Source organism: Lithobates pipiens, unplaced genomic scaffold, assembly GCF_037356315.1.
Source record: "Lithobates pipiens isolate NorthernLeopardFrog02 unplaced genomic scaffold, aLitPip1_a1.2 Scaffold_19, whole genome shotgun sequence".
Classification (NCBI taxonomy): Eukaryota; Metazoa; Chordata; class Amphibia; order Anura; family Ranidae; genus Lithobates; species Lithobates pipiens.
Window position 1 is genome coordinate 247,057,323 of NW_027507764.1, and position 112,023 is coordinate 247,169,345.

At 42.3% G+C, this 112,023-nt stretch overlaps 1 protein-coding gene and 1 pseudogene across 1 annotated transcript; one reads left to right on the top strand and one right to left on the bottom strand.

The window, feature by feature from the left end:
• Positions 1-11,763: 11,763 nt before the first annotated feature.
• Positions 11,764-90,556, bottom strand: LOC143996683 (uncharacterized). Its single transcript, XM_077491887.1, has 15 exons — positions 90,398-90,556; positions 80,211-82,058; positions 79,861-80,086; positions 78,506-78,636; positions 74,175-74,331; positions 69,879-70,015; positions 68,235-68,369; positions 59,333-59,490; positions 53,529-53,655; positions 30,729-30,911; positions 30,470-30,613; positions 27,589-27,743; positions 20,772-20,898; positions 15,693-15,878; positions 11,764-11,947 (listed from the first exon to the last, which is right to left on the bottom strand). Exons 1-15 carry the CDS (start codon positions 90,489-90,491, stop codon positions 11,919-11,921), a joined length of 3,837 nt encoding a protein of 1,278 aa, XP_077348013.1. The 5' UTR covers positions 90,492-90,556; the 3' UTR covers positions 11,764-11,918.
• LOC143999892 (5S ribosomal RNA) lies at positions 39,121-39,239 on the top strand (annotated as a pseudogene).
• Positions 90,557-112,023: the final 21,467 nt, after the last annotated feature.

The following is a 112,023-nucleotide window of genomic DNA, read 5'->3' on the forward strand; positions in this document are numbered from 1 at the left end:
GAAGAAGAGGTTGCAATAGAAACATCAATATGAGTTTGGTGATGTATAATGTTTGTGCACAAATGTGATGAACACCATTTAATGTTCTTGTGAATGTTATTTCAACCATGGTGAATTAATGATAACTTTGAATGGACGTCCTTTAATGAAAATCCACGTGGTGATAAGAAATGAGCTCAATTAATATGGGTAATAAAAGTGCACTCGGAATAACAGAAATAATGGCCATATGTTTTGTAATTTGTGGAAAGTGTTGGTTAAATGTGTTTGTTGCTAACTATTTGTTACTTTCTAGGAGTGAACTGTAATAATATCACACTAAAACCTTTCATTTTGTTTAGTTCCTAGACAATATTAAACAGCATCAATCCACCTGTCTGATATGGTTTGATGTCCAAGAACTAAAGATGAAGATTACAGTCAAACTGAATAATCTATGTTGTTTTTGTTGTTATTTTTATGTAATATGCAAATGTACTGAAAGTTTTCATTGGAACTGATTGTAAACCAGAGCAGCTAATAATCTTGATGCTGCATGATAGATTTCTAAGGGTTTTCTCTGATTGAGTTGAATCCAAAATGATATAGAACAAATAATTTGTGAATATTGACAGCAAGATGGTTTTGATATCTGGAATTATATAATACTTGTAATAGTTTGGAGGGTGTAAGAATACCCAAACATTTACATATTGTTCCTTTCTGTGTTTATGTAAGCTAAATTATGGCAGCATCTACTTCTGTATATTCTGTCATAATTATTTTGGTGGAACTATAAGGCATTACTACTGTGGGAGTATGCCTGGGGTTTTACATATAAAGTACATTTTCCTATAAGATTGACAGTTTAAATTTAAAGTAATCATTTTGTGTATCAAGGAAAAAAAAAAAAAAAGTACTTTTATGTCTACTTATAATTATGCATTTAGGTTAATATTATTGCAATGAACACAATTTTGAAGTCTTTCAAAATGAGGTGTTCTATTGGTATATATATATACAGTCAGTTATATCTGACACTCAGTGATTCTTTGATCACCCTGTTCTATACACCTGATTGAGTTTTCATAAAATTTTCTTGGTAAAGAAAAAAAGTTATAAAATAGGTTCTCAGGTTTGCTTTTCCTCAAATCTCCTTGATTGCTTGGGGTGGGACTGACATGTAGAGTGACACATATGCATGGGCATATTATATGCACATATTGGGATCAGTGTAGACAAGAGCCGGTTAGCCTGCCAGAATGTTTTTAGAGTGTGGAAGGAGATCAAAGTGCATAGAGGAAACACGCATGAAGTAATTTAAAGCTGGGCCTATAGTTTGAGACAGTAGTGTATAGTTCAGGTGGGGGATGAGTAACATACTTGTAATAATATTTCACCTTTAATGTAGAAAGCTGAGTTTTTCAGTGTTTAGCCGGATCATTAATGATCATCGATTTGCCTGTTCAGAAATCTATAATGGGCTATATGGGCATTGTTGTTAATTATGGAATGTTGGACTGACATATTTGGTAACGCACCTGCGATGACGTCAACTAGAAGCATATTGGAGAAAGGAGACAAACACTTTTGACAGCAGCAACGGTCTATAAAGTCTTTACCAATGATCAGCAGCAAAACTTTTGGTACCTCTTCTGAGGGTCGAGTACGTGAACTGTTCCACCCGCTATCATGGTTAAGTACCTGAATCTGATGGTGAAGTACTTGAACTGTTTTATGTGCTCTAATGGCCATGTGCCAGAAGTATGTGCCTGCACGTCTATGACTTGTGAGCTGCAATAGTCCGAAGGATATGGACTATGTATACTACAGTTCTTTCAGTTCTACAGTGTTGCAAGTGCTATGCTGCGGCTGCGATCTGGTAACCTGGTGTCTAAGACTCTGCTGTCCATCACCAGATATGGAGGATTTTATCAAGTATCTATGTGTTTAAACTCTTGGAAAGGAAGTTTGGTGTTATTCTGTTAGTCCAACATATACCGTATATACTCGAGTATAGGCCGACCCGAATATAAGCCGAGGCCCCCAATTTACCCCCAAAAAAACTGGCAAACTTATTGACTCGTGTATAAGCCGAGGGTGAGACATGCCTGTCCATCCCTGTGTGTGTGTCCGTCCATCCCTGTGTGTCCGTCCATCCCTGTGTGTCCGTCCATCCCTGTGTGTCCGTCCATCCCTGTGTGTCCGTCCATCCATCCCTGTGTGTGTGTGTGTCCATCCATCCATCCATCCCTGTGTGTGTGTGTCTCCATCCATCCATCCATCCATCCCTGTGTGTGTGTGTCTCCATCCATCCATCCATCCATCCCTGTGTGTGTGTGTCTCCATCCATCCATCCATCCATCCCTGTGTGTGTCTCCATCCATGTGTGTGTGTGTGTGTGTGTGTGTGTGTGTGTGTGTGTGTGTGTGTGTGTGTGTCCAGCCTACCTTTGTCCCGAGCCTCCGTCCCGTGCCTTGCCTCCTTGCCTCCGTCCCGTGCCGTGCCTTGCCTCCTTGCATCCGTCCCGTGTCGTGCCTTGCCTTGCCCCCGTCCCGTCCCGTCCCGTGCCGTGCCGTCCCGTGCCCTCTTCGTCGGCGGCCATTGTAAAGTTCAAAAGCTGCGCCGCCGCCTTCGCCTGTGATAGGCGGAACACTGAATTTCCCAGCAGCCTGTGTTCCGCCTATCACAGACGTCGTATCATCCTCGTCCGTAGTACGAGGATGATACGATGTCCGTGATAGGCGGAACACAGGCTGCTGGGAAATTCAGTGTTCCGCCTATCACAGGCGAAGGCGGAGCCGGAGGCGCGGCTTTTGAATAGAATGGCCGCTGTCTGTCTGCTCGACACGCTGATCGAGCGGGCAGACAGCGATGACTCGAGTATAAGCCGAGGAGGGCACTTTCAGCCTCAAAAAAGAGGCTGAAAATCTCGGCTTATACTCGAGTATATACGGTAGTTGTTTTTTATATTTTTGGAAGTTTGGATATTTTTTATATTTTTCAGCCCTAACATAGCAGAATGAGATTTCCTGGACAGGTAAATCAGACAGAGAAAGTGGGTAAAGAGATAAAAGTTTAGATAGATAAGACGAGGGGTGGAAGGATGTACAACTTTTATATAATAATTTACATGTGGAAAATACCCAAGGAGTGGCATATATGGGAGATGGACCATATTTAATAATGGGGAGTGTTTTACATACATATTCATAATACTGGAAAATGTGAAGGATGAAATTAATGAAGCCAGAAATGTTTATATTAAAGTACAAGCGAAAAGACTACCTTGAGTAGAACATGTTGATATAGCTATAGGTAATCTTGAGTATTATAAGCTGAGAATCTTGTAAATCAAGGGGTGGAATGTAGTATGGGTCTATATTCATATATAACTTTAGTTATTGAATTACAAGAATAGTTAAGAGTGATTACTTATATCTATATACAACATGTTTAATGCATGAGGCATCTGCTTCATTATGCTATGGGAAGTTGGGAACCTTTGACCTTTTCTTTTCATCAGTTGTAGCTATTGTCTTCACTACCATATAAATATGACTGGGAGACTAGGTTCGAGTTTTGAGGAAGGCGGAAGCCTGACTGCCTAATCTAGGTAGCTCATTTATAAAATGAGCTTGTGACTCCCCTGGGTTGAATATGCTGTATTTATTCCTGTATCGTATCATCTGTATACATCTTTAATCAAAGCTAAGTAAATCTTTTTATTACATTCTTTGTGTGTTGTTATGTTTTAATCCTTGCATTTACTGACTACATATCTGAAAGGGTAAATATATGAATGAACCTAGGGTTAAATGTAACATGAGATTTAACCCCTTAATACACCTGCCTACTGCCAACTTCATGATCTCTGCGTACCACGGTCGCCTGGGCCAAGCCAAGGCTACCAAAAGGACCGATTTTGTCTCCCTCTTGACTCTTCCCAGGAACCGCGACAGAAGCGGACTCGGGGGGAAGGCATAGATCAGATTGTACTGATCCCAGGGAACTGTCAGAGCATCTGACCCCTGAGCAAGTGTATCTCTTGTCCTTGACACAAAATTATCCAGTTTCCTGTTGAACCTGGATGCAAACAGATCTACGTCTGGAGTACCCCACCTGTGACATATGTTCCGAAACACGTCGGGGTGCAGAACCCATTCTCCTGGGCACAACTGCTGCCGGCTCTGAAAATCCACCTGCCAATTTTCCACTCCTGGAATGAAGACTGCAGAAAGACACGGAACATGCTTTTCTGCCCAGACAAGTATGCAATTCACCTCTTTTTGCGCAACCAGACTCCTGGTACCGCCCTGGTGATTTATATAAGCCACTGCTGGGGCATTGTCGGACTAAACCCGAACAGGGAGACCTCGTATTCTGCAAGACCACTTTATGAGAGCCATATAAACTGCCCGGATCTCCAAGACATTTATGGGCAATAGCCTCTCGATCGCAGACCATTTCCCCTGCGAGCACGTCTCCTCCAACACTGCTCCCCAGCCTGTCAGGCTGGCATCTGTCGTGATAATCTTCCATGGAAGAGGAAGAAAGGTTTTGCCCTTCAGCAAATTCTTGGTTTGTAACCACCAGACGAGACTCTTGCGTGTCCCTGGGGATAGACGCATAGGAAGGTCCAAGTATTGGGGCTTCCTGTTCCAAGCCGCAAGGATGCATTTTTGCAGAGGCCTTGAGTGGAACTGGGTGAATGGAGCGGCCTCGAAGGAGGCGACCATTTTCCCTAACAGTCTCATGCACAATCGAATGGGGGATGATCTCTTTCCCAGAATTAGGCGCACCAGATCCCCAATGGCCAAGGCCTTTGGCCTTGGAAGAAACACCTTGCCCTGAGCGGTGTCGATGATCATACCCAGGTATGCCAACCTGGTGGCAGGTTGTAGGGACGACTTTTCTAGGTTTATAATCCAACCTAGGCGTTCCCAGTGTTCTAGTGTTCTGGCAACGCTGTGGTTCAGGAACGCTACTGTTTTCTCCATGAGAAGCAAATCGTCTAGATAAGCCATGACGGCTATACCCTGAGCTCTTAGGTTTGCCAAGACAGGGTCCAGAATCTTTGTGAAGACTCGAGGGGCCGTAGCAAGCCCGAACGGCAAGGCCACAAATTGAAAATGGCGCCGTTCTACCGCGAACCTTAGAAATTTTTGGTGTGCGGGAAAAATTGACACATGGAGATATGCATCTTTGATGTCTATTGATGCCATAAACTCTCCCCCTTGCAGGGAGGAGACCACAGTGCGAATTGACTGCATTCGGAAGGACTGGATGCGTAAAAAACGGTTCAGATCCTTCAGATCTAGGATAGGTCTGACACTTCCATTTGGCTTCGGAACAGTGAAGAGATTCGAGTAAAACCCTGAACCCTGTTCTTTTGGGTCCACTTCTACTATCACCCCTTGGGATAGTAAGTGATCTAAGGCCAGAAATAGCGGTTTTTGCTTTACTGGATCCCTGGGGATCCTTGACCTTAGAAAACGAGAAGGTGGAATCTCCTGAAACTCTAGCCTGTAGCCCAGAGATACCGAAGAGATCACCCACTTGTCCCGGATCTCTTCCCGCCAGGCTCCTGCAAACTGCAGGAGCCGTCCCCCCACTCGGCCGAGCGGGGGCGCCCCTTCACAAGGAAGCTTTTGGGCTCTGCTTGGCAGGCTTTCGCCCCCAAGTCCTTTTCTGCCCCTGGGCTCGGCCCTGAGCCTTTCCTGTAGAGGAGGGTTGAGAAGGCCGTCACCACTGCTTAGAGCTTGAAGCTCCGGGAGAGAGAGCACGCCTGAATGAAGGACGCTTGCTCCTTTTGACTGGAAGGAGAGTAGATTTACCTCCTGAAATTTTCTGGACGAACTTGTCTAATTCTTCTCCAAACAAACGTTCCCCTTTAAACGGGAACCCAATCAAATGCTTCTTGTATTATAGCTCAGCTGCCCAATTTTTTAGCCATAGGGCCCTTCGCATGTGTACCAACATGAGGGACAAACGTGATGCTTGTTGGACAGAATCCAAAATCGCATCAATCATGAAACACAGAATATGAGGCATCTCTGCATACTTCTCTACTTCCTCGCTGGGAAGGAGCCCAAGCATCTGCTTAACCTGTTCCTTGAGGAACTGGCACAACCCCACGGCTGCGACTGTAGGTTGCACTACAGCGCTAGTCATGGAAAAGGAGGCTTTTAATAAGGTTTCCAGCTTCTTATCAGTTGGATCTTTAAATACCTGCGCATTATCCAAGGGACAAGTCAGGTTTTTATTCACGCAAGAAACAGCCGCATCAACAGATGGGACCCCCCACTTCTTGGTGAAACTCTCCTCCAGAGGATAATGCATAGAAAACCTTTTAGGAGGAGCAAACAGTTTATCGGGATGTCCCCAATCCTTATACAACAATTCATCCATTAAGGGATGAATTGGAAAGGAATAGGCAGTCTGTGGGGCTTTCCTGACTCCCAGAGAAGAAACAGAGGACATAGCGATTTCAGCAGCAGGCATTCTGAATGTGGTACGCACCAATTCAGTATAATACTGCACCTGTTTTCTGAGCGCCTGGGAGGAGGGGACTCTCTCCTCTTCCTCTGATTCATCCGACTGCTCTTGATCCCTGTCCCAAGATAGGGATCTCTCCTCATTGTCAGAAGAATCATCTGAGAGAGGAATTTCAGCAGAGGGAGGGGATCTACCCCTTTTCCTGCTATCTTTTAGGGAAGCAGAAATAAAATTAATTATTCTCCCTTCAAAACCCTCCAATGTAGCCCTTAGGGAGTCCTCAGTGACATAAAACGGGGCTGGGACATTAGGAGAGGCTGCAAAACCTGACAGGGGCATTGACTCGTCCTGAGAGGCTGGCTCCAGTCTTGCAGGGGGGGATGGTAACTTACAGGCACTTTTAGAACCCCTGGACCTAGGCAGTGATTTACCAGTGCTCTTGTTACCTCCCCCTGAGACCCTCTTACGAGGAGACATAGTCCTAAGCTACAAAGCAGAGGTACTAGTACAAAGTGCAATCACTGTTGTGCTTAAAGTCTCACAATAAATATATATGCTTAAACTGCACAACCTGATGCTGAGTAGGTGTCTAAGGTTTGCCTGGATCCAATCCCCACGGATGCTTACTGCCCACAGCTCCTGTGTCTCCACTTACAGCCCCCTGACGCTCTGGGCTTTTTAAATCTGCCGCCTGGCGCCTGCGCAGTACAGCGCCGTGCACACTGACATGCACGGCTCACAACCACACTCCCCCCTCCTCCATTAGGCCGGGAACGCTACGTGGGACCCCTGTATTACCTTGTTGTGGCAGGGACTGCAGTGGAGACGTGAGACAGCTGGAGAACCAGGCTTCACTGAGCGTGTGTACTGAAAGGCATGTAAGTATGCATCAGGCTGCTCTTACTCCCTCTAGTGGTGGAAACCAGGTAAGACATACAACTACTCAAAACGAAGAAATCCATCATATAATTAAATATATATAGGATTAACTTCCCTTACCTGTCCCCGCCGCAGGAATTGCTGAAACAGACAAATTCCAGCCTTCACCCATCACGGCGGGCAGTGTTAGCCAACCTTCCGGTTTATCTGGGGCTCTTTCTCGGAAGAGCCTCCTACCTGGACCATGTAAAAGACTCTGCCAGAAACTTTTGTGCGCTCTGTGTAAACAGTACACCAAGTCTGGTTTTCCCAGAGCCCAGTCTTCCAATAGGAGAGGACTTACAGGCCAAACCTCGTTTCTTCGGCTGACGAGGCCCGGGTACCATAACATCTTGGGAGTCAAATATTGGCCTGAGGTATGGATCCGGTTTGTTGTAGCCCTTAAGCCCCCGCAGGGACCTGCACAGACCTAAAGTTTTACGTGACCACCACCATAGACACTGGCGAAAAAACTGAGGTGCCTCCCATATGGGAGGGGTTATATAGGGGAGAAATTCTCCTTAATTGGGGTCAACCAGTGTCCAATCACCAGAGGTGCCTATATAACCCACTATGTAATGAGCTCCTGTGTTCCGTGATGTATGATCAAGAAATAAAAATTCAGGTCAGAGTCTGAGGGTTGAAGACAATGGAGACCTGTGTAGAAGGCCCATGCAATGGAGCTAGCCTCTGCTTGTAGTGAGTAAGTGTAGAGTTTCAGTGACGTTGAGTGGAGATCCTGTTCACTGGTTGTCCTGAAGGAGTCTGCTAGCTGAGCCTGAGGAAAGTTCTCATGGATAAGCAAACAGAGGGTGCCAGTGGCAGAATGGTAATGAACATAGCATCAGTGATAAAGTGTTGTGTGGAAGAGAATGTAAATAATAATGATATGAGAATTACACTCAGATATTCAGAGTAGGGATGAGCCCAATGTTCGAACATCAGGTGTTCATCCATTTGGTGAATACCAAACATTATGGGGTGTTCATGGCAAATTCGAGCGCCGTGGAATGCCCCATAATGCACTGCAAGATCGCAGTGCATTGATGTCTGATGATTGGCCGAAGCATGCACCTGACCTGCACGCTTTGACTAATCACAGCGCGCTGTACCCCTACCCATTCACATGGGGGGGGCGGGATCTGGAAGCCCCCCGCCTGCAGACCCCCACAACCAATGGCCAGGGTTGTGGGGACAAGTTGCTTTGAGGGGGGCCAGCCTGGTATGGTTCAGGAGGGGGGGGGGCGCTCGCTCATCCCCCCCTATCCTGGCCTGCCAGGCTGATTGCTCAGACAAGAGTCTGGTATGTATTTTGTGCGGGACCCCACGCCATATTTTTTTTTTTACATTTTGGCATGGAGTTCCCCATAAAATCTTTTTTTGGGGGGGGGCTCCATGCTGTTTTTTATTTAATTTTGGTGTGGAGTTCCCCATAATAACCCCCTTAATATCCATACCAGATCCGAAGGGCAATTTTAAATTACATTTTTTCCTTTAGAAATGTCATTTTGCTGCGGCACAGTAAAACACATGAGACAGGTGTTCCACTTTACAGGCAGACTAAGGGGACCCCCATGCACGATATTTAAAGGAATATTTCATTTTTATTGTTTAATTTAAGCCTTATTACATAAATCACTGCTCCTGACTAAACAGTTATTTTAAAAACGTTTTTTTTTGCATTGACCCATGTCCCCTGGGGCAGTACTTCGGTCCCCATACACTTTTCATGGCAATAACTTGCATATAAGCCTTTAAAATAAACACTTTTGATTTTTCACGTTCATATCTCATAGACTTTAACGGTGTTCACATGTTCGCACAAATTTTTTGCCTGTGCACATGTTTTGGTGCAAACCAAACCGTGGGGTGTGCGGCTCATCCCTAATTGCGAGCAGTAGGGGACAGAATCTGAGTGTCATGGTTATGCAGTAATCTTTCTCTATCAGCTTACCTCTCCTCATGTGTTCAGACTAAGAGGCCAGCCACTCTAACCTCTCCTCTAGGCGCGGCTCCCCCCAGGCCCTATCAGGAAACCCTATATTAACCTGTGCACTGCAAGCCAGCGGTGCTGATCAACCATTGTGTATTCATTGTGTGTTTGTCTTCCTGTTTCCTGCTTGCCGTGTGCTATTTGTTTGTCTCTGTTACCAACCTTGGCATGTTCTCGACTATTCCGGTCTGCTCGTGACCCTGACCTTTTGGTGTGTCCCCGACTATCCCTGTTTGCCTGTCACCAAAACGATCAGGAGGAGGTAAAAAACCTCTCTGAGTTGAGTCAACAATTATATAAGGCCTGATTGGCTTTATTGGCTTGATCAATAATGAGGAAAAGCTTACTAGGAATAGACTTATTTTTCATGTTTGAAAGACTATGGGGGGGATGAGCAGCAATAGGTGTATCTCTCCAGGAACTACAACGCACTGCTTCAATGAGTCCACAGTAGCCAGCATGTGGTGAGAAGCTGTAAAGATAATCTACAGCCTCCACTAAAATGAGTGTCCTCTTGCCTTCTGCATATAGAATTGCACTAGGCAGTTCAAATTGTTACACCTAAAGATAATCAGGGAGTGGAGATCCAGAAGAGTGTTACAACCAATTGTTAGTACCTGCCTATTCTAGAAGACGCAATATTTTTGGAATAGGTCATACAGTATAGTGGCAGAGAAGATTGCTTTAATCAAACAAGCTGCATTTTGCTAGTCTATGATGAAGAACATTTAGAGTGCTAAAGTGGTGTCTATAATTTGCCCCAATCCACCATTGCTAAGTGTGCATCTTCCCCTGTGGGGCAATCACAAAATGGATGTGGACTGAGGAGGTTCAACATATCTGGTCTAAAGAAATCGCAATAACCCAGTAGCTATGTCTCTGAAGTATAAGAAAACTGATACAGATCGCAAACAATCAACTTGCTTCATTGGTAGAAATGTGTGAAGTGCGCAGTCATGAGTCTTATGCCGCGTACACACGGTCGAACTGTTTGACGTACTTAGTCCGTCATACAATCCGACGGACAATCCGTCGTACTTTCCACTGAACGGACTTGACCACACACGGATGCACAAACAGTCCGTCGAAAGCTTGCGCGATGACGTGTACAGCACGTACGACGGGACTAGAAATAGGAAGTCCAAGACACAGCAAAGCACCCTTCCGCCGTGTAAATCCTTTCTGGGCATGCGCCATTCTTAGTCCGTCGAACTAGCATACTGACGACCGTATTGTCCGCTGAAACCAAAGTACGACGGACAGATTTTTGGAAAATCCGAAATTCTTAGTACTCCGGACTGCACGCTGAAAAAGTCCGCTGAAGCCCACACACGAGCGGATTGTCCGCTGAAATGTGTTTCAACGGACTAAGTACGTCAAACAGTTCGACCGTGTGTACGCGGCATTAGGAGCACTACGTCACTAGCCAGAAAGGAACATGTAGTAGCGAGTAGGAAGAAAAGAATCGCTTGTGTGCTTAGCACTGTGAAATTTCTTGTAGGATAAAAGGAAATAATCCAACAATTTATGCGTGAATAGGAACTGGTTTGTAAAACAGGAAAACCCTATCTTCCCCTATCCACTTTGCTGTTTCCATCCAGGGTACAGGTTTCCCTATCACAGAACACCCCCCAAAAGTGTTTTCAGGGTCTGTGTGCTTAAGGAATGGACCACGGTCATGGTCTTGTATAGCACCCTGCGGCTAACTTACTTGTTGCACCACATATCAAGGTGAGCCCCAAATGCAGGATCCAGTGCCTAAAGTGAACATTACAGGCCAGACCCCTTTTACTTACTTATATGTGCAGTCACTTGACATTTTGAGTCTTTTCTCCTCTTCCATGCACAGGAAATGGGCTCCTTATTTGAAAGTCCACATCACAACCTGTCTGAAAATGATCTCACAAGATATTTATACTCAATAATAGAAACAAATAATGTAGAATGGCATATTTCATTGTTATCAAACCTTTTCGATACGGTGCTTTTCATGCAAAGTTCAGAAGAGCTGACTTGGACAGTGTAAGAAACTGGGAATCATCTGTTCACCTAACTTTTGTCCATAAACCAAATAGTAGGAATCATGCTATTTGGACCTCTGCCAATCGGCTACCAATCAACAGTAAGATATCAGAGTGTTCAGAGCTGCTCGGAATTTGTAGGCATGATGCAGAGCCGCCCTTGGAAACTCATATTTCTCCATCACATAAAGCTGACATGAAACATTTTTTTTAACAATATGTTGTATAATCTTAATAAAATGCAGCATCATTTTTTTTTTAATTCATGTAATTACCATTTGAAATATAACATGATTCCAAAGGTGTATTGTTTTATATTTGTAGAATGCAAGTGAAAAAGTAGGTAAGCACAGATCATTTAAAATGTAGTTTAATTTAACGTATTACAGTGATTAATCTAAAGTATTACAGTGATAGGAACAACTCATAGAACTCTAAGTAAGAAGCACATCATATCTTCATTGGATTGCAGATTGCATCGCCTTCAGCATAGAATATAGAAGAACTTTTTAGTGTTGAAAGTCTTCATTTTTCTTAGCTAAAACAAAAGAAAAGAAAATATGATTCTATAACAAAAAGTAAGTAGTAAGTTTGAAACTCCATACTTAGGCCTCATGCTCACTGGGCCCAGCTCTTCTAAACGCCTTTCTCCTGGCAAGAAAAAAGTAGTGTCAGAAATGTGTTTAGGCACCTCAAGCACTTGGCCATTTTATTGGATAGAATATTACTTCACTCTGGCCATTGAAATAAATGAATCCTCAAGAGCTTTACATGTTTAGACATGCTTACACATGTTTAGGATTGAAATCAAAAGGAAAGAAACATACTCACAACAAACGACCCTTGAAATGCGTCAGTCATTCGGAAGGTCCTCCGCGTGCTGGACATGGTCCTGGAGAACCTGGTTGCTCTGTGTCCATTGTGGACTCTGATATGCTTTTATTATCCACTTGTTTGTTTCTTTCCTTTTGATTTCAAGAAATATCACTTGGGTAATGCTCAAGGTCGGTGTGCCCTCTTTTCGTTCTTTTACTATTTTTCCTTTGGGTATCCCCTGACCCTTAGAGGGCAGCAAGGCCTGTGCATTTACTGGGAGCCATAGGAATTCTAGGCTATTTCCACTGCCATCGTACCACAGGAGATTTTGTTTGAATGTGCATGTTTAGGACTGTCAGGACTTTCTTCCTGAATGCACTGGCTCTGGGGGTTTTTTCTGTCTCTAAACACCCCTGCCTCTATACACCTGTAAACGCCTATGTGTGCATGGACACATAGGTTACCATGGAGGACCATTTTGAGGCAAAAAAAAAAACAGTAACCCCCTTAAAAGTGGCTTTTTTGACACCCCGTGTGCATGAGGACAATCAAGGAAGATTGCTGAACAGCTGCACTATGAATATACATCTTTATTGTGGCAAACACAGTATTTAAAAATTCAAAACTGTCATATCAGAAAAAAGGCTAACGCGTTTCACATCATGATCGATGCTTAGTCATAGCTGGCAAGCATAGTCTGACTAGAAATATATATAGTGATTTTAAACCAATTAAGGAAGCAAACACTCCCCAAAACTCCTCCCATATATAATCAAACTAGAATGGAAACCTGGTATGCAAGAGAGGACAGCACAAAAAAACAGGAAAACACAGAGTATCAAACTCTGAATGTATGGCATAATAAATTGATCGTGTCAATTAAGCTGTTTCTCTGTAATAACATGCTGTCCTCTAGCAAATATCATTATTATAAAATGTTCTAATACAAACACTATATACAATGTTAATACACTGAACAATGTAATTGAGTATACAGACATGGCCGAAATTATTGGCACCCCAGAATTTTTTCCAGGAAATCAAATATTTCTCACAGAAAAGTGTTGCAGTAACACATGTTTTGCTATACATGCTATACATGTTTATTCCCTATGTGTGTATTGGGAAAAAAAAGGGAGGAAAAAAGCAAATTGGACATAATGTCACACAAAACTCCAAAAATTGGCTGGCCAAAATTCTTGGCACCATTAACTTAATATTTGGTTGCACACCCTTTGGAAAAAAGAACTGAAGTCAGTGGCTTCCTATAACCATCAATAAGCTTCTTACACCTCTCATCCGGAATTTTGGACCACTCATCTTTTGCAAACTGCTCCAGGTCTCTCTTACTGGAAGGGCGACTTTTCCCAACAGCAATTTTAAGATCTCTCCACAAGTGTGCAATGGGATTTAGATCTGAACTCATTGCTGGCCACTTTAGAACTCTCCAGCGCTTTATTGCCATACATTTCTGGGTGCTTTTTGACGTATGTTTGGGGTCATTGTCCTGCTGGAAGACCCAAGATCTCAGACGCAAATCCAGCTTTCTGACACTGGGCTCTACAGTGCGACACAAAATCCTTTTGATTGCACACATTCAAGGCACCCAGTGCCAGAGGCAGCAAAACAACCCCAAAACATCATTGGCCCTCCACCATTATCACTGTAGGTACTGTGTTCTTTTCGTTGTAGCCCTCATTCCATTTTCAGTAAACAGCAGAATGATGTGTTTTACCAAAAGGCTCTATCTTGGTCTCATCTGTCCACAATACGTTTTCCCAGAAGGAATTTTGCTTACTCAAGTACATTTTGGCAAACTCACGTTTTGCCTTTTTATGTCTCTGTGTCAGCAGTGGGGTCCTCCTGGGTCTCCTGCCATAGCGTTTCATTTCATTTAAATGTTGACAGATATTTCACGCTGACACTGATGCTCCCTGAGCCTGCGGGACAGCTTGAATTTCTTTGGAACTTGTTTGGGGCTGCTTATCCACCATCCAGACTATCCTGCGTTGCAACCTTTCATCAATTTTTCTCTTCCGTCCACGCCCAGAGAGATTAGCTACAGTGTCATGGATAGCAAACTTCTTAATAAGGTGGTCAAAGGCAAATCTAGATCTCTTGAGATTGTTGATATTTTTCCACAATTTTGGTTCTCAAGCCCTCAGACAGTTCTCATCTCCTCTTTCTGTTGTCCATGCTTAGTGTGGCACACACAGACACACAATGCAAAGACTAAGTGAACTTCTCTCCTTTTTATTTGCTTTCAGGTGTGATTTTTATATTACCCATACCCACACCTTTTACTTGCCCCAGGTGAGTTTAAAGGAGCATCACATGCTTGAAACAATCTTATTTATCCACAATTTTGAAAGGGTGCCAAGAATTTTGACCAGACCATTTTTGGAGTTTTGTCCTGCCCCAGATTCACATATGTGACGTGCATAGACAACAGTGGTGTGGAAAACCACAACTATCCAGGAAGATCAATACAATATTGTATCACATATAACCAAGTGAACGCCCGCCCCACTCAAACCTTCAGGTAAAGACTCTGCAAACGTTTGATACTCTGTATTTTCCTGTTTTTTCGTGTTGTCCTCTCTTGTACACCAGGTTTCCATTCTAGTTTGATGATATATGGGAGGTGTTTTGGGGTGTGTTTGCTTCCTTAATTGGTTTAACATCACTATATATATATATTTCTATTCAGACTATGGTCACCAGCTATGACTAAGCATCTACCATGATATGAAATATGTTAGCCTTTTTTTCTGTGCCAACTTCAGCCATAATGTGACAGTTTTGTATTTTTAAATACTGTTTTTGCCACAATAAAGATATATATTTGGAGTGAGGTCGTTCAGCTATCTTCCTTGATTGTCTACACGTTTGCAGAGTCTGCAGCTGAAGGTTTGAGTGGAGCGGGCATTTATTTGGGATACCATGCCTAAAGCGGCATTGCTCCTCAGTGTGCATGAGGCCTTATACTTTAATTGGTTGGACAGCCACAAAGTAATACAGAACATGCCTATACAGGCAGTCTCTGCCTTTTGATTTGAGCAAAATTGTTTCTTGCTGTATTAAAATAAATCTTTACTGAGAGAAATACGGTATGTGTGCCCCCGTTGCTGACCATTCCTTCTAAAAGTTTTTGTTGGCTGTAATGTGTTCTCCAAATAAAATTCTTTAAGCCACGTTACCAAAAATCACATGCAGACCTAATATTCTGCCTTCACTGTGCCTTCAGTGGCTGCATACTTGTTATGGCTCTGAAATAGAATAAACATGTGCCATAGGATGTGAGCAATGGTAGTGCAGTATTTATCTTAGTACTAGGCAGTATGTTCAGCCCTTATTCACCCAGTTTCCGAAACCCCCTTTCTAGGGAGTTTTTCACCAAAAATGTATCTTTACAGTCTTGATACAATACTGTTTAAAGTTACATGTATAGCCACGGTTTTACATACCCCTGCCTCTACATCTTAATTTTCCAATACTGTGGTAAGCCATTTCCAGGGGAAAGTTATTGGTGTCTCCAAAATACACAGCCTTAATTGGCAGAGCTCTTTTATCACGTAGGAAGCCATCGTCTGTTCTCCAGATGTTGTCATTGCTGTCACAGTTGCAGAGTTTATCAGGAAATGCACATGTACCTGGAGAATAAATACAAGTGAGTACTGAGTTAAGTAGCTGTCTTCAACCATTACCTTTGGAGCTACACGTAACCCTTATCTAAACCTGATATTGCTATCAGCAGCCTTTTGGTAAGTTTGGCTATTTATAATAGCTAGATTGCTTCTTTATAAATAATTCATATACCTAAAATTGAGCAAATTACTTTATATAATTTAATTCAGTTTTTCATTGTTATAAAGATCCCTGTAGTGGTATTTTTCATTAAAAGCAATCATATAGACATAAATGTAATTAAAGTTTTTTTTTTTTTTACAGTCCTCCAAGTTCATGACTCACCAATTGCATTAGTCTGTAACTAGAAATGTTTGCTATTATTTAAAATAAAGGACATATAAAGATAAAGTTTGCTGGCAGCTGGCATCTATCCACTCTCCCTAGCACAATAAATAGCAAAATTAGCATTTTCAGTATGTATGATTAATGGACCAAGGTGTCTGAGGTTAATCAGAACATGATCAACCTCAGACACCTTGGTCCATTGATCATACATACTGAAAATGGACCAAGGTGTCTGAGGTTGATCAGAACATGAGTGAATAACCAACTGTTCTCAGCGGTTTAGAGTAGGGATGGGGTTGAGGCTCAATACTACCATAGCTTTGAGGTGAATCTCTTGGGGTGCAGTTCTGGCAATTTTATGTGCAGATGTGCTCCAGATAATTATTTTTAAAACAATAATGCAATAACGCATTTTTTTTTAAACTACAGGCGGTGATCTCAGCGGGGGGGGGGCATCGATAGTTTAAAAAAACTATTAGATAAGCACCTGAACGACTGCAACATATGGGGATATACAATGTAATACTGATATATAATCACACACATAGGTTGGACTTGGTGGATTTGTGTCTGTTTTCAACCTTACCTACTATATAACTATGTAATAATGACTTATAAGAGCTAATAAGAGGGCTTTTGGTTAAGCAAGCCACTTCACTAAGAAAAGGTGGGGGCAGAGCAGCCATAGTGTCATTAAATTGGAAGCTGTTGTAGGGAAAGGTGACAAACTACACAGGAAGAAATTCATGTCAATAAGGAAAGTATACTTATGCTCTTTAATGAATCAAACCAATTGCTGCCTTTTTTATTAATATTTTTTTCCTTTCATTTTATTTTGTGGTTGATTTTAGGTCAGCAGTCACTTTTAGCTGCTGTTTGTCTATAGCAGGGCTGCCCAACCCTTTGAAGAGAGAGGGCCACTTAAGTAACTTTTTGTACACTAGTTTGCCTAATAGCCCTAAAAATGGAAAGAATTTAACAAGATACAGTAGGCCCTTCATAGAACTCAGTGGTATTTTTCTCTACAGTTTAGGTTCAAAGATTTGCAAACAAGTTTCACCCTTGGCTCATTGAACTTAAGCAAAACTCAAACCCAAGCAGATTCGCCTATCATTAGTCTCGAGGCACTTTATTGTTGCATACCATTACTATCATGTTTGACTGTATTCTACTACCAAATATAGGCTGGATAAATAATAATACATTTTATTCATAATGCCCTTTTCATCAAAAGATTTTAAAGTGCTACAGTTTAGGAACAGAAAAGAAAAATAAGCAATTTATACAACGAAGTGAACATCTAAAAAATACAAAAACCTTCACTAAAAAGAAATGTCTTAAGACCTTTTTTAAAACAGTCAGTGGATTGAGGAGCCCTCAAGGTGTCGGGTAGGGCATTTCACAGGCGCAGGGCAGCTGCACAAAAAGCCCTGTCTCTCATTGTCTTCAGTCTAGTTCTAGGTATTTGAAGAAGCTTTGAGTGAGTAGAGTGGAGGGAATGTGATGTGTTTTGTAATTTGAGAAGTTCTTTAAGATAAGCGGGGGCATGTCCATGTATGCATTGGTGTGTAAGGAGAGAGACCTTGTACTCAATCCTGACAGAGACAGGAAGCCAATGGAGTGAGTGAAGAATAGGGGTAATGTGCTCATGTTTCTGCACTCTCATCAGGATCCTTGCTGCAGAGTTTTGGATGTAATGAAGCCTCTGCAGACTCCTTCTAGGAATCCCAATGAGAAGTGCATTACAGTAATCCAGTCTGGAGGAGACAAAAGCATGAATCAACTTTTCAGCATCTGGGAGGGAAAGAATGGGATGGAGTTTAGAAATATTATGGAGATGGTAGAAAGAGGTCTTTCATAGGTGATTTATATGGGCTTCAAAAGTGAATTGGGAGTCCATTTTTACACCAAGATTTGTGACTGTTGATGAAAGGGGGATATTAGAACCAGAAAAGGTAATGCTGGTTATCAATAATGATTTGGTCTTATAACGAGTGCCAACCATGATGACTTCAGCTTTAGAACTGTTGAGTTGAATAAAATTATGCTCCATCCATACTTTTATCTCCTCCAGACAGGTGGTAAGTACTGACAGGGATGACTGTAAAGGTGGGGTTTCAGCTGTTGCATTTACATATAGCTGTATGTCTTCGGCATAGCAGTGAAATTAAATTTTATGGCGGCTAATAATTTGGCCAAGGGGAGTTAGATAGAGAATGAAAAGAATGGGGCCAAGAACTGACCCCTGGAGGACACCGCAAGTAAATGTATGCGGATTTGATTTAAAATGGCCCAGGGAAATATATTCTGTCCGGTTTGTGAGATATGATTTGAACCAACTAAGGGCTGTGTCATTGAGTCTAATGGTGTGATGGAGCCAGTTTAAAAGAATACCATGGTCAACAGTGTCAAATGGAGCCGTAAGGTCTAGGAGGATAAGAAGGGAGGGAGAGCCAGCATCGGATGATATGAGGAGGTCATTCGTAACTCTGAAAAGGTTAGTCTCTGTGCTATGAGCAAAGCGGAAACCTGACTGGAATTTTACAAAGAGGTTATTATGTTTGAGGTGATCCTGAAGATGAATGGCAACTGCTTTCTCAAGCACTTTTGATATGAAGGGAAGATTATAAATGGGCCTATAATTGGATAGGACTTCCGGATCAAGAGTGGGTTTTTTGAGCAACGGTCTGATAATGGTACAGAGGGAACATGGCCAGTTTGGAGAGAATGATTTACCACTAAATAAAAAGCATAGTGTATTTTAGGTCAGCGCATATTTCAAATAATTATTGCAGCATTTACCTTTTAGTAATATTTTAATGACTGATATTTCAATGACTTGGATAAAATATAGGATTTTTTTATAGCCTTAACTAAAACATATCTCATGCCTCATATATTGTATATATTCAGAACCTTACCTCTGCTATTGCTCCCCACACTTATAAACATGATTCAAAATACTCTATTAAAATTTATCTGGGCCAGCAAGAAACCCAGAACTAAATGCTCTATTTTATGCACCCCGACAATATTTGCTGGACTCGGAGCTCCCAATATCAGATCCCACGACAAAGGAGCTTTTCTTGATCAGGCAAGACTATGGTGATCTCTTTCTCAACAGACTACATAGAACAATTGGCAATCTCAAGCCAACCCAAGGACTATCTTGCAGCCCTCCTTACTGGACTTTAACCCACACGTTCTTTTGGACTCTATTAATGCAACTACCAAAACCTGGGCTGCACAACTGCAAACCACTAAAGGTATACCCACCTCAATACTGCATTATCTTCCCATTACTGCAATTGTCTCTCTAGCACCAGACCTATATCTTCACCTGTGGAGTAGGCTTGGTATCACTAAACTTAGTGACTTATTTGATAGCAATACTTTGCACCCCTTCCAACATCTTTGTCACTCACGTGGTATACCTAACAACACCTTCTACATGTACCTATTACCCAACAAATAGATAAGATTTTTTTTACAGCAGTTTTGTGTGCCACTTTTGCCACAGGCCCACTCAATTTTTTTTAATTTTTCAATTACCTTAATTAGTTTTACTATACATGTCTGATATTAAAAGTTTTTGCGATAGCTACCATAAATAACTGTGGATTACACCATTTCTCTCTTTCTCTCATTATTGTTACTCCGGTTATTTTATCTTGTCGGATTATCCCACAATGGATTGCCTTTATACCCTTTAACAACATACTGACATTATTGCTATCACACTGTATACCTTGTTGTTTTTTTCTGAATATTTTTAATAAACACTCAAATTTAAATGTATATATATATATATATATATATATATATATATATATATATATATATATATATATATATATATATATATATATATATATATATATATATACACACACACACACACATACACATTTAAATTTGAGTGTAATATATATTTTATATATATATGCAGAAAGAAGTCCAACCAAAAAAAAAGAAATGGGAAAATGAGAATGATTGTATTTTAATACTGTTTGTGCCAGAGTTTATTTTCTGTCTTTGCTAAAATCACCAATTTCAGAGCTGTTATAGCAACCAGCTCGCACCGCTTGGGAGAGCTACCAAATATCACCATGCAGCCACGTCAATGACATCACTGGAAGAAGATGTGTATGTAGTAACAACTAATTCTGCCTGCAGGACATACAGAGGCAGATAATGATAGTGTTACCAAATACAGATTCTTGAGCATAAAGTTTTTAGCAAGTTGTGAAATTATGTTTAACTATCAGCAATTTATTTCACATGTGATAGCTTTTCCTTTTTGAAGTTTACCAGTTTACTATTATAAATTGCTTACAAATTACAAATGTTTTATGTCAGCCAAAATGTATTGTTTCATATTACTTTTGGCTTCAATAATGTTCCTTAGTATTATCTTGCTGTCCCCTAGAACATTTGCTTTGGATGCCCATGGAAACAAGTACCTATAAAAACACCTCTGCATTTTTTTGAATAGCTCTTGTAACATTTGCTTGAATCATATATAGCATGTAAAGGCATCCTTATCAAATATCAGTTACTACATATTTTACCAGTTTTTCCACATGCACAACCCCTGATTGAAGGATCAGCACCACCCCAGTAATCCATCTTTTCTCCATCCCAGGAATCCCACCAGCCCCATCCAGACTGAATGAAGCGCACATGGCGGCAGTCAAGCTGGAATAGAAAAAATGAACAGCCATTAAAAAAGGAACAGTAAACAAGACAAATAAACATACAATCATTCTTTAAAGAGAAACTTAAATTGCCAAATATATTTGAATATTTGTAATGTTTGGAGTACTAATCTTTTCTGTCTCCTTTGTTAAAACCTAAATTAAATCCTAATTTTCTAAATACACATTTTTTATTGAATTTACAATAAAGCAATACACAAAGAAACAAACCAATACACGACTGAGTAGTATCTCACATATCTAAATGCACAACAATAGGAATATTGCAGGTGTTACAATGGGTGTTACAATGGGTTCAAACAACAGGACAGTAAACTAAGCAAATAGTATACAGTTGTTCAATAACCTGGATTTAGAGAGGCAAGAATAAGTGGGCTGGAAACCCACCAGTCCGAGATGCTGTCAAACAGTCATGATTTATTCCAAAAGTCAACAGTAAGCTTATTTAGTGGAAGGCTAGCAATAATCAATTTCAAGTAGGTATCAGTGGTTTCCATGCCAGTAGGATAGTCTTACTGGCCTTAAAACTAAGGATATGTAATAAGCATTTTGCATATTTGGAGGTAGATAGGTCCCATAAAATACCAAGTAGACCGTTTTTGGAGTGCAATATGTTATGGAGACCCAATACTGAGGGGACGAAAGAGACATATACAGGGAGCTTCCTTAACACTGTGTTTGCAAAGAATTTAGGGTTTTCCGTTACCTTTTGTGGACATATCTGCAATCAATACTCAATACATGTAGAGAGGAGTATGGTCTGAGACTAACCCTGAATCCCAGCTATGTTAACAAAAAGGTTTTACTGCTAATTCTATTGATTGTTTCTGTTTTAAGCTCAGTAAAGAAGCAGTATTTGAAGAGTTCCATGGGAATAACACAAAGGTGTTGCAAATAAAGCTATAGGTGGCTTTGGTTGTATCAAATAAGAGTCAATATTTGGGATCGAAGAAGTAACTTTCTATTAAGTACAGCCTATACACTTGGGGAGAATGTGTAACTAGCAACCAGGTCAAGGCTGGAGCAGGTGGTGGCCTGGAGACATTAGTCCTGGAGGTGGAGAGGTTAAAGTAGGTGCCTGGTGCACTCATTAGGTGGAAAAGGCTACCACAATCTTGTAAGCTAGTCCTGCACTGTTTCATGGCGCAGGACTAGCTTAGGAAGCAGGCCTGAGACCATTCAGGAATGCAGGCCTTACTTGTGTGTCAATGTGTTTTGGTTTCTTATCTTGCTTAAGTGGAAGTGTCCTATGGGAGTGCTCCACTGGTTCTCTCCTGACAAGCTAATCGAGTGACTGGACTGGAAACTGTCTCAATAATCTTACCCCAGTGTCACTGTTGTTCATGAAATGTTCCCTCATTGTAGGCCCCTGGCTGGAAATGATGGGGCAACAACATTCCTGCGGCTACGGGGAGCTACATACATAAGTATGAATTAGAGACAGGGAGGGTGTGTGTCATACTCTGATTTATTAAGCATTGTGTGTTCTGATAAGATAGAGCTAAATGACAGAGGATCAAATTATGCTATCTTTACAGCATAGAACTGAAATATAGAACTGAACAAAACTTGCAGTCAGCAAACTTTAGTTCTATGTCCTGGCTACACATGGTAAATATGAAATATTAATGTGCATTTTTTCATATTTAACCTAGCTAAAAAATGAAATCATAATTTCTAGTCAAAGACATAATAAATACAAAAGATTACAAATACTATACAATACCATAAATTAGTACACAAATTATCTGTTTAAACATTACTCCTAAAGCTCCTGATTATTTATTATAGCTAACAACCATTTTCTGCAAAACTAAAAACCAAAATGTCAGGCCATTCTGCCTTTCTGTCAACCGTAAGTACCTGCTTGTTGTGCTTAGCTTGAAGGCCAGGCACTATAGCATTGTGTATAAGACCCGGGGGTCTCCGAATACTGGTAGGCCTACTTGCCTTATAGGAAAGGGGGCTGCTATAGGCAAAGAACACAGGGCCAGCTATAGTGCCTGACCATCATCACTGGGCGTAAGCATGACATTTCTGCTTGTGTCAAAATGCAAAGGTTAAAAGCATCTCCTATGATCCTTTGCAACGGTGGCTGTTCATACCATTTCACACTTATGTGTGCTTCCCTTGGTTATAGCCTACAGTGTGTGCCTAAAAAGTTTGGTGAATGGTATCATAAAACAAACAAAACAGAACATGCAAACAAATTATCTTTATTGGCCTTCAAAATAATTGCCATCCTTCACAACACACTTTTGGCAGTGTTCATAAAGCTGATATTAACTGTCAGCATAGGCCTCTATAGGAATCAATCGCAAAACCACTGTCACACATTCTTGGATTGCTGCCATGTCCACAAAATGTGCGCCTTTCATGATGCTCTTCAGGCAGGGAAACAGTCCTCAGTCCACAGGCACCAGATCAGGGTAGTATGGTGGATGAACGAGAACAGGTACGCTGCGCTGAGCCAAAAATTGTCGCACACATAGTGCACAGTGCACAGGAGTGTTATCGTGCAGCAACATCCACTGTCCAGTCTTGTGCAACTGTGGCCGAATATGCGAATGCGTTGTAGCAACCGTTTTCAAAACTTCCTCGTAGAATGCATCGCTCATGGTTTGACCCGCAGGAACTAATTCCTTATGGATGATACACCCATTGTCTAAGAAGGTGATCACCATTGTCTTTACCTTGGACTTTTTGTGTCACAGGGAAGATGGTGAACATCATTCCCTCGACTGCCGCTTGGATTCCGGATCTAACTGGTAGCACCAGGGTACATCCCCTGTGATGATGGTTCGCAGAAAGCATTTGAACCAGTCGTAAATATATTTTCTGTTCACGGCTTCCATCCCGTACACTTGCACCAACATTTCATGCATCTTTGTCGCCGTTTTCCCTAATTTGTAGCACTTGTCCATTGCAGTGACCCTACCTCTCACACTGACTACCTTCAACTGCCCACAGCAGGTTTACCCTGACGGTCATGTGTACTCCACGCTAGGTAGTACTTCCCGATGTGTCTCTGAATAGCTACGTGCATGCGCGAGCACCTGGCCAATGCTGCCGTTGAGATATTGGAACATTCACGAAACTTTTTAAACACACTTTGTATAGGCTTGATTGAGTGTACCACGGGCAATTTTCTCTTCTGGTTTTTATATAGTGTGGGGAAGCAGGCTTAAGGCAGGGACTAACACAGTTTCTTTAACAAAAGTGTTCTATTTAATTCAAAGTATAATCACAAACAGAAGGAAAAGGCCTCTTGCCATAATTCATAAAAAAGTTAACTTCTGCGCTACCGAGCCTTACTGTGTCCATCGTCCGACAAAGTCCTTGGTTTAAGGTAAGTGTCCTTTATAAAGCAAACAATTGTATCCAAGTTCGGTTACAAACATACATACTCCTAGTTACCTCCTCACATGGAGACACACACACACTCACCTTGAAATCTAGGCCTTAATCCAGACCTAGGGAAAAAACATCAAACTGCGGTCTATGGAATTGGGAGTCTGTCCCACCCAGAGCTCTATCAGACTCCCAGTAAAATCAGCCCCAGAACGGACTTTACTAACACAGGATAAAGAACTATCTTTCTTTACCATGAAGTCTTTGCTGGTATTACCTTAGATTTCAAATCTAACAATCTGTGGAGGAACATATATCCCATCAATCACTTTTCCTGGCATTCAAACCTGTTTCACGGACACCCCGCTACAATAGATTTGTATACCTCTAAAAAGGAGTAGTGCAACTACTATATAAATGTTCCCTTCCCAATGACAAGGCAAATCAGGACTTCTTTAATGGCCTAATAATGCTGGAGGCACAAAAAATGTGACTATCTATAATAAATTTAAAAGCTAAAATAATCCTCTTTTTAAAGTGGTTGTTAACCCTTACACACCCCTTTTACCTACAGGTAAGCCTATAATAAGGCTCACTTGTAGGTACCATGAATATCTCCTGTATCAGCATGTGCCGACATCATCAGCACATGCGCACTGAAAAAACGGCTTGCCCGTGCTGTTTCTTCAGCTGCTGTGCAGTTACCGGCGGCTCCCGCGTGCATGCGGGGCAATGACGTCATCACGGCTCCAGCCAATCACAGTGCCGGAGCCCGCGATACCTGGAAATAACTCTGGGATACATGTTGCTGGCCACAGCAGTGTGGCGGGACAGCTGCAGAATCTTTGATGTAAAGTAAGTATTTCATAATGAGCTAGTACGCTATACATACTAGCTCATTATACCTTTGTCTTGCAGGGTTTTTTTTATGGGTTTACAACCACTTTAAGAAAGGGATTTTATGATGAATATAATGATAAAAGTGGGACATTTCTTTCTAAGGTGCTGAAAGAACCTAAAGAATCAAAAAGGAAATATGTTACACTCCACTGATAAAATTGCTAATGTTTTTCATACATATTATTCAGACCTTTATAATTTACCAAAAACTCATAAACCTTACAGGGAACGAGACCACACATTCTACAGGATTACCTGACTAATAGTGAAACGCCCCAAACTCCCAATATCTGACATAGAACACCTAGAGAAACCGGTTATAGAAGATGAACTGACTGAAGCCATCAAGATGCTTAAACCTGGAAAAAGCCCTGGTCCTCATAGTTTTACAGCTTTACAGTTTTAGTTTTACAGCTCATTATTTTAAAACATTTGCTAATAATTTAACTCCACATCTTTTGAAAACTTTGAACCACTTACATAATCTGTAGGCAATCCCTAAAGATTATTAGATTGTTCTAATTATCGACCAATCTCATTACTAAATTACTTAAATTCTTGTCAGTGTTAACCTGTCAATTCATGGGTTTCTAATAGGAGATAGACAATATAAATCTGCAGTGTTTGCAGATGATTTTCTATTTTTCCTCATACAACCTCATATCTTTCAAATTTGATGCAAGCATTTTCACATTACGGTTATGTTTCCAACCTCAAAATTTATTATAAAAAATCAAAGGCCTTGAATTTGTATCTTACCTCTCATTCATTGGCCTTAGTTTGGAAAAATTGTTCCTTTACTTGGGTAGACAGGGCATTGAAATATTTAGGAGTATGGATTATACCCAGCTTAAATGGTCTATATAAAAATAATTTTATTCCTATAATACGGTTTTTAAAGGAGGATTTAGAGAAAAGATCCCTCAAGTATTTCTCCTGGTTTGGTAGGGCAGCCATAGTCAAAATGACGGTATTACCAAGAATATTATATCAATTTCAAACCCTACCAATTTTCTTACCCTCAAAATCTTTATTACACTTCGCAGTCATTACTTAGGAAATTTCTGTTGGTGGATAAAGACTGGGTGGATTTAGAGAATGACTTACGTGCTCTACTGGTGAAATTCTCCTTAGATACCATATTATTAATGCTCTAATATTCTAAAACAACACCCACTAATTGGTGCAACCCTAAAAGTTTATGGTCATATGATCACCATGGGTTATTTTCAGAAATTCACCAGACTTCGCTCAAGTTACAACTTAGGGATACAGTCAATTAGATATGTCTGGACCCTTATTTAAATCTTTACCTATGAGTTTACACTAAATCGCTCATTGTTATCTTTATTATTTTATTGTTTTAACTCAGATATTTATTTTTTCTAACGTTTCTATTTTTTACTACTTAATCTTAAATGGTTATATTTTATGATTAGACTTTATTAAGGCCAATTGGTTATTCATATTAATATACTTTGATAACTAAATGTTAATTTGGCATTAAATTCATACATATAACAATGTTGTTTATGTCCAATCCGATATTGCTAATATAATTTTTGTATACACGTATAAAATAACTGGATATCTTAAACTGTATATATATATATATATATATATATATATATATATATATATATATATATATATATATATAATTCTTATAAGCTGATATATTGTATACATGTTGTAAAACTTTTGTCATTTTATGTGAAATACAGTACAAAACCTTATGTATGTTTAACTATTAACATGTTTCAAAAATGTATAAAAATGTATTGTATCCATAGAATGGCCTTTTATTTATGGGTAGCTTTGGCACAGTTCAGCTGGGGCATAATTTTATAAGAGGTACAACTACTTTACTAAGCTCTATTGGCTGCATTGGGAATTAACAGTGACTTATCAGACCCTTTTCCATTAAAAAGTGGTACAAGGCAAGGGTGCCCTCTATAACTCATGTTGTTTGCCCTGGCATTAGACCCATTGGCAAGCCTTAATCAAAGAGTCATCTGAAATTCAAATTTTTTGTAGGGGGCCTCTGGAAGAGAACATTTCCCTGAACACAGATACTTTACTGTTTCTGGGGCATACATCTGCATCATTGCAAGTAACCACGTTGCTTATAAAACACTTTATTTTTTAAATATTAAGAAAGTTTTTGTGAAAGTTTTGTTTAACAACATAAAATGTTCCAGTGTACATACATTGGAGATCATAGGGTTCCAGTCATACAAAATTTAGATAACATGACAACAATTCCCCAATGTATCATTCACAGAATAGTCTCTCTTAAAAAAACACGAGTGTAAAAATAATTAAAGAAAAACTTTTTTTTTTTTTGGTTTTATTTAAAATGTATTTGCTTCATTTTTGTAATTCCTTTTAATTTCTGGGTAAAAAGCAAACTGCTTACCCTAACAAATTGTTCACAGCTTTGTGACACTTTAGTAAGAGCATTTAGCTGAGCGAGATCTGCTGAGTATGTCAATTCTCTCTTGTAGCACCCGGGATCCTCACATGGGCTTACTGGTATACGCCTTTCACTGTCGTGGCCTATAACTGTTATACCTGTAACCAAAAAAATTATAAATTGTAATGTGACTGTTTATGACAGAGCTAGTGTCAAAATAGTTAAAGAGGTTGTAAACCTCTATGGGGAAGTTGTACCTAGGTCACCCAGCACCCAGGGCAAAGATGCCAAACTGCGCCCCCCTTTCCCTTAGGGTTAGGGTCAGGGTGCCCCCTACCCCTGCAATATACCATTGCGCCAGGGGCAGCCTCCCCTCCTGCCCACCCCTTGTCCCGGCCCTGCCTATAGGTAAAGAAGAGGGAAGAGGAAAGGAAGAAAAACCCACCAGGGTTTACGCCCTCTTTCAATGACATAAGATATGAGATATGTGAATGCAATCCTTTTAACACTCCCTGGATTGATTGGACACAGCAGTCTCTCCTATAGAATAATGGATGTTCACTGTCACCCACCGCCATCCAATCTGATCCCGTCCTTCAAAAACAGGCAGATGGAGGTCCTATTTGCCATCCATCTGGTGGATCGGATGGCATCAAATGGAAACAGAGAGGTGGTCCATTTCCATCTGATTGCCCTATAGGGGAGAGCAGGACTGTGTCCATGTCCACTTAGAATAGCAGAGCCACATTAATGCCACATTACTGCTCTTCTTGGGGCACCAAATCTTTTACAATCCTATAGTTTATACTACAAAAAAAGCTGTGCACCACTAAAGTGTTTGAGTTTGACTTGAAGAAAAGGTGGTAACCCTAAGCCCAGCAGCTCACATTCACCCAGCCCAGCAAGCAATTAAGGGCCAATGGGAAACTAACAGCCAGAGGATTATGGGACTTGTAGTCCCAGATACCAGCTGGCCCAGGATGATTTCCTGAGAGTGGACTGCAGCCCACAGCATGCCGAGCGGGAGGGGGAAGAAGAGCGGAGAGAGTACTGGGAGAGCAGAAGAGGAACCACAAGGCTGTCCAGCTGTCCACAAGGTATGAATACTTTTTCAAGGAGCTGTGTGTATACATATATGTATATATATATATATATATATATATATATATATATATATATATATATATATATATACAATTGCATTTTATAGTTGCCCCCCCTACTTTTGTCCCTGCCCCCCTAAATATGAAAGCTGCCACTGTGCAGCCTGGCTGCATTACAGTAAATGAATACAGAGATTCAATTAGACTTTAAAATATAAGCTGTTGTGTTTATTGTTATCTGCGTCTAAGCTATGGAGATTCACTCTCCCTATTTACCTGATCGCTATCATTACTGGTGACTTCTTCCAGTGGGGGCCATGTTCTAGTGACAACTAATATATGATCCCCCTCACTTTGGAGAGATTTCCATTAATTTACTATTGTGACTCTAGGACAGGAAGTGATAGAATCTAACCATTTAATACTCATTAGAAAACTACAAAAACAGATGTTTTATCTTTGAATATACTTTAATTGTCAGCTTTCCATATACAGTAATACCTTGGTTTGCGAGCATAATTGGTTCCAGAAGCATGGTTGTAATCCCAAGCCATCTTATATCAAAGCAAATTTTCCCATAAGAAATAAAGGAAACTCAGATAATTCGTTCCACAACCATTTGTTCATATAAAAATGATCAAAATATGAGAAAAAGTTCATATTTATACTGTACAGTACTGTAGTAGGAATACTGTACTGTATTGTACCTCTGTGCTTAAAAAAAAAAGAAGAATCACAGTATGTACAGTATACAGCGCTATATGTGGCCAGAGGTTCGGGGGCAGTGGTGGCTCCCAGCACTTCCTGGAGAACTCGGAGACACTTTGGAACTGTTGATATCACTTCCGGTTGCTCCTAACGCACGTTACGCCCCCCCCCCCCCCCACCCAGCTGGGTGTCTCAGACAGCTTTACTGTACATATACACAGCAGCTTTACATGGATGAACACCAGACTTCTTGACATTTGTGAGTGTAATTCTTTCGTTTTTACAGTAAAACTACTGCTCGTATATCAAGACAGTGCTCGTATAGCAAGACAATTTTTTTTTTTAAGTGTCGTCTTTCAAAACGCTCGTATACCCCATTACTTGTAAACCAAGGTATTACTTGACAGGTTTGTAAAGATGTTTGCTTTCAATGTGTTTACTTTTTTTTAGATATTTAGAAAAGGCTCTAGAAATAAATTTAAAAACTTCTAATTAAAAAAACAACAATCATTTATAAATCAATTGCAGGGACATTTATTACTACATAGATGTGGGTCATTCAGCACCATGGAAGGCTAGGAAGTTTTGGTCTGGGAAGAAAACACATGGAGAGTGCACCATAATAAGATTGGTGGCCAATGTAAAACATGGGTGTTTATTATGTAAAACATGGGTGTTTATTGTAACACACATTTTTCAATCTTCCAGCATTTAGTTAATTTGCAGCCTTTAGCAGCATTTTACATGACATTTCAAAACCATAAGGGGAAATTTCTCTTTGCCAGACACTGTAATTGTAGGTCTGGATGGGGTACACTTAGATAATGGCCAACATGTGGCTATCTGTATGATGGCCAGAATGTGGGTCCCATTCTGATCAATGTCTAAATGGAAGAGCATCTTGAACCCAACGTATCTTTTTAATACTTGCTTAGGGGGAACATGCCTCTCTGTCCCCAGCCCAGTCACTCCCTATTCAGCACTGGTACTCAAAACATGAAGGCTTCCACATTGCTTAGAAATTCAGCCAATCTGAATTATGCTGTTGAAGAAAAGTTGTATGGTGTTGTTACCGGATTGGGTTGACATGTCACAGAAGACCTCAAATTCAGAAAGTCCTTTGTCAACACCATCTGGGTCGATTACATATTTCCCCGATTCACTAATTCCAGCTTCTTTGAGAGCAGCACACGACTCTAAGATTGGAGGTTCTGAAACTTATAAAAAGGTAAAATGCATAGGCCCAATAGTGTTAGAGGTCCTTTACCTTAAAAATCATATGTCACAGCTTACTAAATACTGTATATATTGGAAACAAAGAGATAACCTTACTTGTTCCCAAGCAGCGAAGCTTGCCTATATGGTAGAATGCCATTGATCTTGTCATATCTGTCACTCCAAATCTGATTTCCTTGATTGGCAATGATGACTTATCCGTTATGACTCCTTCATCTGTCCTCCACACATCATCATTTGCATCACAGTTGCAAGATGTCATTTCAAAAGCACAGTCACCTATAATACATATACAATGATACAAATGATATTAAAGCAGCTGCATTCAAATTTTCTTAACATTTTATTGTATACACTTACATTGTATTGCCCCTATCCCATATATGTTATATGCATGTGACTGAGCTCCTTACCAATTTCTGATTGCTGTACACAAAGGGGGACTTCAGCTCAGGATATCTGGATCTCTCATATATTTAAGGAAATATGAACGAGCCCCCAGGCTCTTTGATCTCTTTTCTTTTCATACATCAGGGGACACAGAGCCATAGTAGTGTGGGTTATAGGCCACCGTCAGGTGATGGACACTGGCACGCCCTAAATTAAAAAGCGCACTCCCTTTATAACCCCTCCCACAGGTGGGAGCACCTCCGTTTTTTTCGCCAGTGTCTAAGGTGTTGGTCACGAGTAAAGATGTACTGTGCTGAGCTCCACTGGAGCAATCCTTGCTGGGGCTGGCTATGCAGACGGATCCATTCAGAGTGTCTAATCTTGGCCGTATTGAATGGTACCCGGGCCTCGTCTCCAAAGAAACAAGGTTTTTGCCTGTGAATGCTCTCCTTTGGGAAGCTGAACCCTGGGATGCAGCACTTTTCGGTATTAAGGCCATAAAGTTTTTACTGCCTGGGTGCTATTGCAGGCCCAGGATTGTGGGTTTTCCTTTTTGGATCCCCAGCTCCTAAAGGTTTAATGGAGCCCACCATGAAGGGTGAAGATTGGGTCTGTTGGTTTACCACAGAAAACCCTGCGGCAGGAAAGGTACGTGTTTTTTTCTAAGAAATTTTTTAAAAATGTTCTTATGAAATGTCTCCTTTAAATTTAGTAAATGCTGTCATGTCTATGTGTCACCACTGGGGCTGTATTGAGTACTCACGTCTCATGCTTCTCAGAGCCACGTTGTGTTTTGAAGCAGATGCTTCTTCCTCTGGCCAAACGACAGACCTCCGGTAGTCTGGGGGGGTTCTCTCTCCACACAGATGCCCCTCTTCTTTGGGGAAGGAAGCGTTGCAATTTTTTGTAAAAAAAAACAAAAAAAACGTGCTTGCGGCACGCCGTTCATGGCTTGTGGATCCCCCGCCAATTCTCCTTTTGAAAGAGAGGGCTGTAGGTGATGTGGGGGGCGGGGTTTAGCACGACGCTGGCATCCTTCGACATCAAGCATGGGAGGGTTTGTTTTTAAAAGAACCTCTATGTGTATTTTGTAAACTATAGAGGGACACAAGCAAAAGTGGTATTTAAGATTTGGTGACACAGGTTTTTCCCTCTGACACATTTACTGCTGCATCAGGCTGAGCCTTAATAGCAGTGTTGACGTTGAACTATTGCTCAAGCAGTGCATGTCATTTCTTCTGATGGTACCTCTGCTTTGTGCAGCGGGCTAAGGTCAGAAGGGGGTTAAAACACCCCCAGAAATAGAGCTAAAGGATTCCCCCTCTAGCTCTGATAAGTCTACTCATCTCTACAGATGGCATCCTCCCCTGAGAAGGAGTGAGTAGAGTGAGTATCAGGGGCATGAAATGTTTACACTTGTTTTCAACACTGCAGCCCCTGTGTATTTTACCAAAGGTTCTTTTTTCCCTCAGCCATGATGGGTTTTAAAAAAAGAAAAAAGTTTAGCAACTTTAATCGCACAGGTTCTCTTTCATGCCCAGGAACCTCAAATGGGGGAACTAGGGGCGGGAGAAGACTAATCCCCTCAGGGGACCATGGATGACTCCTCTTCTGAGGTGTCAAATGTGGGAGAACCAGCTGGTTTCAGTGCCTCACATTTATGCTCCCTTAACTGATTGTTTGGGTTTGTTAAAGCTTCCTCAGGCTGTGCATGCTCTTTCCTGTCCATTTATTGTCGGAAAAGCCTTTTTGTATCTGTGAAGATCTCCCAGATAACTGTTATTTTCCTCCTAAGAAAGTTTTTACACTTTATCCTATGATGGAGGAAATTTACTAAGTACGGTATACAGGGCCGCTGATAGGCCAGTACAACTGGCCCTGCTGTACCGGGCCTGACCAGCAGGGGGGGCCCGAGCAACCTGAACTGCAAAATTAATATAGAAAAAAAAAAAAGATTCTCCTCCACCAATCATTGTCCGCACAACCCCACCCCCGTTCGGTAAGGTTTTTTTTTATTAGATGCGATTAGTCTGTTCTGTATGAGGCTGCAGGGGAGGGACTATTTGTTGTATTTCGGGCGCGGAAGAATACGCCTTCTGCGACCGCTCCTCCTGCTCCGCACACCGCACAAGTCCCGGCCAGCATACCCTATGGTGTTGCAGAGTGATATTCCTCTCTCTCTCTCTCCGCGTGAGAAGAAGTAGCAGAGTGAGAGGAGCAGAGAGTGCAGGGGCCGGGCGATCGAGCTATTGTGGACACTGAAGAAGAGGGAGGAAGTAATCTCTGCTGCCCTGCTAGAGCTAACAATTACACAGGTGAGGTGTATGCTTGAAGTTCAACATCTACTACTACTCTGCAAATACTCTGCAATACCTACTCTGCAATACCTACTCTGCAATACCTACTCTGCAATACCTACTCTGCAATACATACTCTGCAATACATACTCTGCAATACATACTCTGCAATACCTACTCTGCAATACTTACTCTGCAATACTCTGCAATACCTACTCTGCAATACATACTCTGCAATACATACTCTGCAATACATACTCTGCAATACCTACTCTGCAATACCTACTCTGCAATACTCTGCAATACCTACTCTGCAATACCTACTCTGCAATACATACTCTGCAATACATACTCTGCAATACATACTTTGCAATACTCTGCAATACCTGCTCTGCAATACATACTCTGCAATACATACTCTGCAATACCTACTCTGCAATACATACTCTGCAATACATACTCTGCAATACATACTCTGCAATACATACTCTGCAATACATACTCTGCAATACATACTTTGCAATACTCTGCAATACCTGCTCTGCAATACATACTCTGCAATACTCTGCAATACCTACTCTGCAATACATACTCTGCAATACATACTCTGCAATACATACTCTGCAATACATACTCTGCAATGCAATACTCTGCAATACTCTGCAATACTCTGCAATACATACTCTGCAATACATACTCTGCAATACATACCCTGCCAATACATACCCTGCCAATACATACCCTGCCAATACTCTGCAATACATACTCTGCCAATACTCTGCAATACTTTATACTTACCCTGCCAATACTCTGCAATACTTACCCTGCCAATACTCTGCCAATGCTCTGCAATAATTACTCTGCCAATACCCTGCCAATACACTGCAATACTTACCCTGCCAATACTCTGCAATACATACCCCGCCAATACTCTGCAATACTTACCCCGCCAATACCCCGCCAATACCCTGGCAATACCCTGACAATACTCTGCAATACTTACCCTGCCAATACTCTGCAATAAATACCCTGCCAATACTCTCCAAAATACCATTTTATTTATTCATTAATGGTTTGTATTACATATAGATATTAAAGAGGTATGTTCTCATCTGAAAACAGTATTTCTTTTGGATAATCAAACCTATAACTGACTGGAGAAAACAAATATCACTTGTAGACAAACCTACACTTTGTTTCAAGGCGGGGTCTTGGGAAGGGGCAATGGGTGGGGCAGGGGTGGGGCTAAAGGAGGGACCAGGGGCGGGGCCAGGGTGGAGCTGAAGGGGGCCCCGTCAGGTAGGCTGTACGGGGCCCCATGATTTCTATCAGCGGCCCTGACGGTATATTAGCAGTTAATGCAGTATATCCTCTGAGATTAAGAGCTGTTACTGGCAGACAATACTCAAATGCTTAGGCATCCAACCAAACAATTTATTTTGATTTATTCCACAATTGAGGACTTTTGTATTTATATGTATTTTTTCACTCATATGATTTGTTTAATATTTTTCTATTTTTCATCAATTTTCATTAGTTTTTAATTTTTCAGATGTATTTATCAATTGTGTGTACTATCAGTTTGATTTATGCATCACTATTATTTGTGGTATCACACTGTTTAAATCATATGGTTATCACTGTGGTATTCAAAAAATTATATTTTTTAGCACTGCTACAATTTTTCTATCCAACAAATAAAGTTGGAATTCCTGTTAAAATAAAAAACTTTTTTCTCTGGCAGATTGAGCAGCCTGGCTGACAGTAATTTCTTAATCGTTGTGAGGCCAGTTTAACAGGTGTTCTAGATGTCCTGCTCAGCAGGCGCAGAATTCTGGCAGCTTTATGCTTGCAATAATTGCTTGTGAGTTCCTTTTGTAGAACTTCCACAAGGTCCTCATGCAGGTGCTGGCTTATAAACTAGCCAAACGCACAGCTGCTGAGATGTCTACGGAGGTTTGTACCTGCTCTGTGCACATTGTTTTTAAACATAAACAGCTAAACACGAGTGCAGGAACACACATAAGTGGAAGATAAACTTCCTTTCACCATGCCAAAACTCCTGGCTTGTCTTCCTTTTGCGGTGGAACAGCTATATGAGGATGTTTGGATAATTCACCCAAAGAAATTCTACTGGGAAAAGTACCCCCTTTCTTTACCCCTTTAAGTAAAGGAGTAAATATATTTTTTATTTTTAAAGCTCCTTTTTGTGCCTGGGGCATCAGCCTCCAGGCAGTCACGATGGCTTCCACCATCAGGCTTTCTTACTTTTATTTTTTCACCATTTTCATACATATTTTGCACATTTGTATACATTTTTTTTCCAGAACACCACACTTGTAATCATCCCCACACATGTGGAATGTATTGTGGCGATTAAGCATGCCATGTGGAGGTTTTATTGGCTGGGGTGGGGTTCCTTGCCTCAGCTCCGGAACAGACAACCAATTTGGGTTCCATCTTCCTCGATGCTAGCCAAGCACAGTGCTCCAGCCGACCTGTGAGTATAGATCTCCTTTTTTCCCCATGAGGTCTTTTCTCCCTTTAAAAAGGGGTAGAACATACTTACTAATACTATACATCTACAGTGGTGTGAAAAAGTGTTTGCCCCCTTCCTCATTTCCTGTTCCTTTGCATGTTTGTCACACTTAAGTGTTTCGGAACATCAAACCAATTTAAACAATAGTCAAGGACAACACAAGTAAACACAAAATGCAATTTGTAAATGAAGGTGTTTATTATTAAAGGTGAAAAAAAATCCAAACCATCATGGCCCTGTGTGAAAAAGTGATTGCCCCCTAAACCTAATAACTGGTTGGGCCACCCTTAGCAGCAACAACTGCAACCAAGCGTTTGCGATAACGTGCAATGAGGCTTTTACAGCGCCCTGGAGGAATTTTGGCCCACTCATCTTTGCAGAATTGTCCTAATTCAGTTACATTAGAGGGTTTTCGAGCATGAACGGCCTTTTTAAGGTCATACCACAACATCTCAATAGGATTCAGGTCAGGACTTTGGCTAGGCCACTCCAAAGTCTTCATTTTGTTTTTCTTCAGCCATTCGGTGGTGGACTTGCTGGTGTGTTTAGGATCATTGTCCTGCTGCAGAACCCAAGTTCGTTTCAGCTTGAGTACACGAACAGATGGTCGGACATTCTCCTTCAGGATCTCTTGGTAGACAGCAGAATTCATAGTTCCTTTTATCACGGCAAGTCTTCCAGGTCCTGAAGCAGCAAAACAGCCCCAGACCATCACACTACCACCACCATATTTTACTGTTGGTATAATGTTCTTTTTATGAAATGCAGTGTTCCTTCTACGCCAGATATACTTGGACACACACCTTCCAAAGAGTTCCACTTTTGTCTCATCGGTCCACAGAATGTTGTCCCAAAAGTCTTGGGGATCATCAAGATGTGTTGTGGAGAAATTGAGACGAGCTTTGATGTTCTTTTTGCTCAGCAGTGGTTTTCTCCTTGGAACTCTGCCATGCAGGCCATTTTTGCCCAGTCTTTTCCTGATGGTGGAGGCATGAACGCTGACCTTAACTGAGGCAAGTGAGGCCTGCAGTTCCTTGGACGTTGTTGTGGGGTCTTTTGTGACCTCTTGGATGAGTCGTCGCTGCGCTCTTGGGGTAATTTTGGGCGGCCGGCCACTCCTGGGAAGGTTCACCACTGTTCCATGTCTTCGCCATTTGTGGATAATGGCTCACTGTGGTTCACTGGATTCCCAAAGCTTTGGAAATGGCTTTATAACCCTTTCCAGACTGATAGATCTCAATTACTTTCTTTCTCAATTGTTCCTGAATTTCTTTGGGTCTCGGCGTGATGTGTAGCTTTTAAGGATCTTCTGGTGGACCTTACTGTGTCAAGCAGCTCCTATTTAAGTGATGCCTTGATTGTGAACAGGTGTGGCAATAATCAGGCCTGGGTGTGGCTAGAGAAATTGAACTCAGGTGTGGACAACCACAGTTATAGTATGTTTTAACAAGGGGGGCAATCACTATTTCACACAGGGCCATGATGGTTTGGATTTTTTTTCACCTTTAATAATAAACACCTTCATTTACAAATTGCATTTTGTGTTTACTTGTGTTGTCCTTGACTATTGTTTAAATTGGTTTGATGTTCCGAAACACTTAAGTGTGACAAACATGCAAAGGAAAAGGAAATGAGGAAGGGGGCAAACACTTTTTCACACCACTGTATTTGTATTTCCAGTTTACTTCTGTACCCAACTCCTGATGAATGGCATATAGCCATGAAACACGTTAAGTTTCCATGGGGTGCTCAGTTAATTCTGGCTCATTACTTATTCACTGGCCCATATACATCTTTCATACATTCAAAATGTATTGAGTACTATGTAACTATTAATGTGTATGTGTACCTATCTTATAGCAGCTCTTTTGCATATGGTGTACCAATGCCTGCAAATATGAAATACCTTGTATTACATTCATCTATGTTTACTTTCTCTCATATGCTGCCAAGCTGACATATATGTATCCATTATGTTTATACCATGTGTGCATGTATATATGAAAATACTTTTTTACTAGTGTTATGATAAAAATGTTTACCAAAATACTCTACCTCCACAAGTCAATTGCCTCATTTAAAGTTCCACATTCACTTCTTATGTACTTGAACCAAGGATGGAGGTACATTTATTGTGCCTCATTTGAAGTCCAAAACTCCCCCCTCTTGGCAGATTTAACCCTAGGGGATGCTGTAGCCTCCTTATCAGGAGGTGCCCGCTAGCTTAAAAGGGGGAATTCTTCTGCAGTTCTCATAGATCTGACAGGAAGATGAATGGGGGACTTCCTCAATAGCTCCAATCTGGAATTCCAAGAATTCCCGTCTCCTTGTTTTTTCTCAGATCAAACATTCCTAAGGATCCAGACAAGAAGAAGTCTTTCTCTCTGCATGGAATTTATCCAATCAGTAGTCTCCTTCCTACAAGGGGGAGAACTTCTGGCATCTATCAACGTCTAGGATGCTTATCTCCATGTGCCATTCTTCCGCACTCACCAGAAATTTCTACGCTGAGGTAGAAAATCTTCATTTCCAGTTTGTAGTTCTACCTTTTTGGGCTAACTTCTGCACCTCGAGTGTGTATAAAGATCCTGGCCCCTCCTTTAGCCAGGTTAAGGGCTCAAAGTATAACGATACTAGCCTACTTAGACAATCTACTCTTGATAAGTCAATCGGCACCCCATTTAAACCAAGGTCTGGTTACCGCAGTCGGCAACCTGGAATACTTGGGTTGGATCCTCAACCTAGTAAGATCCTCCTTAAAACCATCAAGGAGATTGCAGTACTTAGGGCTGATCATAGATATAGTCCACTAAAGGATATTTTTACCCCAGGAAAGAATCGGTTCCTTAAAGGAACTGATTTGGTGGGCCAAAACAAAGGAGAATCCTTCTATTTATCTTTGCATATGTATTAAATGTGCAGTTCCATTCAGCACTGCTGCAAAACAGTATTCTGTCAACTTGGAACAAGAAGATCTAAAACTCTGGACTTCTCGTTGCGTTTATCCGCCAAAGTGCATTAGACCCTCAATTGATGTTCGATATCCAAAAATCTTCTAAAAGGAGGATCCTTTCTACCAGTTACCTGGAAAGTGATAACAGATGCCAGCCCTTTGGGCTGGGGAGCAGTCCTGGAAGAAGCATCTGTCCAAGGGAAATGGTCCAGATCAGAGATGACCTTGCCCAGCAATATTCTAGAGATTCGGACAGTACGCCTGGCCCTGGAGGCCTGGATGCTCACACTATTGTCCTGTCAGGATACAACCTACGGCCACATCACCCTGAAAGCGCCCGATCTCGTCTGTTCTCGGAGGCTAAGCAGGGTTGGGCCTGGTTAGTACCTGGATGGGAAACTGCCTGGGAATACCAGATGCCATAGGCTCAATCCGACAATGCCACAACTGTGGCTTATATCAATCCCCAAGGGGGTACAAGAAGTCGTGTGGCCCAGAAAGAGGTGTTTTTTTTTCGGTCTTGGGCAGAAAGCAACAATCCTTGCCTATCAACAATTTCATTTCAGGAATGGAGAATTGGCAGACAGACTACTTGAGTCATCAACTATTGTTTCTGGGAGAATGGTACCTTCACCCATCATCATTCTGTCAATATGCCAAGGATGGGGAGTTCCAAATGTGGGTCTATTAGTGTCCGGGTTCAACAACAAGATCGACAACTTTGTGTCAAGGACAAGGCATTCAATGGCATACGAAACAGATGCCTTGTTATTTCCATGGGATCAGTTTTCACTGATCTATGCTTTTCCTCCTGTTCTGCTTCTGCGCCTTCTTTGCGGGAGCAAACAAGAAGGGAAGGAGGTGATTCTTGTGGCCCAGCGTGGCCTAGGACATCTTGGTTTGCCAAGATCATAAAGATTGTGGTAGGGGACCCTTGGTCCCTACCACTGTGGCCAGACCTTTTTCGCAAGGTCCAATATTCCATCCTTCCTTACGAACGCTAAATTTAATGGTTTGGCTATTGAGACCCACATTCTAAAATAAGACCATGGGCTGTCAGCTTCAGTAGTTTCTACTTTGGTTATGCTAGGAAGCAGGAAGCTGCCTTCCAGACTAATGAGTCTGGAAGGCAGAACAATATCCTGGTGTGAATCCAGGGGTTGGCACCACAGGAAATATGTCATAGGTAAGATCTTTAACCACTTACAGACCGGACCATTTTGCTGGTCAAAGACCAGACCACTTTTTGCGATTCGGCACTGCGTCGCTTTAACTGACAATTGCGCTGTGTCGTGCTACGTGGCTCCCAAACAAAATTGACATCCTTTTTTTCCCACAAATAGAGCTTTCTTTTGGTGGTATTTGATCACCCCTGCGGTTTTAATTTTTTGCGCTATAAACAAAAATAGAGCGACAATTTTGAAAAAACGCATTATTTTTTACTTTTTGTTATAATAAATATCCCCCAAAAATATATAAAAAACATTTTTTTCCCTCAGTTTAGGCCGATACGTATTCTTCTACATATTTTTGGTAAAAAAATCGCAGTAAGAGATTATTGATTGGTTTGCGCAAAAGTTATAGCATTTACAAAATAAGGATCATTTTATGGCATTTTTATTAATCATTTTTTATTATTTTTTTTTTACTAGTAATGGCGGCGATCAGCGATTTTTATTGTGACTGCGACATTATGGCGGACACATCGGACATTTTTGACACCATTGTCATTTATACAGCAATCACTGCTATATAAATAAAGAATGAAAGTGCAGCGCTTATCACTAAGTAAAGTATCGTGTGACTAAGTATAAATGAATAAACTATCATAAAAAACCTAAGTGTTTAGTGAATCCAAATAAAGTGAACAATTTAACCCTTTCCCGCCGAGCGTACGCACATCTGCGTACTCGGCTTCCGAGGGTTATACCGGGATGATGCCCGCACCTGCAGGCATCATCCCGGTACCGTTTTTTACAGCAGGCGATTGGCTATCCAGGCATAACAACCGATGCGGCTAAAAGCCGCTCGGCTGTTATGCCGGAGGAGCGGGAGGGGACGTCCCCCCCTCCCGCCGCCTCTCGCCGCTGTTACCGGTGCTCCCGCTCGATCGGGAGCACCGATTTGCGATCCGTCGGCTCTGGCTGCTGGGGAGGAACTGGAACGAAGCCGTAATCGGCTTCGTTCCAGTCTCCTCATCGTAAACACGGAAGCGACGTCATGACGTCACTTCCCGTTTACTCGGCTGCCAATGGCGCCGGTTTTAAAAAAATATCCGGTATTCAGAATCGCCGTTTTCGGCGATCTGAATACATTGAAGTGTAAAGGAGGGGTGGGGGGTCTTTTAGACCCCCGATCCCTCCATAAAGAGTACCTGTCACCACCTATTACTGTCACAAGGGATGTTTACATTCCTTGTGACAGCAATAAAAGTGATCAAATTTTTTATTTTTTTTTTTTAAACAATTTAGTCATTTAAAAATAAATAAAAAAAATAAAAAAATAAAAAAAAAAATTTCAAAGCGCCCGCCGTCCCCGCGAGCTCGCGAAGCAAAGAAAACGCATACGGAAGTCGCGCCCGCGTATGTAAACGGTGTTCAAATCACACATGTGAGGTATCGCCGCGATCGTCAGAGCGAGAGCAATAATTCTAGCAGTAGACCTCCTCTGTAACGCTAACCTGGTAACCGTAAAAAATTTTTAAAGCGTCGCCTATTGAGATTTTTAGGTACCGTACTTTGTCGTCAATCTACAAGTGCGCGCAATTATAAAGTGTGACATGTTTGGTATCTATTTACTCGGCGTAACATTATCTTTCACATTTCGCAAAAAAATTGGGCTAATTTTACTGTTTTGTTTTTTTTTTATTCATGAAAGTGTCCCTTTTCCCAAAAAGTTGCGTTTAAAACACCACTGCGCAAATACCGTGTGACATAAAATATTGCAACAATCGCCGTTTTATTCTCTAGAGCCTCTGCTAAAAAAATATATATAATGTTTGGGGGTTCCAAGTAATTTTCTAGCAAAAAATATGGATTTTAACTTGTAAACACCAAATTCCAAAAATAGGCTTAGTCATGAAAGGGTTATATATATAAAAAAATTATTTGTTAGTTGACAGAATTTGACATCTTTCAGTAACCCAAAAGTCCAGTGCATTTACATGTGACCAGAAATTCAAAAACATGAAATAGCGAAATTCTAACCATCAACAGTATCCAACTCCATCAAGTCACTACCAACACATAACTCCAGTTGGCCCTCCCCCACCCTGGCGGTCCAGGGGTGAAAAACCTTTTTTTCAAGTTAGAAAACCCTTTTCCCAAGGCAGAAATGGGAGTAGGGATCTGAGACCCCCCACGGATGTGAGGGATGTGGGATCCAACTATAATGTTGAGACCTTTAATAGATATGCCGCCCTCAGGGGTGAGGGGATAGGATATTCCGGACCCCCTAGTGGTCTTGATGGGTCACAACCACCATATACTCACCCCTCAGGAGGCAACTATTACCAACAGGGTTTTCAGGAAGGAACCCGGGGGGGACACAAAAGAAATAGAGATACAAGAGAGGGTGCAGAGGGGGCAAACGTCTTCACGCCAAAAAGGAGAAGGACTTAGACATTAGTGGTATTATTAATCTAAGTAACAAAGAGTTATCGAAGGAAGAATTACAGACTCTCAGTAAAGGCTTGAAGTTTGTACCACCACATAATCTTAACAAATTTCAGACATTCATTGATATTCAAAAGTATACACGTAAATTAAATATAAAAAGGTATATTATGAGTAACCCCACCCGTCAATCAGCTAGGGAACCGACAACAATTATCCATTCAGGTTTATCAAACGCCTCTTTATTTAATCCTCCCAACAATGTAGCACCGAATATAAATATTTTTCGAGACCTGGTAATAAGGGATCTGAATAATTTGAAGTTGAAACCAGTCCAACAGACACGGGAATTTAGGATGGGGTTAGATGCACTATTGAATAGGAAGGATATAGTAGTTCGGTCGGCCGATAAAGGGGGCGCAATAGTAGTTCTTGATAAGGCTATGTATTCGAATGAGATGAGTAGGATATTGTCAGACCCAGATACCTATACCACATTACTTATGGATCCCACGGTTAAGTTTAAACGTGATTTAAAGGAGCTTGTCAATAAGGGGTTTGATATGGGGATTCTTAATAAAAAAGAGAGAGATTTTTTAGTACCCTTGGCGCCACGGTTGCCAGTCATGTACTCTTTGCCAAAGATTCATAAGTCTTTGGAGAAGCCACCGGGGCGGCCCATCATCAGTGGAATCGACTCTGTCACGTCCCGCATAGGGAAATACATAGACAGCTATCTACAGCCACTGGTGACGGGCACCCCATCTTTTCTGAGGGACACTAAACATGTCATCAATATTCTACAATTAGTGGAATGGAAACCCACTTACTTGTTGATCACTGCAGATGTAGCTTCGTTGTCTACGGCAATTTCCCATCAGTTGGGTTATGATGCAGTACAATATTTTTTAGCCCAAGATAACAACATTTCAGTTACCCAGCGTAACTATATTCTAGAACTACTTTTTTTTGCTATGACTCATAATCATTTTTGGCATGATGGGGCCCATTTTTTGCAAGTAAAGGGGGTGGCCATGGGGGCTAAATTTGCTCCCAGCATGGCCAACCTCTTTATGGCAAAATGGGAGGAGGACATCGTCTTGGGTAACAGACCTTCAGAACTGGTGACCTGGAAAAGGTTCATTGATGATATTTTATTCATCTGGGATGGAGATAGCTCGTCGGCGGAGCTTTTTCTAGCCCATTTGAATAATAATGATCGAGGCATAGTCCTCAGTCATGTTCTGAGTTCTAACAATATTCAATTTCTGGATTTAAACATATCTATCAGGGACAATAATATAATTACCACCACGTTTTTTTTTAAAACGGATAGGAATAGCTATATTCCGCTAGATTCGTGCCATCATAAATCTTGGCTGTCGGCTGTCCCAAAAGGTCAATTTTTGCGCCTAAAGCGCAATTGTACCCGTAATGATGACTTCCTCAGGGAGGCATCAATTCTAAAGAGTATATTTATGGTTAAGGGCTATAATAGTGACTCTCTTGACTCCATCATAATGGAGGTTAACAGTAGAGATCGTCAATCGCTGCTAGCCGATAAACAGCCTAGGACCGTAAATACTGACAACTATGGCTTGACTTTGGTCACAACTTTTTCTAGCCAACACTGGGCCATTAAGAGAATTATAAAAAAAACACTGGTCAGTTATAAAAAAACGATCGTGTTCTGGGTCCCGAGTTACCGGATAGACCAAATGTTATCTTTAGGGGCGCTACTAGTTTGAGGAATATGATTGCTCTTAATGTCCCTGATCCCCCTACAAGACCTACCTTTTTTGGAGATCTAAAAGGTTTTTTTCCGTGTGGAAAGTGTAGAGCCTGTAGGTTGAATGTGTTACGGGGTAGGAGATTCACGGAATTTACCTCGCAGGGGACGGGACTCACATACCCCATTCGAACATTTATCACATGCTCCACTAAGTGTGTTGTGTACCTACTTAGGTGTCCATGTGGTTTGGAATATGTGAGTCGCACAGTACGTATGCTACATATACGTCTGGGGGAGCATATAACCAACATCTGTAAAGGTTTTGATAAGCATAATGTGAGCAAGCACTATGATTTGAAACATAACCGTGATCCAAGAGGTACCACCTTTTTAGCAATTGAGAAATATGTACCACATTGGCGCGGCAGTAATGCTAAACGCACCATCTCAAGAGTTGAAACCAATTGGATACATAAATTAGGTACACACATTCCTGGGGGACTCAACATTGAGTGGGACATCAACTGTTTCATTAACAATGGGTGATGCCCCCCCCCCCTTTTTGTCCGTCTCAGTGACTGTGTTCTAAAAACTGGAATTGTCATCTAAAGTACTCATATTTTGTTAATTAAACCACATAAGTCTAGGTTTCATTGTTGCTCGTGTTTAACTTCTGTGATATTAGTTGTACATCCTTTGTGAAAAAGTGTGTTATTTTTAAGTTTAACAGTCATATCTTACTTATTAGGCTATTTTGTGAATAGACTATGGGTTAAGTTGGGGAGCTGACGTTGGTTTGGTTTTCCATTATATCATCATGTTTTTGTATCCAATTTTTTATTGGTCTGAGGATGGTTGTATTTAAATTTACACACATTCACTAGTTTTGTACATTTCGATTTTTTCATCGCTGTTGGTGATATTACTGTTCGGTTACTTTGAGTGGTAAGTGTCATCATACACACATTCTACCATTGGATACAATTGTGGTATTCGATCTTGATCGAATGTGTATGCCGTTCGGTAGGTACCTCTTTTTACAAATTTTTCCATTTTCGGTAATGGGTGGAAATTTGGGTTAGGACTTCGTTCGAGTGAATTGGCTTTTGATTTTGACCGAATGGGTATGTCATTCGGTAGATATTTCAAAAACTTCTATAAATTTTTCTATTTTGCGTAACGGACGGGAGTCTGGGCTCTGACCTCGTTCGAATGATTTGGTAGTTCGGTGGTTAAATCAATTGAATCTACTATTGGACGTTTTTGTTTTCACCTATGGCAGGGCTCCTCACCTTACCCATAGGCTATAAAAGGGTTTAGCACAAGGGTGTGGGCGTACCCCTGATGACGTCAGATTTTGACGAAACGATCGTCGGGTAGTTACGCTCACCCTTTGTGCTTTTAGCATTCGATGATTTTATATTTGTTTTGCTAGCAAAATTGTTCATTTTTTAAGTTACGTCTTTTTTTGTATGGCTCGGTGGAGTCATCTGTAGCGTTCAACATTATTCGATTGAATAATAAATAAATTCTACGTGTTTAAACTCTATTACACGATCGGGTGCACTTGTTCATTTTGTTTTTATGGTGACACGATATCCTGAGATTTTCGAAAGGACCGGAACGGACCTGGAACTACGAAACACCCGAAGGTGTGGGCTGATTTTTGGCTTCCCACATCGGAAATTTTGCACGGTCAGTGCAAATCGTCCGGTGATGAGACTCGAATCAACTCGGAGACAGTGGAACGTTTGAGTGACTGGGTCGTTGTTCGGATGTCCGCTTCGAATCGCTTGGATATTCGTATTTGTGCATACTAATCGTTGATCTGGTAAGCCTCCATTTCTTATTTGATTTGTAGCTGTGAAGTGTCCACGTGGTCAAGCACTCTCTCCTGAACAAACAGGATTAACTGCACTCTTGTTCACCTAAATTAGGACACTATTTCATGTTTTTAAATTTCTGGTCACATGTAAATGCACTGGACTTTTGGGTTACTGAAAGATGTCAAATTCTGTCAACTAACAAATAATTTTTTTATATATATAAATTGTTCACTTTATTTGGATTCACTAAACACTTAGGTTTTTTATGATAGTTTATTCATTTATACTTAGTCACACGATACTTTACTTAGTGATAAGCGCTGCACTTTCATTCTTTATTTTGTTGTGCCCAGTATCCTGGTTATGGTGTTCAGCTGCTGTTTTTTAATTTGATTTTAAGTTTTTTACCAAGCGCAGATTTTTTTTAATTTTTCTCGTTGTTTTCTGTCGATACAATTGATTTGCTGCTGGTTCATCCATAATGGATGTATTTGAGTATAGATCCCAAGTGGTCACTGACACTGCGGGGGTCTTTGATGGTAATGATAATCCTAGAGATGATCTATCAGGTTGTTTTTTGAGACTGAAGAATTTAACTATATCTGAGGTTCATACCAAATGGGACATAGCATATTTGGAAGAATATGTGAGGGAAAATATGGTCCCCAGAAGCCTTAGATGGGAAGTGAACCCACAAAAGGAAGACACTGAGATAGCTGAGTGGTTTAAATATTTCAATGAGGCCGGAGTCCAGTTTTTGAGATTTCTAATTGCCAAGAAATCGAGGAAACTGGCCTCATTGGACTATGAGATTAGTTTGATGAAAACCAAGCTTGTCCCCTTTAAAAATGACCCAGAATATACGCAAAGATCTGAGGCACTAAAAACTATTCTGATCAAGGAGGAAACTGAACAAAAAGCCAAAAAAAAGAAAAAATATAACAGAGACAAAAAAGACTATAATGATAAGGTAGTGTTTAAATGGCAGGTATCTATTGATAATTTGGCCCCTGCACCTCCTGGGGCAGATACAGGCTCACTTCTACCCCCTAGTCATGATATGGGGGCAAGAGGTGGGGATATTGGTGATCCTTACTCCTCATGGGGGCCTGCATATCAGGCCTCTCCAGTTTATGCTGGACGAGGGAGGGGACCATCAATGCAGCCACATTCTCAGTTCATTAGAGGATGGGGGGGTAAGCGAAATTCTAACCATCAACAGTATCCAACTCCATCAAGTCACTACCAACACATAACTCCAGTTGGCCCTCCCCCACCCTGGCGGTCCAGGGGTGAAAAACCGTTTTTTCAAGGTAGAAAACCCTTCTCCCAAGGCAGAAATGGGAGTAGGGATCTGAGACCCCCCACGGATGTGAGGGATGTGGGATCCAACTATAATGTTGAGACCTTTAATAGATATGTCCCCCTCAGGGGTGAGGGGATAGGATATTCCGGACCCCCTAGTGGTCTTGATGGGTCACAACCACCATATACTCACCCCTCAGGAGGCAACTATTACCAACAGGGTTTTCAGGAAGGAACCCGGGGGGGACACAAAAGAAATGGAGATACAAGAGAGGGTGCAGAGGGGGCAAACGTCTTCACGCCAAAAAGGAGAAGGACTTAGACATTAGTGGTATTATTAATCTGAGTAACAAAGAGTTATCGAAGGAAGAATTACAGACTCTCAGTAAAGGCTTGAAGTTTGTACCACCACATAATCTTAACAAATTTCAGACATTCATTGATATTCAAAAGTATACACGTAAATTAAATATAAAAAGGTATATTATGAGTAACCCCACCCGTCAATCAGCTAGGGAACCGACAACAATTATCCATTCAGGTTTATCAAACGCCTCTTTATTTAATCCTCCCAACAATGTAGCACCGAATATAAATATTTTTCGAGACTTGGTAATAAGTGATCTGAATAATTTGAAGTTGAAACCAGTCCAACAGACACGGGAATTTAAGATGGGGTTAGATGCACTATTGAATAGGAAGGATATAGTAGTTCGGTCGGCCGATAAAGGGGGCGCAATAGTAGTTCTTGATAAGGCTATGTATTCGAATGAGATGAGTAGGATATTGTCAGACCCAGATACCTATACCCCATTACTTATGGATCCCACGGTTAAGTTTAAACGTGATTTAAAGGAGCTTGTCAATAAGGGGTTTGATATGGGGATTCTTAATAAAAAAGAGAGAGATTTTTTAGTACCCTTGGCGCCACGGTTGCCAGTCATGTACTCTTTGCCAAAGATTCATAAGTCTTTGGAGAATCCACCGGGGTGGCCCATCATCAGTGGAATCGACTCTGTCACGTCCCGCATAGGGAAATACATAGACATCTACAGCCACTGGTGACGGGCACCCCATCTTTTCTGAGGGACACTAAACATGTCATCAATATTCTACAATTAGTGGAATGGAAACCCACTTACTTGTTGATCACTGCAGATGTAGCTTTGTTGTATACGGCAATTTCCCATCAGTTGGGTTATGATGCAGTACAATATTTTTTAGCCCAAGATAACAACATTTCAGTTACCCAGCGTAACTATATTCTAGAACTACTTTTTTTTTGCTATGACTCATAATCATTTTTGGCATGATGGGGCCCATTTTTTGCAAGTAAAGGGGGTGGCCATGGGGGCTAAATTTGCTCCCAGCATGGCCAACCTCTTTATGGCAAAATGGGAGGAGGACATCGTCTTGGGTAACAGACCTTCAGAACTGGTGACCTGGAAAAGGTTCATTGATGATATTTTATTCATCTGGGATGGAGATAGCTCGTCGGCGGAGCTATTTCTAGCCCATTTGAATAATAATGATCGAGGCATAGTCCTCAGTCATGTTCTGAGTTCTAACAATATTCAATTTCTGGATTTAAACATATCTATCAGGGACAATAATATAATTACCACCACGTTTTTTTTTAAAACGGATAGGAATAGCTATATTCTGCTAGATTCGTGCCATCATAAATCTTGGCTGTCGGCTGTCCCAAAGGGTCAATTTTTGCGCCTACAGCGCAATTGTACCCGTAATGATGACTTCCTCAGGGAGGCATCAATTCTAAAGAGTAGATTTATGGTTAAGGGCTATAATAGTGACTCTCTTGACTCCATCATAATGGAGGTTAACAGTAGAGATCGTCAATCGCTGCTAGCCGATAAACAGCCTAGGACCGTAAATACTGACAACTATGGCTTGGCTTTGGTCACAACTTTTTCTAGCCAACACTGGGCCATTAAGAGAATTATAAAAAAACACTGGTCAGTTATAAAAAACGATCGTGTTCTGGGTCCCGAGTTACTGGATAGACCAAATGTTATCTTTAGGGGCGCTACTAGTTTGAGGAATATGATTGCTCTTAATGTCCCTGATCCCCCTACAAGACCTACCTTTTTTGGAGATCTAAAAGGTTTTTTTCCGTGTGGAAAGTGTAGAGCCTGTAGGTTGAATGTGTTACGGGGTAGGAGATTCACGGAATTTACCTCGCAGGGGACGGGACTCACATACCCCATTCGAACATTTATCACATGCTCCACTAAGTGTGTTGTGTACCTACTTAGGTGTCCATGTGGTTTGGAATATGTGGGTCGCACAGTACGTATGCTACATATACGTCTGGGGGAGCATATAACCAACATCTGTAAAGGTTTTGATAAGCATAATGTGAGCAAGCACTATGATTTGAAACATAACTGTGATCCAAGAGGTACCACCTTTTTAGCAATTGAGAAATATGTACCACATTGGCGCGGCAGTAATGCTAAACGCACCATCTCAAAAGCTGAAACCAATTGGATACATAAATTAGGTACACACATTCCTGGGGGACTCAACATTGAGTGGGACATCAACTGTTTCATTAACAATGGGTGATGCCCCCCCCCCCCTTTTTGTCCGTCTCAGTGACTGTGTTCTAAAAACTGGAATTGTCATCTAAAGTACTCATATTTTGTTAATTAAACCACATAAGTCTAGGTTTCATTGTTGCTCGTGTTTAACTTCTGTGATATTAGTTGTACATCCTTTGTGAAAAAGTGTGTTATTTTTAAGTTTAACAGTCATATCTTACTTATTAGGCTATTTTGTGAATAGACTATGGGTTAAGCTGACGTTGGTTTGGTTTTCCATTATATCATCATGTTTTTGTATCCAATTTTTTATTGGTCTGAGGATGGTTGTATTTAAATTTACACACATTCACTAGTTTTGTACATTTCGATTTTTTCGTCGCTGTTGGTGATATTACTGTTCGGTTACTTTGAGTGGTAAGTGTCATCATACACACATTCTACCATTGGATACAATTGTGGTATTCGATCTTGATCGAATGTGTATGCCGTTCGGTAGGTACCTCTTTTTACAAATTTTTCCATTTTCGGTAATGGGTGGAAATTTGGGTTAGGACTTCGTTCGAGTGAATTGGCTTTTGATTTTGACCGAATGGGTATGTCATTCGGTAGATATTTCAAAAACTTCTATAAATTTTTCTATTTTGCGTAACGGACGGGAGTCTGGGCTCTGACCTCGTTCGAATGATTTGGTAGTTCGGTGGTTAAATCAATTGAATCTACTATTGGACGTTTTTGTTTTCACCTATGGCAGGGCTCCTCACCTTACCCATAGGCTATAAAAGGGTTTAGCACAAGGGTGTGGGCGTACCCCTGATGACGTCAGATTTTGACGAAACGATCGTCGAGTAGTTACGCTCACCCTTTGTGCTTTTAGCATTCGATGATTTTATATTTGTTTTGCTAGCAAAATTGTTCATTTTTTAAGTTACGTCTTTTTTTGTATGGCTCGGTGGAGTCATCTGTAGCGCTCAACATTATTCGATTGAATAATAAATAAATTCTACGTGTTTAAACTCTATTACACGATCGGGTGCACTTGTTCATTTTGTTTTTATGGTGACACGATATCCTGAGATTTTCGAAAGGACCAGAACGGACCTGGAACTACAAAACACCCGAAGGTGTGGGCTGATTTTTGGCTTCCCACATCGGAAATTTTGCACGGTCAGTGCAAATCGTCCGGTGATGAGACTCGAATCAACTCGGAGACAGTGGAACGTTTGAGTGACTGGGTCGTTGTTCGGATGTCCGCTTCGAATCGCTTGGATATTCGTATTTGTGCATACTAATCGTTGATCTGGTAAGCCTCCATTTCTTATTTGATTTGTAGCTGTGAAGTGTCCACGTGGTCAAGCACTCTCTCCTGAACAAACAGGATTAACTGCACTCTTGTTCACCTAAATTAGGACACTATTTCATGTTTTTAAATTTCTGGTCACATGTAAATGCACTGGACTTTTGGGTTACTGAAAGATGTCAAATTCTGTCAACTAACAAATAATTTTTTTATATATATAAATTGTTCACTTTATTTGGATTCACTAAACACTTAGGTTTTTTATGATAGTTTATTCATTTATACTTAGTCACACGATACTTTACTTAGTGATAAGCGCTGCACTTTCATTCTTTATTTTGTTGTGCCCAGTATCCTGGTTATGGTGTTCAGCTGCTGTTTTTTAATTTGATTTTAAGTTTTTTACCAAGCGCAGATTTTTTTAAATTTTTCTCACTGCTATATAAATGCAGTGATTCCTGTGTAAATGACACTGGCAGTGAAGGGGTTAACCAGTGGGTGGCAGTGTAGGGGTTAAGTGTTCCTAGGGGCGTGTTACTAACTGTGGGGGGGCTGGGCTTTCATTTAGCGAACACTAATCTCTGCTCCAATCACATGGAGCAGAGATCAGCGCCACTAGTTGCTAGGCAGAATGGGGAAATGCTGTTTACAACGGCATTTCCTCCATTCAGCCGCCCCGTGAGACGATCGCGGGTATACCAGCAGTGATCGAGTCCACGGGACCCGCGACCGGACTCACGGGGGTCCCGACCAGCATGCGAGCGCGCCGGCGGCGGCGCGCTCGCGATGGCAGGGCGGCATTGAAGATTGGACGTACCTGTACGCCAATATGCCTGCCCGTGCCGTTCTGCCGACGTACATCGGCATGCGCTGGTCGGGAACCGGTTAAATTCCTACAGATGGGATTAGAAATGAAGCTGGCCCTGAGTACTATCAAAGGCCAAGTATCGGCCTTATCTGTGTTTTTTCAATGACCACTTGCTTCTCACTCTCTGGTTCGTAACTTATTCAGGGGGAAACGTGGATTAATCCTCCAGTTAGGTCACTCCTGAATCCTTGGGACTTAAGATTAGTCCTGTCGGCTTTACAAAAACAGCCTTTTTTGAGCCAATACAGGATTTTTCCCTTGGTCCTCTTGACGAGGAACATATTTTTCCTGGTTACCATATATTCTGCAAGAAGAGTATCAGGGTTGTCTGCTCTTTCATGTAAAGAGTCATATTGGATTATTCTTAAGGATAAGGTGTCAGGTATTTTTCATTTAAACCAGGATATTGTTCTGCCTTCATTTTTTTCAGAACTTTGTTCTCTGAAAGAAAGGTCACTACATTCTCTTGATGTGGTGAGAGCGGTCATTTAAAGGTGACCGCTCAGATGCACCAAAACAGATGTTTTTTGTTTGTGTTGCCTGATGGTCCTAAAAGAGGACAGGCAGCATCAGAATCTACGATCACTAGGTGGATTCGTCAAGCGATTGTTCAAACTTTTGGCTTAAAAGAAGACAATTCCTCCTTTTTAATTTTAAAGGCACTCCACCAGGGCCGTTAGTGCTTCTTGGGCAGTGCATCACCAAGCCTCCATGGCTCAGATCTGCAAGGCCGCAACTTGGTCTTCAATGCATACATTTACCATTCTTTCAAGTAGATGTAAAAGATCATGAGGATATCGTTTTTGGACGCAGTGTACTGCAGGCTGCAATATGAGTCCTCTAGTCTCTTGGTGATCTACTATTTTTGTGTCTCCCTCCTTTCAGTTGGCATTGCTGTGGGACATCCCACATAGTAACTACTATGGCTCTGTGTCCCCCGATATATGAAAAGAAAATAGCATTTTTAAAAACAGCTTCCCTGTAAAAATCCTTTTCTTTGAAGTACATCAGGGGATACAGAGGTCCCTCCCTTCTTTGGTATACACCTATATTGCTTTGCTACAAAACTGAGGTGCTCCCGCCAGTGGGAGGGGTTATATAGGGAGTGCACTTTTTAATTTAGGGGGTGCCAGTGTCCATCACCTGAGGGTGGCCTGTAACCAACATAGTAACTACTATGGCTCTGTGTCCCCTGATGTACTTCAAAGAAAAGGATTTTACAGGTAAGCTGTTTTTAAAAATCCGGTTATTTCTCAGTGTTGGTACTTTTGAAGATTGCATTGTGCAGAATCACTTTGACATGCTTGGTGGCTTCCGAATATACGCATTTGTACATACTCCATTATATTTAGTACTTAGAAGCTTGCACTTGTAGGAAGCAAGCACAGGACCAAAGCAGTCCCCATGAAAGTAAAGAGACCAGAATGTGATTAACTTGCTATTGTATATCATAATCACAGTATCTACTTGTAATTATTGATCAACATTTCTAACGCGAGGTATATTACCGTTTTCTCCACATGCACATCTTCCACTGTTTGTTGGGGCTCCCCCCCAGGATTTGATTGCTTCCCCATCTCTGGAAACCCACCAACCCCATGGTCCATCAAAAAACCTGATGTACCGACAGTCCAGCTGTGAATTAAAAGAAGGAGATAACCTTTTAACAGCTTATAAATGGCAGTCCACATAAACAAACATTTTCATCATACAGTATGTGTCAGGATCCACTAATGGGGTGTATGTATATTCAGTTTAACATAAACAGTAGTGTGTACTTACAATACAAAAATATATTTTGAGAAAAACTGGAATAAAAACAAATGTCCCATATTCAGGCATATCTGGAGGCTCAATTCACAAAGCTTTAACACAAGGATGGGGATTTTTATTTTTGTACTGTAATTTTCAAATCTCAAAAAATGTCAGTTTAGTGGTGTATGTTAGTGTTTACTGTGTACTGACAGTGCTGTAGTTGTAGGATATTGATTTATAGCACATGCCATTGACCCTTAAGGTAAATTGTGAACTGGTTTCTCTTCAGTGTATGTTGTCACTATAATTGAGAACACTTACTGTTATTAGGGATGAGCCAAACAGCCCCCGGTTCGGTTCGCACCAGAACCTTCGATCGGACCTAAAATTCGTACGAACTTTAGAACCCTATTAAAGTCTATGGGACTCGAACGTTCGAAATCAAAAGTGCTAATTTTAAAGGCTAATATGCAAGATATGCAACAGACAACACCAGCAATAAGGGGTATCTTCAGGTGTATACTGTGCTGGAGGCACACAACACCCACTTTAACTCCTGCAGATGCCTGTATTAGAGAACACCAGCAATTAAGGGTAGATACAGGTTTATACTGTGCTGTGCTGGAGGCACACAACACCCACTAACTCCTGCAGATGCCTGTATTAGAGAACACCAGCAATAAAGGGTAGATATAGGTGTATATTGTGCTGGAGGCACACAACACCCACTAACTCCTGCAGATGCCTTTATTATAGAACACCAGCAATAAAGGGTAGATACCGATGTATACTGTGCTGGAGGCACACAACACCCACTAACTCCTGCAGATGCTCTAATTAGAGAAAAACAGCAATAAAGGGTAGATATAGATGTATACTGTGCTGGAGGCACACAACACCGCTTTAACTTTAAGATGCCTGAGAAAAGAACACACTGTCCCTGCCTATCTAGCTCTTTCCCTGCACGCCGGAACACACTACACAAGGCTGCCTCGCTGGCAGCCTTATATAGTATGGGGCATGTACTAAACCCCCTGAGCTATAATTGGCCACAGGCATCCTGCTGTGGCCAATTATGGCTCTCCTCGCTGTCGGCGCTGTGATTGGCCAAGCATGCGGGGTCACAGTGCATGCTTGGCCAATAATGAGCCAGCAATGCACTGCAATGACGTAGTGCATTGTGGGCCGTTTGTGCCACACGAATTTGGTGCGAACGGTCAACAAAGTTCTGAATTCGCCGAACAAACAAATGGCCGATGTTCGAGTCGAACATGCGTTTGAGTTGAACACCGAGCTCATCCCTAACTGTCATGCATGGTCACATGTGTTACCCTCTTTGGCTTTGAAGTGGACAGGCATGGCAGTAGTGTAAGTACTATACCACCAATGAGCAGGTTTAAGATCCAGGGCAACAGCTGATTGGGGTATGTCAACACTTGAAAAGCCACTTGTTATTCTCTGTTTCTATCAAGGACACCATATCATCAAGTGCCCAAAAAAACAAAAACAAAACAAAAAACAACAAAAAAAAACAGCTGTTTTCTTTCTGATCTCCACAGTAGCACTGAAACTGTCCCCAGTTTATTAAAAAGGTAATGCTTGTGGTTACTAGAATCTCACGGTAGAGTTATTTGAGATGTTTCTACATTTTCATTAATAAACAATATTGACATTGGATTAAAAAAAAAAGTAGGTGATATATTAGAATAAAAACATATTATTTCAGTATAATTTGTTTGTTGATGTTGAGTTAAATTCCCAGCTGTGCAACAGCATAAAACTGTTTACATCCTGAAATACCTTTGTCTGGCAAACTAAAAGCAATTTTTTTCAGAATGGGAGTTTAAGTTCTAGGCCTTGTTCACATGGGCTTGTCCTCAAACGCACTCTGTCTGTGTTCGGGGACATGAACCAACACCTGCACGGTTGTCAAATTAGGACCAGCTGCTGTATCCCTATAGACATGAATGGACTGCCTGCACGAGGATGCACAGAATACCTGTCGCAGGTAGCCTACTGTGTATTTAGTTAGCTGTCCAGCTAAGGGAGAAATGGTTAATATTTTGCCGCATTTTCCCAGTGTATTTGTGGGCTTTCGCTGAGGTCCAGCCTTCCACCCATGTTCTATGAAAGGGAAGATGTCTGGATCCTAAGGGGGCTCTGGGGAACACTTGGAAAAACGCATGGGGAACACATGCAACTAGAGACTTGCAGGGACCTGTGGTCCCCTCTGGAACGCTGATTTGCTGGAAGACCCCTAGAACATGGACTTTTCTGTTCGAGAATTGCCAAGCATGTATTTCCTCAGTGAGACTTCACCTGTGCAGGTAACCTGGAGCAGCCACAGTTAGGTTTAGTTAGGAAAAGAATGTTGTTGCATGTTATACATGTCATGCCAAGTTTACAGTAAAAGTTGATGGAACTGCTCAGAACCTGGTCTAAAGGGATGCATGTGAGGTCTTGGTGTATTACTAAAGAACTTGGGTCCATAACCAGAATATGGGGTATGTGTAACATCACTATAACAGAGGTTCATTCAACAAGACAAGAAAGAAAAGGTAGTTGCCATGAATACTCACAACAAAAAACAGCCAGTCTTTGGCATGGTACCTGGTTAGGTGACAGGTTATCCAGTAGCAAGGGGGTCAGTGATTTGATTCCCTCCCTAGCTGTTCATTTCTGCTGGTCTCTGGGAAAGGACTAGCATTTTGCTGATTGATGGCCCAGTCACTAGGAATGGGAAGAGAAGAGTTAAGTGACAGCACATATGAGGTATGCTCTATGTGCTTGGTGGGACCCCATTCTGTTACTGGGAGTGAGGTAACAGAGATATGCTGACTGGCGGAGTGGGCAGCGGCTCAATCTGTCCCTCCAAATCCAAAACATACATAAATACCAGTGTATAGGACATGGGACGAAGCAGCTTGAGTTGGTAGGCTACCTTGATGTTTGATTCTACACATGACTGCAGTTCCGCCTTTTCCCAGGCATTGGTGAGTACACGTTCAGGCTAAGTGTTACCCCAAGTACAAGGGTTATTGGCCTTGTTCAATGCCTGACCCACCCCAGGGTAGGCCGCCCATGTGACCCTCTCACCCAGTGAGAAGAGAGAACATGGAGGACAGGACAGCCACCGTGTCACCTTAACCTGTTCTACCCTTACACACTTGTGCATCCTTCTGTGGGCAAAGATGGCCCTTCGCATGGATATATGCATAGATACGCCCGTGTAAATGGGGCCTAAAAGTTTCCAAAAAAAGAGTCTGCCATTCACTAATAATTCAAGAGGTTTTTTTCTGGTGTATGTGTTTTAAATGACAGTGATTGATTCACCACAGTGTTTTAAATGACAGTGAACGTTTGATGAAAGTTACATTCATTGCTTTATAAATATGCCTAAAGTATATGTAAACTCAATTTAACATGTTATTGTAATTTCAGAAGCTATTTTTGGTAGTTGCATCTTTCATTTAAATAATACTTGGCAATCCCACCATGTAGGTTATTCAGGCTCTTCCTGCTATAAATTGAAAGCGTTCTGCCCAGCCTATAGATTGTGCTCCAGTGCCATCACTCTTTCAGACATGCTTTCAATAGATTACTACAAATGGCAGTTTCAGCAATCATTAACTTTTGTCACCATCAGTAGGCCCAGACTGGCCATAGGGCACACCGGACATTTGCCAGATGGGCCAGGGGCCACCGAGCCTCATGCTAACAAGAGGTGGCTAATGTGGTAGAGTAGGCCCAAAGTATATGCCCCTTGAGACCCTTGTCATGGAGAGTCCCAGTCTGATGGCAGCAGGAGTGGGGTGGGCAATGAAGGCCTTGGATCTGGTGGCAGCAGCGTCCTTGGGGCATGGGCAGGATGATATCACCTTGCTCTGCCTATCATCCCAACATAGTGAGCGGGTCAGCCCCAAAGACGGTGGCTGTAGGGAGGGCAAGCAGCGAGGGCATCTAGGACCAATAGGCCATGGGGGGAAGACCTCCACCTCCTCCCTGACCCCCTAAGAGACAACAGCAGTGGGTGAAGAATCCCCAGTACCCCCCAGAGCCTTCAATGTCCTACTGCTGGCATGGAAGGTACAAAAAAAATCACACACACCTACCCCTCTCTCTCATCCCCCATCTCCCCTCTCTCTCTCACCCCTCGTCTCTGTCATCCCCCACTCTCTCTCTCATGCCCCCATCACCCCTCTCTCTCCCTATCCCCTTCACTCCCCCCCCCCCACATGCAGGCAGGTGGAACTGAGTGGACACCGACTGACAGGTTACAGCGAGTGAGCGTCGCTGATCCCATCCCCACAAACACTACCACTAATCCCACCCCCCCACCAGCACTGCCACTCATCCCATCCCTGCTAGCACTGGCACTCATCCCATCCCCTCCCAGCACTGCCACTGACACTGCCATTGACCACACCCCCCCCCCCCCACCCACAGCACTGTCACTGATCCTATCGTCCCCAACACTGCCATTCATCCCATCCTCCCCCAGCACTGCCACTAATCACACCCCCCCCAGCCCCCACAACCAATGGGGGAGCTGGAGTGATGTGCAGTAACCTCCAGCAACCAATTAGCAAGCATACATTATGTGCTGTAACCTCTGGCAACCAATCGCAATTGTTGCCTGATCTGTTGCATTAAAATGATTTTGAGTCTAGCTGCTATTTAATGTATGTCTCAGACTTTTTGCAAGTAGAGAGCTAAATTGCATGGGGGGGGGCAAGAAAATGTTTGCCCAGAGTCAATATTAAAGACAGTGACAGAGAGTTCCAGAGGGTGAGAACCAAAACATAAAGTATACGATTATATTGCATATATCATGCACCTGGCTCTCACCCACAGGTCTCTGTCTGCCGCAAGTCATGTGGGCTCTAGAAAGTTACACCGACTGAGTCTCTGAGTACTCCCAGACTGGTCCTCCCATAGACCTCACCACCGAACATGATGGCAGTGCTCTGTGGTAGCTGCCTGTAAAAACCCAGCTGAGAAAGACAGAAAACAGAATCTGTTATGAGATGTGCATAGCCAAATTCTGTTTTCTACTTTCATATGGTGTGGGCCCCCAGGGTGGGACCGTGTCACTGGTAGGAACTTACTCTGCTTGAGTAATCCTCCATCTGCAGTATGTCACCTCTCACGGTGCTCAATAGAGATGCCAGCGCTCGTATTGATGCCGACACTCGTAGAGAAGCCAGTGCTCAATAGAGATCCCAGCGCTCAGTAGAGTATGCTGGTGTTTATGGAGGGAAAGTAGGCTGGTAGACTAGGCAACCTATCGGAGGAGGAATAAAGATGTATCAGGCTATGCACATTGCATAGGATATACAATATGCTAAGGATACACTATTGGCGTAGCCAGTTTTGTCCCAGTCCGGGCCTGACCACCAGCAAACCTGCCTTAGGATATGCCATGGAGCCATCACTGGAGTACATGCATGTAGACAAAAAGTGGCTGTGGGAGATCAGTAGCACTGAGATGCAACAAAGGATGCCAAAAAGGTGAGAAGAAGTATTTTATTCTTTTGCAAACTACTTACATACTTACTTTCACAAATTGCTCACAGCTTTCAGAAGCACTAGTCAAGCTTCTTAGTTGAGCCAAGGAAGCTGTTTTATATGTGATAGTTCTAGAGTAACATCCAGGCTCTCTGCAGGGAATAACTCTCTCCTTATTTTCTGCATCATGTCCAACAATTGTTATTCCTGTATAACATCACAGTCACAATAATAACACAAACTGATATTATACTATATGGGTATTACACTATTAAAAACATCAAATAACTATAGCAACTGAAATGTATTTCAGTATTATAGGTAAAGAAGAATGGTACCAGTAACATCACTAGTAAGGCCAAGTGTACATGCAGTAAATATTTATTAACAGGCATTTATAATGCTGCAAATTATTGCTCCTTAAAGCAGTCTTAAACCCAAAACAGCACAGCAGGGCCCGTTCCTGCGCCCAACAAGAGTATCGGTGAGGGGTTACAGTGTTGTGGCACCACCACTGCCTAAGGCCCAATTTTTTTGCCCCTGTTTAACAGGGGCATGTAATTACCCTTTTTGATATAATATTTAACAGCAGGGCCCATTCCTGCTCCCACCAAGAGTAACTGTGAGGGTTTACAGTGTTGTGGCACCACCACCAAAGGCCTATTTTTTCTGACTCTATTTAACAGGGGCATGTAATAAACATTTTTGATATAATATTTAACAGCAGGGCCCGTTCCTGCGCCCACCAAGAGTAAATGTGAGGGCTTACAGTGTTGTGGCACCACCACCCAAGGCCAAATTTTTCTGCCCCTGTTTAACACGGACATGTAATTACAGTTTTTGAAATAATATTTAACAGCAGGGCAAGTTCCTGTGCCCAACAAGAGTAACTAAGAGGGGTTAGTGTTCTGGCACCACCAAAACTTAAGGTCCAATTTTCTGCAGGGTATATAGGGCAGGCCGTATACTTCTGTTCAGAGTATATAGTGCCTGGGCCCCCCACGCCATTTTTTCAAAAATTTGGGTGCGGTGTTCTCCTTAATATCCATACCAGACCCAAAGAGCCTTGTAATGGGTTGGGGGCGGACCCATGCCATTCTTCTCAATGATTTTCATCTCTATTGCTTGGACCTAACAATACATAACAGCCACAAGCAATTTTGAATTACTTTTTTCCATTAGAAATGTCTTTTTGCTGTGGTATTGTTCAAAATACAGGAAAACTGTGCCACTTTACAGGCATACTATAGACACCCCCAGGCACGATATTTAAAGGAATATTTAATTTTTATTGTTTCACTTTAAGCATTCTTAAAATCACTGCTCCTGAAAAAATGTCAGTTTTTAAAACTTTTTTTTGCATTGATACATGTCCCCTGGGGCAGGACCCAGGTCCCCAAACACTTTTTAGAGCAAAAATGTGCATATAAGTCTTTAAAATAAACACTTTTGATTTTTCACATTCATGTACCATAGACTTTAATGGTTTTTGCACATTCGAACAAACTTTTTAGCATCTTTGGATGTTCTGATGCAAACCGAACTGGGGGGTGTTCGGGTCATTCCTACCAAACAAGGGAGTTGGATAATCAGTTTATTGATATGAGGTCCATAGTCTGAATGGTACTGTAATTGTTTGCTCTTTAGAGGTCAGAAGAGGAGATCAGATGTGTTTACACTGTTTAGCATATGTTAAGAGGTTACACTTCAGGGCCGAGTTGTTATCTGCTATCCATCTGACACTGCAGCATTTAGTTCATACTGTGCTCTGCATTTTAATAATCATTCATAAAATTTCATAATGATCAATCATAAAAGGGCAGTGTAGAGACAGCAGAGTTCAATTCTCTTTGCATAACGCTGTAGAGAACTCTCTCTGATTGGAGGAGAGGCTGCCCACATCACTTTGACAGGTCATATAACTGGAGTTATCCTCCTCCCAGCATTTTTTTTTTCTCATTCATTAATTTCAATGGGACACCACTTATTGCGGAACGGTGACACAGAAGAAATATTTGTAAAGCACATCACTGTGTCCTATAGTGATGTGGTGGTTGTCAGAGGGAGCCACTGAGAGATACAGGGTACATGAGATTGGCATTCCTGGTAATGTCAGTTTCTTGATGGAATTTGGGGGGTCGTGTTCTCTACATTAGAGCCATATTTGGTGGTGCAGCCAGTGTGAAATTGCTACTTCTTTACAGGTGTAGCACCCTCCTCTACCATAGGTAGGTGCTAGAGTGAGGATTTTTGGTAATGAACTGTCAGTACAGGTAAATTTAAGCAGGCCTATGTTGCAAGCTAGGTCTGTTTGTTTTGAGCTGGGGATAGGGAGTGGTTTGTGTAGCAGTGGGTGTGACCACCTATGCTTTGGTTCTGAGGCACCTCCCCTGCTTCCAATGAGAATGTTCTGGAAGAGGGGCAGGGCCTAGAACCAGAGTGGCAGGCAGCTCATATGAGGAGCCCTGACCAATCACCAACTGGAATTGGCAGGGGGCAGGCCTTCCATATAAGCTGAGGCAACAGGCCACTGGGAGGACTTGTCGGCCAGGAGAAGTGGAGAATGGAGTACTAGACAACAGCAGGAGGGCACCCCTCAGGGGGGTGTGCACCGAACACGGGAGGAGGCCTGGGAGAGCTGTGAGGGAGCTTCACCCTTACACGGTCATGGGTGAAGTCCTCATCATTAGACAGTCATTGATGAGGAGTTCCTGGAGCAGAAGGGCAGGAGAAGCTGTTGGAACATACGGTCAAGTTAAATTCTCCATCATGGACTCGGGGCAAAGGAAGGTTGGTGAGTGTACCAGAGTGGAGGGCTGGATGTGGAGACATGCCAGGAAGTCTTTCAGGGAACTTTGTCCTTACACGGTCATGGATGAAGTCCTCATCATTACACGGTCATTGATGAGGAGTCCTGGATCAGAGGAGAGACTGTGGGGAATAGTGTCAAATCGATGTGGCCCGAGGGCGCAGGATTTGCAGGCTGGACTAGACAGTAGTCCACCGTTAAGTACATGCTATTAATCTACTAGGCCTTCAAGTAAAGGTACTGCAGGCCTCTGGCCTAGTAGCAGCATCTAATCAGATTCAGCATTAGAGACTATTCAGAGTAGGATCTTTTGCATATAGAAGAGGATGTGACAAGAAACATAATGTGCTACAGAATAAGTTTGTGCAGGAGGGAAGGATTCCTGGGAGCAATAGTCTGCAGGAGTTACGCAGAGGAGGAGCAATAATCTGCATGGGGATGCAGGGAAGAGACTGTAGATGTTTTACATGTGCATCATTTCTTCAAGGCTCAACTAATGTTCTAAATTATAAATAGGATGGCAAAGTAAATTGAAACCCCTTTCCCCAACCAAGTTATATCCCCCCCCCCAATAAACAAAAACAAAACAAAGCAAATGACTGTTCATTGTCTCAGAGGTGATATATGAAGGTCTGGCAGTGGGGTGATTTGGTGGATGTTAGTAACTAGTGGCAACACACCGCTACATTTGGAGGTCCCACCGAGATCTTCATGGTTAACCTGCTAGCCGTCGCCCCTAGCAACCATCAGAGAAGGGGGACTTTGCCTGTTTTGCCAAAGTTTCTGGTATAACGAGGAAAGGACTGTGTTTTGCCTTCAAAATTTACTTTTGCCATGTGCTGTTGCCCATAGCAACCTAATCCAAACTTGTTGCCAAGTGTTGTTGCCCATATCAACCATCCAGGATCAGCGCTACCATCACGCCCCTGCACCCATTTGCTTCAATGGACACTTACTACAGCAATAAGCCCTGCAACCAGTGACTGTAACCATGTGCTATCACCTGTGGCAACCACGGCAAGCGGTCGCAGTCCAGATTGCAAATATGTTCATCGCTCTGTATAGTGCAGACATTACACACTGTATTGCAGAAAATCAAAGTGACTTTATTAATCCTGCTTAACACAATAAAATGATTTTGTGAATGTCTACTGTTGCCCCTAGTAATGGAATGCAATGAGGGGTGTCTATGATGGAATGCTGCACAGTCAGTCCCACACAGTAGGATCTTACAGGAGAGACTTCACTACGTTAATGGTGATCGCTGTATAGTTTGCCTGCCTTCAGTTTCCAGCTTCTGTGACGCAGTTTTAAAAACTACATGCCTGGACAGTGCCTACAATCCATCTGCACCTGCCACCAAGTGTCACTACAGTGCACACTGCTTGAAGCCTGCTTACAGTTCCTTGTACGCTGAACCAATGAGTGTGTGGGCGGAGTTACGCCCCAGTGGAGGAAAGCGAGAGAGATCAGCGTGCTGCATGCCAGACACGAGGCAGATGAAGATGGCGGAGGGTGGTCAGATGACAACCACTGTGCAGCGGTCACCTGAAATGCAGGATCGGGTGCTGGTCGACACCGGCATCTGGCTGGAGTTCTGTGGAGGACTTGCCTTGGGGTTGATCGGAGGAGTGGAGCGGTTGTGTGTGTAATGCCACAGGTGCCATATACCAATGATCGTGGATGAATGCCTGGGCCCGGTGCGGCCATTGTGGAGAGCCATTACCGGCTTAGGGCCAGTGCAGCTGGACTCGAGGTATTATTCTATCCACCTGCTCACAGGACTGTGCATGCCGCAACCACAGGAAGCTCGGAGGGCAGGAGAGGGCCAAGGATCACCTGCCAGGGATGAAGGAGAGCTGCCATCAGGTATGTTCACCTCAGAGGTCCAGGACATATCGGAAGAAAAGACTGCTGCCGAGAACCGTGGCCTGGCTAGGGGTCCGGGGGTTGCAGGAGTCAGTGTGCAGCCTCCGGTTGATATCCCTGAAGAGCTTCAAGTAAGACTCTTGCTGTGCCCATTTGGAAGAAGCCCATGGTGCAGGAGGAGGGAGAACCCCTCAGGTGAGCTGGATGAGGTGAGCGAGGGCCGGGTCATAGACTGGGGTTCACTCAGAGTGCTGGAATGGAGAAGGGGATAGCCGGTGGAGGTTTCCAGATCCACACATTTATGTGTGAGGAGGACTGCTGTGCTGTGCAGCCCACATAACAGCGGCCACAGGGACTGCAAGGACAGGGCAGGGCCTGTGTGGTTTTCTCCACTGACAATTCAAATTATTTTGCAGGGAGAGTCCTTTGCCTGCCACTCAGGGTGCCTGATGGCAGGAAAAGTGCATCATGGACACTAGGGGGTACTGTCCCTGCCAACCTCTTTGCTACTTCGAAAGGGACTCCTTCACTCAGGAGCAAGGAGAGGTTATCTGGTTTCACATGTATGTCTGCCTGTTGCTCTGCAGGAGGTTCACCTAGATCCCTCCTGGTGGAGTGACAGCAGGTGGGTAAATACATGTAGGAAATGTAAATTGATGTTTCACCAATGGGAGAATTATAACCCCCTCTCAGTGGTAAATTACTAAGCTTTTGTGTTTGTGTCTTCTTTTAGGACGCCAGGGATGTGACAGCTGTCCATCTTCACCGCAGAAACAGATAAAGAACTGTGATAGGCAGAGTATTCTTCCCAAGAGAGCAGTGCTCTGCTTTCACTTGTATGTACCTAGCTGCAGGGACCTGTAGTTAGGATGTCTATGCTCTATAATGTGAATTTGTGAACAGATTGTACATATTATATTTTTATACTTTTGTACTTAATTTATTTGTGCATAGCCCTGTCCAAGTTTTCACCCTATCCCCTATTCAACCAATTGATATGGGATGCCTTCACTCCTGGGCCCAGGAGATCATTTTTGGAAATTAACTTTTTTTCTACAGCTGGGGACCAGCTGTAAATTGGTGGGGGGTGAATATAGCACCATCTACCATAGGTAGGTGCTAGAGTGAGGATTTTTGGTAAGGAACTGTCAGTACAGGTTACTTTGAGCAGGCCTATGCTGCAAGCTAGGCCTGTTTGTTTTGATCTGGGGGCAGGGAGTGGTTAGTGTAGCAGTGGGTGTGACCACCCGTGCTTTGATTCTGAGACGCCTCCCCTGCTTCCAGTGAGAATGTTCTGGAAGAGGGCAGAGCCTAGAACTGGAGTGGCAGGTAGCTAATGCAAGGAGCCCTGACCAATCCCCAACTCGAACTGGCAGGGGGCAGGCCTTCCATATAAGCTGAGGTAACAGGCCACTGGGGGGAGTTGTCAACCGAGAGAAGTGGAGAATGGAGTACTAGACAATAGCAGGAGGGCACCTCCATCTGGGGGGGTGCACCGATTGTGGGAGGAGGCCCGGGCTGTGAGGGAGCTTCACCCTTATACAGTCATGGGTGAAGTCCTCATCATTACACGGTCATTGAGGAGTTTCTGCAGCAGAAGGGCAGGAGAAGCTGTCATTATGTACAGTCCGGTTAAGTTCTCCATCATCGACTCGGGGCAGAGAAAGGTCGGTGAGTGTACCAGAGTGGAGGGCTGGATGTGGAGACATGTCAGGAAGTCTGTGAGGGAACTTCCTCCTTACACAGTCATGGATGAAGTCCTCATCATTACATGGTCATTGATGAGGAGTCCTGGATCAGAGGAGAGACTGCGGTGAATAGTGTCAAACTGATGCGGCCTGAGGGCACAGGATTTCATAGTTTTATAGTTTCATAGTTAGTAAGGTTGAATAAACACACCAGTCCATCAAGTTCAACCTGAGTGAGTGTCTACAATTGTCCCTATCCCTGTACATTGCACACTCACATTGGTCTCTAACCTCAAGGAAACCACAATCCTAGGTCCCCATTCATATACTAGGGCCAATTTTGGACAGAAGCCAATTAACCTACCTGCATGTCTTTGGATTTGGAAACAGTAGGCCACCATTCAGCACATGCTATTAATCTACTAGGCCTCCGGGGAGAGGTACTGCAGGCCTCTGGCCTAGTAGCAGCATCTAATCAAATTCAGCATTAGAGACTATTTAAAGTGGGATCTTTTGCATATAGAGGATGTGACAAGAAACATAATGTGCTGCAGAATAAGGTAAGGATTCCTGGGAGCAAAAGTCTGCAGAAGTTACGCAGAGGAAGAACAATAATCTGCATGGTGATGCAGGGAAGAGACTGTAGATGTTTTACATGAGCATCATTAAAATTATGATGGCAAAGTAATTTGATAGATGGGCATCCCATATACCCCTTTCCCCAACCAAGTTATATCCCCCAATAAACAAAAACAAAGCAAATGTCTGTTCAGGTGATATATGGAGATCTGGCAGCAGGGTGATTTGGTTTAGTAACTAGTGGCAACACACTGCTACACAAGTAACATCTATATTCAGAGATGTTGCTTTAAATGTAATTTAATTATCAAAGCCCTTGTGATGATAAGAAAAGTAATAGGAACAGCACAATGCAGGCAAAGGAGCCTGGGGAAGACTTTAAAAAAAAATAAGGGGTATAGTGTATAGTGTATGTAGTGTTCAAGGGGACCAACTGGGTTGATCAAGCTCATTTTGACAGCCAGGTGGCCCGGAATTAATGTTTGATGAGGGTACAGATGTTATACATAAAGCTACAGGGAGACTAGGATACATGTCAGGGATGTGCCCTGAACACTCCCTCTGGGCACATTTTTATCTCACAATGTGTCAGTTGTATGAGATGACTGCTGGACAGAGTACAATATAATGCAACAATGGTCCCAGGTGCACATGCACAATAGCTTCAATAAAGGGGTCATATTTTAGATCACATCAGATGCAAGATAAAAGATGCTGCTTTTAAGAAATCTATCACTTAACATTATTTTTTGCAACCATTAAGTGATGTCTCTATTGAAAATATTAAAATTATGAATATAGCGAATAATGTCAGACATACATTTTGGTATATAACTGCTTTAAGGATGTTATGCGCTGATAAAGGATTGCAAAATTAATTTTAAAAGTCTTTTTTTGATGTTCTGAGGTCTTTGTATAAAAGTGATATAAAGGAAAAGGGGCATTAGCCAAAAATGGAACAGGATTTTGAACTACCGTAAATGAAAATGTATAAAGTATACAATATTTATTAGACATTTACAGTATACTAAAGGTTATTTATTGATGTCATAGCAGATTATGCTTCAGATGTATACAAATCAATGGTTTCCATTACCATTTTACAGGCAGCGCTTCCGATTTTGTCTAAATAGAATCACAGAAGACGTGTAGCAGGCTTAGAAATCGGGTATTTTACAGAATTCTTTGTGCCTATAGGAGTTTCTGCCACTGTGCTATTGTGTGAGAATGTCCAATAGCTTCAAGATTGTTTATGGGCTTGTTAAAGAAAATATGAGCTACTTCTGATAAGATACTGGGTGAGTAAACTTGTGGCTACATACAGTACATACAGTGAATCTGGATTCATGATTTACCAAGATTTTTCTTTTATTTCCATGCTAGCAGTGTCTATAATTCCAGGCCACGTAAAACTGGGTGTGCCTCAGATCTGTGCCATTTGTTGTAGTAAATAATTCATTCTGCTTCTTTGAACCACTGCTAGTTACTTTTTTTTAGTTCATCTTATTTTATAGGGAACATCTAAATGTTTCTAATTTCTTATCTCTACACTTTGCATTGCTCCTGCATGAAAGCCTTCTGAATAAAATAACACAACAAAAACAAAACTAATCAAATAGAATAAAAATGATGACTCTAAAGTCTGACTGCATGTCTTTACTTTAAAAAGCCATATGTCTCATTAGGGGGGGGACTACCTTAACTTCCTGTGTTAGTGACACAAGAAGTAGTCTTTTCAAAGTAAGGAAAATGTACCCCATGTCATCGAAACAAAAATTGTAATGAGAAGATTTCCTTTATATTCCTTTTCCAATGAAAGCTCAAAATATTAGATTTTCCCATCATGTTCATCACCATTGTCACCAGGAGAAATAGAGAGGGTGGATATATCTAGTGCTAACACAGCAATAAAAGCCTGACAGTGAGTCTTACCCTCCCCTTCTCTGTCCAAAAACTAAACAAAGTTTTGACTTTAGATATTATTTAATAATAATTTAGAAGTTTACCTGTTAGGTGGTCAGACTCCATATCACACTCTACATAGAAGTGGCTCACCCCTTCCTCCACACCATCTGGATCTATCATATAGACTCCAGACTCTTGCACACCAACGTTCTTTAAAGCTGCACACGACTCATACACTACACAGCAAATAAATAAATATGTTAAATTAGGAAGACATTGATGATTTTACAACATAATTCTGGAATATGGATGCAACAGATGAAAATGATTTAGGAAAAAAACTTTCCATTGTGTCTAACCACATTGGGTGACTATGTCATGTCTGTGGGAAGCTTCAGACAGTCCCAGGCCAATATTTTGGGGAAGAATGCAATCAGACAGGTTATAAAAACTTACCCTGAATGCTAGTCCTCTATTCTAGTGTGTCCATCAATATATGTTAGTCCCATGTCTTTGGTGTCCAATGCATACATTGAAATTGGTTTTCTATCTAATCAGTCATGTTTATGGCTGAAACCTGGCCCAAAGACATTTTCAGATTGTCAAACATATATGTACGTGCATGTCATTGTATTACCATGCCTCCCAATCATCCCAGATTCTGTGGGACAGTCCTGGGATTCCAACAAAATTCCAGTGTTCTGCGAATGTCCTGTCCAGAGTGTCCCGGAGCCAGGTGCCAAAACAAGTTCTGGCCCTTGGCTCCACAAATTCACCTGGTAGGGGAGTGCTAGCACCAACATCTGTGACAGGTGTCCTGGGTCCCTAGTGCCACGATCTTACCCTCTGGAGGTACAGGCTCCCTGTTGGCTGCCTTTAACAACAATACACGTCAGAGCTGAGGGAAGCTGGGCTCCTCATTGGCCAGGAGGAGAGATATTCCCTCATATTGAGCCGTGCTGATCTGTTGTCTGTTTTAGGGTTTTAGGTAGGGAAAATTGCACTGGGAGGCATATGAGGCGGTAGGGGGCAGTTAACAAAATTTGTGCTGCGAGTGAATTTATGCTGGAAGGAGTTTCTAAGGAGATTTATGTTAGGGGTTAATTTGGAAGGGGAGAGGATTTGTGCAAAAAAGGGGAGTGATTGTATAGGGTGGAGGATTTTTGCTAGAAGAGGGGGAATTGGAGGGGAAAGGTTTTGCCTAGATATGAAGAGGAGAATTGTACTGGGAGGGGGGATTTGTCTGGAGAGTTGTAGTAGAAAAAATTGGAGTTGGGGGGAATTGTGCTAGAAGGGGGTGAGGGCATATGTGCTGGGAGGGAGGATTTGGGGTTGGGGTCACAGAGATTTGTGCTGGAAGGGGAAGAGGATTTGGAGTAGAAGTTTGTGCTCAAAGGAGTCTGGAATTTTGCTGGGAGGGGAATTTGGGGGGACTCGTGCTAGTAATATACATAAAACAAAATAAAAATACAAGATCTTACATAAAACTTTACATGTGTGCAAAATTAAAACAATTACCAACATGCACATATTCCTAAATAAGCCGGAATATACAGTATGTGATAGTCACGAATATAAAACAAACATTAGACATACCATTTTTGCTTCACTGCAATAAAGATAAAACAAATAAGTATACATTTGATCAAAGTATAAAAAACTAAAATATATAACAAGTAGATGTGAGTGAACAGAGCACACATAATAACCTACTCACTGTCCTCAGCATGCAATCATTATTTTACCTTGGCAAATAACACCTGCTCTTTCTTTGGTATCACATGTACCAGAATTTTTCATATTGCAGTTTTCCAGTACAGCCTCACTTCCATTGCAGTTAACAGAGGAAATTGCTGATAACACTGTATCCTCTCCAATAATCCTGACAAATCAGAAAAAATAAGTCAGGGTGGCTTTAAAAACATAGCGAACTTTGACTTACTGTAACTGTGCATACAATTTTAGGGCTGTTTATAGTTCCTAAAGCCACTCCCCCTGATGATGTCTACTACGGCAAAATATATTTGGCAGGTCCAGCAGAAGCGACGTCACCATGCACACCGATTCCAGACGTGGCCTTACGAAGGAAATATCTACTGATTGAACGGTTATGGTACTTTGTGAACCGGCTCTTTTAACTCTCATTTATGTGAGTGTGCACTTTTTAATGCTTTAATAAAATCCTGGACTTGATTTTACTACAGTATGAGAATCTTCCCTCTTGTATATTACTTACCTTTGGTGGATAAGGGGCGCTTTATATAATGTCTATCTGAAAATCTATGAAGAACAGGTGGCTGTGTTATTTTGAGTGCTTTATGACCATGCTTTTGGATCGTCATATACATCTGGTAAGGTACCTAATATGCACAAGAGGTGGACACTGGTTTTGATGGGGTTTTTCTTTTCCTTTGGTGGAAGACTATTATCAATGTGTTCTTCATTTTATGCTATGAATTAACAAACAGAGGCTCACTCTTCTCTGTTTGGACATTTGAGAGCGTGGACATTTCTTTTGATTACTTTACACTTTATATTAGTGGCTCTCGAGACCACTTCCTTAGATTAACACTTGAGTGGATTTTTGTTTTTATAACTACTACTTTCATTTTATATGTATTAATATGGTTTGTGACATGTTTATGTATGTGTATCTTTATTTAGCTCTGCATTTTTTTTCATAGTATCTGCAAAAGCCTGAACAAAATTACAGCCCATTTTCCTCTTTATGGTATCCCTTTCGACATGGTAAATTTTGTTCTGCGATAAATATCTTTAGTGGACCTTCTAGCTACACTAAAAAACATACAAAAGGGGCAAGGGATCTAACCCTTAGGGTCTTTCAAGGTGCTGATATATCATAATAGAAACGATATCAAGCAGAAGGAAATAGCGTAAAAATAACACAAATTTTTATTATACACAAGAGATACAAAACAATGTAAAAAATAAGTAAAAAAACGTAATCACATTTTTTTCAATTAAGGATTTTGATACAGTTTATGGAGCTTATAAAATATACCACTCTTTGAGTGGTATATTTTATAAGCTCCATAAACTGTATCAAAATCCTTAATCGAAGAATGTGATTAAGTGTTTTTACTTATTTTTTACATTGTTTTATATCTCTTGTGTATAATAAAAATTGGTGTTATTTTTACGCTATTTCCTTCTGCTTGATATCGTTTCTATTATGATATATCAGCACCTTGAAAGTCCCTAAGGGTTAGATCCCTTGCCCCTTTTGTATGTTTTTTCGCATATATTTGGGGATGTGATGCAAAAAATCATCCAGACTATACCTCCTTTCTGTATATTTCTTCTAGCTACACTGTAAGAGGTGATAGGACTATCCAAGAAGTGTAGGTGAACAGCCAGTTTACAGTAAAGTAGGGCACCAACGACAGATCAGGCCTCAAGGTAGTATGAGGACTCACAGAATTAGTGTCACGTACTTGGTCGTAGTCTGAAGTGACGAGGTAGGCCTCCTTTGTATCTCCAGCCTAGGCCCCACTGATAGTGAGATAGAGGGTGCCAAGGGACAGGAGGAACACTAGTGCCTGTAGGTACAAGTTGCAGAGCATTTGGCAGAAGTCATAGACTTGTAGATTCAGGCAGAACATTATGTCTGGAACTGTGATGATGCTGGGTAGATCAGCCGAGATTAAAGAGGAACTCCACCAGGCTTGCAGTTTCAGGAAATGCAGTTTGCCAGAGCTTCCAGCAGATAGGAGCCAGGAGTGTATTGTGTTCAATGGAGCTTGGAAAAGAGGAAGCTAGCTCATGTGCTTGGAGGAGGTGTGGAGCCAGACAGGAAACAGGAGTGAAGTCAAAGAATCAGCCAGAGTCAGCAGCGAAGTACCAGGGCATCAGACAGTAGCAACATCAGGGATAAGCCAGAATCAGGAACCAGTAGTCAGAAGTGTAATTGGAATACAAAGGGTATGTCAGTGGTAAGCCAGGTCAGCAACGGATGATTTAAACAGGATACAGGCAGGTCACATGGAAACAGCTGAAGACCAGTCAGCATTGAGCAAGGGTCAGACCGTTCTTTAAATGGGCCGTCTGGTGCCAAAGGGAACTGTGGATGCGCTCCCGCCAGCATGCATATTCCTTTGTGCATGCACATTGGTGCACCTGCAATCAGTCAAGTTCCATATGCGTGCATGTGTTTGCCAATGCGCTGCAAAAGTTCTTTTACAGTTAGGCTGATGCTCCCATGTAAGAACAGGTAGCATAGGATCTCCTGATGTGTATGGATTCTAAGGGTCAGCTGGACCCCTAGGTTCACCCTACTCAAGAAAAGGGGCTTGGTGACAAGATGACACCAGGAAGTGAGTCTGAAGAAGAAAGGCATGCTGCAGTAACAGTCCAGAAGACAAAGCTGGTTGCAGACACCTAGGAAAGGTCAGAGTTTAGGTTACGCAGTGGACGCAGGGAACCAGGAAAAAAGGGAGGAGTCTGGGTAGGTAGCAGACTCGGATAGCCAGGAACAAAGTCATGGCTCAGAGCAGTTAGCAAACTCAGATAGTTAGGAAGTAAACCAGAAATTGGTACACAGGTGGAAAGCAGGCTGAATAATAGGCAGATACAGGACTCAACAGCTAACTTGCAATTGTGTTGCTTGGACAACGAGCTGGGAGCTGCACTGAGTTTAAAAAGACAAGGTAAGAGAAGTAAACCTTTCTGATTGGCTGCACCATGAATGAGAGACAGATATCCTGGCTGGGCAGGGACTAGCTGTTTGCTGATTGTATTAATCATCAGGTGAGACCAACTGATGCCTATAGCAGAAGGGAAACTCTCCTTTCCCTTCTTTCCTGAAGATGGTACATATTATTTTGCAGAAGTTTCTCCTGATATGTTTGTCCCCCAGAGATTTTTTATTTTTTTTTGTCTCTGGACTCATGGAGTCTGTCTCTGGACTGCTTCTTTCCTATCAATACCTTTTGTAAGTACATTTTCCAGAACTAGACCCAGTATTCTAAATGAGGTCTAGCTAAAGATTTACTGTATGTAGGGGAATCAGGACCTTATTTCTCCTTCTGGTAATCCCTCTAAAGATACACTTTAGAATTCTATTACCTTTTCCCACCACCTGGACACACTTCTTTCTCATTTTGTAATCATCTGAAAATTCTGCAAACATCTGAAATCATCTGAAATCTAGCCATTTAGCTGAATCAGCAGATGAGTCTGGCCAGCACCTATAGCAGTCCTGTGCTGAACAAGGCAAGAGTAGAACACATGTTGTGGAACCATAAGACCCACAAGATCTTTACATAATAGAGCTGTGTAACACATTGGCTTGCCAGCTGGTCTGTGGAACTACAATTAAAACTACTATTTTTTTCTTTGGAGAGTGTAATGATCTGTTTAGCATCGCATTTACATCTCAGAAGCCTAAAGACACCGAAAAGAAAATGCCCTCTTTTTTACACCCCACAGGCTAAATTGCCTGTGCAAGACTGAGTAAATCTAAATGGGCTAATTAAGGATCGAATTTGAAATATATTGGTCTAAAAAAAAAAAAAAAATTGGTTTATATTTAGATTTACTAACTTTTGTTACTGAGTTTGTTTCAACTTATATATTGACTGTTGTCTGTGGAGGATATCTGAAGTAATCTGTTGGATCACTACAGAAGATGCTTGCCATATGTAAAAATTGCAGTTTGGAAACTGGTTTGCAGTGACGGGTGAACCTCTGAGGGAGTCCTTTGTTGTTATTGTACAGTACATAGACCATATTCTCTCTTCAATTGCTAGCTGCCACCTATTGTGATATATAGCACATCCGTTGTTGTGGACAGATACCTGTGGTTGAATAGGGCAAGAATGGGATTTTAAGAATTCTCTCTGCTAAATATCCTTGGCACTGGTTCTCTGCAATTGTCAGTTCTGTTTAGTATGAAATAGTATGAAAATGTAAAGTTTGATCAAGCAAGCATGTGTTACTGTATGTAAGGTTGGGTTTCATTAAAATAATCCATAATTCAAGCAAGACAAAAGTGATAGAGTTTAATAAAAAAAAAAAGATACCTGGTAGCTATTGCAGGTCCTTGAAAGCCAAGCTGGCGACACACGACTTTGGCATCCTTGTTACTCCAATGCTTAGGACAAATGTTTCCTCGAAATCCCTGGTAGTCCACTTCAACTATTCCTTCCAAGCTATTTTTTCCCCCAACCAGGCGAATACCTTATAAAAATATTAACTGTTTAAAATGCCTAAGGATACCAACACATTGATGGAGGGTGATGATGCATTTTTTAAATACCTGTACTTTGTCTACTCAATTTTAAACAAATGTATTAATAGAGAGTTACTTAAAAAAGTTGTTTAAATACACATTGTTTATCTTGAACATTTTATCAGAGAATATAAAATAAAGTATGTTTATAGGTGCTGCCATCTTGCTTTCCAGGAAATAAAGCAAGGGGCAGAGTTTTCTGTCAAAAAGATCTTTCTTACAAGGTTCTGAGTGATTTATGTTGGCTATGACTATAATCAGTAACCAGCACTACCCCTTCCCATGAGACTATGCCTTTGGTGAAGACTTCAGTAAACATAAGTAAAAAAAAGACTTTAGTGAACATCCCAGACATCATATATTGCAGCAGTTATAATACGTGGAACTACATTTAACTTTGGCAATAGGCCAGATCTTCATAAAACTTAATGAGGAGTTTATTCCCCACAGAGGCTTCGTATTCATTTGGTTTAGTATATGTACTTTAACCACTTTCAGGCCGGACCAATTTGCTGGTCAAAGACCAGACCACTTTTTGCGATTCGGCACTGCGTCGCTTTAACTGACAATTGCGCGGTCGTGCGACGTGGCTCCCAAACAAAATTGACGTCCTTTTTTTCCCACAAATAGAGCTTTCTTTTGGTGGTATTTGATCACCCCTGCGGTTTTTATTTTTTGCGCTATAAACAAAAATAGAGCGACAATTTTGAAAAAAACGCATTATTTTTTACTTTTTGTTATAATAAATATCCCCAAAAATATATAAAAAACATTTTTTTCCCTCAGTTTAGGCCGATACGTATTTTTCTACATATTTTTGGTAAAAAAAATCACAATAAGCGATTATTGATTGGTTTGCGCAAAAGTTATAGCGTTTACAAAATAGGGATAGTTTTATAGCATTTTTATTAATAATTTTTTATTATTTTTTTTTACTAGTAATGGCGGCGATCAGCAATTTTTATTGTGACTGCGACATTGTGGGGGACCCATCGGACATTTTTGACACATTTTTGGGACCATTGTCATTTATACAGTAATCACTGCTATATAAATGCAGTGATTCCTGTGTAAATGACACTGGCAGTGAAGGGGTTAACCAGTGGGTGGCAGTGTAGGGGTTAAGTGTTCCTAGGGGTGTGTTACTAACTGTGGGGGGGTTGGGCTTTCATTTAGTGAACACTGATCTCTGCTCCAATCACATGGAGCAGAGATCAGCGTCACTAGTTGCTAGGCAGAATGGAGAAATGCTGTTTACAACGGCATTTCTTAATTTGGCCGCTCCGTGAGACGATCGGCGGTATGCCCGCGGCGATCGAGTCCGTGGGTCCCGCAACCGGACTCACGGGGGTCCCGACCAGCGCGGGAGCGCGCCGCCAGCGGCGCGCTCCCGATGGCAGGGCGGCAAATTTAAAGGGACGTACATGTACGCCCATTTGCCTGCCCGTGCCATTCTGTCGACGTACATCGGCGTGCGCTGGTCGGCAAGTGGTTAAACTGACAGGTGTACGCAGGATCAGTTATCGATGTACAGCTAACTCAATTGATAAAGCAAAATCCCCTATAGCATACTAGGTTACATCATTTATGCATTATAGATAATACATTAAATTAGCAGTAAACAACAGCACATCACCTTTGAAAGGGAAGTTTTTTGATCACAGACGAATCAACTTAGTAATAGCACCACATCCCTTAATAGATTATATGTAGAAGGAAGGAATTGGATTTTTAAGGTGCAAATTAGTTTGAAAAATAGTAACAACTATATTGTATAAGAAAGTTTTTTTATTTTATAAAAAATAAAAAAAATGTTAAAAACACAACAATCGGCAAGTACAAATCAACAAGATTTTGTGGCTACAGCATAAAAGGATAGAATTCCCAACATGTTTCACCCATATATCGGGCTTCTTCAGGGGATGCTGTCCAGCTAGAGGTACAAGCCTTCTTATTCTCTTGAAATATTGGTCAAATCACTAAAGGGTCACAGGTGCCTAAATGCGTCTAGAGAACCATGTGCTAAAGGTGACCATAGAGGGCATTCAAGGACCGAAAAACAGTTCTGCAGTGGACTCAAAGCCAAGGGATGAATGCTGTCTAAAACTGCCAGTGCTTATTGATTGAACTGACATTCAATGACAGCATGTGTGTGTCCCTGGGTTCCAAGTCTAAAACAAGTTTTTTGTTGTTAATGATATTCCTAAATGTCTTACAGGACAATTTCATGGGTTAGATGGTAAATGCACCAACAAGAACCAAAGCATTACTAGACCTACTGATTACTAACAATACAGACTTGATGGCGGATGTAGAGATATGGGGCAACTTAGAAAACAGCAATCACAGGTCAATTTGTTTCAGCATAAATCACATAAATAGGAAACATAAGGAATACAAAGACACTGAATTTCAAAAGAGCTAACTTCCAGAAACGACGCTCCTTGCTAGAAGATACTAAATGGGATAAAATCCTAGGAACAAAGAACCCAGAGGAAAATTGGTGTGCTTTAGGAGCATATTAGCCAGGGCATCCCAAAGGGTAATACATTTAAAAGAGCTAGTAAAAGACCTGGGTGACTTAATGCCAACGTAAAGTATCATATAAAAGCAAAGGAGAAGGCCTTCAAAAAATACAAGGCTGCAGGATCATCATCAGCATTCCAACTGTACAAAGAATGCAATAAGAAATGAAAGGGTGTAATCAGGGCGGCTAAGATAGAACATAAAAGGCACATAGTGGAGGAGAGTAAGAAAAATCCCAAGAAATTCTTTAAGTACATAAATAGTAAAAGAGGGAGGACAGATCATATTGGCCCCATAAAAAATTATGAAGGTTTTGAATGTATTCTTTTTCTCAGTCTTCACAAGGGAAACGGGGGCTTCAGTAACCAAAACTGCAATGTTTATCCTCATGACACATCACAGGAAGCACCCACATGGTTAACAGAGGATAAAATCAGAAACAGACTTGAAAAACTTAACATAAGTAAATCACCAGGACCAGATGGCTTGCACTCGAGGGTCCTTAAGGAACTCAGCCAAGTAATTTCTAGACCGTTTTTCCTATTTTTTATGAACAGTCTACTGTCTGGTATGGCACCAGCTGAATGGTGCGACATTTATCTTTTCTCCAATCTTTAAAAAAAGGACCAAGATATATCCCTGGGAACTACAGACCAATTAGCCTAACATCAATAGTCTTCAAGTTCTTGGAAGGGATAATAAGGGACTATATACAAGATTTTAGTAATGAAAATGGTATAATTAGCAGCGGCGAAGGCGGAGGCGATCGCGTCTGTCCCCTGGGCTGACATAGACATGGCCGGCAGTCCGATACAAGATAAAAGTGGTCTCTGCAGTGGATTTGTCATGAGATCGCTTTTATCTATGGCGGGAGAGGGCAATTTTGACCTGTGACATGTTGGGTATCAATTTACTCGGCATAACATAATCCTTTACAAAATAAAAAATTGGGCTAACTTTACTGTTGCCTTATTTTTTTAATTCAAAAAAGTGTATTTTTTTTAAGACTGCTGTGCAAATACGGTGTGACAGAAAGTATAGCAACGACCACAGTTTTATTCTCTAGGATGTTAGAAAAAAGTGAAAAAAATGTATAATGTTTGGGGGTTCTAAGTAATTTTCTAGCAAAAAAAAACAGTTTTTAACTTGTAAACACTACATCTAAAAAAGAGGTCGGTCTTAAAGTGGTTTAAAAGACATGCGGCCATGCACTAAAATTAGAGGAAAAGCGATTTAACTGGAAACTGGAGACTTCTTTATGGTAAGAGTTGTAAGAATGTGGAATTCTCTTCCACAAGTAGTGGTTTCAGCAGGGAGCATAGATAATTAAAAAAAAACTATTAGGCACCTAAATGACCACAACATACAGGGATATACAATGTAATATTGACATAAAAGAGCACACACACAGGTTGGACTTGATGGAATTGTGTCTTTTTTCAACCTTACCAACTATGTAATTATGTAACTAATATACTTTAAACCCTCACAATCAAAGAATATATAAAATTTACATATAGAATAAAGGTAAGAGTCCCTGTTATAAACTCTTTCTTTCAACATTAGGGTTTATTTGAACAGCGATGTCAACATTACCAGAGGTGGACTGCATTGTACTGAAGCGTAAAGAAAACCCATCCAATTCTACTGAAGAATCGGATCTCATTATCACTGTCACCACATTGGAAGCTGATCGCATTTGAGGGGGAGGTTGGGAGCCACAAAACCTGGTCACAAGAGGTAAAAGATAATAACTGATATTATAGAAAATTGAAGATATGTAAATCAGTACAGAAACCACAAGTAAAACATACAGTGCTTGTTTTGGCCTGTGTTCTTGCAGAGGAGTCAGTGTAAGTTGATAGACTGTTGTAACCCAGCCTTTGCATGCAATGTTCAGGCCAGTTTGAAAGGTTTCGAACCTTGACAAACACAGCGGTGTGAAATTTGTTCTGCTCACTGCACACTTTTGGGCCCAATGGTTAGGGGTGCTCAGCAGGCATTATAAACAGCTCCCAAGAGCCTCTTTGGATTTGAATCACATTAGGAAGCTCAAGAGCAGCATTTTTTTATGGCAAAGCAAATGTGTTATTTCTGAAGTTCATACTTTTAACTAGCCCCTTATGTCCAACATGTTCTAATGCACAGGGAACCATTTTCATTTATTTTGAATGTTCCCAGCCATCCAGTGGTACTGGAAACAAATAATACGTTCTGAGTGAGTTGGAATTAGATAAGTATGGTTCTACTTTTCTACATGAAACCCTGTTAGTAAGCAAATACCTAGGACTTGGACTTGATTTACACCCTTCCCCAATACTAAATGGGCTATGGATGTTCCAAATTAACACTGCCTTCTTCCTAAAAAAAAAAAATCTAAATAAAGTGTGATTTGGCATTTAGGATAGATAGATAGATAGATAGATAGATAGATAGATAGATAGATAGATAGATAGATAGATAGATAGACAGATAGATAGATAGACAGATAGATAGATAGATAGATAGATAGATAGATAGATAGATAGATAGATAGATAGATAGATAGATAGATAGATAGATAGATAGATAGATAGATAGATAGATAGATAGATAGATACAGCCATGAGGCTGTATGCACAATAGTACCTAGGTGCCATCACTTACCAGTAACTGCACCGTTATTGTTCAATAAGAATTTAAGACAAAAGGTGGATTTTTCAGGGTACTGCTTAGGCATAATGTATATGTTCCCTATAGCAAATCTTTATGTTTTGTGTTAAAGTCAGGTTTATAAGGTTTATAAAATACTATTTATTCAGAGTTAGGTAGCTTCTAAATTGGCCTCTAGGAGTAGCACAAGCTCTTGTTACACGGTTCTGCAGTTGAATTAAATTTAATTACATTTTTAATAGTTTTCATTTGTGAAGAAAGCATAAAAAATAAAAAATAAACGTTTATTAATACATTACCTGCCCAACACATTGTTATTACTCTCCTTTCCATCATACACAATTACATAGTCATATTCACATTTCCTATGGGCTTCTATAGCAAGGGACAAAAACTCCAAAATGATATTGTGGCCAAGTGGAGCTTTGATGACCCATGAACAATTCATATCTTTTTCATAGGACTGTGGAAATCCAGGACTGTTGAACTGCCCAGATAGTCCTCTCAGTAAGCCCCCACACATACCTGAAACAAAATAAGTTGGTTTGAGTACCTCTAGAAAATCGTTGGTACAAATCTCTGTTAAATAGAATATATAAGCTGTTTTTTTTTTTCTTTACATTAGGACTAGATTAATGTTTCTGCTTACCCACATGTTTGTCTGTTACATCCACCTTAGATTCTGGGTTAATGGTTCCTTTCAGTTGCGGAGAAGGACTGAAAAGTGAATATGTTGTTGTATCTGTCTGTATTGTGGAAGCAAATTCCTCTACAGTATCAGGTGTAGTCACAGGCCTATGAGTGTATGTTATGGTTGGTTGTTCCGTGGCTGAAAATATTACATCTTCTGTCCTAATTTCCTTTGGTGTTAAATGCCCGGTCAAAGAGTAATTTCTTTCATTTTTACTCAGCTGGGCTGTATTGTGTTTTCCAGAAATGGATGTTAAAATCATGTATGAAAGCCTACTACTTTCTGAGGGTGAAAATGACTGATCTGTTTTTTGGAGATTTACGGGTTTAAATGTAGTGGATTGTACAGTAAACACTTCATTTTGCTTATAAACACTTTCTGCTTGGCTTTTGTTTTCTGTTGCTGGCTGATACTCATTAGCTTGAAGACCAATAGACATTTTTGGCCCGTTAGTATTTGATACACTGTTGAAGTCAACTGTAACATCCTTTTCTAGTTTATGTTGCAATTGAAACATGTTGGTGTAAAAACTGTCTGCGTTTTCACCAACAGCTTTACCATCCACTTGTTTTCCAGTGGCCAAGGGTGTCAATGGAGTACTTTTTGAGTTTTCTGTTATGATAAAATCCTGTCCTGTCCCAGAAAAAATTTCTGCTGCAATATTTGTACTATTTGGAGAATTTTGTAAACCATTCTCTGCTGTTGTGTCTTCTTGAGTTGCAAATATTATGGGTTCATTTGTCATATACGGGATAGTTTCAGTTTGGAAGTTATTGGCTAAGTAGGCCTTTGGTACTGGTGTTACACTTGATTTACTACCTATTTCTGGCATAACTTTTTGTTCTGAAACAATGTTGCTTGTTGACTCAAATAGCTTACTAAACAAATCAGAACTGTAGGGAGTTGTATGTAGCGACTGCAAAGACAAATTATCGATTTCTTTTATTCCAAAGAACTGAGAGTCTAATAGGTGTTCATTTATTCCTGGATTTCTTATATCATGCCGATTAGGAAAAGATTGTAAAGGTGTTGTGCTTATCATTATGTTACTAGTGGCCTCAGTTCTAAGGGAACTTATTGTGTGTCCTCTGTTTGAAGAATTTAGTTCTAATTCCCTTATGTATGAAACCAGCTTGGGTACTTGAACATTCTTGTAATTGCTTCTTTGATCATCTTTATATTTTTGTGTAGGGTTACTGAGGTCTGTATTTACAGACATCTTTTCTTGATTTTCTACTAATTCATTTTCAGTGGAAGAATGATATTCAGAAAGCCTGTCTGGAAGTTCAAATGCTTCTTCTGCCAATGGCTGTGGCATCAGCATTTTCTGCAGGAAGTTCACATTCCTCATAGAAGTTGATGAGTTTAAAGAATTTGCTAATGGATCCAAAGTAAAAGTTGATTCAGTAGTCTCTGGTACAGAGGTAGGAGATGGGTTACTTGTTTGGCTTTCCAATGTTCCAAATGGCACCCCAAAATAAACCTGATCATAAGGTGAACAGTCATCATCATCTTTAAAGCAAAACACATCCCACTTTTCATGTGGATTTTGTCTGATGCCATAAGATATTAGTCCTGTTTTATTAAACCCGCAGTTCCAGTGACTGTTTATTCTTGGGTAAGCCACCTCTGCCAACGCGATCCAGCCAGCTCGGCATTCCTCAAGGCCAGACTTCAGTGCTTGTAATAACTGGTCTCTTGTAGCCAGTTTACCACCAAAATCCTGAACACACGCATGTTGAGCGTTGATGTATGTTAGCTGGTATCGCATGTGGCGATCATAATGAAATACACCCTCCTTACGGCCTTGAAAACAAAATTATTATTAGAGAATATTAGGTATAACATTTATTTTTAGACATTCTTGCAGCTATTTGTATGATATTGACAAACTGTACAGCAACTCTGGTCTATAGGCAAGCTTTCATTCTCAGTGTATGCTTCTCCTCTAAGATTATCATATTTATCCTACAGCAACTAATAATCAGTCATTATGTATTGTAGGCCAAGACTAAAACAAAACATTAATTGGGTTCTTCAGAGGTTACTTTGTTCTCTTTTCCAGAGAACAAAATACATCGATCAGCCATAACCTTATTACCACTGACAGTTTAAGTGAATAACATTGATTATCTCTTTACAATGGCATCTGAAAGTTGGAAGGATATATTAGAAAGCAAGAAAACATGACACTGAAGTTGATGTGTTGAAAGCAGAATAAATCGTATTGCTGTTTGTTGTGTTTGGGGCTGTGTAGTTGCAGACTGGTCAGGGTATTCATGCTGACCCATGTCGACAGCTAAATATGCTTATAATGGGCATGTGAGTAACAAAACTGCAAGATGGTGGTCTGGTCTGAGAAATCAAATTTTCTTTTACATCAAGTGGATGGCCTGGTGAATGTGCATCACTTACTTGGGAAAGAGATGGCATCAGGATACACTATGGGAAGAAAGCAAGACAGCAGAGGCAGTGTGATGCATTGGGCAATGTTCTGCTGGAAAAATGTGGGTCCTGTCATTCATGTGGATGTTACTTTGACACATACCATACCTACCGAAACATTTTTGCTGACTAAGTACACTGCTAAGTTCAGCAGGATAATGCACCCTACCATAGTACATAAATGGTTCAAGATTGGTTTGAGGAACACAATAACAATTTTGAGATGTTGACTTGGCCCCTGAATTCTCCAGATCTCAATCTAATCAAGCATATGTGGGATATGTTTTAAAAACAAGTTCAATCCATGGAGGCCCCACCTCACAATTTACAGGACTTAAAGAGGCTGCAAACCTCCCTTTGCAAGTTGTACCTATAGGTAAGCCTAGAATAAGGCATACCTATAGATACTGTAAATATATCCTAAATGTGCGCCGTTTAGGAGATATTTACTGTATACTGCGCCAATGATGTCAATGGTGCATGCGCTGTGAAGAAAAAGCCCCCGTGCCGTTTCTTCACGAGCGAGTGCCGTGGCCAGTGGCTCTCACACAAATGCATGAGAGTGACATCACATGGCTCTGGCCAGTCACAGAGCTTGTGTCCGCGGCCACGGAAGGAAGAGGGGCAAAGATGGAGCGGGGGCGGGGCGGGCTTCGTTTGCAAGTGTCACATAATATGCTAGTATGCATACTAGCATATTATGCTTTTACTTTGCAGGGTAAAAGAAAGGAAGTAAAACCTATCAGGGTTTACTTCCTCTTTAAAGGATCTACTTCTGACAGCTTGGTGCCAGATGCCACAGCATACCTTCTGACGTCTAGTGGAGTCTGTGCCTCAACGGGTCACGGCTGATTTGGAGGCAAAAGTGGGATCTACTCAATATTAGGTGGGTGGTCATAAAGTTATGGCTGATCAGTGTACATAACTATGATTTAAAGTGTAATTAAAGGCAAAACTTTGTTTTTCATTTTGGATGTAAGGGAGGGTTATAACCACTGTCAGTTTTTTTTTTTTTGCTATCTGTGTCCCACTGGAGAGATTTACCTCCACTTCCTTTCTAATAGCCAAAATAGGAAGTGAAAGGAAATACCTCCAAAATGAGGGAGTCCTAGTGTCACCAGTGTCACCAGGGTCACCAGAACTAGTGTCCCCATTGGAAGATTTCAACCTAAAAGTTGGGATTTTCCTCTACTTTCACTTTCAATGATAACAGTAAACAGGACAAATAGAGACTGTTATGGGGGCAGAGACAGCATCAACTGACAGTTGTACTAATGTCCACTCAATCAAAAACTAAAAAATGTTTTATACCTTATGTGCTCAGTAATAAAAAATAAATGTCTCACATTTGTTTTAACCACCTGCTGACTGCTCACAAGGCAGCAGAGGCAGGCTCAGTGACCTACTGGTATGCTATGGTTCTGGTGACACTATCAGCGGGCAGGGTATCATGTGATTGCTATAATTGGTCATAGCAATCACATGATTATAATGTCAACAAAACAGTCATGAATTGGTCCATTCATGACTGCTTTTCTTAGTATTGTGATGCTGTGATTGACCCACAGCTATCACATTATACTAGTCACAGCACCCTGTACCATGTGGTTATTTGTAGCCAATCACAGATCACAACAGGAAATAAGCTATCATGAATAAAAGCCATTCATGACAGCTAAACAGTTTTTTTTTTCCTGTTACCAGTCAGTATCCCTGATCACTGCTACACCAATCATGTGATGACATTGTACTGCACTGGTAACAGTATTTAAAAAAAAAATGCATGACCGAGCATTTGCCAGTTAAAGTAGCACTGTGCTGAATAGCAAAAAATATCCTGGTTATGAAGGAGGTAAAATCTTCCAGTGGTTAAGTGATTAACCAGGCACCTAAAAATATTGTGAATTAGCAATGTAGCTTTAGTCAACAATGGGGGTATTCTAAAGGCTTAAAGAGAAACTGCAGTCTGCTCACATAATTTGTAATAAAAATATATTTTCCACTCTGAAGCTTCCCTCTAACCACTTTGCATATTATTTTATATATACTGTGATTCTGTACTTGCCAAATATGCTGCCTCCACTGAGTCTGGCTTCAACCTTTTTAACTGTGGGCAGCTGAAGCTGCTGCCTGTTCACTTTCTGGATTTACACAGACACACACACACAGGCACACCTCCAGATCTGCAGCTCTCATTGGCCCTCTGATGACTCATCCCCCCTCCCTTCCTGGAAAACTGTCACAAGAGTGAGAGAGAGAGCTGTGTATGATGTCATAAGCCTAGGCTTTTTTCCAAACAAGAAACAGGAAGTGGGCTGTATACGGTATTTACTGGCAGAAATAAAATGTTTTACTTTCCAAAGTTAAACAACAAGGGCAGAAGATTTAATAGATGGAAAGCTGAAAAAAAGACTACAATTCTGCTTTAAACAGCAGCTGTTATACTGAAAAGAGGATGACTCAGTAAAGGGGGAACTTTTTAGTGCTAGCAAAGAGGGATTTTTTTTTTCCTTTTTATTTGTAAATAAAGATTTTATACAAATAATTGCATAATTAATAATACATCTAAAACAGTTCATAAAAAAAAAAACAGATACAATATATATAGTTATATACTGAATATAGCTTCCATTTAAACATTTAGGGTGTAGTTATGTAATATTGTTCTGCTTGTTTGCCTTTGTGATATCTAAAGCTTATTTATTATGAAATGGCATTTATAATTTAAATTGGAACCTATATCTTTCTTGTTTTGACATTACCCTGCTCTTACATAAACTTTTTCTTGAATTTTTTAATGCATTTTGACACTGATTTTATTGTGACCAAAATCATCACTTTTTCAAGATGTTTCTTTGAAAGACTGCTTCGGTGGCTGTAAACTAGACGTGTGCGTTTCTTTTCGTACGAAACAAAAATTTGTACGAATTTCCGGAAATTCGTTTATTCGTACAAATCCGAAATACTAATTTTTATGCATACGAATTCCGTACGAAATACAAAATTTCGTTTACGAATTTTGGATCCAAATTCATAACAAAAATTCATAATTGTTCTGAAAAGTTAACAAACCTAAATGTTAAAAACCCAGGAAGTCAGCACAACACAGGGATGGTGGTAACCCCATCATAATGATAAATTCATCCTAACGAAAATTCGTAATTGTTCTGAAAAGTTAACAAACCTAAAAGTTAAAAACCCAGGAAGTCAGCACAGCACAGGGATGGTGGGAACCCCATCACAATGATAAATTCATCATAATAAAAATTCGTAATTGTTATGAAAAGTTAATGAACCTAAAAGATAAAACCCCAGGAAGTCAGCACAGGGGTGGTGGGAACCTTATCGGAATTTCTGTGCTTACGAAATACGGAATTTCTATTTCTTACGAAATACGAAATTTCGTTAACAAATTTTGGATCCAAATTAACAGAATTGTGACTGGTGTTTTGTTCACCAATCAGAGGAAGTCAGCACAGCACAGGAATGGTGGGAACCCCTCATAATGGACACAGCAGGTGTACACTCAGACCCGGGAACTCAGCACAGGGATGGTGGGAACCCCTCATAATGGACACAGCAGGTGTACACTCAGACCCGGGAACTCAGCACAGGGATGGTGGGAACCCCTCATAATGGACACAGCAGGTGTACAGACCTGGGAACTCAGCACAGGGATGGTGGGGACCCCTCATAATGATAAATTCATCATAACGAACATTCGTAATTGTTACGAAAAGTTAACAAAACTAAAAGTCAAAAATCCAGGAAGTCAGCACAGGGATGGTGGGAACCCCTCATAATGATAAATTTATCATAATGAACTTTTGTTATTTTTAGGAAAAGTTAACGAAACTAAAGGTTAAAAACCCAGGAAGTCAGCATAGCACAGGGATGGTGGGAGCCCCTCATAATGATAAATTCATCATAATGAACTTTCAATATTTTAACAAAAAGTTTACGAATCTAACGAAAATACGTATTTCGTATGAATCCTAATTGAATTGTGTATATGAATTATGAAATACAATTTTTTTTTCACACGAAACGGAACAAAACTAAACAAATTTTTTGATGGCGCCCATGTTTAGTGTAAACTGGAATTATAATGGAACTGCATGAAAAACAATGAAAGACACAACGGGGCTGATTTACTAAGATGAATGTGCTGCGCCGGTTCATATCTTAATTTGTGCGCCAGATAAATTATTAAGTGAGCGTATGAACCGACGCATGCATAAGCGCAACAGATAATATGCCGGTGCACACGATAATTATATCCCATTGATAAAAGCGCATGTCGTATCCTTAACAGTCCATTCACAAAGGGGCAACACGACTTCCAGCGTGACTTTGGGAGGCAACATGGACACGACTTGAGTGTGACTTGGGGCGACTTACAACACAACTTAGGGCGACTTACAACGCGTCTTTAAGTTCCCCTCCAAGAGCATACCAGGCCCTTCAGGTCTGGTATGGATATTAAGGGGAACCCCGTGCCAAAAAAAATACCCCTCAAAATCCATACCAGACCCTTATCCGAGCATGCAAAGGCCGCAGGAAAAGAGCTCTCTCGTTCCCCCCTCCTGAACCGTACCAGGCCACATGCCCTAAACAGTCTTCTTCTTTCATTTTCTTTCTTCTGGTCTTCTTCTTTCCTTCATCCTTCAGTTTCTTCCTCCATCTTCTTCTTCCTTCATCTTCTTCCTCCATCTTCTTCTTCCTCCGATCCTCTGCTTCTTGTTCCGGTGTTCTCATCTGGCATCTTCCTCCATGGCGTCTCTTCTTCCTCGCTTCATTCTCGGGCCACTCCACGCAATGGGAGGCTCCCGCTATGTGACGCTTCTCTTCTTCTGACAGTTCTTACATTACAGAACCGTGCGTCAGAGGGGGCAGGGTCACTGGGTGGCCCCGCCCTCCGTTATAAAAGAACTGTCAGAAGAAGAGAAGCGTTACACAGCAGGAGCCTCCCATTGCGTGGAGCGGCCCGAGAATGAAGTGAGGAAGAAGAGACGCCATGGAGGAAGATGCCGGACGAGAAGCAGAGGATTGGAGGAAGAAGAAGATGGAGGAAGAAGAAGATGGAGGAAGAAACCGAAAGATGAAGGAAAGAAGAAGGAAGAAGACCAGAAGAAAGAAGATGAAAGAAGAAGACTTTAATAAAGGAATTGTCAAAAACTGTCTCTTGTCATTTTTAACACTTTTGTCACTTTTTTGGTGAAATGATAGGGGTACCCCCTTACCATTTCACACAGGGGGGAGGCCGGGATCTGGGGGTCCCCTTGTTAAAGGGGGCTTCCAGATTCCGATAAGCCCCCGCCCGCAGATCCTCACAACCACCGGCCAGGGTTGTGGGGATGAGGCCCTTGTCCTCATCAACATGGGGACAAGGTGCTTTGGGGGCTACCCCCAAAGCACCCTCCCAATGTTGAGGGCATGAGGCCTGGTACGATCCAGGAGGGGGGCTGCTCTCTCGTCCCCCCCCCTCTGTTCCTGCTCAGATAAGGGTCTGGTATGGATTTTGAGGGGGAACCCCATGCCATATTTTTTTTTGGCGCGGAGTTCCCCTTAAAATCCATTCCAGACCTGAAGGGACTGGTATGGAATTTTGGGGGACCCCCATGCATTTTTTTAATTTATTTTTTTTCTTAATGCTAACATGACCTGTGTGCAAATAGCTTTAAAAAAACCCATAGAAGTGAACCAGTGAAAAAAAATAGTCAAGTTGAGAGGTGTGCCTGTTCAACTTATGCAAATGCATCTACGTGGCTTGACATTTACTAAGATTTTGCCGGCGCAGTGAACCAAAGCACTTGAATGTGCGCAAATGCCGCTTGCGCATACGCAGTGCATAAATTGAGCTTGCACAGTTCCAAGTGTATTTGCAGGCACAGCAGGCTTGTTCATAGAAAGTTACTTTTCCGTTCTATTTTGGGCATATTTGTTACTTGGACAGTTATAACTATAATTCCTCACATCACACACATTACCCCCATAATATTGGCACCTCCAGCTTCTTTTAATTCTGAGTTGAATAATGCGTGCGCTATGTCTATAGCGGTGCACCGATCGCCGTCTCCCGTGCACCGGCATGTTGATAGTAAATGGGGAATTGCACTGTGTTACAGGCGCAAATGCTTTGTGAATACGAAAATGGCCGTTGCGCATCGGCGTGCGCCGCAAATCATGGCGCCAATCGTTTGTAAATCAGCCCCAATGTGAACATTGTGCTGACAGACAGGCAAAACAGGTAGTTATGGCTATTCTATTGATTTTATTTATTTCTATTTTTTTTTTATTGTTCTTTAACATTTTATTAAAAGTAAACATCACTCAACTCTGATTTGTCCTCTTTGTATTCAAATAAGCCACCATGGGAGACTACTCAAGCATTAAATAATCTATATAACTATTTACTTTCCCCAAGTTTACCACTTACCACTTTGGTGCTTCCTTTTATTTTTAAATACCTCTAAGCCCTTGTACACACGGTCAGACATTCCGACAACAAAATCCGTCGGATTTTGCCCGAAACTGGTGTTGCATACACACAGTCAGATAAAGTTGTCGGAAAATCCGATCGTTCGGAACGTGATGACGTTATTTCGTTACGACGGGACTACGTTCAGGCTAGTAGCCAATAGCTTTTTTCTAGGAATCTGATCTGAGCATGCGTGACACTTTGTCCTATCGGAAATTCTCTACAAACAATCGGATAAAGCTCTAAAACTTTGTCGGTCGGATATTCCGACGGAAACAGTCCGATGGAGCCCACACACGGTCGGATTATCCGACAACACAGTCCGATCGGACATTTTCCGTCGGCATGTCCGACCGTGTGTACAAGGGCTAAAAAGTGCTAAATTTGTTGCCAGTATTTCTTATATTTGTCCAAGTCTCATATTCGTGTTTTTTTCTTTCAAAAAACAATAACAATTTGTTATCTTTCATATATATTAAAGATACATATAATCATTTATTTCAAGTTGAGTTAAAATAGACAAAAATAAATAAAGTACTTTCAAAAGTACATATGAATTATTAATAAAGTGAATATTATTTAAAAAAAAAAAGGTTTAACAATATAAAATTTCATTTTAATGCACATTTGCTTTGTTTCCTGCTGTTTTATGTGAAATGCCATTTTGAGGGGACTTCATCGCATTTCATCAATCACGGACTCCCAATGGGACCTTTGAAAACAAGCTAGAGGAAGGGGGAAGGGGAATTATACAACTAGAGATATCCACCCAGAATCTCAACCTTGGCTTGGTATCATGGCTAACATTGTGATAAAACGAGACCATATAGTTTATAAAGACTCAATAGAGGTGACGTTATATTCAGCCACATTACCAGTGGGAGGTCATTTTTCCATTGTTTAATAACAGTAATTTCACTAACATATTCTTTCATTTTACCCATATGTAATTAATACAATATCTAATAGCACTGCTTTCCTATTTGCACAGTGAAAAATTAAAAGTTGTTAAGACTGCAAGAAGTATATACAGAGAAAATAATAGAATTTCCATCATTTGGATGTTGGTCAAAGAAATAACAAAACTATATAGACCATATAAAGTATAATACTTTGACTTATTTAGGCATATAAAATATTTATTTGTATGAATATTATCATGATAAGCATAAAACTGATTCCAATATTATTACTAATGCAGTTGCTAATGTGAACTTACGATTCAAGTAGTGCTTGCATGACGGGATACAGAAGCTTGTAGAGAGGAGCGCAACTTGAAGCATGCAGAATAACAACCACTCCATAGTACACATTTACAGCTAATACTACAACAGGCTTGAGTTTCACTGCAAAAAGACCCTTAAAGGAAAAAGAAAGGAAGGAAATGTACCATCCTGAAGTAGAGGATGGGTTGGAAAACCAAGCAGGGAAGGAAGCTAGAATTGACGTTAACCCTGTTCATGCTAGCTTATTTATGCTGTTGCAACAGAGCAGGGATTTGCAATTAGCGGACCTCCAGCTGTTGCAAAACTACAAGTCCCATCATGCCTCTGGGTGTCATGCTTTGTGGCTGTCAGAGTCTTGCTAGGCCTCATGGAGCTTTTAGTTCTGCAACAGCTGGAGGTCCACTAATTGCATATCCCTGCAATAGGGCATGCTAAATGCACCTCAAAGGCAGAAACAACATTGCAATCAGTATTGACAATAACTAGAGTATGAGCATAGCTAAACTGAAAAACAAAAATGTAATATCAAGCTTTTCATTTGTGGTGGTTGCATGAATTTTCTTTTTCTCAGGCTTTTTTCTTTTTACCTGGTGACTCTGCCACCAAGACAATTTCAGCCCTAAGATGACAACACTCACTCACCCTTCTGCATCAGTACTACAGAAAGGCTGGACCACAGAACTCTCCCCTCTCCTACTGTTGCTAATATAGAGGGGAGAATTCTGCACTCCTCAGAGATAACCTCAGAGAGAACAATATAACAATGTAGCGCACCCCCTAAGGAGCTGCAAGAAGAATGGGATCCCCCACCCCGCACAGCCAAGCACACCGAATTTTCTGTCACTTCAGAGTCAGAAAACATTCAGTACTTTGTTTTTGTTTTATTGAGTGAAAATAACTTGGATAGGGATTAGGAAATTATGGGATGCCCAATTGACTTCAAACAACTTCAGGGACAACTTCTCCTATATACAGTTTATATACACTTGTCACTAGGGATGAGCTTCGTGTTCCCTTCAAACCCATGTTCGACTCGAACATAGTCTGTTCGTCCGTTCGGCGAATTACGAACATTACGGGCCATTTGCACCAAATTAGAGTGGAGTGACGCGTCACGGCCCATAATTCACTGCGGCATCGCAGTGCATTGCTGGCTGATGATTGGCCAAGCATGCACTTGGCCAATCACAGCGCCAATTTCATTTGAAGCTGTTGCAAACACAGTCGGTGTATTGTGCCACCTGCACAGAGTACACCTAAAGCTACCCCAATTGCTGGTGTTCTGCTGATCCTATACCACAAGCAGGCAGCTGCAGCAATTAAAGTCAGTGTATTGTGCCGCCTGCACAGTATACACCTAAAGCTACCCCAATTTCTGGTGTACTGCTGATCCTATACCACAGGCAGGCAGCTGCAGCAATTACAGTCGGTGTATTGTGCCACCTGCACAGTGTAGACCTAAAGCTACCCCAATTGCTGGTTTTCTGCTGATCCTATACCACAAGCAGGCAGCTGCAGCAATTACAGTCGGTGTATTGTGCCACCTGCACAGTGTAGACCTAAAGCTACCCAAATTGCTGGTGTTCTGCTGCTCCTATACCACAGGCAGGCAGCTGCAGCAATTACAGTCTGTGTATTGTGCTACCTGCACAGTGTACACCTAAAGCTACCCAATTGCTGGTGTTCTGCTGATCCTATACCGCAGGCAGCTGCAGCAATTACAGTCAGTGTACTGTGTCATCTGCACAGTGTGCACTTAAAGCTACCAAAATTTCTGGTGTTCTTCAGATCCTACACCACAGGCAGGCAGCTGCAGTAATTACAGTTGGTGTATTGTGTCATCTGCACAGTGTACACCTAAAGCTACCCCAATTGCTGGTGTTCTGCTGCTCCTATACCACAGGCAGGCAGCTGCAGCAATTACAGTTGGAGTATTGTGCCACCTGCACAGTGTACACCTAAAGCTACCCCAATTGCTGGTGTTCTGCTGATCCTATACCACAGGCAGGCAGCTGCAGCAATTACAGTCGGTGTATTGTGCCATCTGCACAGTGTAAATCTAAAGCTACCCCAATTGCTGGTGTTCTGCTGATCCTATACCGCAGGCAGGCAGCTGCAGTAATTAAATTTGGTGTATTGTGTCATCTGCACCTAAAGCTACCCCAATTGCTGGTGTTCTTCAGATGAAGGTGTAGAATTAGGTGTGTCACAGCCAAGTACTTGCGGGCAATCTGCTATCGGTACACTGACGTACGATTGTACCAGGCAAATTTCCCTGCCCCAGCTGCTGCACCGTCGAAAGAAGTTCACTCCCAGCCATCCACATGCCCAGCGAATGCTGGCCTGGCTAAATTGCTAGCACTTCAACTGCTGCCTTTTCATTTGGTAGACTCTGCCCGCTTCCGTGAGTTTTGGAATGTGCGGTTTCTCAGTGGCAGGTTCCCAAACGCCACTTTTTCTCACAGAAGGCAATTCCGGCTCTCTACCGGCATGTGGAAGGCAATATCTTGGCCTCGCTGGACAGGGCGGTCAGCGGTAAGGTGCATATTACCGCTGACTGATGGTCCAGCAGGCATGGACAGGGATGTTACCTATCTTTCACGGTGCATTGGGTGATTCTTCTGGCAGCTGGTAAGGAAAAGGTGCAGTAGTGTTGGAGGTTATTCCGCCACCACACCTCCAAAATGCTACTACTGGTGATTCTGACACACCTCTCTCCTCCACCCCCTACTCTTCTTCTTCCTCCATGGCCTCTTTCTGTGCTTTGTCCTCGGAACCAGCGTTGCTCCATAGGCGTTCAAGGGGCTACGCAAGTACACAGGCAAAAAGATGCCATGCCGCGCTTGGGCTGGTGTGCTTGGGTGACAGGAGCCACACTGGGGCAGATATTCTGTCAGCTCTGCAGGGGCTGAGAGGTAATTGACACCATGCCGGCTTAAGCCAGAAATGGTGGTTTGTGACAATGCACCAACCTCCTCTCTGCCCTCCGACAGGGACAACTGACCCATGTGCCCTGTGTGGCTCACGTCTTTAACTTGGTGGTGCAGCGGTTCTTGTGCAGGTACCCGGGCTTACAGGATGTCCTGGGGCAGGCCAGGAAAGTCTGTGTGCATTTCCGCTGGTCATATAATGGCAGTGCTCAGCTGGCTGACCTACAAGCGAATTTAACCTGCCCAAGAACCGCCTAATCAGTGACATGCCCACCAGGTGGAACTCAACGTTGGCCATGCTACAGCGGCTGCACATGCAGCAGAGGGCCATCAATGAGTACCTGTGCAACTACGGGACCAGAATAGGGTCAGGGCAGCTTGTTTTTTTTCCCCCCAGGGCCGTCTTTAATATTGATTGGACCCTGGGCAAAAATTTTCTTGGGGCCCCCCCATGCAATTTTGCTCTCCACCTGCTCTGAGACAATAAATAGCAGCTAGACTTAAAATCAACTTACTGTATCAGATCAGGCAGCAATTGCGATTGGTTGCCAGTGGTTACAGCATATCATTACTGCTTAATGACTGGTTGCTAGAGGTTTACAGCACACATTAAGGCTCACTGATTAGTTGCTAGAGGTTACAGCAAATGATTTGTGCTTGTTAATTGGTTGCTAGAGATTACTGTTAAGTAATACTGTTCACTGATTGGTTTCTAGAGGTTACAGCACATCATCTCCTCACTGCAGGGGAGCATGATACACATATGAATGCCACCTTTATTTACACATCAATGCTCCCAGCTGCATCTATTTACTTAGTAATGCTGCCAATATTTACATATGAATACCGGTTATTTACATGTAAACACAGGGTCTGCAGGTGAGTCATCTGTACACAACAATAAGGCAGAGCTGGGCAGCATTAGTACCATCACTTCACACTGAGATATCAGGACACAGTACAGGACTAAAACTTCAAGGGACAAGGGAATTTACACTGGGATAGTTGGTAAGTATGAGGCAGCTGCTTTGGGCCCCACAACAATGACAGGGCCCAGGGCAGATGCCCCTTTTGCCCTGCCTTAAAGACGGCCCTGCCATGATCAGGGATGCATGCACTGTCCTGTCACCATTTGAGGTGGCCACGAGGATGGTGAGCAGTGAGAGTGCAGGCATCAGTGACACTGTCCCTCTTGTCCACCTGTTGGAGCACAAGCTGCATGGAATAATGGACAGGGCACTTAAGGCAGAACAGAGGCAGGAAGAGGAGGACTTCCTTACCTCTCAAGGCCTCCTTTATCTAGACAGTGTTCCTGCTGGCCTGCCGATCACACAGGAAGAAGAGGAGAAGAAAGAGGATTGTGTCAGCATGGAGATGGAGTCTGGTACTCAGCCTCAGTAGCAGTCTTTTAGGGAAATATTTACAGTCCCAAGAAACTCATGGACTTATATGTGGCTGGGAGGAAGTGGCTGTGGATCATGTCGTCATTAGTGACCCAGAAGCCTCCGGACCGAATGCCTCAGCTAACCTATGCTGCATGGCCTCCCTGATCCTGCAAAGCCTGCGGAAGGATCCTCGTATTCGTCACATCAAGGAGAGGGATCATTACTGGCTGGCAACCCTCCTTGATCCACGTTACAAGGGTAAGGTTGCGGACCTTATCTTGCGTCGCAGAGGATGAAACATCTTTGGGAGGCCTAGCAGAAAGGTCTGTGCAACGCGTTGAAATGAAAGAAAACTTCAATCGCGCAACCTGAATAAATTAATCAAACGAGTGCTCACAAATTTCCGTGCCCAAACCACTCCAAAAGATCCCAGATTCAGATGAGCATATCTCAGACCCAAGCCTCCACACAGAGCGATGTTCACCTCCAACTCCTCAGCTTGAATCAGTGTGCAGCAATCACCTGCGAACAGAGAGAAGAACAGCAGAACAGAAGGCGGTGACGACAGCGGAGACAGAAGACCGGGCCACCGCCTGTAAAAGAGCTAGAAGAAGGCGCAGTGGCCCGGCAGAAGAACCGAAGAGGGAGACAAGACCCCCGAAGTTGGAAGAAGAGGGCGGCGGCGAGGAAGAAAGCTGGGCTCCTCCGCTAGTAAAAGAGCTAGCAGAAGATAGCGGAGGAGTCCGGCGAGAAGACCCCCGAAGACGGAAGACTCCCAGAGCTGTGCAATAAACTATTTTATCTTGTGTGTTGTGGTTTTTTTTTTACTTTATTTTACAGGTGAATGGGTAGGGGTACATTGTACCCCATACTCATTCACATAGGGTGGAGGGCCGGTATCCGGGGGCCCCCTTATTAAAGGGGGCTCCCGGATTCGGATAAGCCCCCCGCCCGCAGACCCCGACAACCAATGGCCAGGGTTGTCGGAAAGAGGCCCTTGTCCTCATCAACATGGGGACAAGGTGCTTTGGGGTGGGGGGGCCGCGCAGCCCCCCCTTCCCCAAGGCACCCTACATGTTGAAGGCACGCGGCCTGGTACGGCTCAGGAGGGGGGCGCTCGCTCGTCCCCCCCTTTCCTGGCTGGCCGGGTAGCGTGCTCGGACAAGGGTCGGATGTGGACCTGGGGGGGACCCCCACGCCATTTTTTTCGGCGTTGTGGTTCCCCTTTAAGTCCATACCAGGTGGCAGGGCCAGCGACGCATCCTTTGCGGGCACTGCCTACCTGGAGACGTGCTCAAAATGAGCGGACTTTTCTCCGGCGGGAAAAGTCCATTCATTTCAAAAGTACGGCGGACTGGCATACGCACGGCCGGATTGCCCGCCGAAATGCAAGTCCGGCGGGAAGATTGGAGTGCAAAACTACTTTCTAAGTCCGCCGTACTTTCGGGTCAAAAAAGTCCGCCGGAGGCTACACACGGGGGGATTGTCCGGCGGACTTGAGTTTGCCGGACTTTTCCACCCGATTGTTTGATCGTGTGTACGCAGCATAAGATCCGGTAAGATCAAGTGGTTTTAACATTAGATCTCACATAATCCCAACCACGACACTACCTACCTGGAGTTTGCATGTTCTCCCTGTGCCTGCGTGGGTTTCCTCCGGGTACTCCAGTTTCCTCCCACACTCCAAAGACATGCAGATAGGTTAATTGACTTCTGTCCAAAATTGGCCCTAGTATATGAATGGGGACTTTGAAATGTGGGCTCCTTGAGAGTAGGGACCGATGTGAGTGTGCAATTTACAGGGATAGGGACAATTGTAGACACTCACTTAGGTTGAACTGGATGGACTGGTGTCTTTATTCAATCTTACTAACTATGTAACTATGAAACTATATTCCACATAAACATAGAGATATTAGGTGGTACATAAGGATGGGTTCCCCCCCCCCCCCACATGCAATTTTCTGGCCAAAAACCATTCAGTCTAATATATATTTATCAGATCCAGTAAGATCTATTGGTTTTAACGTTAGATCTCACATAATTTCAGAGATATTCCACATAAAAATAGAGATATTAGGTGGTACATAAGGACAGGCTGGCCCCCCACATACAATTTTCTGGTCAAAAATCATTCAGGCTAATAGATATTCATTAGATCCGGTAAGATCAAATGGTTTAATGCTAGATCTCACATAATTTCAGAGATATTCCACATAAAAATAGAGATATTAGGTGGTACATAAGGACGGTATCTAAAAGAAACGGAAGGTACTTGTCAGGTCACCTTGAGTCGAGGTGACAGGTGCACACCGTAAGGATCAGGAGTTCACCGCAAGGTTGTGGACCCTACGGCTGACTGCTGCAGACGGGGGACAGATCCCACTGGGGTTAGAGCGTAAGATTCCCTGGGGTGCGGAGTCTAAGAGCCAACAGGTGTTTACCAGCGTCTCTAGTGGTGAGGATGGACTTGGCTGCAACTGACCCCAGGTCGCGACCCCCAGGGTCCCCTAGCTCACACCAACAGTAGGCAACAGGAGGATAGGGATGGTGAGGGACAAAGCCAAGGTCGGGGCCACAAGCAGACAAGAATAGTCGGGTACATGCCAAAAGGTGAGGATCACAGGCAAACAGGGATAGTCAAGACACGCCAAAGTCGGTAACGGAAAACAGAAGCAGCGCACACGGCAGGAAACAGGAAGCTAACACACAAAGGAATACACAATGGTTGATCAGCACTGATGGCCTGCAGTGCACAGGTTAATATAGGGCTCCCTGATAGGGCCTGGGGTGGAGCCATGCTTAGAGGAGAGGTTATAAAAACCACCAGGTGGAAGTGGCTGACCTCTTAGTCTGAAGACATGAGGGAAGGTAAGCAAACACAGGAAGATCACTGCATAACCATGACAGTACTATTGCGCACAGTGTATTACTACTAGCCTAACAAACATCAAACTGAAGGAAGCTGCCAACATATATAATGATTTCTACACTAGTGAGTGAATAATAGTAAATAAATTATGTGGCGCTACCTATCTAATAAATAAATAATAAAATTAACATACATAAATACCAATAAAAATATGCTATGTAAGCAAAATACAATATTAAATAAAGTGCAAAGTGCAATTATCAAAAAAAGGTACAATATTAAAGTGCAAATTAATTTGACATGCAAAAAACTCCAAATAAACAGTGCTAAAAATTAGTCCAAAAAAATCCAAAATAAACAAAGAAAGTCCTTGATCACAATCAAGCAAATGTGTTATTCAAAGGGAAATAATTATGATAGTCCAAATTCATAAGGTCTTCATGCAGTGAAATTCCAAATGACAACATCCACCAAAATAGTGACCATCCACCACTAGCAGTAAACTTCAGTGCTCAGTGCACCCCTTATTTCCCCCAGCCTCTCACCTCACATCTGAACCCCTTAGGGTCAATTAGCGCTGTGAATGACCTGATATTCTTTCCAATCTTCATTTACTCCACTCAGCAATGTAATCATCACAACGAAAACAATCTCATAGAAATGGAAGCAAAAGAGAGGGGGGGGGGCTCCAATAGTGTAGTATTAAAATATAGATTTTATTTAAATAATATCCACACTTACATATCAAACTCGGAACTTGCGTGTAAACAAATGAACTTCCGGTCTCAGCCGCGACCGGAAGTGACGATCGTGACACCTGGCTCCTCCCTGACGCGTTGCGTCACAACTTTGTGACTTTTTCAAGCCTTTGATAATCGCTGAAGACGTCCGTGACGAAACGCGTACGATGTAGCCACGCACACCACGTCACTTCCGGTCTGGCGAGCTGAGTGGAACGCAGATTGGAATGCACGCTGTCCCCCCACTTGTTCCCCAGCTCGGTCCTGGTACACAGACTGTGGAAGATTATCACTGTTCCCCTATAGTGCCAACGGAGGGCGGCCCTTCCTTATGGAGTCTGTATTGGAAGTTTTTTGGTGGCTCCTGTGGATGGGCAAATTATATTGATGACCCCCATTGTTTGCACTTGATTACCCCGTGGGGAATTATGTGGCCCCTGGCCCGAACCTATACACATTGTTTTACATTTTTTATTCTGATTTTTAGTTTTATTTTTATTTTTATATATTTTTTCTATTTTTTGTCTCTAATTAGTTCCTGGGATTAGTTCCTATTCCACTCCGGGACTGAATAGATATAATTCTGTGGGATATGTTTCCTTTTTTTGGTTTATGGTCTTGTGAGACTTGAAAGTTGTATAAATAAATAAAGCTTAATTTTTTTAATATAAGTTTTTGTGATCTGGAGTTACTACACTATGGGATTTTTTCCATCTCCCTGAGGATATTTTGACCCGCTAACACCAGCCCTACTGCAGTCCCTGTGCATCAGAGGAAGAGGAAAAGTTGGACGTTTTCTTCCTGGGCAGACCAACTTCTGCAGCTCGAGACAGATACACACTTCTGCCCCTTGTGGGCATAGGGATCCGGTGAGTGGGGACCTGAGGGGGTGAGCACGGAAGTCACCGAATTATTTGTACGAGCACCAGTCACTTTAAAGATTCACCTTTCTGAAGACTCAGAGCACACACAACTATCTTCTGTTAACTATTTTTTGTCAAGTGGACTTCATCCCTCAAGGACTTTTTTGTCAGTCACAGACTTAATGCACATGTAGTGTTTATTTTTGTGTATCTTTGTGTATCTGTAAGACTACTGATTTTTGCACTGGTTCGCACTTTGAGCTATTTTTTGCACTTTTGATCCTTCACAAATTGTGATATATTTTTTATCTTATTTTTTATTTTTGATATTTATATATTTTTTTGGCTTTGGTTTTATTATTATATTTATTTGGTTTAGTACCATTTACATTGGTGTAGCACACAGTTTCGTGGTCATCTTTTGGTCACTTTTGAGGTACATTTACCTTAGTTATCGGTCTATTGTATCGTTTTGCACATGCTTACATTTGCACATATTTAATTTACTTTTGTATTTTGCACATTTGGAATTTCGTCAGTGTATTAAAATTATTGATGTATACACGCCACACATTGCACTATTGTTTAGAGGATATATGACCTCCCCTATTTTCATTCGTATACCTAGATATGGAAGTTGGTATGTACATGTAGTAGAGAGTGACATATACCCCTCCTGTTAGATCATAGAATTTACACATAAGGACCTATTCTCTGATCCATTTGTATATACTGTTGGGCCTCTGACACTGGTATATGGCAAGGTTCACCAGCAACTAGGAGCTAATATTATCCTAGAGGTTTTCAGTCATCGGGGATATATATACCTAGCATACATCTATTAGAGGTAGCGCCTGGGTCCCTTACTATATATCTTTATTACAATTACACGAAGAGACAGCAGCGTAAGTTCAAACCCTTGCAGAGGGCCCCCCATTGCCTCCAAGCAACCCAGTGCCCCGCTTCCTTTGACACATGCTGCCTGGTGTCGGAGAGTCAATGCACACCAGACTCCCAGAACTTAGCACAGACTTAAGCCCGATCAGAATCTCCACAGACAGGAGCGTGGATACAAACCACCGAACAGGCCAGGGCCACCACTTCCTCTATGCTCCCTGACAAGCTGGTAGGACCTTCTCCTGTTGTTCCCATCCAAGTAAAGGGAGTCTATACCAAGGCCCTTTTGGATCCTGGACCTTAAGTGACCCTTCTCTACAGAGACTTCTATGACAGGCACCTCAAGCACCTGCCTTTGCAGAAGTTGGAAGAGCTGCAGATATGGGGCATTGTGACTCAGAACTTCTCCTATGATGGCTATCTACCAGTCAAGCTGACCTTCGATCCCTCCATGGCTGGGAAAGCCAAGACTTGACACTCGGGCAGTGGTCTGTCCTCGTCCACCAGGGGCCAGTAAGCGTTCTCTCATCATAGGGACAAATACTGATCTTGTCAGAAGGCTGTTGACACCTCTTGTTCTGGAGCTGGGCACTTCAACTACAAGTGTGCACCCCATGCTGAGAAAGTCTACCAGCACCTGGTACAAAATGCTTGGACCAGTGTGAGAGGTGTTACAACCTGGTAAAGTGGCCTTTTTACGAGCATCTGTCAAGCTAAATTGGAAGCAACCAGGCCCTTTCATTGTCCTTGAATCGGACGGACAGAGAGAAGACGTGGGAGCCGAGATAATTCCCGAGGTGGTTTCAACCAAAGGGTTGCAAAGAAGTCGTGGGAAGATCTTGGTTAGTGTCCGCAACATAACAGCCTCACCAGTGAAGAAGGCTCAGATGTTGCTGGGGAAAGTGAATCTGGCCACCCCAGTCTGATTTGGTGGGGGGAGCAAAAGGATGAATCTCTGTGGAGGCGTTCTATCCGAAGAATACTTCCCTTTTGCCTGAATGGAAAGAAAGAGCCAAGACTCAGCTCCTGAGATGGCAGGCTGCATTCTCCAAGAGTGAATTTGATGTGGGGTATGCAAAAAGTGCCCAATACCGGATCCATCTCTTTGAGTACATAAGCCGTTCAGAGAAAGTTTGATGGATTTCTTTAGGGCACTTGGCAGAGTTGAAGAGGGCAGGTATCATCCATGAGTCCCAGAGTCTATACGCATCCCCAATAGTGGTGGTATGGAAGAAGAATGGGTCACTGAAGCTTGGTATTACTACTGGACGCTGAACTGAAGGACCATTCCCGACCAATATACCACCTCAAGGATAGAAGATGCCTTGCAAAGCCTGTCAGGAGCGAAGTGGCTCAGCATGCTGGATTTGAAGAGTGGATATTACCAAATCTCATTGCACCCTGAGGATTGGGAGAAGACCATTTTCATTACCCCGGAGGGGATCTTTGGATTTGACCATATGCATCAAGCCCTGTCTGGTGCCCCAGCCACCTTCCAAAGACTAATGGAGAAGGCCGTGGGTGACATGGAATGGATCGAGGTGTTGGTGTACTTAGACGACATCATGGTTTTCGGAAAGACCCTGGAAGAGCATGAAAAGTGTCTGCAGAAGGTCCTAAAGAAACTCCATGAAGAGGGGGTTGAATCTGTCTCTGGAAAAGTGCCAGTTTTATCAACCTTCAGTCAACTACCTTGGCCAGAAGCTGGAAGCTGTCACCTCCTGGCCGAGGCCTACCAACGTGACTGATCTTAGGTCATTTCTGACGTTCTGCTCTTATTACAGAAGATTTGTCAAGTTATTCGCTAAGACGCTGACCCTGACCTGGCGAAGCTTATGAGACCAGCTGGAGGGCCCAGAAAATCCAGAGAGTCCATTCAGGAACGATGGACTTTCGAAGTGTGAAGAGGTTTTAGGCAGTTGAAGTGAAGCCTAATAACCGCTCCAGTCGTGGCCTATGCATATCCAGCCAGGCCATATGAGCTACACTTTAACACCAGTTGAGATGGCTTGGGTGCGGTGCTATATCAAGAGCATGACGACCATCTGCGGCCTGTTGCCTACGTTGGAACAAAACACAAACTTGACTTCCTGGCCTTGGATTGGGTGGTGGTGGACAAGCTGAGGGATTACCTGTATGGAGCGGCGTTTGTGATCAAGACCGACAACAATCCTCTCACTACCACCAAGTTGGACGCCATGGGTCACAGATGGTTGGCTGCTCTATCAGGATTTATTTTCAGCCTGAAGTATCGACCAGGGTTTGGGAAACAATACACGGATGCTTTGTCAATAAGGCCCCATTGTTCCAGAGACCCTCCAGAAGAATAGGCCCAGCTGACGCCTTAGGGGTATAAGCCTTATGTCAAGAAGCAGTACATCAAGCTGGAGTAGGATCCAGAACAGAAGAGGTTGGATTGTCAGCCGCTGGTGTCCCCAGATGTTATTGCAATGTCACCCAAGTCGGGAATGAAGGTCTGCCCAGGCTGTCAAAGAAAGACCTGCAGAGGGACCAGTTGGAGGGCCCTCCCTGTAGCTTGGCATTGAAGGCCTTGGAGAGCCAATGCCCTGACTTTCTCCACAATGACTCCCCGAAGGAAACCCATCTGCTGCACCAAGAGTGGGATCAGTTTCAGGTGCACAGAGAGTTGGTCTACCGTAGGGGCCCCTCTGAGGATTCTGAAGAAAAGCTATTACTACCTGAAAAACATAGGGAGACAGTATTAACTGCCCTACACGACAACCATGGCCACCTAGGGCCCAAGAGGACTGTTCACCTGGTGAAGGACCTGTTCTACTGGCCCTGCATGCAGGCTGAAGTTGAGGACTATTGCCACTCCTGCATCAGATGTATCCAAAGGAAGACTTTGCCTCATCGAGCTGCCCCAATGGGCCATCTTTAGAGTCAGGGACCCATGGAGCTGGTGTGCATTGACATTCTGTGCTTGGAGCCTGAACTGAGCGGACAGGGAAATATCCTGGTAGTGACTGACCATTTCCCTTGGTATGCCCAGGCGTTTTCCATGAGGGGCCAACAAGCATCCACGATGGCCAAGATCTTCTGAGAAATTCTTTGTGCACTATGGTCTGTCCCAATGCATCCACTCTGATCAACCACGTATCATCCTCAACCAGAGAGATTCAACCGTACCCTCCTGGATATGGTCAGAAGTTCAGAACTAAATCAGCACTGGAGAAAGCATATAGTGGCTATTGTGCATGCTTATAACAGAACCACCAATGATGCCACAGGTTACTCTCCCATAGTTTGATGTTCGGACCGCAGGCCTGGCTGCCATTAGACATGGCCTTCGGCACATCCCTCGACCATACCTCAGCAACTTCCCACAGAGGGTATGTGGATCGCCTGCAGAGACATCTGAAAATTGCCTATGATAAGGCTCAAGCTACCTCATATGCCGGAGGACAGAGAAACAAAATAAACTTTGACCTCAGGGTACAGGTGCAGGACCTACAGCCAGATGACAAGGTACTGCTGAGAAACCTGGGTGTCCCTAGAAAGCATAAGTTGGCTGACCGCTGGAAGTCACAGCCCTATGTTGTTTGCAAGCATCTGCCAAATCCAGCCAGAGGGAAGCACAGGCCTGCTGAAGATTTGACATCGCAATCATCTGCTGCCTCTGTCAGAAGCAGTTCATGTACCACTGCAGCCAGATTTACAGTCCACACCCACGGCCTCTCAAAGATCCCGGCCAGTGACTAGATCTCACTCTGTACGCTTGCTGAAGATGAAAACAGCGAGGATGAAGAGAAAGATTGTCTGTGGCCGTCTCAAATGCCAGGGCCTGCCACCCACCCCTTTTCGTCTCCTCCCAAGGTGACTGTGGTGACTCTCAGGCCAGAGGCTCCTGAGATTGTACCTCAAAGTCCACCTTTTGAAGAGTTGGAAGACCCTCAATCTTCCCTGCTGACAACAGACCCCTAAGACTTTCCATCCTTCATTGAGGAAGCTGAATCTGATATGCAGGAAGAAGAAGAGACCAGTGTGCCTCTAACCCCAGAACCTAAAGAACAGCTAGAGCGAAGGGTTATTCACCCGCCCAAAAGACTAACATATGATACTTTGGGTGAAAGCTCTGAGGATGTCGTTCTCATAGTAAAAAGGACTCTTGAAGTAACTGACCCTTCTACCACAGATTTGGTGGTGGACAATCCCAACTCACTGCCAGGGCTGGGCTCAGCCTTTCCTTCTCTGAGCTGGCTGCTCAGCTGTCGGCTAATTGCCAGCTCCTATCTCTCCACAGTTACTCAGCTATTGATGATATCCTGCTTGTCAGTCCTGCCTACTTGAGCCGTCCAGTCCAGAGGATCTCTGCCTTGGCCTTGGTCAACATCACAGAAACAATCTCCTGCGATCCTGTTCAAGACTTGCTTTGCTGACATCCCTTCTGGCTCCAGATCCTGCTTGCTGTTCCACTACATTGATCCCTCACTTCTGGCTTGGCCGACTATCCGTTCCGGTTACTGAACTTTGGCTATGTTTTGACTACGTTTGTTCTTTTTACTTTTATTATTAAACAAGTGCAATTTAATTGTACTTCTGTCTCGGACTGATTTCTTGGTTTCTGACACTCACACCCTGGCACATCTAACCTGGCCATTCCAGTTAAGGTGGCCTGTAGGCAGGACAACCTCCCCATCTATGCTAATTGGTGGGATATTCCTCTGCCAGGATTTTATGCAGAAGTAAATTGTATGGTTTCCTGTGTACACTAACCTGTTTTTTTTGTTTGTTTTCGTGTGTATATCAAAAGCATGTAACAGGTCATAGACTCTTTACTTTCTTTGGTGGATCAATGGTTCTTTGGGGGGGGAGTGTGTAGCGGGGGCTACGCTATCACCTGTGGTCCCGCACTTCCCTCTATTCCTGCCAGCGACTGCCGGCCTGAATAGACACTGACACGGGCACTCACTGAGGGAGAGCACGCCTGTCAGTCCCTGTGAGGGATTTCTCCTCCTCCTTCTCCTCTTCCTGTGTCCCTATTGGCAGGGAGAGGGAGCCAATCAAGCAGCAGCAGAAGACCATGGAACTTGAAGTCACATCACAATACAGCCCCATGAATTCTAAGGGGGTGGAACTACCAAGCCCAGCCTGCTTTGCAAGAAGGGGGGGCTAGCTAAAGACTTAAGCTTGGTCTGAGGAGAGATCACCATGAGGCAGGGAGGTGAATGGAGGTGTGAGGAGAGACTACAGGCACCCGCTGAAGAACCATCCAAAGACGGTTCCAGAGACCATCCAGAGACGGTTGAAGATGGATATACCTTTTGTACCACCTAATATCTCCATTTTTATGCAGAATATCTCTGAAATTATGTGAGATCTAATATCAAAACCACTGATCTTACCGGATCTAACGAATATATATTAGCCTGAATGATTTTTGGACAGAAAATTTGATAAGGGGGGCCAACCCGTCCTTATGTACCACCTAATATCTCTATTTTTATGTGGAATATCTCTGAAATTATGTGAGATCTAGTGGTAAAACCACTTGATCTTGCCAGATCTAACAAATATCTTTTACCCTGAATGGTTTTTGGTCAGAAAATTGCATGTGGGGGTACTAACCTGTCCTTATGTACCACCTAATATCTCTATTTTAATGTGGAATATGTGGTTTTAACATTAGATCTCACATGCAATTTTCTGACCAAAAATCATTCAGGCTAATATATATTCCTGTGGAATATCTGCAAAATTATGTGAGATCTAATGTTAAAACCACTTGATCTTACCAGATCTAACAAATATCTATTAGCCTGAATGATTTTTGGCCAGAAAATTTGATAAGGGGGGGCCAACCCGTCCTTATGTACCACCTAATATCTCTATTTTTATGTGGAATATCTCTGAAATTATGAGATCTAACGTTAAAATCACTTGATCTTACCTGATCTAATGAATATCGATTAGCCTGAATAATTTTTGGTCAGAAAATTAGATAAGGGGGGGCTAACCCATCCTTATGTACCACCTAATATCTCTATTTTTATGTGGAATATCTCTGAAATTATGTGAGATCTAATGTTAAAACCCCTTGATCTTACCGGATCTAATGAATATCTATTAGCCTGAATGATTTTTGGCAAGAAAATTTGATAAGGGGGGCCAACCCATCCTTATGTACCACCTAATATCTCCATTTTTATGTGGAATATCTCTGAAATGATGTGAGATCTAACGTTAAAACCACTTGATCTTACCGGATCTAACAAATATCTATTAGCCTGAATGATTTTTGGCCAGAAAATTAGATAAGGGGGGGGCCAACCCATCCTTATGTTACCACGTAATATCCTTATTTTTATGTGGAATATCTCTGAAATTATGTGAGATCTAACATTAAAACCACTTGATCTCACCGGATCTAACAAATATCTATTATCATGAATGATTTTTGGCCAGAAAATCTGATAAGGGGGGACCAACCCTTCCTTATGTACCACCTAATATCTCTATTTTTATGTGGAATATCTCTGAAATGATGTGAGATCTAATGTTAAAACCACTTGATCTGACCAGATCTAATGAATATCTATTAGCCTAATTGATTTTTGGGCAGAAAATTTGATAAGGGGGGGCCTGGGGGGGGGGGGGGTAACTCGTCCTTATGTACCACCTAATATCTCTGTTTTTATGTGGAATATCTGAAATTATGTGAGATCTAACCACTTGATCTTACCGGATCTAATGAATATCTATTAGCCTGAATGATTTTTGGTCAGAAAATTGCATGTGGGGGGGCAACCGTCCTTATGTACCACCTAATATCTCTATTTTTATGTGGAATATATCTCAAATTATGTGAGATCTAATGTTAAAACCACTTGATCTTACCGGATCTAACAAATATCTATTAGCCTGAAGGATTTTTGGCCAGAAAATTTGATAGGGGGGGGGGGGGCAGCCCCCTCATTAATCACTTAATAAGTCTCTAATTATGTGAGATCTAACGTTAAAACCACTTGATCTTACCGGATCTAACAAATAGCTAACTGTTTGGTAAATTTTTTTAAAAGGGGGGCTGATGATGGGTTAGCCCCCCCCAGCAAATAACTGTTAATTACTTCTTCTGTGTGAGATCTAACGCAAACAACGGTTGATTTAACCTTATCTATCAAAGATCTAACAAACTGCATAAGACTTTTTTCAAAAATGTTGATATGGGGGGCTAACCTGGCAGAGGTCTTTAATGTGGTGTGCTCTCCCCCTGTGTGGGGGGGGGGCATGGTTGAGCCATGGGTGACAAAATAATGTGCACTGCTGTCATTCCACAGCGACAGGACAGAGCACTGTGGCAGGCTAGGAGGTGAGAGCCGCAACGGTGCGGTATAACATGGTATTTTCCCCACGGGGGGAGGGGGTGACACCATGTTTTTCTGCACCAGGTGGCACCAACCCTAGTGACGCCACTGGCCGCAATTTCAGGGAATGCCTGTGTAACTCACCTGAGAAACTCACATGACTTGAAGTCGTACTAATATAAATGGTTGTCATTGGAAATCATGGGGGAACGACTTGTCATGCGACTTTGCAGTCCCAAGTCGCAGGACAAGTCGTACAAGTGTGAAAGTGGAACTTTAGTCAGAAAATTAACTTCTGCTTGCCCCTTTTGCAGGTATACAAAAAGAGGCGGGAACAAAAAGAGACAATTCTTCAAAGAGAAAATAGTCAGTATTAAAGGTAGAAAATTATTTTTATTAAGAAAACTTCACATAACACTAGCAGTTGATAAATATAATGGTCTTACAACCATGTACATCTAAAAAATTGACAATTGTAGGTATATCTTTATTTTAAGGCATTTTTAGGCACTGCTGAATTTGTTGAGGCTGATCTGCTGACAGCCTTAAAGGGGTTGGAAAGTCTCAAGGTTTTTCACCTTAATGCATTTTATGCATTAAGTGCTCAGCCTGTGGCCCTCCAGCTGTTGCAGAACTACAAGTCCCATGAAGCATTGCAAGTTACAAACATGACTCCAAAAGGCAGAGGAATGATGGGACTTTCCGTTTCTGCAACAGCAGGAGGGCCATAGGTTGAGCACCCATGCATTAAGGTGAAAAACCTTCTGTGCTGCAGCTGCCTCCCAAACCCCCACCCTTTTTTGTTGTTCTCCAACCTCATTGGATAGAATGATAGCAGCAGGAGCCATTAGCTTCCCCTACTGTCAATCAAATCCAGTGAGACGAGTGCGGGTGGTGGGGCTGAATCCTGCTGTCTGTGTCAATAGACACAGCAGCGGGAATCATGAGCGTGCCCACGCGGGTGCCCCCATGGAAATTGGCTCTTCCATCATGGAGGACATGGTGAAAAGGAAGAGCCAGGAGCGCCGCTGGGGCACCCCAGAAGAGGAGGATGCAGGCTGCTCTGTGCGAAACCCTTGCACAGAGCAGGTAAATATAACATGTTTGTAGCGCCCATAACCCGTTGCAGGGTGGCCTTGACTGAATGGGCTTACCGGTTACTTTCTCCTGGCCTGCTCCTCCGCGTCTAGGGGTTCCCAGGGTTGATACCCAACGACTTGTACACTGACACAGATAAAGTCCTTTCAAAAGGTTTTATTTTGCAGTAGAACTCTCACAAAACACAGTCTCTTTGGGGACAGAGGGCACGGGTGAAGAACTCAGGTACCTTGAACTGCAGGCTTAACAAAGTCTCTATTTCCACCCAGAGAGTAGCCACTTACAGCTGGGTACTTCAAGGCTGAACAGACCTCTAACCAGAGGTCATGGCAGTCAGCACGTTGACTCAAATTTGAACAATCAACCGAAGATAAACAGGAACCTTTTTCCGACTGTACCTGGAACGTTTCCCGCTTCCTTTGAGGTACTGCAAAAGTGTGGACTCGTCAATGTCCTTCCCAACTCAGTAATCAGGCACTTCTCATGATGCCACTTGTCGGCCCTCCTGCGAAGAGTCCTCCCCCGGTCACTTGCACGAGCTGTGTTGCCCCTCCAAGCTGAGAGCACACCCGGACACTCTGAATCCTCCCTCAGTTACAGCGCCTCGGACCGGCAGGTTCCGAGACTCGGGAACAGACGGATCCCTACCCCAAACCAGTCGGGTCTAACAGGGGCCACTGACAGGAACATGCTGCGGGATGTCAAACCCCCCCGTGACCGGGACCCCTCACGGGGCTTCCCCGGTGCTGGAACCAGAACAGACCACACGGGTCTCTCGAACAACTCCGGAACCCCAAACACGTGACCCACACCTGCTTAAGTACCCCCTCCCAGAATCCTCAGCGGGTGCGGCACTCCCGCTGATTGGCTCCGAGTGGGCCATACCAAAACATCCAACCAAGCCTGGTTCTCGCCTGTCATGTGCACCTCACCATTCACAATACCAGACAGAACATCAATCATGGCCTGGCCAGACTGGTGTTAAGTCTTACCTACACAATTAACCCTCAGTACTGTAAGGTCCCGAGGCAAAAACTAAATTTACAAAGCGTGTGACATTTGGTCCCAAATGTCATCCGCTACATGTTTATTTAAAAAAATATAAAAAACAAACCTTTACAATCCCTTAAAACAGAATTAAACCCTCCTATCTCTTACAAGAAACCTACTTGTGTTTTGATCTGCAACTGCCATGGCGCTGCACATGTGACCAGTTATGACACCAGACATTTGATGGTTTGACAGTTTGGTTGAGATCACAATCAAATGTGACAGTTAGAAATGCCAGCATTCCAGGAATGTAACTGTTTTTTAAAACTGTTAAATCAATGGGTTTAGTTCTGCTTTATGATTTACTGCTGTTCAGGGGCTCTGGACTTTAACAAAATGGCAGCCTCCAACAAGAAGGAATAGGAGCAATGCTGAAGGCAATTTACAGCACACACTCATTTGGTAGCATAATTATTAGTGTAGGAATATATGTTCCTTGCTAAAGAACGTGATTTTTTTTTTGTCAAGTTGTTATGGGTAAAGTTACACTTTATTTGAACAAGCTGAAGTTAGAAGCTGATTGGCTATCATGCGCAGCTGCACCAGATTTTGCACTCTTCAGTTTTAGTAAAGCAACCCCAAAGTGTAATATGCCTTTCTGGCTTTGAATTATGTGAATTATTTGCCTTGGAGAATAATGTTCTCCCAATTGCCGGTGTTCTATCAGAATACCCCTACCCATCAAAAATACAAACATAGCGATGTTCCGCCGTGGCCATCTTGGTACACCCGTACTTGTGCGCAGTAAGCCTACAGTCAGGAGGCTGCAAGCGGATATCTGTTTACACCCACCCAACTCTTGCATTTCACACTTATTTTTACCAATAAACTCAGCTTATATAGTGAAATACAGTATTTTGAAACCCGTCAAGTTGTTTTGATGTTGAATTTTAAAAGCAGCGGTGTTCGGTCAGATTAGCAAACCTGGGAGATCAGCAGGCTTGCCAATACTTTTAAAATTCAAAATCGAAACAATGTCACAGACTTCCAAATACTGTACTTCACTGCTGAATTTACTGGTAGAAATAAGTGTGAAATGCAAGACTTGGGTGGGTTTAAAAAGATGTTCACTTGTGGCCTTCTGACTGTTGGCTTACTGCAGACGAGTGCGGTTCTACCAAGATGAGCTTATATCGTCAAATACAGTATTTAGTGTAGCACCCTGGAGTTGAGGCAGGGATGCTCCTAACAAATTTACTTGCCAGGAGTAGTTGCCCAGGTTGATTGTTAGGGATCTACTGATTCCTTCCTAAGTTTGGCCTGGTTGCACTTGTCTCTACTACCGTTGGGTGGCTGGGTACTTGGTGGTGCTAGATATGAGAAGGGCAACACCAGGTCAAGTTATGGGTATGTGGGTATTTCAGCCAATGGACAAGGGTTTCTTTGAATCCCATAGTCTGCTGGGAGCACCTATATATTTGGGGGGAGTCAGGTGGTTGAGGTTCTGTGCCACCTGGACTGCTGTCTGGGTGGACATGTGTCGTATTCCCCCGGCTGCTAGGCCAGAGATGGGGCCTATCCCGGGCACATCTGGCTGCTAGGCTGCCTGAGTGCCTATCCAGAAACAAGAGAGCAGTGCAGGGCTGGGATTGTGGCTGGCAATCCAACCAAAAGTGATGGTTCTGTCAGCCGAAGAATCTGTTGTGGTCAGAGGTAAAGGGGAAACTGTTGCAACTAAGGGACAACCACCTTATTACCAGGGGCCACAGTGAGTAGCTGAAGCAAGTACTGGAGCAGTATTCTCACCAACCGGCAATGGTAAAGAATCAGGAAAATTCAGTGGGAATCAAACCAGGGACCCAGGCTGCGCTTGTTTCCAGGTGACGCTTGCAGAGCAGCCTTGTGTGTCAAGCCAGGGACTGAGCAGGCCAGCGTGGGTGAAGCTTGAGAGGTATCTAGAGTGCCAAGTTAGACTTGAGGAAGATAATACCGTGGAAATTGCAGGAGCTCAAGAGATCCAGATCTCATTAAACTGAGGGAGGACCAGGGGTCAAGTCCTGGGGAAAAAAGTGTGGGAACTCCCACCCAAGATACACCCCCCCCCCAAAAAAAAATGATACGCTCATTTTCACGAACATTTCAAAAGTGGTATTTTTCATCCAATTTTCGTATTGTGTGTATGAAACTTAACTTAATCCTCAATAAACATAAGCACCTGCCGCACAGCTCGCATACTTGAAAGTCTCGCCAAATGCGGCTGCTAACAGGAACTGAGTTCCTTTTGTGGAAAAAGTACAGGAACCACTACAGCGGTGCGCTGGCAGGACGTCAGAAAAAAGTCCAGCCAGCAGCTTCTTTGGAGAGGTGAAGAAGTGGTGTGTTTACCGCTCCTCCTTGAAATCAATGGGGCAGCGCTGTAATACCGCCGGCAAAACGCTGCTATTGCGGCGTATTGCCGGCGGTTTTAACCCTTTCGCGGCCGCTAGCGGGGGGTAAAAGCGCCCCGCTAGCGGCCGAAA

What these genes read in the sequence shown, in the direction of transcription:
- LOC143996683 (XM_077491887.1), bottom strand. Translation starts at nt 90,491, where the DNA reads ATGTGTACTATGGAGTGGTTGTTATTCTGCATGCTTCAAGTTGCGCTC. An exon ending in AATAACAATGTGTTGGGCAG is followed by an intron (nt 78,637 to 79,860) that starts GTAATGTATTAA and finishes TCTTGTGACCAG; the next exon opens with GTTTTGTGGCTCCCAACCTC. An exon ending in GCTGTGAACAATTTGTTAGG is followed by an intron (nt 20,899 to 27,588) that starts GTAAGCAGTTTG and finishes TTTCTATTCCAG; the next exon opens with CTTGACTGCCGCCATGTGCG.